We start from the raw sequence: 121896 nt of genomic DNA, 5'->3' as shown, positions 1-121896 counted from the left end.
ATTTGCACCCCAGTATCTCTACTTGCACACTCATTTTCTGCACATCTATCACTCCAGTGTTTAATGGCTATTTTGTAATTATTTTGCCACTATGAACTATTTATTGCCTTACCTCCCTTATCCTACCTCATTTGCACACACTGTATTCTATTTTATTATTGACTGTATGTTTGTTTATTCCATGTGTAACTCTGTGTTGTTTGTGTCGCACTGCTTTGCTTTATCTTGGCCAGGTCGCAGTTGTAAATGAAAACTTGTTCTCAACTAGCCTACCTGGTTAAATAAAGGTGAAATAACATAAATAAAAATGTATCTTAAATTACCCAACTCTCCCCGACAGTTATGTGTTTTAATTCAGTCTGCCCACAAGCACAAGAAAATGGTAGAAGTGATCGGGACTTGGTTGATAGCCTAATTGTGGTGTTTGATTACAACTAACAACAATAATAGTGTTTCCTGGGTGTGTCCCTGTCAGGTGTTTCTCCTTTGGGGTCGGGGAGGGGGCCAGCACTGCTCTCATCTCTGAGGTGGCCAAGCAGGCCAGAGGGCACGCACAGTTTATCACAGGACAGGATGCAGCCCAAAGTAAGATCTTATTAGTGCGTGTGTGTTGTGTGCATGTGCATCCGTAAAGAGAGTGCTGTAATGGTTTCATACCTTTCCCACCTCCGTCACGCTCAGCAGTGTGGGAGAGTTCTGTAGATTAGGGTGTTTCACCCCTGTGAGAAAACAAAAGCATTTCTGGGGTGGCCAAGCAGGCCAGAGGGCACGCACAGTTTATCACAGGACAGGACAGGATGCAGCCCAAAGTAAGAGAGCTTATCAGTGTGTGTACATGTGTAAATTGAGGGCTGTATTGGTTATAAACATTTATCAACTTCCTTATTCTATCTCTTTCCTTTTTTAATGACATTTTTTACCACTCTCCCACCTCCTTAACACTCCTCCCTCAGGTGATGCAGTCTCTCCGGTTTGCCCTGCAGCCAGCTGTGGTGGACATCTCAGTCAAGTGGAATGTCCCAAAGGAGGTGTCTGTCACCCCTCTGTCTCCACCAATCAGAGTGGTCTTCCAGGGTCAAAGGGCACTTCTGTATGCCCAGCTCACTGGGGAGGTGAGGACTCTGCCTTCTACTGTTATGTGTGTTAATATTATTTAACATACAATTTGTCAATGTTCAAAGGACATTGGTAAGGTCATAATTTATTTGCAAGACAACATTTTCTCTTTTGTTTTATCTCTGTCTCTCTCCTTTACTCTTTTCCTATCTCAAACCTCAGGGGACACAGAGGGCTCGGTGACAGTGAAGTACAGCCTGGCCAAGCAGCCTGTTGAGAACCAGCTGAGCTTCAGTCTTAAGCCTACAGAGGACACTGGGTAAAAACAACACTGCAGGCCTTGGTCAGATGCATTAAGGGAATGTGACACTATTTACAGGCAAGACTGCCATGATACTCCATTAACCGAAACTGGGCCAGCACTTCTAATGCACTTCAGCTATGTAGTATGACTTGATATATATAGTATTGTGGGTACCCCCATCTTATCATCGACCCTCGTCTTTCCCACTCCGTCTTAATCTCTATATCCCTCCTCTCCCCCACTCCAACACTAAGACATCATTTACAAGCGAAGCATTTGTGTTTAGTGAGTCTGCCAGATCAGAGGTAGTGGAGATGACCAGAGATGCCCTGCACATCTGATGAGCGTCGGAGCCGGTGTAGTAGGATTCAATCTTAGTCCTGTATTGACGCTTTGCCTGTCTCATGGTTCGTCTGAGGGCATAAGCGTCCAGATTAGTGCCCAGCTCCTTGAAAGAAGCATCTCTAGCCTTTAGCTTGGCGCGAATGTTGCCTGTAATTCATGGATCCTGGTTGGGAAATGTATGTACGATCACTGTGGGGACGAAGTCGTCGATGCACTTATTGATGAAACTGGGGACTGAGGTGGTGTACTCCTCAATGCCATGGGTGAATCCCGGAACATGTTCCATTCTGTGCTAGCAAAATAGTCCTGTTACATATAGTATACTTTTTTCCCTCTGGTTGCACTTGTGACATTCTGGTAGAAATTAGGTAAAAAGGCTTGAACTTTGCCTGCATTAAAGTCCCCGGCCGCTAGGAGCACCACTTCTGGATGAGCATTGTCTTGTTTGCTAATGGTTTTATTCAGCTCATTGAGTGCGGTCTTAGTGACAACATCAGTTTGTGGTGGTAAATAGACGGCTACGAATAATATAGATAGTGTGGTCTACAGCTTATGAAGTATTCTACCTCAGGCGAGCAATACCTCGAGACTTCCTTAATATTAGACATCGCGCACCAACAGTTATTGACAAATATACACACTTCCCCGCCCTTCGTTTTACCAGACGTATCTGCTCTGTCCTGCTGACGCACGGAGAAGACAGCCAGCTCTATATTATCCGTGTCGTCGCTGTGGTATCTGTACTTTACTTTATTATTTATATTTTGGACAACTTTTACTCTCTGCAGGTAGCCTAGTGGTTGGAGCATTGGGCCAGTAACTGAAAGGTTGCTGGATCAAATCCTGAGCCGACAAGGTAAAAACCTGTCATTCTGCCCCTGAACAAGGCAGTTAACAAACTTTCCCCAGTAGGCTGTCATTGTAAATATGAATTTGTTCTTAACTGACTTGCCTAGTCAAATAAAGGTTCAATTTAAAATACAAAAATGATTTTTACTCCATACATTTCCCTGACACCCAGAAATAGTAGTTACATTTTGAATGCTTAGCAGGACAGGGAAATGGTGCAATTCACACACTTATCAAGAGAACATCTCTGGTCATCCCTCCTGCCTCTGATCTGGCAGACTCACTAAACACAAATGCTTCGCTTGTAAATTATGTCTTAGTGTTGGAGCGTGCCCTGGCTTTCCTTTAAAAAAAAATTGTGCCGTCTCATTTGTTTAATATAAGGAATTTGAAATTACTTTTACTTTGGATACTTAAGTATATTTTAGCCATTACATTTGCTTTTGATACCTGAATATATGTAAAACCACATACTTTTAGACTTTTTCACAAGTAGTATTTTACTGGGTGACTTTTACTTGAGTCATTTTCTATTAATGAATCTTCACTCAAGTATGTCAATTGGATACTTTTTTCGCCACTGTTGAACACACCTGATTAATAGGGGTCCATGAGGAGTGTTTCGGTACCTCCTTATGAGGATGAGTAGGCCAGAATACCGCCCACACAGACACTTGAGGATGATTGTTTTCGGGAACACACTCTGGATGACGCTTCGGAATCTAACCCCCCCCTGGAGTTGCAGGGATACTCCCAATACATCGGCATCCTTCACACCTTCAGATCAACCCTACAACCCACTATTCTTAGCTGCTTCAACAGTGCCCAGACCCATTTTCAACTCACTTAATCTCTAAAAGCCTTTTCGTTTTTTCTGCTTTAGTGAAAGAAAACCACAACGTCTTATTTTTTTTATTTTATTTTATTTTATTTTATTTTTTTTTAACAACAAATCAATACATAAAGCACATGAGGGAACACAAGCATACATAGATTACAAACAATGGACAATCGAGCTAGGGGGTACAATATCACATTACAATTACACAAGGACCTTAAGGGACATGCATATACTTACAATTCTAACAGCTTTTTTGTTAGTAGAGCATTTAACCGTCTTAAAATACAGTTCAATTTCTTTTTGTAGGATACGAAAATGTGGTTTTCTGTTTGTAAATTTACATTTGTGTATATGAAATTTGGCCAAAAGAATAATGAAATTAATTACATAAAAATGATTCCGCTTATTTCTATTGTATGTAAAGAATCCAAACAGTACATCTCTCCACAATAGTGTAAAATCTTCATAAATGTGTTCAATTATAAACCTACTGATGTCTTGCCACAGTTTTCTTACATGCATACAATGCCAAAAAAGATGCACAACTGTTTCTGGGTGGTCATTACAAAAGGAGCAATTTGAGTTGATGTTTTCCTTAAACTTCTTCATATAGTGGTTGGCAGGATAATATTTATGAATAATTTTAAAGGAAACTTCCTTAATTTTGTTAACAAGTAGGTATGTTTGTGGCAACATCCAAACTTTTTTCCAACAGATATTATCAATAAAACCATTCCAATAAGGCATGACATAAGGTATAGATACAACATCCTGCTGAAACAAGGATCGTATCGCTCTGTTGTTGAATGGACCAAAAGAGAAACAAATCTTTCCTACTGATGAGTCAACAGGGTACCACAACGTCTTATTAAACCTAATATGGGCAGCAGAATGTCGTAACACCGTACTTCAATCTGACAGGAGATATCCAATGAATTGACTGTCTACAAGCACAATGACCAGACTGCTATGTTTAGTGTTCAGTCCATTGACGAATTGCTATAGCCTATTGAAATATGTGCCTAATAATACGTTTAACGCATAAGGTAGAAAAAAACTGCACTACAGACGCAAAAACAACGATTGGTTGAATAGGCCCAATGTATCTTTTCACCAATGGTAAGGAAGAGAGCAGGCGTGACTATGAACACTGGCCAATGAGTTGATTGCGCAATGTTTTCTATTGACGTTAATCTTTATAAACCAGGAAGAAGTAGCCTACTCGGATATTAATGCTACACGAACGTTGAAACGGTGGGAATCTATCTCCAGGACCAGTAAAAGGAAATTGAAAACTAGCCTATCACATATGTCAAGGTAATATGTTACATGACTGCGTCGTTTGGGGATGATTCGCCTATTTATCTCAAAATATTCAACATATGTAGAAATGGCATGAACCTACTTTGCTTATTAATGTTGGTGGCCAATAAATGTTAGCCAGAAATAGGCATTCATTTCGATGACATCCACATTTCATACCATACTTATTTTATGGATGTGTTTTATGGAGGTTTAGGTTGCTAGAATTAACGCAATGACAGCGGAGCAAGTGACCACGCCTCCGTGTCTGTTCTAGAGTGCGCAACGTTACAGAACGTGCAGAAATTAATCATTTTGGGGAGACCAGAGGCAATTGTGATTTTGTGTGTGTTACTCTATTGCCCGGAGCCCACTTGAACTAGGCCAGTCATTTTCTTATGTATGACACTTCCATCCATAGCTGCTTGAAGTAGGGGTGTTAAGGGTGCTGCAGCACCCCCGATAAACTGAAAAAATAAACTCACTTAATTTATACTGTTGAAGTCAGAAGTTCACATACACCTTGGCCAAATACATTTTAAACTCAGTTTCACAATTCCTGACATTTAATCAGGAATTGTGATCCTGGACAACACCCTGTCGTTCTCAACTAACATCAAGGCAGTGGCCCGTTCCTGTAGGTTCATGCTCTACAACATCCGCAGAGTACGACCCTGCCTCACACAGGAAGCGGCACAGGTCCTAATCCAGGCACTTGTCATCTCCCGTCTGGATTACTGCAACTCGCTGTTGGCTGGGCTCCCTGCCTGTGCCATTAAACCCCTACAGCTCATCCAGAACGCCGCAGCCCGTCTGGTGTTCAACCTTCCCAAGTTCTCTCACGTCACCCCGCTCCTCCGCTCTCTCCACTGGCTTCCAGTTGAAGCTCGCATCCGCTACAAGACCATGGTGCTTGCCTACGGAGCTGTGAGGGGAACGGCACCCCAGTACCTCCAGGCTCTGATCAGGCCCTACACCCAAACAAGGGCACTGCGTTCATCCACCTCTGGCCTGCTCGCCTCCCTACCACTGAGGAAGTACAGTTCCCGCTCAGCCCAGTCAAAACTGTTCGCTGCTCTGGCCCCCCAATGGTGGAACAAACTCCCTCACGACGTCAATCACCACCTTCCGGAGACACCTGAAACCCCACCTCTTCAAGGAATTCCTAGGATAGGATAAAGTAATCCTTCTCACCCCCCCCCCCCCCCTTTAATGATTTAGATGCACTATTGTAAAGTGGCTGTTCCACTGGATGTCAGAAGGTGAATTCACCAATTTGTAAGTCGCTCTGGATAAGAGCGTCTGCTAAATGACTTAAATGTAAATGTAATGTAAATGTAATCCTAGTAAAACTTATCTTAGGTCAGTTAGGATCACCGCTTTATCTTAAGAATGTGAAATGTCAGAATAATAGTGATTTTTATTTAAGCTTTTGTTTATTTAATTACATGCCCAGTGGGTCAGAAGTTTACATGCACTCAATTAGTATTTGGTAGCATTGCCTTAATTGTTTAACTTGGGTCAAATGTTTCAGGTAGCTTTCCATATTAAGTTGGGTGAATTTTGGCCCATTCCTCCTGACATAGCTGGTGTAACTGAGTCAGGTTTGTAGGCCTCCTTGCTCACACATGCTTTTTCAGTTCTGCCCACACATTTTCTATAGGCTTGAGGTCAGGGCTTTGTGTTGGCCACTCCAAAACCTTGACTTGGTTGTCCTTAAGCCATTTGGAAGTATGCTTGGTGTCATTGTCCATTTGGAAGACCCATTTGCGACCAAGCTTTAACTTATTGACTGATGTCTTGATGTTGCTTAAATATATCCACAATTTCCCATATCATGATGCCATCTATTTTATGAAGTGCACCAGTTCCTCCTGCAAAGCACCCCCACAACATGATGCTGCCACCCCTGTGCTTCACGGTTGGTATGGTTTTTTTCGGCTTGCAAGCCTCTCCCTTTTCCTCCAAACATAACGATGGTCATTATGGCCAAACAGTTCCATTTTTGTTTCATCAGACCAGAGGGCATTTCTCCAAAAAGTACGATCTTTGTCCCCATGTGCAGTTGGAAACCGTAGTCTGGCTTTTTTATGGCAGTTTTGGAGCAGTGGCTTCTTCCTTGCTGAGCGGCCTTTCAGGTTATGTTGATATAGGACTCGTTTTACTGTGGATATTCCTCCAGCATCTTCACAAGGTCCTTTGATGTTGTTCTGGGATTGATTTGCACTTTTTGCACCAAAGTACGTTCATCTCTAGGAGACAGAAGGCATCTCCTTCCTGAGCGGTATGATGGCTGTGTGGTCCCATGGTGTTTATACTTGCGTACTATTGTTTGTACAGATGAACGTGGTACCTTCAGGCGTTTGGAAATTGCTCCCAAGGATGAACCAGACTTGTGGAGGTCAAAAATGTTTTGGGGAGGTCTTGGCTGATTTCTTTTTGGGATTTTCCCATGATGTCAAGCAAAGAGGCACTGAGTTTGAAGGTAGGCCTTGAAATACATCCACAGGTACATCTCCAAGCTTCTAAAGCCATGACATAATTTTCTGGAATTTTCCCAGCTGTTTAAAGGCACAGTCAACTTAGTGTATGTCAACTTCTGAACCACTGGAATTGTTGGCTTCCTAGGCTACATATCATTCATCATCATCGTATATAGCTATTTCTTTACAGAACCAATGTTTACAGTTACACCCCTGTTTCTGCATGAACATTTTGTTCCTCTCAAAACATCTTGAGTAGTCTGATGGGGCCCAGAATATATTGTTTGCAACTTATTTGGCTTTCCACTTCTGGGAGTACTTGGCCCATCCACAGGGGGTACTTGAGAAGACTCATGAGACCATAGGCCTACTGGTAAGATATACATAAAGGGGTACTTCAGAGGTACTCTGAACAGAGCAAAATGTACTTGGTGTTACATTAACTGAAAAAGTTTGGGAAACCATTGCTTTACAGTACAGCAAGGCTATTTAAAGGCTTCTTGCAAAATGTTTATATAATCCTGGTTGATCAAACTAGTGTGAAACGTTTACTTGCATCTGTAACTCCGTTTGTGGTAGCCTATATCTCTGAAAGATGACATACCTGACCTCCAGGTGGCAGGTAGGCCTACCTCCTGACATTATAGACTATTTTTTATTATTTTTTATTATTATTTATTACTAAAAAAACGGAAGGGGTAACATTAAAGTATTAGAACATGAAGGACAAACAATACAGCATCAAGCCACTATCAAACATGTATGTCTTTCCGCAACAGAGCAGAGCCATCCTTGTGTGAGGGTGCATGTGCATGATAGTGATATAAAATATGTCAGTTTCCTTTTTCATGATCACAATCTTGTGAAACCCGAACCCTCCAAGATCCCCCACAGTTCCCCAATAGCCGTCCCTCAACCATTTGAGACCCCTCCCACAGTCCCCCCCCCCCCGAAAAAAAAAATAGATACAATTAATTCCATTCCCCATCCCCAAGAACCCCCCGACTGCACCAACAACCAAGAGAATGAACTAACAAGAAAAAAGACAGAAAACCCCTAACAACAATGCACATTTTTTTTATATTTATTTTTTTAATAATACATTTAAAACAAAGGACATCAAGGACAACTGAAATCATAACAGCAATGCCTACTTTATGTTTGTGCATGTCTGGCACTATTACATATGTCAAATCAAATTTATTTGTCACATACACATGGTTAGCAGATGTTAATGCGAGTGTAGCGAAATGCTTGTGCTTCTAGTTCCGACAATGCAGTAATAACCAACAAGTAATCTAACTAACAATTCCAAAACTACTGTCTTATACACAAGTGTAAGGGGATAAAGAATATGTACATAAAGATATATGAATGAGTGATGGTACAGAGCAGCATAGGCAAGGTACAGTAGATGGTATCGAGTACAGTATATACATATGAGATGAGTATGTAAACAAATTGGCATAGTTAAAGTGGCTAGTGATACATGTATTACATAAGGATGCAGTGGATGATAGAGTACAGTATATACGTATACATATGAGATGAATAATGTAGGGTATGTAAACATTATATTAGGTAGCATTGATTAAAGTGGCTAGTGATATATTTTACATTTCCCATCAATTCCCATTATTAAAGTGGCTGGAGTTGAGTCAGTGTGTTGGCAGCAGCCACTCAATGTTAGTGGTGGCTGTTTAACAGTCTGATAGCCTTGATGCACCTGTACTGACCTCGCCTTCTGGATGATAGCGGGGTGAACAGGCAGTTTATGGCCTTCCGGTAACATGTATGTGTGTTCTTTTATGTGTTTATTTGAGTGTGTGTATATGTGTGTTCATTAATATGTTTGTATAAGCATGTGTACAAACACCTGCACGGCATCAGCCTCAGGCAAACCGGCATTAGTTGTAAAAACACTGCCACTTAGTGTCATTCTACTTTTACTGTTTTATTTTGACTTTTTTTTCTCTCTCACACAGCAACTTCACTCCCACTTGTCTCCAATTCCACACACCAACCCTCAGCTTCTCTAAGCCCATCCCATCTATCTCTGCTGGCCACCCACTTCATGTTTCTACACAACACATATCTTTCAACTATGCTATGATGTTTAATGTACAATTTCAATCTATCTAATCGCACAAAATCTACAGATTGCATGTTCAAGATAAATACTTTTACAAAGAGTATTAGTAATTGACTTACCAGGTCTCTCCAAATCTCCTAACAGTACTATGTATTATTGACTATTGCATTCCATTCTATTTTACCAGTTCAACCAGAGATTACACTGGATGGACATATATTGACATTATTGCATCAGGCTGCTGTGGTTTCATACTTTGTTGTTAACAATAACTTCATGCTTGGAAATGTACATTTCTGCACAAAGCTTATGTTTTTTCAGGAATTACTGTATGTTCTGGAAAGACCAATATTGTATTACTGTACAAAGCAATGTTCTTTTTCAGCAACCAGCAGTTATGGTGCATGATCAACCAGGGCTCAATACAAACTTAAACCAATTTAATGAAGAAGCAACATTAGCACGGGAAAGCCCATGCCGGTGCGTGGGTCAGGGTTCCACGTACAGGGCTGCACAGTTAAGCTAAACACTCCAGGCCAGACGATCATCCCTGTCAGTGCCAGTTAAATTAAATAATGTTTGTAATAATGCTATCTTTAATCAACCTATTTAATGTATTAAATGACAGATGGATTACCGAAGCTGTTTGTTGGTTATGTAGATTATTATTCACACGTGCGCTGCACACACAGCCTGTATATCAGGGATCATCAACTAGATTCAGCCACAGGACGATATTTGTCTTGATTAGATGGATGGGGACCTGAACATAATTACAAATAATTTGTTGACTGATCTGTGGGCCACCATTTAGGGAACCCTGCCATAGATAGTCTCTGTCTGGCAGAAAGAATGTGCAGCTTTGAAACAGTTGGTTGTTGAGTGTTGGTTGAATCCTTGGGACATCCCTACCCTAACCCTTACCTAATCATTGTAAATTTCAACTTCAATAGCATGTGTTGCAGAAGACATTGCAGAGCTACATAGGAAGTGTGTGTGTAACTGACCACAAGATGGAGTAGAAGATGCTCTTTCCTCATCCAGAACAATTCATTAACTTCCATTGGAATAATACAACCTTAACCAAGGACTGTTTTACTTGAACTGATATCAGGTGCAAATGGTAATACTATATGGGTACCTTTTTCCAACCCATGTTAGAGCCGACAGGGAAACCTTCTTACAACTTCAATGGCAGTTCAATGGCAGATCCCCTGGCTTAATTCAATCCAATCCATTTGCAGTAAAGCATTCTGCCTCAATGAAGGATCACTTTCTTGGCACAGCTGTCAAAGGCCTTCTTTCCCAACCACAGTCAGGACTGCCTTTTTATACCATTCTGACCATGTGACCTGGACTGGCTGTGTGGAGCTTTCCCTGGCCATTGACTTCTCTCTGTGATGCCATTCCATCCCTTCCCAACCCAATCCAACAGGAACTAACACTGGCATGCAGACCAAAGCATGAATTGCCTGAATGAATTGACTCCTACCTCCGTTCCCCATTCTTTAAGAACTGTAACTACAGTTTTGATGAATTCAAATATGTTCACTACTCATTTTGGGATCTTATGAGTGTTGAAACATCTGGACAGTGCAGTCTTTGTTTTCTTGTTTATTTATATGGGCTCCGAGTGGTGCAGTTGTCTAAGGCACTGCATCTCAGTGCTAGAGGCGTCACTACAGACCCAGGTTAGATTCCAGGCTGTATCACAACCGGCTGTGATTGGGAGTCCCATAGGGCGGCGCACAATTGGCCCAGAGTCGTCCGTGTTAGGGTTTGGCTGGGGTAGGCTGTCATTGTAAGTAAGAATTTGTTCTCTACTGACTTGCCTAGTTAAGTAAAAATAAATGGTGCAATCTCGATTGCGTCAATTCCTTTGTTTGGAGAGCATGACAGACCGGTGCAGAAATCACAATCAGTTGCAGCAGGCTTATATGCCAATAGACTATTGCCATATATGGATGTGTGCACTCTACTTTTAACTGGTCTGTGTTTACAGCTGTGAACATGAGAAGCTGTGCTTGATTTGAGAAGAAAGTTGCATGTGCAAATTTTGTTTATATCCTTTGCTAGTTAGTAATTAGCCCAGTTGTTATAGATCATTTGTAGTCAGAAATAGTGGAGTGATTGCTTCCTACAAGAGCACACAATGTGTACATTTCCAGACATCTTTTTTTTGTCTTAAAGGGGAAGTGTTGTATATTTAGGCTTGAATACGCTAAGTAGCCAATAGGCAGAGGGTAGCATAATTTGTCTGATTCTCTGTAATAATGCTATGGGAATAATAATGCATTATATTTTGTAAAGTGATTTATTGCATCAAACACAACATTTTCATTCACCTCCTTATATGAAGGACAAGTGGATAAACAGGTTAATGTCAAGCCCTGCATGTTTACATGAGACTTATAAAACACTATTTATTTTTTATTTTAGTGTTCATACATTGAGCACCACACATTGGCTGTGACTGTAGGCTGAATGATAGAACAGCTATTTCCCTGTTAAAATGTTATGGGATGCATTTTTCTCCATTGTTTTGATGGTAGGCCACTCTGGTAGACCTCCAGTAGGATCAAACAGCCACTGTAGCCTACTTGGCCACGGTTAAAGGTGTAACTTAAAGCGGGTACAGCCTCGGTGTTCACAATTAAACGCGCGCTGGAAGTTGCACAATATTTAAAATGTCCAGTTTGCTTTCAGCAGACTTGAAATTTGCTCCGTGGTAAATGTTTTTAGGGAACATTGTTGGAGAGCCCTGCCAGCATGGTTAGATGAACCTCTCAATGACTCATCCTACTGTCAGTGGTTGCATTCTGTGGCTGCCTTTATAAAACAATTCATCATAGACACTTGGCATATTACCATTAACTGTTTACTGTTGCACGGCAATTAACTTTATTAATGTAAGATGCTGGTACCAAGACAATGATATGACACCTGACTTCTCCATACAGGAGCCAAAATGGTGAACTGCTGTGGATTGGTAACTGTCAAGAATGAACCAGGTACGGTTTGAAAGCTGACATGATTGTTTACTTCCAGTGTCTGTTTCTCTTCCTTTTTATTAAATAAATAATTCAGAACATATCACCACATTTATATTGTTTTTCACTAAATTAAACATTTCCATGAACTGAGCCATAAATTACATTGACTATTTACAAGTTGTTCCCAAACGTTGTCATCGTCAGTTCTCTCTTCCATCTGTTGCTCCATCCATCCCTACCTCTCTCAGTGCCTCTGAAGAGTATTGTTGTGGAAGTGAGTGTGCAGGGGCATGTGGCCACTGTGAGCTCCACTCTGCAGTATGAGAACCAGGAGCAGAGCCCTCTGGAGGCCATCTTTGTTTTCCCTCTGCCGGGAGAGGCTGCTGTCTGCAGGTTCAGCGCAAAGATAGGACAGACTGAGGTGGTGGCTGAGGTTCAGGAGAAACAGAAGGTGAGGAGAGATGACAAGTCAATAATGAGACAAATGCAACTCTAGACATTTTTATTACATTTTCTGAGATCTACAAAAGTATAATTTATTGCAGGATTTGGGTTAATTTCACATTTAATACCAATCAATAACATGTTAGTACAAGTGTTGTTACTAGTGTAATTAGAGCGTTACTACAGTTTTAAGAGCAACTTAGTTTCATGGCAACCTAATAATTAATTCCTAAATAGCAAATATCCTCACCTCCACCATGTTATCTGGTGTGTGGTGAGCATTCTGGTACAAATTGGTTGCTGTGTATCACCCAGATGGGTACCACACATTGATGGTGGATGAGATGAGTTTCCCCCTTACTATGTAAAGTGCTTGTGGTACCTCAGTTGGTAGAAAGGCTCTATAAATCCAATCCATTACTTATTATTATCACTTTATGGTGAACCAGCAGTCTATGACCTAGGCGCCTTCAAAAGTTATTCAAATGTTTGTTGACAGCTCTCTGCTCTCAGTAGTAGACTTTGACCCTGTAAAACTGGTTCCCAACCTACTGCTTTGTCAAAGCGACTCTCTGTCAAACCCCATTGACCTGACTAGTGTCAGTCAGACGGCACCCTCCCCTGGATGTATACTACTGTACTATACTGTGGCAGGCTGATGATGCGTCCTGTTCCTCTGTCCCTCCTCAGGCACAGGAGCAGTATGATGATGCATTGAGTTCGGGCCAGCAGGCCTTCCTATTGGAGGAGAGTGATGAGAGCCCGGACGTGTTCAAGCTGAGTGTGGGCAGTCTGCCTCCAGGGGAGAAGGCCTCTGTCAGCCTGGACTATGTGACAGAGCTGGCTGTACAGGCTGACGACGGCCTGAGGCTCTGCCTGCCCGCCGTGCTCAACCCCCGCTACCTACCCCAGGGTAAGAACATGGGCCCCTGTATAGAGACACAAACCACTAATACATCATAGGGCAGTGTAAAACAAAGTAAAAACCTTGTGGGCAGCAGTGTGACGAGGAACCAGTACCTGTCCCATAGGGCAGTGGTCTTCAGTCCTGCTATTGGAGACCCACAGGGGATGGTGCAGGCTTCAGTTACAGTCCTGTTTTAATGAATGAATCATTATTGAATGAATCAAGGTCTTGGTGAGTTGTTGATGAGATGAAAGGAGTGTTAGTGTTGGGCTGGAACAAAAACATTCTAATCTGTGGTTCTCTCGCCCCTCTCTCTTCCTCTCTCCCTCACCCATCTCTCTATAAGGGTCAGACAGTGGTAGTGGTGGCAGTGCCCAGGTGTCCTCGGTGCCCGCTGGTTCTGTCCCCTACAGTCTGTCCCTCAGTGCCCATGTGTCGTCCCCTCATCCCATCTCTAGAGTAGAGTCCAACTGTCCCCTGGACCCACTCAACTACCTCAACACAGAGAAAACCCAAGCCACGGTACTGTGTGTGTGTGTGTTCATATGCATGTGTAAGTGTGTTGCTTTATGTATGTATGTATGTACGTACGTACGAATGTGTACACTGTGTATGTCTGTGTGCTTGCACTCTCACTGGCATCATAAACCATCAGAATCCTTCATAGTTGTTCAATTCCCTCTCTGTCTGCTCTGCCTTCATGTGAATGTTGTTCTAACTGCAGGTCAGTCTGGCTGCAGGTCATCAGTTTGACCGGGATGTTGAGCTGTTGTTGTATTACCAAGACACCTACCAGCCTACTGCTATAGTAGAGGCAGCTCAGGCTTCTGCCAAGCCAGGTGAGGGGGGTGTAGATTGGTGTATATGAGATCAATGAGTAGTCTAGTCTACTACCATCATCCATGTTTATAGAGAGGGACATGGTGAGACTGAAGGAGAGGCGTCTTATAGAAATTGAGAAAAACTGTTGGACACATGTCTTTCTCTCTCTCTCTCTCTCTCACACTATTCCCCCCCCCCCCCCAGGCTCTCTGATGGGTGATCCAGTGGTCATGCTGAGCTTGTACCCAGAGTTCCCCAAGGATGTGATGTCATCTATGACCTCACACGGGGAGTTCCTGTTTGTAGTGGATCGCTCTGGCAGCATGGAATGCCCCATGCACCTTGGGTCTGGGTCACAGGACCGTATTGGCAGTGCCAGGGTATACACACACACACACACACACAGCAACCATATTCTAGTGAATGAACAGCTCAATCTGCACAGGATTCACCACAAGGTAGTTTGGAGTTAAATCCAGTACACAGTGGTTACTCTGTCCTAGTTCTTTAAGACTGTCCTATAAAGTTTGAAGAGTAAAGACACTTGTTGGACTTCTCTCTTGCAGGATACTCTGCTGCTCTTGCTGAAAAGCCTGCCCATGGGCTGCTACTTCAACATCATCGGCTTTGGGTCCAGTTATGAGTCCTTCTTTCCGTGAGTGTTTTCTCCTTCCAACCCCTGTTTCAATCTTGTTTACATCTAATAATTTGCAGCAGGTAGAGGAAAGATTCAAATGTCCATGGCTTCGGTCTGTAATATGTTGTGGTGATGACCCTTTGACCTTGTGTGTGTATATCTATCTGGACGTCAGTAAGAGTGTGGAGTACAGCCAGAAGACTATGGATGAGGCTCTGCAGAAGGTGAAAGAAATGAGGGCTGACCTGGGAGGTACAGAGATCCTCCAGCCTTTAAAACATATCTACAGCCAGCCCTGCCTCCCCGACCAGCCCAGACAGGTATCTAACACACCTTACATTCCTTACAGTGCCTTAGACCGAGTGGCACAGCAGTCTAAGGCACTGCATTTCAGTGTTAGAGGCATCACTACAGACCCTGGTTCGATTCCAGGCTGTATCACAACCGGACGTGATTGGGAGTCCCATAGGGCGGCGCACAATTGGCCCAGCGTTGTCCGGATTAGTGTTTGGCCGGGGTAGGCCGTCATTGTAAATAAGAATGTGTTCTCATCTGACTTGCCTAGTTAAATAAAAATAATAATATACACAAACACTCCCACAGAGAAATGTCTGTACTTTCTGTAACAATGCTTCCATTGTAACAGAACCTCATGCGTTTCTTTACTGTGGGTTATACAATGACAGTAGGGATGATGTTTTTCGTCAGCTGTCCAGCCAAAATGATAGTTAAAATGATCTAGATGAAAATAATAAATTGTGTGCAATGTTATCAGGTAACAATAATGTAAATGCCTTTGCTAAAGCCTGCCACCGTATCCTCCAACAGAGATTTCTTTAGATGTTTCTCAATGACCTTTTATCTACTTTAGTCTATGCATGCGTGTATAGATGACACAATGTATAACGACTGTTAGTAAAAATATATATGATGTATTTTTGATGATGCCAAGGGACCCACTACCATGTTTGACTAGGTTTGTTTTTTGGTGTCTCAACTATCTGAGTGGTCAACAAAAATCTGTCAGTTATTGTATCATTGTGGAGTGGCATTTGAATATTTTTTTCTAATCATCTCACTCATTGGCCTTCTATATACCTTACACACACACACAGTGATTCATACAGGTTCCTCTTGAAACACCTGAAACTCCTCCCACGCTTCCATGTGTAACACGCAGGATATGAACCCTGGTCTCCCACGGGAGCAACCAATGTCTTAGACCATGAGGGAATTCCCTTTTGGGCATGTTTAGTTAGAGTAACACCCTAGCAAACAGTGTATTTTGAGTGTGGTATTACTGGGACACCAAATAGACCTGTGTTTTTGGTTAATAAGGAAACATTCTCAGTAGCAGTGCTGCACGTACATTATTTAACGTTGACACATGATCAACATACCAGCTCTGTCCTCCACAGCTCTTCTTGTTCACTGACGGTGAGGTGGGGAACACCAAGGAAGTCCTGGATCTGGTGAAGACTAATGCCGGTTCTCACAGGTGGGCCCACAAGCACTGTTTCCCCTATCATTACCTAGTTGGGGTAGAGATCCCATAGCTAGCTCTGTCACCTCACACCTGAAATAATTGGACTAACTGGTTTTAATAGAGTTTGTTACAGAACCCATTGCACCTGTCTGGAAAGTAAAGGTCTATCCACGGGTCTTTTTGACTCAAAATATGAATTGTAAAACCCAATCTAAAGTAAACCTACCCAACCTGTCTGTGTTTTCAGTCACCCCACGAGGACAAGAAAATGATACAAGTGATATGGATTTATTTTGGTATTTGATAACAACAATAATAGTGATTCCTGGGTGTGTCCCTGTCAGGTGTTTCTCCTTTGGGATCGGGGAGGGGGCCAGCACTGCTCTCATTTCTGGGGTGGCCAAGCAGGCCAGAGGGCACGCACAGTTTATCACAGGACAGGACAGGATGCAGCCCAAAGTAAGAGAGCTTATCAGTGTGTGTACATGTGTAAATTGAGGGCTGTATTGGTTATAAACATTTATCACCTTCCTTAATCTATCTTTCCTTTTTTAATGACATTTTTTACCACTCTCCCACCTCCTTAACACTCCTCCCTCAGGTGATGCAGTCTCTCCGGTTTGCCCTGCAGCCAGCTGTGGTGGACATCTCAGTCAAGTGGAATGTCCCAAAGGAGGTGTCGGTCACCCCTCTGTCTCCACCAATCAGAGTGGTCTTCCAGGGTCAAAGGGCACTTCTGTATGCCCAGCTCACTGGGGAGGTGAGGACTCTGCCTTCTACTGTTATGAATGTTAATATTGTTTAACATGCAGTATGTCAATGTTCAAATGACACTGGTAAGGTCATAACTTATTTGCAAGACAACAATATTTTGGGTCACGGTCCACGTGTTTCACTCAACCCTGTATTTCCTTGTTTTCTTTCTCTCGTTCTGTCTGTCTCTTCCTCGCTCTCTCTCATTCTCTTCCCTGCTCAGAGCTCGGGGGACACAGAGGGCTCAGTGACAGTGAAGTACAGCCTGGCCAAGCAGCCTGTTGAGAACCAGCTGAGCTTCAGTCTTAAGCCTACAGAGAACACTGGGTAAAAACAACACTGCAGGCCTTGGTCAGATGCATTAAGGGAATGTGCCACTATTTACAGGCAAGACTGCCATGATGCTCCATTAACAGAAACTGTGCCAGCACTTCTAATGCATTTCAGCTATGCAGTATGGTTTGAGATATATATATATATATATATATATATATTAGTACTGTAGGTACCCCCATTGTATCATCGACCCTCGTCTCCCCCACTCTACCCTCTTAATCTCTCTATCCCTCTAATTCTTCTCTCTCTTGCTCTTTCCTCTTATTCTTCTCTCTATCCCTCCTCTCCAGAATGACCGTCCACAGGCTGGGTGCTCGAACCCTAATCCAATCCCTGGAGGTGGAAGAGAGGGAGCAGGATGGTGAGAAGGAGGGAGTGAAAGAGAAGGTGATAGAGCTCAGCGTCCAATCAGGAGTGAGCAGTGCCTTTACTGCCTTCATCGCTGTCCACAAAGGAGATGGAGAGGCCCTGCATGGACCGCTGCTACACAGACATGTCCCCACACCAAGTGAGTGAGTGTTTGTGACGGGGAGAGGCTGTGCAAGGAAATTATTTTATGCAGATATGTAAACGGCGCTAAATAAATGGTAACCGCGAGCTGAAGTGTCTCAATCTGTGCCCCCTGCACGTGTAAGACAGAATCCTCATAGTTTAGTCATTAATGAGTTTGGTGCGTGTACCTTCATGTTTGTAACCCGGTGACTTGTGTTTTTCCCTTCTTTCTCAGTGTTGAAGCTAAGGGGATGTTCACTGACAGGTTTGTGCTACTTTGCCACGGTTATATTGTTACTGTTGCAGATTCATTTTATTTGAACGAACAATACAAGGTACTTATACAAATTGAATTGACTGATTTGTACTTTAAATTAATACCATTGTTGGTGTGGGTGGAAATCTAACCACTTTATAATTTTTTTTGTGGATCTTCATGTTTTGTGCAGATTGGGATTTTAGCAGTAGTGTACTTGAGCGCGATATGAAATTATCTGAACTCGATGAAAAAGCTGATCAGCTTGTGTGCTCTGCGTCCAAGTTTGTGGTCGGCACAAAGAGTAAGATGCATAAAAGAAGCAGTAAGCACCAAGTCTATTTGGTTTAGAAACAAATTTGCATGATTTGAGGATATTACCATATTTCAATTATGCATAAGTATCTGTTTATGAGTTTATAATAAACATACTAATTCTAGACCCTGTTAATACAATCACTGTTCATTTGTATTAAGGTATGTCTGCTAAAAATAAGACTGAAGGTTTGCTCGCCTCTAGGGTGAAGGGTACGTTTAAACTACACTTGTTTAGTTAAAAAAAAAATAAACATTTTAATTTGAGTGATTTTCGTTGAATGATTGAGGAAGTTACTAATACTGCTCCTTGTTCTTTACCTCCTGGTTTCTTGTGTCCTGGTGCAAATAGGATTCTTCTCTAAACAACGTATGTAATTTGCAAACTTTTTAATTTTCTATTTTGACTATTATTCCCAGCACAAATATTTTACTGCGATAATTAGGGTCAGAGTTCCAGTTAGGGTCAGGGTGACCAAGTTAGGGTCAGGGTGACCCAGTTAGCCACTGGCGATTATAATGGAGTGGTTGAGGTATTAGATAACAGTATGTAACCATTTCGATCATTTGTTGTCCCATCAAACTTTGCCCATTCTGAAGGGAAGACATTAGTGCCTGGAGATTTGTTTAGTTTAAAAAAAGAAATGCAATTTAATTTGTGTGATTCGCGTTGATTGATTGAGGAAGTTACTAATACTGCTCTTCGTTCTTTATCTCCTGGTTTCTTGTGTCCTGGTGCAAGTTGGATTCTTCTCAAAACAAGGTTTGTAATTTGCAAACTTGTAAATATTTTTTTATTTTGACTGTATTATTCACAGCACAAATATTTTACCGTGATGATTTGGGTCAGGGTGACCCAGTTAGCCACTGTCGATATAATGGAGCAGTTGAGGTATTAGGTTCCAGTAAATCAAATCGAATTTTATTTGTCACATACACATGGTTAGCAGATGTTAATGTGAGTGTAGCGAAATGCTTGTGCTTCTAGTTCCGACCATGCAGTAATATCTAACAAGTCATCTAACAATTTCACAACTACCTCATACACAAGTGTAAAGGAATGAATAAGAATATGTACATAAAAATAAATTAATGAGTGATGGCCGAACGGCATAGGCAAGATGCAGTAGATGGTATAGAGTACAGTATATACATATGAGATGAGTAATGTCGCGTATGTAAACATTATATAAAGTGGCATTGTTTAAAGTGGCTCGTGATACATTTATTCCCTCAATTCTTCCTTTATTAAAGTGGCTAGTTGAGTCAGTATGTTGGCAGCAGCCACTCAATGTTAGTGATGGCTGTTTAACAGTCTGATGGCCTTGGGATAGAAGCTGTTTTTCAGTCTCTCGGTCCCCGCTTTGATGCACCTGTACTCAAGGAGTTGAGTTAGGCAAACACCCTTATGATCTGATAAGTCGCTCTGACCGACCCTACAATCCTTAAGCTTGTGCCTTTCTGTACTGTATATAAAAAAAGTAGTCTAAATTGGAGTATTCAGTGTGGCGGGCTGAGTAAAAACCATATTCCCTATCGGACATGTGGATGTCACGCCATACAGGAAGGAGTCCTAAATCCTGTAATATCCTATTGATCTTTTTAGCAACCAGTTTCATTTTCCTATTTTGAGTTTAAAATCCATAGTAAAATTCCCTCCACAGATAAGTTGCAGAGGTTTCTGTGGCAATTACGGTTAATCAAACCCCTTCCTGTACAAGACCATGTCACTCTCCAGAGGCACGTATGCATTAAATAATGTAAATTCCTTGTTATCCAGTTTACATTTAAGAAATATAAATCTACCCTTTTATGTCTGATATAAACTCCAACTGAATGGGGTCAAGATTCCAATGCCCCTTCTACCCATGTTATAAGAAGAAAAAAGGTATTCCTATGTCATTTTCTTGAGTTCTCGTGTTCAGGAGGGGATAAGGAAGTTTCCCGCCAGAATAGTATTTCAACTCTCCCGTTTCTTCTTTGCTATTTATTACCTTACTTCTCTTGATGGCACTCCCCAGTCCGTTTGAGACTGATGACCTTAAATTCTCGATGACTCATCGATATAAACCATAAAACCTGTGCACCATAACAGCCTGCTTAATATGAACCTAAAAATGAACTCTAAAACAAGAACAATAAAAAGGTAAACCAAAGTGGGAAAATAGTTTATTTGGACTCCCGTGTCAGTGGACTGTCTCTTGCCTCTGGAATTTGAAAAGCCCTTCACTCAAATATCAAAATCCGTGACGCACATGTTGAAACCAAAAATAAAAAGGGCACCCTTTTCATCACTTTAACACATCGGTTAATTACAAGAGAAAAATACACTGCTCAAAAAAATAAAGGGAACACTTAAACAACACAATGTAACTCCAAGTCAATCACACTTCTGTGAAATCAAACTGTCCACTTAGGAAGCAACACTGATTGACAGTAAATGTCACATGCTGTTGTGCAAATGGAATAGACAACAGGTGGAAATTTTAGGCAATTAGCAAGACACCCCCAATAAAGGAGTGGTTCTGCAGGTGATAATCACAGACCACTTCTCAGTTCCTGTGCTTCCTGGCTGATGTTTTGATCACTTTTGAATGCTGGCGGTGCTTTCACTCTAGTGGTAGCATGAGACGGAGTCCACAAACCACACAAGTGGCTCAGGTAGTGCAGCTCATCCAGGATCAATGCGAGCTGTGGCAAGAAGATTTGCTGTGTCTGTCAGTGTAGTGTCCAGAGCATGGAGGTGCTACCAGGAGACAGGCCAGTACATCAGGAGACGTGGAGGAGGCCGTAGGAGGGCAACAACCCAGCAGCAGGACCGCTACCTCCGCCTTTGTGCAAGGAGGAGCAGGAGGAGCACTGCCAGAGCCCTGCAAAATGACCTCCAGCAGGCCACAAATGTGCATGTGTCTGCTCAAACGGTCAGAAACAGACTCCATGAGGGTGGTATGAGGGCCCGACGTCCACAGACCGTGCAGGACGTTTGGCATTTGCCAGAGAACACCAAGATTGGCAAATTCCCCACTGGCGCCCTGTGCTCTTCACAGATGAAAGCAGGTTCACCCTGAGCACGTGACAGACGTGACAGTCTGGAGATGCCGTGGAGAATGTTCTGCTGCCTGCAACATCCTCTGCCTGCATGACCGGTTTGGCGGTGGATCAGTCATGGTGTGGGGTGGGATTTCTTTGGGGGGCCGCACAGCCCTCCATGTGCTCGCCAGAGGTAGCCTGACTGCCATTAGGTACCGAGATGAGATCCTCAGACCCCTTGTGAGACCATATGTTGGTGTGGTTGGCCCTGGGTTCCTCCTAATGCCAGACAATGCTTGACCTCGTGTGGCTGGAGTGTGTCAGCAGTTCCTGCATGAGAAAGGCATTGATGCTATGGACTGGCCCGCCCGTTCCCCAGACCTGAATCCAATTGAGCACATCTGGGACATCATGTCTCGCTCCATCCACCAACGCCACGTTGCACCACAGACTGTCCAGGAGTTGGCGGATGCTTTAGTCGAGGTCTGGGAGGAGATCCCTCAGGAGACCATCCGCCACCTCATCAGGAGCATGCCCAGGCGTTGTAGGGAGGTCATACAGGCACATGGAGGCGACACACACTACTGAGTCTCTTGTTTTAAGGACATTACATAAAAGTTGGATCAGCCTGTAGGGTGGTTTTCCACTTTAATTTTGAGTGTGACTCCAAATCCAGACCTCCATGGGTTGATAAATTTTATTTCCATTGATAATTTTTGTCTGATTTTGTTGTCAGCACATTCAACTATGTAAAGAATATTTCATTCATTCAGATCTAGGATGTGTTATTTTAGTGTTCCCTTTATTTTTTTGAGCAGTGTATATAGGTCATACGTGCATATCATGAATCCTCCCCATGATATGCCTTTCTGTCACCCTGTTGTCGCTGTGTCATTCATTGTTAGCTAATAGATAAGTTATTAAGTTGACCAGACATAATGTGTCCATAAAGGCACGTACCTTTGGCTTCTCGCCCTTGCTCAGTAGTGGGGAAAAATAGGGAAGACATTTACGTATAGCAATGTCAACCGTAACAACTCAATATGTCTAACAGCTAGCGGTAACTATTAAGTCTGTTAAATCTAATTCAGTGTTTTGCATCTTCTCACTGGAAATGCCAGAGTCTCTCTCGAATGTGAGCGTCCTCTTGCCGAGGTGACTTGCTTGAGTCTTTCCACCGGTGAAGACTACTTTCTCCTGGTGGTATACTTCACTGAGATGGTGAAGACTACTTTCTCCTGGTGGTATACTTCACTGAGATGGTGAAGACTACTTTCTCCTGGTGGTTTACTTCACTGAGATGGTGAAGACTACTTTCTCCTGGTGGTTTACTTCACTGAGATGGTGAAGACTACTTTCTCCTGGTGTTATACTTCACTGAGATGCCCCTCGACTTCAGGTCCTCCGCCGCCTCGTCAAAATTGCTCGTATGTAACCGGGCCATTACATTTTTGCCGGGAATGGTGTTTAAAAGTGAATCCCTTTGTCTTTTAGTGCCTTCTTGATAGGGGTGTAATTCCTTACTTCCTTTTCACTATTTCTCCCGTGTAGTCATGGTCGTTGGCCTTGGAAGTTAACAGGCTTTTTCCAGGCTGCGCGGGAAAAAACGATGGATTTTGGTGGGACACAGCTGGGGGTTTTTGAGGCCAGAACTCGGTGTGCTCTCTCGAGTCCCAGGTCTGTGTCTTCAAGTATTTATTTGAATAGAACCTCCACGAAGGTGGGCATCGTCTTTTTTTGTGCCCTCTGCCACGGAATAAAGTTATGTTATTATGAAGTGAAAAACTGTCGTTCTGTCACTTTTGCCTGTAGTGCATGATGGCTTTTCAAAGACTGTACCCTTGACTGCAGTGTTCTATGTGTCTGTTTCCCAAATGTGCTGATCTGCATCCCACATTTTTGTAGATATGCTGTGAAGTTATTTGTTTTCTTTGAGTTTGTGGTTAATGTCCATGTTGAACTCCTTTAGTTATTTTTGTACATCTTCTCGAAGTTTCTCTTGAAAGTCTGTGAGCGCATTGTGCAAATCCTCCTTTATCACCTCATGAAATTAGGATACTTTTGCTGCTGCGAGCTTATTTGCGCTAGCATGAGCCATCTCTGTTTAGACTACGATTTTAGCTTCTCCTGTCTTGTTACAAACTATTGTTGTAGCTCCACAACCTTTTCCTACTTTCTTCTTTTCCATTTTAAAGTAAGTTACTATAATGCTCAGAGTAAATACTTGAATTTAGGGGGGGGGGGGGGGGAAACAACCGATGTGCAGTATGAAAAATCAGGCAGCGATTTCCTAAATTGCGTCACAGGAAGCCCTCGACAATACACATTTTATAGCTTTATTTCATAGATTTTACAGAAGTGTTGGAATCCAGTTAATATTGATTTTATTTTAGAAGTAAACTGTGATTAGATTATTTAGTTCATCAATTATTGATATACTTGTGTTAATGGGAATATTCAACAAATATTTTTCAGGTGCTTGTGAAGTATTAGAATGTGACGAAGACTGTGATGAAGAAGGTAATTTGGGACAGGTGTTAATGTCTGTTTTAACCTAATTCCAAATACCTGCAAATTGTTACTGTGTTTGATGCTCCCTACGTTATATTTTATTGTGACACAGCAAAAGGATTTAACTGTAACGGTTAGGATAAGAGTTCGGGTTGAGGTATTAATGTACATTAAGGAAGCATTTCGATTTCAATTATGTTGTCCAATCCCAATAGACTTTGACTCTCCAGCCCCAACCTCTAAGCCTGTGAGGGACCCTCTCCTCCAGCTGATCTCCCTTCAGAAGGCCTCTGGTTCCTGGGTCCTGGAGGCAGCATTGGCTGAGGTGCTGGTGAAGACAGAGGAGGAGGTGTCCAAGCCAAAGCCTGCACAGGTAGGACCACAGAATTAAACTGATATGGCGTTTCGACAGGCAGCAGGATGAACCGAAAATAGATGAGCATGCTTCAAGTTGATGCACTTTCACAGTGTCTGCACGTGTGCTCTATAGAAAGACCATCAGATCTGGACAAAGGCATGATGACCATTGAACTGAATCTCATGTCTCAGCGTCCTTATCTTCTGCCTCTTTCCTCTCTTTCTCATCTTTCTCTTTCTCTATCCCTTACTCTCTCTGTCTCTCATCTGTCTGTCTCTCCCTATCTAAGGTGGACCAGGAGGTGTGGGCCACAGTTCTCGCCCTGGTATGGCTCTATGGTTTCAAGATGGAGGCTCAGGAAGAGTGGCAGTTTCTGGCCATGAAGGCAGTATCATGGATTCAGGCTCAGAAAGGTAGCTATAGCTTACACTCATAGTCCTGGCAACTCTTGTCCTTCATCTGCCTTGATATGGAAATAAATTGTTCAGGTGAAAGCAATTTCCTAGTAGAGATCCACCATATTACTTAAATGGCAAATATATTTACATTTTTGAATATAATCATTCACAATACAATGTTGGTGGTATTTTGTCTTCAAACAAGTGTTGAAGATACATTTTGCAACAGTATAATGATGCCTGTCCTGGTGATGTTGTGTGTTTCAGTGGCCAGTGTGTCTGAGTGTGTCCAGGCTGGAAACACCCTTCTGGGTTGCCAAGTGCAGAAAGACACCCTGGGGCTCTGACATGTTCACCCTCCCAGTCCTCAATCTGTCCCCCATACGCCTGCCTGAGTGCCTATCCCAGTGCCTTTACTGTGTGATCATGTAACACTGTGTCTCTATTCATGTAATTCCTCATATGACTGCACTTGATTAAAATCTATCACAATCTACATCTTAATTGGTCATTATATATATTTTCTTAATGACTTCACTCTGTTCCTTCTGCATGGAACCTAGAATAGGAATAGCTAAACCCTCCTGGAGAGTCACTGGGAGTGCAGGCTTTTGTTCCAGCCCTGCTTGAACACACCTCATTAATATAGTCCATGAGGAGTGTTAGGTATGATGAGTCGGCTTGAAGACCCCATTAACGTCTTTTTAAGCCTAATATGGGCAGCGGAATGTGGTGACACCATACTAAACTCTGAGTAGATAACCAATGAATTGACTAGCCATAAACACAATAACAATACAGATATGTTTAGTGTTCAGTCCATTGACGAATTGCTATAGCCAATATAAATAAATGTCGAATACGTTTAAAGCATTACAAAGTCGTCAAAACCCGTGCAACAGACACAAAAACAACGATTGGTTGAATGGCCCATTGTGTCTTTTCACCAATGGTAAGGAAGATAACAGGCGTGACTATGAACACTGGCCAATGAGTTGATTGCGCAATGTTTTCTATTGACGTCAATCTTTATAAACCAGGAAGAAGTAGCCTACTCGGTTATTAATGCGACACGAACGTTGAAACGCTGGGATTTTATCTCCAGGACCAATAAAAGGAAACCATTAAACTAGCCTATCACATTTGTCAAGGTAATATGTTACATGACTGCGTCGTTTATAGGATGATTCGCCTATTTATGTGAGAGCATTCAGGCTCTCAAAATATTGTACATTTTATCAGACATTTCGAAATGACGTATTACCTACTTTGCTTATGATTTTCGGTGGTAAGAAATAGCTATTCAATTCGATATCATCCACATATCACACTATCCGTATTTTTTTGGATGTTGGCGTCTATTCAAGTAACCTAAAACTGACCGTGCAGAGCAACAAGCAAAGACCACGCCTCCGGGTCTGTTCAGGAGTGTAGAACGTTCAGAAATCGGTCATGTTGAGGAGACCGGGGGCAATTGTGATTTTGTGTTTATTTTTATTTATTCTAATCCGCAGAGACCACTTGAACTAATCCTGTCATTTTTTAATATTAAACACTGGGGGTACTTGGCTTATCCTCAGAGGGTACTTGAGAAGACTCATGAGACCATATGTTAACTGGTAAAATGCACTTCTGGGGGTTCTTCAGTGGTACTCTGGACAGAATAAATTGTTCTTGTTGGTACATTAACCGAAAGAGGTTGGGAAACCACTACTCTACTTGACATCAAGGCTATTTTACATGTATTAATTGTATAATTGATACCATTTTAATTAAAGTTAAAATCACTTGTACTCATAATTTGGCTGTTTGGCTCATTGTATTACTATACCACGATTGCCCCCAACCCTAACAGTCATGACGGAACCTGATGTGCCTAGCAAGAGACAGTAATAGTCACATGTCATTCATGTCAATGTTTATCCAACATATAGTTTGAATTGTTGGATGTTAATGCTCAGGACCGTACAATAAGTATACAAATGAAATACCTGACCTCCAAGTGGCAGGTCGGGCCTACCTCCTGACATTATTGACTATTGCATTCCATCCTATTTCACTAGTTCAACCAGAGATTACACTGGCTCGACAGATATTGACGTTATTGCATCAGGCTGCTGTGATTTCATTATTTGTTGTTCACAATAACTTCAGGCTTGGAAATGTCCATTTTTACACAAAGCATCTGTTGTATGAGGAATTACTGTCTGTTCTGGAAAGACCAGTATTGTGTTACTGTACAAAGCAATGTTTTATCAGCAACCAGCACTTATGGCGCATGATCAACCAGGGCTTGATACTGCGACCAGAACAGTTGTATTTGTGACCATTTGACTTGGCAGTGCGACACACATTTTGAATTGGTCACAATGGTGCCAATGAGAACTGTACCTGGTCACGGTAGTTTTTAGTTCACAATTTGCTTTTCAAATGTTTATTAAAATGAAATTATTTAATTAAACAGTAATGACCCAAATTTAACCAACCTTCTGAAGAAGCAACAACAGCAGGGGAATTCCCCTGTCCGTGTGCGTGCATCAGGGCTCCACATACAGGGCTGCACAGTTAGGCTAAACACTCCAGTGCACCATTGACTGTCAGTGCCAGTAAAGAATGTTCTTGTGATAATGCTATTTTTAATCTAGGCTATATAATTGATTATTAATCACAAGTGCGTTGTACACATATAAATCAGAGATCATCAACTATATTCAGCCACGGCCAATATTTTTCTTGAGTGGATGGTCGTGGACCATAACATAATTACAAATCATTTGTAGACTGCATATTGACCGCAAGAATCCCAAATATATTTGAATAAAACAATCATTTGAAACCTTGCATACATTTGTGTACAATCACGTGGGTTTCTCTATTATGCTTGGGAATACTTGGGATGTCCAAAATAAAAATCACCTGGAGCTCATTTCCTGGTGTTTTTACAGTTTTATATCCAACAATTAAAAATATATTTAAAAATTAAAATTTAAGTTAGGAAATCCTGTCTCTCTGGAATAGAGAATGCACAGCTTTCAAATGTTTGGTTGTTGAGTGGCATTGAAAGTGTTGGTTGAATATTTGCAATGCCAAATTCAGTCAACGGAATAAGCCTACCTTAAATTATATTTTGGCCTTGAAAAGTAATTCAAGTTATGGTAGCATATTTAGAAGTTCTACTGCTCCAATATAATTATTTTGTGATTTTATTTCAGATCAGTTTATATGATAGATGTTGCCGCTTTCATTTGGTTTCCCACTGTTTCAATTGAAGGGGGTTCCACTAGTCTGTTGTGCTTGTTGAGGTAAAACCATGTGCGGTTATTATGAGCAAGGCATCAGATGTTTGTTTCAACTTGGTTTTCCATACAAGTGCCTTGACGGTCTCCATGTCAACCCTGTTGATGAGGATGGAGTCTTGTCCAGCCTGGTTCCTCCTGAAGTCCACAATCAACTGCTTTATTTTGCTAATGTTGAAGGAGAGGTTGTTTACATGGTGCCACGCCATCAGAGTGCCTACCTCCTCCCAGTAGTCTGTCACGTAGTTGATGGTAATCAGGCCTACTACTGTCGTGTCGTCAGCGAACTTGATAATGGAATTGGAACTATGTTAGGCACACAGTCGTGGGTACACAGGGAATATAGGAGGGGACTGAGGACGCGTCCTTGTGGGGCCCCCGTGTTGAGAATCAATGTCAAGGAGGTAATGTTGCCTACATTCACCGCCTGGGGGGGCAACACATTAGGAAGTCTAGGACCCAGTTCAGACCCAGGGCTGTCAGCTTTGTAATGAACTTATAGGGCACTATGGTATTGAAGGCTGAGCTGTAGGTGATGAACAGCATCCTCACATATGTATCCCTTTTGTCAAGGTGGGTAAGGGCAGTGTGTATTCCAATGTCGATTGTGTCTGGTTTCTCCGTCATGTTAAATGTGTGAACTTGCGTGCTTGAGCATATATAGATACACCTGGCCTGCGCTCCAAGATATGGCCGGCCACACCTATTCTTTAGAAGTGCCTGATTTGGGATGTTCATGTCTGTTCACGTTTGAGAACTCAATGAGGAGGCTGCATTTGAGCCTAGGAGAACCCACATGTGCTTTGTATAGTAAGGATAGTTTTTTTCCTGATAAGAGGCCATTTTCTTTTTGAATGCTCACATTTTAAAGTCAGAAGTTTGTAAATATAATTTAATTGTACATTTATCACCATCACCAGTGCTGTGTAAATAAATCCAATATTCATTTGCACCTCTATCTGCCAGACTACTGCAAAATCTTTATCCTTATGACTGCTACAAGGTCCCTATTTTACAGCAGTATATGGTCTATTTAGTCAGGCAATGCCCACATTATTCTGACATATTTAGAATGTAAAAAATAATAATCTGAATGTCAATTCATAATGCCATTGGGTAGGCCTGTTAAAACATGTTATCCTTACGGTGGTAATACATAGAATTATATATATTGGCTATTAAAACAGTTACATTTTTAAATGTAGGTCCTTGTAAATTACAATTCAGTGCTTGAAAACGTCCTTTTAAAATTGTCTTGGTAATGCCTGTGTAAACCCTTCGTTGTGGCTACTTGCTCAGTCCACAAATGAAAGATCAAATCCCCTGCTATTGAAATTATGCACTCGTCATTTGCTTCCCTGTCACATTTTTACTCGGGCACAAGGGCATGCTAATTTAAAAGATGGCTTGTCATTATTAGGTAGGTTCTATATGGAATTCAGGCTCATTATGGAACACAGGCCAGGTCATTGTCAATTATAAAAAGTGACACCAAATCATGTGCTTTGTGCAACAACTGAAAAAGTTGGTGTAGAGAAATGTTCCCTCTAAAGTGCGTAGTAGTGTGCAGAAGGTATAAAGTGCCTGTCAAAAGTTTGGACACCTGCTCATTCAAGGGTTTGTCTTTATTTTTACTATTTTCTACATTGTAGAATAAAAGTGAAGACATCACAACTATGAAATAATCATGTTGCAACCAAAAGTGTTAAACAAATCAAACTATATTTTATATTTGAGACTCTTCAAAGTAGCCACCCTTTGCCTTGATGACAGCTTTGCACACGCTTGGCATTCTCTCAACCAGCACCTGGAATGCATTTCAATTAACAGGTGTGGGATTTCTTTCCTTCTTAATGCGTTTGAGCCAATCAGTTGTGTTGTGACAATGTAGGGGTGGTATACAGAAGATGGTCCTATTTGGCAAGAACAGCTCAAATAAGCATAGAGAAATTACAGTCCATCATTACATTAAGACATGAAGGTCAGTCTATCTGGAACATTTCAAAAACTTTGAAAGTATCTTCAAGCGCTATGATGACACTGGCTCTCATGAGGACCGCCACAGGAAAGGAAGACCCAGAGTTACATCTGCTGCAGAGGATACATTCATTAGTTACCAGCCTCAGAAATTGCAGCCTGAATAAATGCTTCACAGAGTACAAGTAACAGACACATCTCAACATCAACTGTTCAGAGGAGACTGCGTGAATCAGGCCTTCATGGTCAAATTACTGCAAAGAAACCACTTCTTGGGGACACCAATAAGAAGAGACTTGCTTGGGCTAAGAAACACAATCAATGGACATTCGACCTGTTGAAATCTGTCTTTTGGCCTGACGAGTCCAAATTGTATATTTTTGGTTTTGTATATATTTGATCAAGAAGGAGAGTGATGAAGTGCTGCATCAGATGACCTGGCCTCCTCAATCACCTGACCTCAACCCAATTGAGTTGGTTTCGCATGAGTTGGACCGCAGAGTGAAGGAAAAGCAGCCAACAAGTGCTCAGTATATGTGGGAACTCCTAAAAGACTGTCGAAAAAGCATTCCAGGTGAAGCTGGTTGAGGGAATGTCAAGAGTGTGGAAAGCTGTCATCAAGTCAACAGGTGGCTACTTTAACCATCTCAAATATAAAATGTATTTTAATTTGTTGAACACTTTTTTTGTTACATGATTTCATATCTGCTATTTCATAGTTTTGATGTCTTCACTATTATTCTACAATGTAGAACATAGTAAAAATAAAGGAAAACCCTTGAATGAGTAGGTGTGTCCAAACTTTTCACTGGTACTGTAGATCATCCCATGTATAGAACCACAAGATTGAACTTCACTCAACTTTCTAGAGTTTTCCCTGTTAGTCCTTTTGTGACGAGGGGCCAGTATTTTCATTTTTGGAAAAATAACGCTCCCGTAGTAAACGGGATATTTTGTCAGGACAAGATGCTAGCATATGCATATAATTGACAGCTTAGGATAGAAAACACTCAAGTTTCCAAAACTGTAAAAATATTGTCTGTGAGTATAACAGAACTGATGTTGCAGGCGAAAGCCTGAGAAAAATCCAATCCGGAAGTGCCTCATGTTATAAAAGCGCAGCGTTCCATTGAGTCCCTATTGAGCAGTGAATGGACTATCAACCAGATTACTTTTTCTCTGTATTCCCCAAAGTGTCTACAGCATTGTGACGTAGTTTTACACATTTATGTTGAAGAATACCCGTAAGCGGCTACATTGCGCAAGTGGTCACCTGATGCTCCCAGAGTGATTCTCGCATAAAATACAGAGGTAGCCAATCGGTCCTACTGAAAAACCAATTATCCCGGTGGATATATTATCGAATAGATATTTGAAAAACACCTTGAGGATTGATTATAAACCACTTTTGCCATGTTTCTGTCGATATTGATTGCAATTTCCAGGCGATTTCTTAGCCAAATGTGAAGAACAAACGGAGCTATTCCGCCTACAAAAATATTATTTTTGGAAAAAAGGAACATTGGCTATCTAACTGGGAGTCGTGAGTGAAAACATCCGAAGCTCATCAAAGGTAAACAATTTAATTTCATTGCTTTTCTGATTTCCGTGACCAAGTTACCTGCTACTAGCTGGACAAAACGCTATGCTAGGCTATCGATAAACTTACACAAATGCTTGTCTAGCTTTGGCTGTAAAAGCATATTTTGAAAATCTGAGATGACAGGGTGATTAACAAAAGGCTAAGCTGAGTCTCAATATATTTCACTTGTGATTTTCATGAATAGGAATATTTTCTAGGAATATTTATGTCCGTTGCGTTATGCTAATTAGTGTCAGTCGTCGATTACGCTCCCTCATGCGGGATGGGGAGTCACTTAACACTGTCAACGTTTCCAATTACTATGTCAATTGTGGTTGAATCAACACAATATTACCCACTATCAATTCAACATAACAAAACAAAACGAACTACGCAAGAGATTGTCATATAAAGAATTCCTTAGAGTAGGATTCTATTGCGCACAACTGAGCCCATACTTTACACCGAACGGTGCGGCATAACTAATCAGAGCTGCAGTAGGCCTATATGCAAATAGACCATTGCCATATTTGGATCTGTGCCATTTACTTTGAACTGGACTGTGTTTACAGCTGTGGTCTTGAGTAGTTGTTCTTGTTTGGAGATCAAAGCGAGAGCACCATGTAGCCATGTGTGCACATTTAGTTCATATCCTTTTCTAGTTAGTGAGTTATTAGCCCAGGTATAGATCATTTTTAGTCAGCAATAGGGAGTGATTGCTTCCTGCAAGAGCACAAACCATGTACATTGTTTGTGTTGTACTTTGAGACAGGCTTGAATACGCTATGTAGCCAATAGGCACAGGTTAGCATAATTTGTCAGATTCTCTGTAATAATGGTTTGGGAATAATAATGCATTATATTTTGAAAGTGGTTTCTTGCATCAAAATAACACAACACATTTTGTCACCTCCTTGTCTGAAGGACAAGTGGATAAACAGGTTAATGTCAAGCTCTGCATGTTTTAAGTCTCATGGAATGAAGCCTACATTGAACACCACTCATTGGCTGCTACTGTAGGCCGAATGATAAAACAGCTATGTCCCTGTTAAAATGTTATGAGATACATTTTCTCATTGTTTTTGATGGTAGGCCACTCTGGTATACCTACATAATGATCAAATAGCCACAGTAGCCTACTTGGCCACACATGGCAATTAACTTCATTAAAGTAACAGGCCGGTACCAGGACAATGATATGACACCTGAATTCTCCATACAGGAGCCAAAATGGTGAACTGCTGTGGATTGATAACTGTTAAGAATGAACCAGGTACGGTTTGAAAGCAGACATGATTGTTTACTTCCAGTGTCTGTTTCTCTTCCTTTTTTATGAAATAAATACTTAAGAACATTTCACCACATTTACAGTTGAAGTCGGAAGTTTACATACACTTAGTTTGGAGTTATTAAAACTCGTTTTTCAACAACGCCACAAATTTTTGGTTTATAAACTATAGTTTTGGAAAGTCAGTTAGGACATCTACTTTGTGCATGACACAAGTCATTTTTCCAACAATTGTTTACAGACAGATTATTTCACTGTATCGCAATTCCAGTGAGTCAGAAGTTTACATACACTAAGCTGATTGTGCCTTTAAACAGCTGGGAAAATTCCAGAATATGATGTCATGGCTTTAGAACCTTCTGATAGGCGAATTGACATCATTTCAGTCAATTGGAGGTGTACCTGTGGATGTATTTCAAGGCCTACCTTCAAACTCAGTGCCTCTTTGCTTGACATCATGGAAAAAATATAAAAGAAATCAGCCAAGACCTCAGAAATCAAATTGTTGACCTCCAGAAGTCTGGTTCATCCTTGGGATAAATTTCCAAATTCCTGAAGGTACCACGTTCATCCGTACAAACAATAGTACGCAAGTATGAACACCATGGGACCACACAGCCGTCATACCACTCAGGAAGGAGACACATTCTGTCTCCAAGAGATGAACGTACTTTGGTGTCAATGGGCAAATCAATCCCAGAACAACATCAAAGGACCTTGTGAAGATGCTGGAGGAAACGGGTATCTATGTGTATCCACAGTAAAACGAGTCCTATATCGACATAACCTGAAAGGCAGCTTAGCAAGGAAGAAGCCACTGCTCCAAAACCGCCATTAAAAAAAGCCAGAATATGGTTTGCAACTGCACATGGGGACAAAGATCTTACTTTGTGTAGAAATGTCCTCTGGTCTGATGAAACAAAAATATAACTGCTTGGCCATAATGACCATCATTTTGTTTGGAGGAAAAAGGGGGAGGCTTGTGTCGTGTCTTTGGCATCATTAAACTGAAGACTTATTTATCAAATAACTCTCAGTAATTATTATTACAGGATTAAACTGATTAATCATGTAACTGTAATTAACTAGGAAGTCGGGGGCCGAGGAAAAATATTCAGATTACAAAGTTATCATTTCCTGAAATAACTTTTCAGATATTTTATCTGATCAATTAGTCTTCAAATTAATGAATTATTTACTTTACCTCACGTTAGTCTCATTTCAAACGTTGTAAATTGATGTATGTTTCATCCATACATCAATTGTCTTAAATCATGTATTTATTAAATAACTAAACAATCACAGAAGTGCCCACACAAACAAAGTAAATGTGGTTACAAGAAATGATAGGGGAATGTGCCCTAGTGGGCGAAACCGGCATCGCGGCTTGTTAGACAAAAGGGGAGTGGGGGTCAGATGAGAAGTCACGACAGAGTTGATAATTATAACAATTGAAATGCGAATCCTTTGCACATGAACTCTCACTCATTCGGGAACAATTGCAATCAATATATATATTTACGCTCAGTGTGTCGTCTTGATCGCTGGTGAAAAGTATTTTTTTTTGTAGAATTGTCCGTCTCTCTCACTCTGCCATGGTTAGAATAGATAGTTCAGTGACATTCATTCATGTCGTTATGGATAGATGTTTCAGCGGATGTTGTTCTTTACGTTCAATGATACCGAATTCCTAGCTGCAGACTAGTAATTAATATCAAAGACTTGTTCTTATTCTGTCGGTATCGATAGTCTAAGAGTTTAACCACGTGGTATGGTTAAAAGATTCAGCAGTCTAGTCTCAAACCTTGGCCCTCTCGTTATCGAGGTAAGCTGGTCTGCAACCTTGGCCCTCTCGTTATCGAGGTAAGCTGGTCTGCAACCTTGGCCCTCTCGTTATCGAGGTCAGCTGGTCTGCAACCTTGGCCCTCTCGTTATCGAGGTCAGCTGGTCTGCAACCTTTGTCCTCTCATGATTGAGAGAAACATGGTCTGTTGAGAAATTCTCACGGTGGGGTTTTATTCAGAATTGCAGAAAAGGGCCTGTCCCAGGATGCCTTACCTTAACTGGGCTCATGGGCGGTCCTCTGATTTAGTTCAACTCAAAGGGGAATTGGAGTTTCCTTCATTAAAAAGTCCAAAATCACGTTACACAATTTACAAACAGTATCATCCTCACTCATTCATCTTATACAACAATTAGATGTAAACCTCATATCTGAGGTTATTATATAAACAGTGTTATTGTAATGTGGCCGCACCGTCTACCATGAGCTTCACCAAATTGTACCAACCGGACCAGTTCGTAGCTGGATTCTTCACCGATCTTTTATACCTTCTCCGGAACATAAATGTTGTTCAGACCTCAAGTTCTGTGAGGTCGAAGAAATTCCTTTGTTCTCTATGAAAATTCACTCTGTCTCCTCATGGCCACAGCAGCCTAGTTGTAGGAGACAGAGCGATTGGGATGGTGCTCGCTGTACCCAAAGAGGGCAACGTCATGACACTTGCAAGCCGAAGAACACCATCCCAACCGTGAAGCACGGGGGTGGAAGCATCATGTTGTCGGGATGCTTTGCTGCAGGAGGGACTGGTGCACTTCACAAAATAGATGACGTCATGAGGAAGGAAAAATGATGTGGATATATTGAAGCAACATCTCAAGACATCAGTCAGGAAGTTAAACTTGGTCGCCAATGGGTCTTCCAAATGGACAATGACCACAAGCATATTTCCAAAGTTGTGGCAAAATGGCTTAAGGACAACAAAGTCAAGGTATTGGAGTGGCCATCACAAGACCCTGACCTCAATCCTATAGAAAATTTGTGGGCAGAACTGAAAAAGCGTGTGCGAGCAAGGAAGCCTACAAACCTGACTCCGTTACATCAGCTCTGTCAGGAGGAATGAGACAAAATTCACCCAACTTATTGTGGGAAGCTTGTGGAAGGCTACCCAAAACGTTTCACCCAAGTTAAACAATTTAAAGGCAATGCTACAAGTATTAATTGAGTGTATGTAAACTTCTGACCCACTGGGAATGTGTTGAAAGAAATTACAGCTGAAATAAATAATTCTCTCTACTATTATTCTGACATTTCATAATCTTAAAATTAAGTGCTGATCCTAACTGACCTAAGAAAGTGAATTTTTACAAGGTTTAAATGTCAGGAATTTTGAAACTGAGTTTAAATGTATTTGGCTAAGGTGAATGTAAACTTCTGACTTCAACTGTATATTATTTTTCACGAAATTAAAAATCTGTTGCTCCATCCATCCATCCCTACCTCTCTCAGTGCCTCTGAAGAGTATTGTTGTGGAAGTGAGTGTGCAGGGGCATGTGGCCACTGTGAGCTCCACTCTGCAGTATGAGAACCAGGAGCAGAGCCCTCTGGAGGCCATCTTTGTTTTCCCTCTGCCGGGAGAGGCTGCTGTCTGCAGGTTCAGCGCAAAGATAGGACAGACTGAGGTGGTGGCTGAGGTTCAGGAGAAACAGAAGGTGAGGAGAGATGACAAGTCAATAATGAGACAAATGCAACTCTAGACATTTTTATTACATTTTCTGAGATCTACAAAAGTATAATTTATTGCAGGATTTGGGTTAATTTCACATTTAATACCAATCAATAACATGTTAGTACAAGTGTTGTTACTAGTGTAATTAGAGCGTTACTACACAGTTTTAAGAGCAACTTGGTATAAAATGTTAGCGGCCAGCTAACCTGGCCCCATTTCAATCATGGCAACCTAATAATCCCTTCATTCTTAATTGGTAAATATCACTCCTCGCCTCTCCACCATGTTATCTGGTGTGTGGTGAGCATTCTGGCACAAAATGGTTGCTGGGTACCACACATTGATGGTGGATGAGATGAGTTTCCCCCTTACTATGTAAAGTGCTTGTGGTACCTCAGTTGGTAGAAAGGCTTTATAAATCCAATCCATTACTTATTATTATCACTTTATGGTGAACCAGCAGTCTATGACCTAGGCGCCTTCAAAAGTTATTCAAATGTTTGTTGACAGCTCTCTGCTCTCAGTAGTAGACTTTGACCCTGTAAAACTGGTTCCCAACCTACTGCTTTGTCAAAGCGACTCTCTGTCAAACCCCATTGACCTGACTAGTGTCAGTCAGACGGCACCCTCCCCTGGATGTATACTACTGTACTATACTGTGGCAGGCTGATGATGCGTCCTGTTCCTCTGTCCCTCCTCAGGCACAGGAGCAGTATGATGATGCATTGAGTTCGGGCCAGCAGGCCTTCCTATTGGAGGAGAGTGATGAGAGCCCGGACGTGTTCAAGCTGAGTGTGGGCAGTCTGCCTCCAGGGGAGAAGGCCTCTGTCAGCCTGGACTATGTGACAGAGCTGGCTGTACAGGCTGACGACGGCCTGAGGCTCTGCCTGCCCGCCGTGCTCAACCCCCGCTACCAACCCCAGGGTAAGAACATGGGCCCCTGTATAGAGACACAAACCACTAATACATCATAGGGCAGTGTAAAACAAAGTAAAAACCTTGTGGGCAGCAGTGTGACGAGGAACCAGTACCTGTCCCATAGGGCAGTGGTCTTCAGTCCTGCTATTGGAGACCCACAGGGGATGGTGCAGGCTTCAGTTACAGTCCCGTTTTAATGAATGAATCATTATTGAATGAATCAAGGTCTTGGTGAGTTGTTGATGAGATGAAAGGAGTGTTAGTGTTGTGCTGGAACAAAAACATTCTAATCTGTGGTTCTCTCTCCCCTCTCTCTTCCTCTCTCCCTCACCCATCTCTCTATTAGGGTCAGACAGTGGTAGTGGTGGCAGTGCCCAGGTGTCCTCGGTGCCCGCTGGTTCTGTCCCCTACAGTCTGTCCCTCAGTGCCCATGTGTCGTCCCCTCATCCCATCTCTAGAGTAGAGTCCAACTGTCCCCTGGACCCACTCAACTACCTCAACACAGAGAAAACGCAAGCCACGGTACTGTGTGTGTGTGTGTTCATATGCATGTGTAAGTGTGTTGCTTTATGTATGTACGTACGTATGAATGTGTACACTGTGTATGTCTGTGTGCTTGCACTCTCACTAGCACCATAAACCATCAGAATCCTTCATAGTTGTTCAATTCCCTCTCTGTCTGCTCTGCCTTCATGTGAAATTTGTTCTAACTGCAGGTCAGTCTGGCTGCAGGTCATCAGTTTGACCGGGATGTTGAGCTGTTGTTGTATTACCAAGACACCCACCAGCCTACTGCTATAGTAGAGGCAGCTCAGGCTTCTGCCAAGCCAGGTGAGGGGGGGGGGGTGTAGATTGGTGTATATGAGATCAATGAGTAGTCTAGTCTACTACCATCATCCATGTTTATAGAGAGGGACATGGTGAGACTGAAGGAGAGGCGTCTTATAGAAATTGAGAAAAACTGTTGGACACATGTCTTTCTCTCTCTCTCTCTCCCTCACACTATTCCCCCCCCCAGGCTCTCTGATGGGTGATCCAGTGGTCATGCTGAGCTTGTACCCAGAGTTCCCCAAGGATGTGATGTCATCTATGACCTCACACGGGGAGTTCCTGTTCGTAGTGGATCGCTCTGGCAGCATGGAATGCCCCATGCACCTTGGGTCTGGGTCACAGGACCGTATTGGCAGTGCCAGGGTACACACACACACACACACACACACACACACACACACACACACACACACACACACACACACAGCAACCATATTCTAGTGAATGAACAGCTCAATCTGCACAGGATTCACCACAAGGTAGTTTGGAGTTAAATCCAGTACACAGTGGTTACTCTGTCCTAGTTCTTTAAGACTGTCCTATAAAGTTTGAAGAGTAAAGACACTTGTTGGACTTCTCTCTTGCAGGAAACTCTGCTGCTCTTGCTGAAAAGCCTGCCCATGGGCTGCTACTTCAACATCATCGGCTTTGGGTCCAGTTATGAGTCCTTCTTTCCGTGAGTGTTTTCTCCTTCCAACCCCTGTTTCAATCTTGTTTACATCTAATAATTTGCAGCAGGTAGAGGAAAGATTCAAATGTCTATGGCTTGGGTCTGTAATATGTTGTGGTGATGACCCTTTGACCTTGTGTGTGTATATCTATCTGGACGTCAGTAAGAGTGTGGAGTACAGCCAGAAGACTATGGATGAGGCTCTGCAGAAGGTGAAAGAAATGAGGGCTGACCTGGGAGGTACAGAGATCCTCCAGCCTTTAAAACATATCTACAGCCAGCCCTGCCTCCCCGACCAGCCCAGACAGGTATCTAACACACCTTACATTCCTTACAGTGCCTTAGACCGAGTGGCACAGCAGTCTAAGGCACTGCATTTCAGTGTTAGAGGCATCACTACAGACCCTGGTTCGATTCCAGGCTGTATCACAACCGGACGTGATTGGGAGTCCCATAGGGTGGCGCACAATTGGCCCAGCGTTGTCCGGATTAGTGTTTGGCCGGGGTAGGCCGTCATTGTAAATAAGAATGTGTTCTCATCTGACTTGCCTAGTTAAATAAAAATAATAATATACACAAACACTCCCACAGAGAAATGTCTGTACTTTCTGTAACAATGCTTCCATTGAAACAGAACCTCATGCGTTGCTTTACTGTGGGTTATACAATGACAGTAGGGATGATGTTTTTCGTCAGCTGTCCAGCCAAAATGATAGTTAAAATGATCTAGATGAAAATAATAAATTGTGTGCAATGTTATCAGGTAACAATAATGTAAATGCCTTTGCTAAAGCCTGCCACCGTATCCTCCAACAGAGATTTCTTTAGATGTTTCTCAATGACCTTTTATCTACTTTAGTTTATGCATGCGTGTATAGATGACGCAATGTATAACGACTGTTAGTAAAAATATATGATGTATTTTTGATGATGCCAAGGGACCCACTACCATGTTTGACTAGGTTTGTTTTTTGGTGTCTCAACTATCTGAGTGGTCAACAAAAGTCTGTCAGTTATTGTATCATTGTGGAGTGGCATTTGAATATTTTTTTCTAATCATCTCACTCATTGGCCTTCTATATACCTTACACACACACACACACACAGTGATTCATACAGGTTCCTCTTGAAACACCTGAAACTCCTCCCACCTATCCCTCTGTAACACACAGGATATGAACCCTGGTCTCCAACGGGAGCAACCAATGTCTTAGAACATGAGGGACCTTTTAGGCATGTTTAGTTAGAGTAACACCCTAGCAAACAGTGTATTTTGAGTGTGGTATTTACAGTAACACGCCTGGCTTACTGGGAGACCAAATAGACCTGTGTTTTTGGTTACTAAGGAAACATTCTCAGTATCAGTGTTGCACGTACATTATTTAACGTTGACACATCAACATACCTGCTGTTACAAATCCCTTTGGCCTAGTCTAGGGGGGAAGGCAACGAGACCCGTAACATAACTCATGCAAATTACAACAGTGAAAAAGTAACAATGAGAACGGACAACAATGAGAACGGGGGGGGGGGGGCAGAAAAAGGGACTGAGCTGGACCCAAGGAAAGAAACAAATATCCAAAAACACCCCTAAGCTAGACTAGCCTACTTCAATACAGCTAACTAACCAAAAATACAGTGGGTGGTCCACCCAGTTCTAACTAGTGTTCTTAGACAAAGTAGTCCTATGGGTAGTGTATGCCCATGGGCGACTTGTCTAAGTACCCCCTTTTCCCACCATCAAACAAACAGTCAAATACCATAACAAAACAATAACTAATACTCACAGGGTAATGGACAAAGTGACATGTAGTTGCTCAACCAAACAAGAGATCTACAGAGAGATTGAGCTCTAGAGAAAACAACTGACAGGGTTTTTAAACCAAGGGAATGTGATAGGGTAAGGGAAAAGGAGCAGGTGTCTTCTGATTGGTGACTGATTGGAGAATGATGATTGTCACCTGTGAGGGGAGAAGGAGAGACAAGAAATACACACACAATACCTGTATCTGTAACACTCCCACCCTTAAAAGAGCAACCCCCAGGATTGTGACCACAGTATTTACAAAACATACAAAAATCATAATTTTTAAACACGAGACAAAGCATCTGCCAACACTTTTTCAGAACCCTTTTTGTGGCGGATCTCCAAATGATAATTTGTACAATAAGCGCCCAACGCATAGGCGCTGGTTCTGGTTGTACATCCGGTGGAGAAACACTAAGGGATTATGGTCAGTATATACGGCCACTGGTAGGGCACTGGAACCAATATATACTTCAGTATTGCAGAGCTAACAACAAAGCTAGAGCTTCTTGTTCTATTGTTGCATAGTTTGTCTGACATTTGTTAAATTTACAAGAAAAATAACAAACAGGATGATCCACTCCACTTGTCCTGCTGCAGTAGAGCAGCACCAGCACCTCTGGCACTAGCATCTACCTCAAGTTTAAACGGTTGTTCAAAATCCGGAGCAGCAAGTACATGGGTACTACATAAGAGTGCTTTGGCAGTATCAAAAGCTACCTTAAAATCAGGGGACCACTCAAATGATCTAGCTGGACTGAGCAAATCGGTCAATGGAGCAACTACAGCAGAGACATTTTTACAGAAACTACGGTGGTAGCCAACCATCCCTAAAAAGCGGCATAGCTCTCGTCTGGTGGTAGGTGTGGGAAATGCAGTTATAGCCAAGGCTTTGGCATCAACAGGGCGCACCTGTCCATGGCTGACCACTTTGCCGAGATTGGGAAGGCTACTGTTACCTAACTCGCACTTTGCCAAGTTCAGGGTTAGAGAAGCAGCTGCCAAACATTCACATACTACCCTTAGAGAGTCAACATGATCTGAGGTCCAACTTAGTTACATAAGTCACAGCACCAAGAGTGTCGATACAGTCGTCCAGTCTGGATAACGGGAACGAATCTGGCATTGTGACAGAATTTACCTTTCGATAATCCATACATAATCTGGATGTACCATCAGATTTATGAACCAGAATGCTAGGAGAACTCCAAGGGCTTGAACTTGGCATAGCCACGTCATTCTCCAACAAATATCTCCCTTCATCCCTCATTATCTTCCTCTTAGAAGCGTTGATACGATATGGGTGTTGCTTGATAGGGGCAGCATTTCCAACATTAATGTCATGTTCCAACACGTTGGTGCGAGTAGGAACGTCATTAAAGAGACATGGAAAACTGTGTAGTAGCCTCACAATATCGTCTGCCTGTCCGTCCGTTAAATGAACCAGACCTGACTGGAGAGACAGCAGCATTTCTGAGTTGGGCAATCTAATGCACTGCTGCTGAGTATTGCACAACTCTAATCCATCTCCATCAACATCATTAATATGACAGCCCACTATCATCGCAGTAGAAGCAGAGGAGACAGCAGTACCTTCCGCTGTTTTTGAACTATCTACCTGGGTGATGGGTCGGGTGTGGTATGCTTTCAGCATGTTAATGTGACACACCCAATACTTGCGTTTCTATCAGGAGTTTGAAGCACATAATCAGTTTCACTTAATTTATTTTCAAGAAAAGAGAAACGAGCTGACAGTGAAGATCCTGGAACAGGCAAAAACACCAGTACTTGGTCACCTAGCTGTAGTGGATGAGAAACAGCCTGTTTATCATAATGTATTTTCATACTCCTCAGTGAGGCAGAAAGAGAACAACAGCATTTGGAGCTCAAAATGCGCCATATAGAACTGGAGGCAGAGACCGCGAGGCTAGCCTCCATTCCTGCTGTGCCTGTTAGTGAGGCGTCCTCACCAGCTGTCTTCCAACACTTTTGATATTAGTAGGCAGATTGCCTTAGTACCTTTGTTCAGAGAGTCAGAGGTTGACTCCTATTTTTGTGTTTTTGAACGTATAGCCGTAGCATTGAAATGGCCTGAAGGGGTATGGTGCCTGTTACTTCAGTGTAAATGAACTGGTAAAGCCCAAGAGGTTTTGTCAGTGCTATCTCTGTAACACCTGCTCTGTCCTCCACAGCTCTTCTTGTTCACTGACGGTGAGGTGGGGAACACCAAGGAAGTCCTGGATCTGGTGAAGACGAATGCCGGTTCTCACAGGTGGGCCCACAAGCACTGTTTCCCCTATCATTACCAAGTTGGGGCAGAGATCCCATAGCTAGCTCTGTCACCTCCCACCTGAAATAATTGGACTAACTGGTTTTAATAGAGTTTGTTACAGAACCCATTGCACCTGTCTGGAAAGTAAAGGTCTAACCACTGGTCTTTTTGACTCAAAAGATGAATTGTAAAACCCAATCTAAAGTAAACCTACCCAACCTGTCTGTGTTTTCAGTCACCCCGCGAGGACAAGAAAATGATACAAGTGATATGGATTTATTTTGGTATTTGATAACAACAATAATAGTGATTCCTGGGTGTGTCCCTGTCAGGTGTTTCTCCTTTGGGATCGGGGAGGGGGCCAGCACTGCTCTCATTTCTGGGGTGGCCAAGCAGGCCAGAGGGCACGCACAGTTTATCACAGGACAGGACAGGATGCAGCCCAAAGTAAGAGAGCTTATCAGTGTGTGTACATGTGTAAATTGAGGGCTGTATTGGTTATAAACATTTATCACCTTCCTTATTCTATCTCTTTCCTTTTTTAATGACATTTTTTACCACTCTCCCACCTCCTTAACACTCCTCCCTCAGGTGATGCAGTCTCTCCGGTTTGCCCTGCAGCCAGCTGTGGTGGACATCTCAGTCAAGTGGAATGTCCCAAAGGGGGTGTCTGTCAACCCTCTGTCTCCACCAATCAGAGTGGTCTTCCAGGGTCAAAGGGCACTTCTGTATGCCCAGCTCACTGGGGAGGTGAGGACTCTGCCTTCTACTGTTATGTGTGTTAATATTGTTTAACATGCAGTATGTCAATGTTCAAATGAAACTGGTAAGGTCATAACTTATTTGCAAGACAACTACATTTTGGGTCACGGTCCACGTGTTTCACTCAACCCTGTATTTCCTTGTTTTCGTTCTCTCGTTCTGTCTGTCTCTTCCTCGCTCTCTCTCATTCTCTCCCCTGCTCAGAGCTCGGGGGACACAGAGGGCTCAGTGACAGTGAAGTACAGCCTGGCCAAGCAGCCTGTTGAGAACCAGCTGAGCTTCAGTCTTAAGCCTACAGAGAACACTGGGTAAAAACAACACTGCAGGCCTTGGTCAGATGCATTAAGGGAATGTGCCACTATTTACAGGCAACATGTTCCAGCACTTCAAATGAATTTCAGCTATGTAGTATGGTTTTATATATATATATATATTGTACTATAGGTACCCCCATTTTATCATCGACCCTCCAACTCCCCCACTCCACCCTCTTAATTTCTCTATCCCTCTAACTCTTCTCTCTTCTCTCTCTTTCCTCTAATTCTTCTCTCTATCCCTCCTCTCCAGAATGACCGTCCACAGGCTGGGTGCTCGAACCCTAATCCAATCCCTGGAGGTGGAAGAGAGGGAGCAGGATGGTGAGAAGGAGGGAGTGAAAGAGAAGGTGATAGAGCTCAGCGTCCAATCAGGAGTGAGCAGTGCCTTTACTGCCTTCATCGCTGTCCACAAAGGAGATGGAGAGGCCCTGCATGGACCGCTGCTACACAGACATGTCCCCACACCAAGTGAGTGAGTGTTTGTGTGACGGGGAGAGGCCCTGCAAGGACAGCTGCTACACAGACATGTCCCCACACCAAGTGAGTGAGTGTTTGTGTGACGGGGAGAGGCTGTGCAAGGAAATTATTTTATGCAGATATGTAAACGGCGCTAAATAAATGGTAACCGCGAGCTGAAGTGTCTCAATCTGTGCCCCCTGCACGTGTAAGACAGAATCCTCATAGTTTAGTCATTAATGAGTTTGGTGCGTGTACCTTCATGTTTGTAACCCAGTGACCTGTGTTTTTCCCTTCTTTCTCAGTGTTGTATCACAGCTCCATGCCCATGTTGCTGTCGTGTGGTATGACTCGGTGCAGCCCCATGGTGATAGCGTGTAGTCTGCAGAAGAATATTTGTGCCCCAGGCAAGTTAAACTTGGGTTCATGTGGGTTCATGTTTTTTTGTTGTTGTTTTTTTACTAGGCAAGTCAGTTAAGAACAAATTCTTATTTTCAATGACGGCCTAGGTGGGTTAACTGCCTGTTCAGGGGCAGAACGACAGGTTTTGTACCTTGTCAGCTCGGGGATTTGAACTTGCAACCTTTCGGTTACTAGTCCAATGCTCTAACCACTAGCCTACACTGCCGCCCCGAGTTTTGATGAAACTACATGTTTTATTAATTTCAGGGTTAATTTAAATAATTCATGTTTTGACACATTTCATAACTTTTACAGAAATGTTGGAATCAACATGGTTCATGTTGAATTATACTGAACAAAAATATAAAATGCAACATGCAACAATTTTAATAGATTTTACAGAGTTACAGTTCATATGAGGAAACCAGTCAATTTAAATGCATCCATTACATTTACATTACATTTAAGTCATTTAGCAGACGCTCTTATCCAGAGCGACTTAGGTCCTAATATATTGATTTTACATGACTGGGAATATAGAAAGGCATCTGTTGGTCACAGATACCTTAAAAAAATGGGCCTTAGGATATCATCACGGTATTTTTGTGCATTCAAATTGCCATCGATAAAATGCATTTGTGTTCGTTGTCCGTAGCGTATGCCTGCCCGTACCATAACCCCACTGCCACCATGGGGCACTCTGTTCACAACGTTGACATCAGCAAACCACTCACCCACACAACGCCAAACACATGGTCTGCAGGTTGTGAGGCCGTTTGGACGTACTGCCAAATTTTCTTAAAAGGCGTTGGAGGTGGCTTATGGTAGAGAAGTTAACATTCAATTATCTGGCAACAGCTCTGGTGGACATTCATGCAGTCAGCATGACAATTGCATGCTCCCTCAACTTGCATGCTCCCTCAACTTGAGACATCTGTGGTGTTGTATGAAAAAACTGCACATTTATTGTCCCCAACACAATATAATGTTGTTTAATCAGCTTCTTGATATGCCACACCTGTCAAGTAGATGGATTATCTTGGCAAAGGGGGTAAGGGGGTAATGCTCACTATCAGGGATGTAAACAAATTTGTGCACAACATTTTATTTGAGCTTACCGAAAATGTCCGGCATCTTTTATGTCAGCTCATGAAACCAACACTTTACATGTTGCGTTTATATTTTTGTTCAGTGTATTTTGGGTAGAAGTACTGTAATGTTGAATTGTGATCTTTAGTAGATAGACTTTTGTTTGTGGGAATGTACGACACAACATAAACAATTTACATTGGGTTTCAGCTTTGAATGCTATAGAAGTATTCGGCTATGACAACAACTGTTCTGAAGGTAATTTTTAAAATGTTATTTTTATTATTTTTATTTCACCTTTATTTAACCAGGTAGGCTAGTTGAGAACAAGTTCTCATTTGCAACTGCGACCTGGCCAAGATAAAGCGTAGCAATTCGACACATAACAACAACACAGAGTTACACATGGAATAAACAAAACATACAGTCAATAATACAGTAGAACAAAAGAAAACAAAAAGTCTATATACAGTGAGTGCAAATGAGGTAAGTTAAGGAAATAAATAGGCCATGGTGGCGAAATAATTACAATATAGCAATTAAACACTGGAATGGTAGATCGGCAGAAGATGAATGTGCAGGTAGAGATACTGGGGTGCAAAGGAGCAAAATAAATAAATAGCAGTATGTGGATGAGGTAGGTAGATGGATGGGCTGTTTACAGATAGGCTATGTACAGGTTCAGTGGTCTGTAAGCTGCTCTGACACCTGGTGCTTAAAGCTAGTGAGGGAGATGTGCGTCTCAAGCTTCAGAGATTTTTGCAATTCGTTCCAGCCATGGGCAGCAGAGAACTGGAAGGAAAGACGACCAAAGGAGGAATTGGCTTTGAGGGTGACCAGTGAGATATATCTGCTGGAGCGCGTGCTACGAGTGGGTGCTGCTATGGTGACCAGTGAGCTGAGATAAGGCAGGGCTTTACCAAGCAGAGACTTGTAGATAACCAGTAGCCAGTGGATTTGGCGACGAGTATGAAGCGAGGGCCAACCAACGAGAGCGTACAGGTCGCAATGGTGGGTAGTTTATGGGGCTTTGGTGACAAAACAAATGCACTGTGATAGACTGCATCCAGTTTGTTGAGTAGAGTGTTGGAGGCTTTTTTATAGATGACTTCACCGAAGTCGAGGATCGGTAGGATGGTCAGTTTTACGAGGGTTAAGGGTTAATGTCTGTGTTAACCTAATTCCAAATACCTGTTATTCAAGGAATTGTAACACTGTTTGATGCTCCTCAGTGTTCTATTTATTGTGATTGTATTACACACAGCACAAGGATTTTATCGCAACTGTTAGGATTCCGGTTAGGGTGACCCAGTTAGCCACTGACGCTATAATGGAACAGTTAAGGTATTAGGTATGTAATCATTTAGATCATCTGTAACCGTTCTAACCATTATGTTGTCCAATCCCATTAGACTTTGACTCTCCAGCCCCAACCTCTAAGCCTGTGAGGGACCCTCTCCTCCAGCTGATCTCCCTTCAGAAGGCCTCTGGTTCCTGGGTCCTAGAGGCAGCATTGGCTGAGGTGCTGGTGAAGACAGAGGAGGAGGTGTCCAAGCCAAAGCCTGCACAGGTGGGTCCACAGAAATAAACTGAGATGCCAGGGCTTTTCTTTGTTTTTACTATTTTCTACATTTTAGAATAATAGACAAGACATAAACACTATGAAATAACATATATGGAATCATGTAGTAACCATATGTGTTTAACAAATCAAAATATATTTTAAATTCTTCAAAGTAGCCACCCTTTGCCTTGATGACAGCTTTGCACACTCTTGGCATTCTCTCAACCAGCTTCACCTGAAATGCTTTTCCAACAGCCTGTAAGGAGTTCCCACATATGCTGAGCACTTGTTGGCTGCTTTTCCTTCACTCTGCGGTCCAACTCATCCCAAACCATCTCAATTGGGTTGAGGTTGGGTGATTGTGAAGGCAGGTCATCTGATGCAGTACTCCAACTCTCCTCTTCTTGGTCAAATATCCCTTACACAGCCTGGAGGTGTGTTGGGCCATTGTCCTGTTAAAAAACAAATTATTCTCCCACTAAGCGCAAACCAAATGGGGTGGCATATCGCTGCAGAATGCTGTGCTAGCCATGTTGGTTAAGTGTGCCTTAAATTCTTAATAAATCACAGACAGTGTCACCAGCAAAGCACAATCACACCCCCTGCATGATTCACAGTGGGAACCACACATACAGAGATCATCCGTTCATCTACTCTGCGTATCACAAAGACACGCCGGTTGGAACCAAAAATCTCAAATTTGGATTCATCAGACCAAAAGACAGATTTCCACAGGTCTAATGTCCATTGCTTGTGTTTCTTGGCCCAAGCAAGTCTCTTCTTCTTATTGGTGTCCTTCAGTAGTGGTTTCATTGCTGCAATTCGACCATGAAGGCCTGATTCACGCAGTCTCCTCTGAACAGTTGATTTTGAGATGTGTCTGTTACTTGAACTCTGTGAAGCATTTATTTGGGCTGCAATTTCTGAGGCTGATAACTCTAATGAACTTATCCTCTGCAGCATAGGTAACTCTGGGTCTTCTTTCCTGTGGCGGTCCTCATGAGAACCAGTTTCATCATAGCGCTTGATGGTTTTTGTAACTGCACTTGAAGAAACTTTCAAAATTCTTGAAATTTTCCAGACTGACCCTCTTTCATGTCTTAAAGTAATGACGGACCGTCGTTTCTCTTTGCTTATTTGAGCTTTTCTTGACATAATATGGACTTGGTATTTTACTAAATAGGCTGTATTCTGTATACTACCCCTACCATGTCACAACACAACTGATTTGGCTCAAACTCAATAAGAAGGAAAGAAAATCAACAAATTAAGAAGGCTCACCTGTTCATTGAAATGCATTCCAGGTGACAACCTCATGAAGCTGGTTGAGAGAATGCCAAGAGTGTGCAAAGCTGTCATCAAGGCAAAGGGTGGCTACTTTGAAGAATCTCAAAAACAAATCAAAATATATGTTTAACTTTTTAGGTTACTACCTGATTCCATGTGTTATTCCATAGTTTTGATGTCTTCACTATTATTCTATGTAGAACATAGTAATGAAGAGGTGTGTCCAAACGTTTGACTGATACTGTGTATTGTGAGCATGCTGCAAGATGATGCACTCACAGAGTATCTGCACGTGCGCTCTATAGAAGGACCATCAGCTCTGGACAAAGGCTTGATGAACATTGAATTGAATGTCCCTATGATACCCATGTCTCAGTGTCATTATTTTCTGTTTCTCTCTCAATCTGTTGGTCTCTCGCACTCTCTTCCTCACTCAGGTGGACCAGGAGGTGTGGGCCACGGTTCTCGCCCTGGTATGGCTCTATGGTTTCAAGATGGAGGCTCAGGAAGAGTGGCAGTTTCTGGCCATGAAGGCAGTATCATGGATTCAGGCTCAGAAAGGTAGCTATAGCTTACACTCATAGTCCTGGCAACTCTTGTCCTTCTGCCCTGATTGGAAAGAAAATGTTTAGGTGAAAGCAATTTCCTAGTAGGAATCTACCATACTGTATTAAATGACAAATATATTTGTATTTTGAATATAATCATTCACAATACAATGTTGGTGGTATTTTGTCTTCAAACAAGTGTTGAAGATACATTTTGCAACATCCTTGCCACCATGATGCCACAGTATAATGATGCCTGTCCTGGTGATGTTGTGTGTTTCAGTGGCCAGTGTGTCTGAGTGTGTCCAGGCTGGAAACACCCTTCTGGGTTGCCAAGTGCAGAAAGACACCCTGGGGCTCTGACATGTTCACCCTCCCAGTCCTCAATCTGTCCCCCATACGTCTACTACTCTACCTGGGGTGGGATATATACACACAACCCTGCCTGCTCCAAGTCCCCTACTCCAAGCAAACTGGTGGAGCGAGCAACTGTATCTGCCTAAACAAGCCTAATTATCAACGTCTTGCCTATATCAGCTGATTGTCATTTACTGTTGGGACACTTATGTATCTCAATGTATTGGTTGTTATTAACATATCAACATTCATCTTCGTGTGACGTATACAGCTAAACTTGTTTCGACTTTTCTTTGGTTATCAATTCCATATAGACTACTGGAAACAATATGTATGCAGTACTTGTCATCACTAACCAAAATGCTTGGTAAAAGGCCTTATTATTGTATGTATGCATTATCCACGTATATGAAGCCAAATGCATGCAGGGAGAAGTTGTGGATAATATGAAAAGCCAGATGAGTGCCTATCTGGGTGCCTTTACTGTGTGATCATGTAACACTGTCTCTGTATTCATGTAATTCCTCATATACATTACCGTTCAAAAATTTGGGGTCACTTAAATATTTTCTTTTTTTTTTTTTTAAGAAAAGCACATTTTTGTCCATTTAAATAACATCAAATTGATCAGAAATACACTGGAATAACACATGGAATCATCTAGTTACCAAAAATGTTAAACAAATCACAATGTGAGATTCTTCAAAGTAGTCACCCTTTGCCTTGTTGACAACTTTGCAAACTCTTGGCATTCTCTCAACCAGCTTCACCTGGAATGCTTTTCCAACAGTCTTGAAGGACTTCTCACATATGCTGAGCGCTTGTTGGCTGCTTTTCCTTCACTCTGCGGTCCAACTCATCCCAAACCCTCTCAATTTGGTTGAGGTCTGGGGATTTTGGAGGCCCGATCATCTGATGCAGCACTCCATCACTCTCCTCCTTGTTAAAATAGCCCTTACACAGCCTGGCGGTCTGTTGGGTCATTGTGCTGTTGAAGAACAAATGATAGTCCCACTAAGCCCAAACCAGATGGGATGGCGTAAACAGCATTCTGCACGTTAAGTGTTTCTTAAATTCTAAATAAATCAGTGTCACCAGCAAAGCACCCCCACATCATAACACCTCCTCCATGCTTTACGGTGGGAAATACACATGCGGAGATCATCCGTTCACCCACACCGCGTTTCACAAAGACAATCCAGACCAAAGGACAAATTTCCACCGGTCTCATGTCCATTGCTCGTGTTTCTTGGCCCAAGCAAGTCTCTTCTTCTCATTGGTGTTCTTTAGTAGTGATTTCTTTGCAGCAATGTGACCACGAAGGCCCGATTCACACAGTATCCTCTGAACAGTTGATGTTGAGATGTGTCTGTTACTTGAACTCTGAAGCTTTTATTTGGGCTGCAATTTCTGATGTTAACTCTAATGAACTTATCCTCTGCAGCAGAAGTAACTCTGGGTCTTCCATTCCTGTGGTGGTCCTCATGAGTGCCAGTTTCATCATAGCACTTGATGTTTTTTTGCGACTGCACCCCCCCACCCCCCACCTTGTCACAACACAACTGATTGGCTCAAATGCATTAAGAAGGAAAGAAAGTCCACAAATTAACTTTTAACAAGGCATACCTGTTCATTGAAAATCATTCCAGGTGACTACCTCATGAATCTGGTTGAGAGAATGCCAAGAGTGTGCAAAGCTGTCATCAAGGCAAAGGGTGGCGACTTTGAAGAATCTCAAATATATTTAGATTTGTTTAACACTTCTTTTGGTTACTACATGATTCCATATGTGTTATTTCATAGTTTTGATGTCTTCACTACTTTACTATTGTTCTACATTGTTGAAGATAGTCAAAATAAAGAAAAACCATGAATGAGTAGGTGTTCTAAAACTTTTGACAGGTATCGTATGACTTCACTTGATAAAAATGGATCATAATCTACATCTTTATTGGTCATTGTATCTATCTTCTTAATGACTCCACTCTGTTCCTTCTGCATTGAACCTACATCAGGAGTTACCAACCCCTCCTGGGGAGCCACTGGGTGACCAGGTTTTGAACACACCTGATTAATAGGGTCCATGAGGAGTGTTACAGTAGGTCCCCCCTGATGAGGAAGAGTAGGCCAGAAGAAAACTTTTAACAAACACTATATAGACACAAGTATTTGTGTATTTTCAAATTAGCAGATTTGGCTGTTTCAGCCACACATGTTGCTGGCAGTTGTATAAAATCGAGCAGACAGGCATGCAATCTCCATAGGAAACATTAGCAATAGAATGGCCTTACTGAAGAGCTCAGTGACATTCAATGTGGCACCGTCATAGGATAGAGCTGCCCCAGTCAACCGTAAGTGCTGTTATTGTGAAGTGGAAATGTCTTGGAGCAGCAACAGCTCTGCCAGTAGGCCACACAAGCTCACAGAACAGAACGGGACCACCGAGTGGGTTTCCATGGCCAAGCAGCCGCACACAAGCCTAAGAGCACCATGCGCAATGCCAAGCGTTGGCTGAAGTAGTGTAAAGCTCGCCACCATTGGACTCTGGTGCAGTGGAAATGCATTCTCTGGAGTGATGAATCACACTTCATCTGGCAGTCCAACTGACAAATCTGGACAAATCTGGGTTTAGCAGATGCCAGGAGAACACTACCTGCCCGAATGTATAGTGCCATCTGCAAAGTTGGATGGAGGAGGAATAATGGTCTAGGGCTGTTTTTCATGGTTCAGGCGAAGACCATTTAGTTACAGTGAAGGAATATCTTAACGCTACAGCATAAAATGACATTCTAGACCAGGTATTCCCAAACTGGGGTACGCGCAATGCCGTCGGGGGTACGCCAAATAAAAATGTGATTCACATTTTAAAAAATAAATGTTTATCTTCACATTTTCACACAGTACATTTATATTTTCCAACGGAACTACACATTTGGGTGAGGTTTTTTTCTTGCCTGAGTAGCCTCGTTATACTGCCAAAAATTGTATTAAACCATCTAGTGTTCAGCGAAATAACAACACAATATCAAATACAGGTAGCCTATTCAAATAATTAACATCCAATCACATTAACCGTTACTCTCTCATGGGAAACCTTCACTCTCACGCAGACATTTAGAAAGTAAACATGACCATTTTAAAAACAACCCCCCGGAGTTTTTTGCTTGAAAAAAAGACTACTTTCGAGTAGTAAGACATCTGTAAAAGCAACAGATGCATTAATAAGAAGGGACTAGAAGCATCTTATATGGTGAGCTACAGAGTGGCTATGACAAGCAAGCCCCATGCTATTGTGTAAGACTTAATTCTTCCTGCTGCCGCGGTTATGGCTGGGACAATGCTGGGGGAAAAGGCCCAAAAAACTATACAGACCATGCCTTCATCAAACAACAATGTTTCACGATGCATCAGTGACATGGCAGGAGATGTTTTGAAACAATAACTGCTTTGCATACAAGCCAGTGAATTATATGCGCAACAGCTGGATGAGTCAACAGACCTGGCCTGGCACAGGTCCTCGTATATGTCTGTTACGTTTACGGGGGTCAATTAAGGAAGACATTCTCTTCCGCAAACCACTGGAAACCAGGACAACATGAGAGGATATTTTTAAAGTACTGGACAGGTTTGTGACATCAAATGGACTTTGGTGGTCAAGATGTGTTGGTATCTGTACTGATGGCGCAAAAGCCATGACAGTGAGACATAGTGGAGTGGTAACGCGCCTGCAAGCAGTTGCTCCCGACACCACTTGGGAATGCCTGACAGCTTGAAAAATGTTTTGAACACGACAGTGAAAATGGTTAACTTTGTTAAAGCAAGGCCCCAGAACTCGTGTATTTTCTGCATTATGCAATGATATGGGCAGCGACCATGTAACGCTTTTACAACATACAGAAGTGCGCTGGTTATCAAGGGGCAAAGTATTGAAGTGGTGGAAGTGCAAATTAACTCAAGCTTACGGACAATGTTAAAATGTGATATAGCGAAGCACCTGAGTCAGCTGGGTGTGCAATTACACAGATACTTTCCCGAAACGGACGACATAAACAACTGGATTTGTTATCCCTTTCATGCCCTGCCTCCAGTCCACTTACCCATATCTGAACAAGAAAGCCTCATCGAAATTGCAACAAGCGGTTCTGTGAAAATTGAATTTAATCAGGAGCCACTGCCAGATTTCTGGATAGGGCTGTGATCAGAGTATCATGCCTTGGCAAATTGTGCTGTTAAGACACTGATTCCCTTTGCAACCATGTACCTATGGGAGAGTGGCTTTTTGGCTCTCACCAGCATGAAAACTAAATACAGGCACAGACTATGTGGAAAATAATTGAAGACAGACTCTCCAATACAACCCAACATTGCAGAGTAATGTGCATCATTTAAGCACACCCTTCTCATTAACCTGTGGTGATTTATTCACAATGTTTGATGATCAAATAAGGTTTTATATGTTATATGGCTAAATAAAGAGCAAAAATATTGAGTATTATTATTTGTGCCCTGGTCCTATAAGAGCTCTTGGTCACTTCCCACGAGCTGGGTTGTGACAAAAACACACTAATTCTTGGTTTAATAAATGTATCGTATAGTGTGTGTGACAGGCTTACAATGATGGCAAACAAATATTTGAGAGTGCTAGAGGGGGTTACAGAACTATAGAACAATAAAACGATTGGGAACAACTGTTCTAGACGATTCTATGCTTCCAACTTTGTGGCAACAGTTTGGGGAAGGCCCTTTCCTGTTTCGGCATGACAATGCCCCCGTGCACAAAGCAAGGTCCAAAAATAAATGGTTTGTCAAGATTACTGTGGAAGATCTTGTCTGGCCTGCACAGATCCCTGACCTCAACCCCATTGGGATGAATTGGAAAGCCGACTGCGAGCCAGTGTAACCAGTGTGAAATGGCTAGCTAGTTAGCAGGGTGTGCGCTAATAGCGTTTTGATCGGTGACGTCACACGCTCTGAGAACTTGAAGTAGTTGTTTCCCCACTGAGTTTGTGGAGCGATAGGTAACGATGCTTCGAGAGTGTCAGTTGTTGATGTGTGTAGAGGATCCCTGGTTCAAGCCCAGGTTGGGGCGAGGAGAGGGACGGAAGGAAGACTGTTACACCAGGCCGGATCAGACATCAGTGCTGGACCTCACTAATGGTCGTGGCTGAATGGAAGCAAGTCGCCACCTCAATGTTCGGGTGGAAAGCCTTCCCAGAAGAGTGAAAATAGCAGCAAATGGGCTTTCATTGTAAAGGGTTTGCTTTTATAGCAGCAAAGGGGGACCAACCCATGACATATTTTTTACATTACTAGTCACTTAGCGGACACTCTTATCCAGAGTGACTTACAGGAGTAATTAGCGTTAAGTGCCTTGCTCAAGGCATCAACATATTTTTTTCACCTAGTCAGGGTTTCAAACCAGCGACCTTTCCGTTACTGGCCCAGCGCTCTTAACCACTACGCCAACTCTGACATTTTGGAATGAGATGTTCCACGAGCAGGTGTCCACATACTTTTGGTCATGAGTATTGATCAGTGTGTTATGATAATTGAAGACTAATTATTCAGAGACATCATACTATTTAAATTTACCAGTTACTTTACCCTATCCCGAACAGCTCACCAACCATCCTACTTGTTGCTTAGTTAAACTGGACCTCTTTCCCCAACTATATGTGCAAGACAGGAAAATATCTGTACACCAGTGGCTATGTCGCTCTTGCCCTATAGGGCGAACTGGTTGATTGAGTTTATTTGGCCTCTATCTCTGAGCTCTATTGCCATTTGCCACGTAATCTCCCGAGTGCAGAGCATATGCAGAGTTCATATTCTATTAGGAACGAGAAAACGCGGAAATGTCAGACTTGCTAACTGGTTGTAGTTATATACGTGCCGCGTACATGGTTAGCAAGTGGGTAAATGTCCGAGTTTCCTAGCTCCGACTAGCACTTGAAAGCGGCAATAGGTACAAGGGGCGGATTGCGTAGCAGAGTAACACGAGCCTGTCAGAACCGGAGGAGAACACACGGGCAAAATCTTAGAGCATACACGTTCAAGGGGGGGTTGTTTTAGTTTCCCCTGTGAAAACAAAACATTGAAACGTGGATATTGTTGATTAAGTAGGTAAGTGAAAGTAACGCTAATTAGGTTAGCTACTGTAGTTATATTTTCGACTGGAAGAGGTGGCGCAAGTATGTGCCAATGTCAGTGTCGTTATGGCTAGCTACAGAATTCTAGCTAACATTAGGGATTAGCTAGCTCGCAAACGTTTCGTTTTTGACGTTGAAGTTCTTAACGTAGCTAGTTCCCTTATCAGGCTAATAATTAGTTAAATATACCCTGATGCCAAATGTTTACATTATTGCATATGTTAGTCGGTCACATGTTGAGCTCGTACTTCTTTGTGGCTTCATGCACTGTTTGACTGACTTGGGCTTTAGCAACACTGCCCAAATTCGTTGAACAATCAATCAACCAGATAACTACGTGAAATGACACTTGTATATGGTTGCATGATCATCGACTTGCTTTCCTGTCGACTACCTGTGGATCTTTCTCGTCGAGAGAACCGAAGATTAGGCGAATTAGTTTAATACTAACGTTACGTATGCATGAACATAAACTGTAGCTATTGGATTCAACATGCTGTTCACATATTAAACTCAGCAAAAAATGAAACGTCCCTTTTTCAGGACCCTGTCTTTTAAAAGATAATTCGTAAAAAGCCAAATAACTTCACAGATCTTCATTGTAAAGGGTTTAAACACTGTTTCCCATGCTTGTTCAATGAAACATAAACAATTAATGAACATGCACCTGTGGAACGGACTTTAAGACACTAACAGCTTATAGATGCTAGGCAATTAAGGTCACAGTTATGAAAACTTAGGACACTAAAGAGGCCTTTCTAATGACTGAAAAACACCAAAAGAAAGATGCCCAGTGTCTCTGCTCATCTGCGTGAATGTGCCTTAGGCATGCTGCAAGGAGGCATGAGGACTGCAGATGTGTCCAGGACAATAAATTACAATGTCCGTACTGTGAGACCCCTAAGACAGAGCTACAGGGAGACAGGACGGACAGCTGATCGTCCTCGCAGTGGCATACCACGTGTAACAACACCTGCACAGGATTGGTACATCCAAACATCACACCTGCGGGACAGGTACAGGATGGCAACAAAAACTGCCCGAAGTACACCATGAACGCAAAATACCTCCAATCGGTGTTCTGACGGTCTGCAATAAGCTGAGAGAGGCTGGACTGAGGCATTGTAGGCCTGTTGTAAGGCAGGTCCTCACCAGACATCACCAGTAACAACATTGCCAATGGGCACAAACCCACCGTCGCTGGACCAGACAGGACTCGCAAAAAGTGCTCTTCACTGACGAGTCGCGGTTTTGTCTCGCCAGGGGTGATGGTCGGATTCCAATTTATCGTTGAAAGAATGAGCTTTACACCGAGGCCTGTACTCTGGAGCGGGATTGATTTGGTGGTGGAGGGTCCGTCATGGTCTGGGGCGGTGTGTCGCTTCATCATCATTGCAGGCAATCTCAGTGCTGTGCGTTACAGGGAAGACATCCTCCTCCCACATGCCACCAGCCATACTGCTTGTTCTGCGCATTATTTCCTGCAAGACAGGAATGTCAGTGTTCTGCCATGGCCAGCAAAGAGCCCGGATCTCAATCCCAGTGAGCCTGTCTGGGACCTGTTGGATCAGAGGGTGAGGGCTAGGGCCGTTCCCCACAAAAATGTCTGGGGAGGTCAATTTTGCAAGTGCCTTGGTGGAAGAGTGGGGTAACATCTCACAGCAAGAACTGGCAAATCTGGTGCAGTCCATGAGGAGGAGATGCACTGCAGTACTTAATGCAGCTGGTGGCCACACCAGATACTGTTAATTTTGATTTTGACACCCCCCTTTTGTTCAGGGACACATTATTCCATTTCTGTTAGTCACATGTCTGTGGAACTTGTTCAGTTTGTTTCAGTTGTTGAATCTTGTTATGTTCATACAAATATTTACACATGTAAAGTTTGCTGAAAATAAACGCAGTTGGCAGTGAGGATGTTTCTTTTTTTTGCTGAGTTTATTTACCTTTGTGGACAACCTCTGTAAGCTTAATTTATTTTGCTGAGCACCAGGTGGTTCGGTATCCTACCTATTACATTTACCTAGCCTCTTGCACTCTATATCTAGCCTGTTACTGTAGCTGTATCTGTCTGTTGTACTGGAATTCTGGTGTTGGTGAGTTTGGATGCATGAATAGGCCTAAAATCCTAATGCAATCTGATAGACCTCTATGTAAGATGTCGAACAAGGCAAAAGTGTCAAATGCCTGGTGAGAGGGAGAGTTGGGTTATTGTCACCTGTCATCTATCCATATTTTATTTTATTTAACCTGGTAGGCAAGTTGAGAACAAGTTCTCATTTACAATTGTGACCTGGCCAAGATAAAGCAAAGCAGTTTGACACAGAACACAAAGTTACACATGGAGTAAAACAAACATGCAGTCAATAATACAGTAGAAAAATAAGTATATATACAATGTGAGCAAATGAGGTGAGATAAGGGAGGCAAAAAAAAGGCCAAAAAATAAAGGCAAAAAAAAGGCCATGTTGGCGAAGTAAATACAATATAGCAAGTAAAACACTGAAATGGTAGATTTGCAGTGGAAGAATGTGCAAAGTAGAGAGAAATAATGGGGTTCAAAGGAGCTAAATAAATAAATACAGTAGGGGGAGAGGTAGTTGTTTGGTTTGATATAGGGAAGATATCATATCAACAGAATATTAGAATCGATACTGAAAAACCACTGGGTCTTGGGCTGAGACCTGTGGATATCATCTCAGTGAACCCTTTCCATTCCAGGGGGGCCACAGTCAGGCTAATATTCAGTGCAGGAATAAAACTCACAACCCTGGTCTTTTAACCAATCTGCTCAAAACAACATCTCAAATCCTCACTTCTCAATCGGTCTCATGCAGGCTCTTTATTCTCTATGAGAGGCAGTGTCAACTGGTAGTCTGAGTGTCAGCATGTGAGGTTTGAGGCTGAGCACTACTTGTACTGGCTTTTTAGGGTCACTTGTATAAATCAGGGCTGGTTAGTGACTTGCCTCCAGACACCCATTATACAAGATCCAACTTCCCTTTTCCAAGAGGAGGGGTTGTTTCAGGAGCCAGGCTACTCATATATATATATGAGAGAGATATATCTCCTGCTGTGATAAGGGCAGAGCTGTTTAAAATTATTCAGGGAAGATCTGACTGGGGTGATTGTGTTCTGTAGCCCAGTAGGCTTTATTTATCAGATTTTTTTTATTTTTACACTGTTTACATTTGATCAAGAATGCAGTAATATCAGTTGGCACAATATAGAACAATATCCTAATGTATTTGCATCACAGCATTGCCAATCCATATGAAATCCTGGGTCTGATGCATGTCCATAATGCCAAAAAAGCCTGTCCACTTTAAAAACTTTCACCAGCCCATTTATATTCTGACAGAGGGATGGATGTTAGACATTTTGACTGTTCAGTACTCCCAGAGTACTCAACAACAACAAAAAATATGGTATTTTTTAGAACAGAAGGCCAGCACAGAAAAAATTCTGCATTTATCTATACAAAAAAATATAAATGCAACAATTTTATTGAGTTACAGTACATATAAGGGAATCAGTCAATTTTAAATAAATTCCTTAGGCTGTAATCTATGGATTTCACATGACTGGGCAGTGGCGCAGACATGGGTGCGGCTTGGGAGGGCATAGGCCCACCCACTTGGGAGCCAGGCCCAGCCAGTCAGAATTAGTTTGCCCCCACAAGTGGTCTGCGGTTGTGAGGCCGGTTGGACGCACCGCCAAATTCTCTAAAATGACGGAGGTGGCTTATGGTAGAGAAATGAACATTAAATTCTCTGGCAACAGCTCTGGTGGACATTTCTGCAGTCAGCATGCCAATTGCATGCTCCCTCAAACATGAGACCTCTGGCATTGTTGTGTGACAAAACTGCACATTTTAGTGGCCTTTTATTGCCCCCAACACAAGGTGCACCTATAATGATCATGCTGTTTAATCAACATATTAATATGCCACACCTGTCAAATGGATGGATTATCTTGGCAAAGGAGAAATGCTTACTAACAGGGATGTAAACAAATGTGTTTACAATCTGAGAGAAATAAGCTTTTTGTGCGTATGGAACATTTCTGGGATCCTTTATTTCAGCTCATGAAACATGGGACCAACACTTTACATGTTGCGTTTTTATATTTTTGTTCAGTATATATGCCAACAGTGTGCAACAATGCCTAATTTATCATTACCATTACAGATAATGAATCCTAATTGCTAAATTGCCTATTATATAGTCAATAAAAAGTGCAATTATAAGATGAATGAAACAGTAATATCAACTGGTTATATTAGTGTTTGGAAAGTATTCAGACCCCTTCACTTTTTCCACCTTTTTGTTACGTTACAGCCTTACTTTAAAATTGATTAAAAATTATTTTTTACCTCAATCTACACACAACTCCCATAATTACACAGCAAAAACTGGTTTTAGAAAATATTTGCAAATGTATAAAATAAAAAACTGACAGCCTCAAGTCTTCTTATAGGTATGACGCTACAAGCTTGGCACACCTGTATTTGGGGAGTTTCATTCTTCTCTGCAGATCCTCTCAGGTTGGATGGGGAGTGTCGCTACACAGCTATTGTCATGTCTCTCCAGAGATGTTCGATCGGGTTCAAGTCCAGGCTCTGGCGGGGCTACTCAAGGACTTTCAGAGACTTGTCCCAAAGCCACTCCTGTGTTGTCTTGGCTGTGTGCTTAGGGTCTTTGTCCTGTTGGGAGGTGAACCTTCACCCCAGTCTGAGTTCCTGAGTGCTCCAGAGCACTCTTCATCAAGGATCTCTCTGTACTTTGCTCTGTTCATCTTTCCCTTGATCCTGATTAGTCTCCCAGTCCCTGCTGCTGAAAAACATCCCCACAGCATGATGCTGCCACCACCATGCTTCACCATAAGGATAGTATTGGTGATGAGAGGTGCCTGGTTTCCTCCAGATGTGACACTTGGCATTCAGGCCAGAGTTCAATCTTGGTTTCAACAGACCAGAGACTCTTGTTTCTCATGAGAGTAATTTAGGTGCCTTTTTGGCAAACTCCAAGCGGGTTGTCATGTGCCTTTTCCTGAGCAGTGACTTCCATCTGGCCACTCTACCATAAAGGCCTGATTGGTGGAGTGCTGCAGAGATGGTTGTCCTTCTGGAAGGTTCTCGCATTTACACAGAGGAGCTCTTTCAGAGTGACCATCAGGTTTTTGGTCACCTTCCTGACCAAGGCCCTTCTCTCCTGATTGCTTAGTTTGGCCTTGTGGCCAGCTTTAGTAAGAGTCTTGATGGTTAGAAACTTCTTCCATTTAAGAAAGATGGAGGCTACTGTATTCTTCGGGACCTTCAATGATGCATACATTTTTTTTTGGTACCCTTACCCGCATCTGCGCCTCGACACAATCCTGTCTCGGAGCTGTACGGACTATTCCTTTGACCTCATTGCTTGGTTTTTGCTCTGACATGCACTGCCAACTCTGGGACCTTTATATAGACAGGTGTGTGTGCCTTTTTTTCTAAATCATGTCCAATTAATTTAATTTACCACCGGTGGACTTCAGTCAAGTTGTAGAAACGGCTCAAGTATGATCAATGGAAACAGGATGCACCTGAGGTCAATTTTGAGGCTCATAGCAAAGGGTCTGAATACTTATGTAAAATAAGGTATATGTTTTTTATTTATATTATAATGAATTTTCTAAAATCCTGTTTTGTGTGTGTAATGGCTCTTGCTTGTAGAAGTCTATGGCTGTGCAATGGCATAGCCTTGTCTTGTTAATTCTTGGCGCACCGATCCTGTAAGCAGGATCATTGCAGAGCGCCAAATTCAAATTAAATTACAGAAAATATTTAATTTTCATGAAATCACAAGTGCAATATGGCAAAACACAGCTGTGTTAATCCATCTGGTGTGTCAGATTTCAAAAAAGCTTTACAGCAAAAGCTATCCAAGCGTTTATGTTAAGACATCTCTTTCAGCAGACAAAACATTACAAACAGCTAGCAGCAAAGTAGATTGGTCACGAAAGTCAGAAAAGCAATAAATGAATCGCTTACCTTTGATGATTTTCGGATGTTTGCACTCACGAGACTCCCAGTTACACAATAAATGTTCCTTTTGTTCCATAAAGATTATTTTTATATCCAAAATACCTCAATTTGGTTGGCGTGTTTTGTTCAGAAATCCATAGGCTCGAGCGGTCACGACGGGGCAGACAAATTCCAAATAGTATCAGTAAAGTTCGTAGAAACATGTCAAATGTTTTTTATAATCAGTCTTGAGGTTGTTTTTACAATATATAATCGATAATATTTCAACCGGACTGTAGCTTTTTCAATAGGAGAGAGAGAAAATGTCTGCTGCAAGCTGTTGCGCATGCAAAACTCTGGGGGGACACAGCCATCCACTGACGCGATGTGATCCTTCTCGCTCATTTTTCAGAATAAAAGCCTGAAACTATGTCAAAAGACTGTTCACACCATGTGGAAGCCATAGAGAAAGGAATCTGGTTGATATCCCTTTAAATGGAAGGAAGGCATGCAATGGAACAGAGAGGTTTCAGGAAAAACAGCACTTCCGGGTTGGATTTTCCTCAGGTTTTCGCCTGCAATATCAGTTATGTTATGCTCACAGACAATATTTTGACAGTTTTGGAAACTTTAGAGTGTTTTCTATCCTAATCTGACAATTATATACATATTCTAGATTCTGGGCCTGAGAAATAGGCAGTTTAATTTGGGTATGTTTTTCATCCAAACATCAAATACTGCCCCCTACACTCAAGAGGTTAAATTAGCTGACAAGATGCTCTTATTTCCCTGAGCCCTTATCACAGTCAAGACACCTATTTTATAGTTTATGTATGTAATGTATGTATATGAGAAGTGATGCGCATCTCAGGTCTAGAACAGTTATTCTCAGTGATCTCTCTCTTGATACGGGGCTCAAAAAATATATATATATTTAGATACACAGATGTTTGATTTAGTTTATTCTGCCTGTTCTTTGGAATGTTCTAATGGATGAACAATTCCACATTGAAAACTGCATGGGGATGAATTACGACCACGACATCTGTTTGGTGAGTTTTTATTTTACCTTTATTTAACTTTGCAAGTCAGTTAAGAACAAATTATTATTTTCAATGACGGCCTAGGAACAGTGGGTTAACTGCCTGTTCAGGGGCAGAACGACCTTGTCAGCTCGGGGGTTTGAACCTTTCGGTTACTAGTCCAATGCTCTAACCACTAGGCTACCCTGCCGCCTAGGCTTAATGACTCTGATAAATACGCTGATTGTCTTTATCAAACTGTTTTGCGTATTTTTAGTGTGGAATCTGTCTGTTTAGGGGGTTATAGCCTCGGCTAACCAATTCCAACGCCTCATGTCCACCAGATCAGTCTAACTCTTTGCGTTCTTGTGTAAGTCATTCCACAACACTACATTGGGGATGCCGCACTGGGCTGCGGTGTGTCCTGTGAACTGCTTGCCTTCAATATCTTCAACTCGTGCGTTGCTTTACTGTACGGTGGTGCAAATGGAAGTACACACACAGACTTTAACTAGCTAGCTTTTAGCTAATTGAAAGCAAAGCACATGTATAGAAAATGTGGGTTCGTCAGTTGCCACAAAGTTATAAACCCCACCTACTTTTAAAATGTATCTAATTAAAATCTGAATGTAAACCTTAACCACACTGCTAACCTTATGCCTAACCTTAAAATAAGACCAAAATGCATATTTTTGTTTTCATGAATCTTTACAATATAGCCAATTTTGGCGTTGTCTGTGGTAACTAGTGATAACTGCAAAGTAGCCCAAGTGGAAAATGTATTTCAGCTTGTTGTTGGAACACCTAATTCCCTACTTCAGTCAACCATTCCATTTGGAATTTGTGTTAAAATGTGTCATTTGGCAAGGAATGTAGCTGGTTTATCCCATCAGTAGTATATGTATATGTAATTATAGGCATTTCTGTATGACTAATGGGAGTTTGTGTGCATGTGTTGAGGGAACGCAAGGGAATTTAGGGTGAACTGTTTGATATTTGACTTGGTTTCTGCTTAGTTGTGCCCCGCGAATGCACATGTACAAATGGAACACTAGAGTCAATAATAATAATAGTTTTGACATCCGTTTGAGTACTCGATTACCAATGGCCATCCCTACAAGGGAGGGGACAATTCAATGCCAAACAATGAGCTAAAGACTAAACATCCTTCTGGAAATACCAGGGTTGTGTTCAATAGGGCACACTGTAGTGAAAATCTAGGTTGTTATTGTTGGACAAGTGCAGATGGTAAGAAGCCTACCTCCCCGTTTAATAATTCAGATACTAGCCTACCTCCCAGTTTTTATTCACTTTGAAAACGTTTTCTTCTTATTGAACATGACCCGGGTCATCTACCTATCAGTCGCTGCTGTGATATGAAAGAATACAGTAGGAGAGCCTCTCCACACAGTCAATCTGAAGGAAGTAGTCCAATACGTCAGAATGTGTGGAACTACTGCTGACTGGTTCAGACTCTCCCTGTCTGCAGCAACAGCCAAGAATGTTTCAGGCACTATGACACTGCTGAGTATTGAGATTGGGCCTCAGCCTGCACCAGTCTACCAGAATCCACGGTATATCATCCAGGAGAGATTAAAAATGACATGAAGGCCTTGCGTATACAATGACAGAATTTACACCACATCACTTTATGTAGCCTGGAATTCAGCATCCAAGAGATGTCTTACTCATATTTACATAGTTTGAAGTGACTATGTAAATTTAGCTATGCTAAAATGTCCTTGTTAGCGGATAGTGTTTTTATTATTATTTTTTTTTTTGTATATTAAGTAACAACAACAATGTGCAGCAGTTCTGCTGCCCTGTGTTCGTTCAGTTGTCATTTCTATTTCTTAAGAGATCCTTCGTGGAAGCGGTGCCATTAGACGTGCAGGGGGGAAACCAGGGGAGGATGAACTATAATGGTCATTTCGTAGGATTTTAGAACTGGTCATTTTTGACCACACTCTTGTGGTTTAGGATGATCCTTCATTTGGATTTGGCTAATTGTGTAATATAGATATGGTTAAGTAATGTAAAATATGGTTCTCTTGTCTCTCACTTAAGTCTTAGACTTAGCCCAAGGTACCAATACACTAATGAAAATACATAGCCGTAGCCTGATTTGTATACTATATGTTCTCTTCCTGGTCACAGGTGCGTGGTGTTGGCGAGCAAGTGGACCACCAATGACTGCACCTTCAGAACTGTAGAGGCAGTAACTGTCACTGCATCTGCAGGACTTGTCTGAGAGACTTGGCTGACCCTACGGAGTGTTGCAGTGTGACTGCCCAGGGAGGGCGTCACCATGAGGCAGCTGAAGGGGAAGCCCAAGAAGGAGACATCCAGGGACAAGAAGGAGCGTAAGGCGGCCATGCAGGAGGCCCGGTCGCAGGTGGCCACAGTGGTTCTGCCCACGCTGGCTGTGGTGGTGCTGCTCATCGTAGTCTTTGTTTATGTAGCCACCATGCCCAGGGCCTTAGAGTAGTGTCAGGTTCAACATACCTCCCCTTGGCCCTAACCCCTTGATGTTAGCATGTCTGTCGGGTCTTAATAGGTATAAGCAGTGTCAGCATTCTCCAACCCTGTTCCTGGAGAGCTACCTTGCTGTAGGTCTTCACTCCAACCCTAGTCGTAACTAACCTGATTCAGCCTATCAGCTAGCTAATTATTAGAATCAGGTGTGCTAGATTAGGGTTGGAGCGAAAAACTGCAGGAAGGTATCTCTCCAAGAACAGCGTTGGTGTGAACCTACAGGACGGTAGCTCTCCAGGAACAGCGTCGGAGAGCGCTGAGCAGTGTAGTACTACGGCGTCCACCATATTGCTCCTATCTAATAGATCTCGGCCAAGGGGAAGGGTAGGGGTTGAATCGGGTCCTGCTCTAGGATGGCCGGGCCCCGCTGCGGATGTATGCCTCAGCCCTGCCTCCATGGACTGGGTCCCAATTTACCCAGAGAAGAGCTGCACCCAAAGGATGCCCCCCCCGACTCCCAGCTTAATGTACTCATCCCTCATATAGCTGTTTTTTAAATGTTATTTTATTTAACCTTTATTTAACTAGGCAAGTTTTCTGGTCACTCATTTCATCCTCTCACCCACACTTCACTATCTCCTTGTGTCCTCGGGGACCTGCCATTTGTCTTAATTGAAGCTTCCTGCCAAGTGCCATTTTGCCATGAGAGAATTGAGCTGCAAAACAATCAAATTGAATGGAGAAGTATTACAGGAGTGGCTTCATAGGTGCCTTTTTGATGGATGAAGATGTGTGGCAACTAATGCAACCATGTTAGCTCAAGGGCAGAACTTTTATCCGCTACATCTCACTCATTCTGTAACGACAGTGGGATTCATGTTGGCTCTGGTGCTGTCCTAGTTTCAATTTCCTGTTTACCAAAGGACTTTCGGTACACACCTTGCCAAGTTTGATCTGGGGATGTTTTATTCAGGTGAAGGGTTGAAGAAGCATTTAATTAAAGTGTGACAAAATGAATCTACTGGCATTGTTTAGCAATGTGTTTTTCAAGATTAAGGTTACATGACAAAGAGCATTTGACAGTTTCGGGCCAGCAGTCCAAGCTGTCTGTAGAATGTATACATCCAAAAATGTGCGATTACAAAAAAAATAACATTTTCACATGCCAGCAATTGGTCCTGTCTGTTCAAATAGTTGAAAGCAACTCAGGATTTTGTCCTGATTGAATGTGGTGTTTTTGTACTAGACAGATTGTGAATATGTCACACAGGAGAACATAATATATTAATGTACAATCACAGCGCTACACACTGTACCTTTTTTAAGTTATTGACAACTTTGACTTTTGCGTCGCTCAATATGACATCTGTGCAGATGTGAAAATATGTGCCTTATAACATTTGACAATTCCTCTTTTTCAGTTAATAAAGAACTGAAAACTGTTTGTTGCTTCGAGTCCCCTTAAACTCGATTCTGGACCTCGAAGCCAGTTTTTTTTCCCATTGTTCCCCTCTATTCAGGGACAGGTTTAGACCTGGGACACCTGGTGGGTGCAATTACCTCCTAGGGTAAGAGTTGAATACCCCTGCTCTAGTCTATTTGGTGTAATTATGTACCTTTGACCCATATGCAGTAATGCAGGCAGCCCGGTGGATCAGTAGTGTCACCTGGCATCCTCTAGGGACACTAAAGAGCAGTGTCCCTACTGTCCCCTAGGCGTACTGTATGTCTGTGTTGGCCCCTGCCCCTGTTGCCCAAAGTCTGACTTGCTTTGGATGAGGAATGGTTGGATTTTGCTCTGTCCTGTAATATATAATCTGAGAGTGTGCAGGCAAGGATGAACAAGGGAAAGAACATGATCTAAGATTGATTGCTCCTTAGAACTTCAGATGGAGCACTTAAATTAAGGACAAATTCTGTAATATACTGAGACGGTGGTGAATCCTCTTGTGTACCAGATTGATGTTTTTTAATGAGCAGCTATCCATAAATGTCAGAGCAGAGAAAAGGCTTAACCTTATCAGTCTTGAGACCCCAACAAAAATAGTCTTCATTTATGACTTTCATTTATCTGTATGTCCAGCCCTTATTTAGCCTCAGTGTTTTACCATTTTATGTTCAGGACAACTCGGGCTACAAGTAAAACAATTTGGCATAAAAAGTTGCATTGATTAGTTTTGACTAATGTATATTTATAAAAATATAGATTTTTAAAGTGGGACTCAATGCAAAAACCTGAATATGAATGCTGTACGTACATAATTGTTTGGTCAGTGGCAACTGTGCAGTTTGGAGTTTGTTACAGCAACTATGTGAGCTTATGTTTGAGTAGGCACTATGTCCTTGGATTTCCTATGATCTTCTTTGTAGAATAACCCCTTACCTTCTAAGGACTCTTATGTAGCTTGTGAGCGTCAACATGATACATGCATGTTTGTGAGAGTCAGCTTTTTATAGATCGCTTTTACGTAACTCTACCCAGCCCCGGGCCGCTTCGGGATCTGCCCTTGTCCCACAAACACCACTCTAAGCAGGAGACATAGTACAAATTTTTATTTTACCTTTATTTAACTAGGCAAGTCAGTTAAGAATTCTTATTTTCAATGACAGCCTAGGAACAGTGGGTTGGGGCAGAACGACTGATTTGTACCTTGTCAGCTCAGGGGTTTGAACTTGCAACCTTCCGGTTACTGGTCCAACACTCTAACCACTAGGCTACCCTGCCGCCCCAAATCTAATGGTACAACCCATAAGTCTGTAGCTCAAACACACAATGTTTAAAAAGGGTTAGAAGTCCAAATCGTGCCGGCGACGCGGTGGGACTCATTGGGACCCCTGTGAAATAGAGAAGGTTAAGCCGAGACACAAGCACCTCACACCACACCCTTCTTCCAACACACAGCTGCAACATGAAGTTAATCTACTTCCTTCTATATATCCACTATACAGCAAAAATATCCAGCAGACCATTACCTTGGAGAAGCGATGTAGTCTAACAAGATGTCTGTTTGAATGGATCCAGCCTCTTCCTATTCTCTAGTCTCCTCTCTTCCTGGTGTCTCATTAAAAGTTGGAGGGAGACAGATGGTGCAGTGCAAGTCAAGTATGTCAAGTATGGCTGAGTATGTCAGCTTCTCTATCTCTGTGCTCTCTCACTATCCCCATACTTGCTGGGTTAGAGGTGTGGTTTGGGGTAAGAAGACCTGAGTTTGGGGTCAAGTGCTTGAGAAATGTTAACAATTACTTTCTATTAGATAAAAATGATTCACATCTAAAAACATTAAAACATTTGATTTTTTTACTAAGACCATAGAATCATGTATACTGTTCATCTGAATAGTTTGAGATGTACAGTAAGACCTCTGATGTAAACACGTTGAGAATGGAGGTGGTTCAGAACATTGAAATGTTAAAATCATTATGGAAAATATAGTATTTTTTTTAAGTTGACCGAGAAAATACATTTATCTCCCTTTAACAGGATATTATCTTGAAACCATCTGCCATCCTCCCTTTCTCCTCATTTGATACCAAGCACGGAGACACTGATGAATAGTCATTGACTGACAGTATTGGTTCAGTGAAGGTGGAGTGAAATGCAGGTGTGTCATAGTAGACTTGTTAGAAGGACAGAATGCCTTGTGAGGAGTTCAGATACACCCCAACTCTGTCAGTGTTTGAGGAGTCTCAGGCGCCAGGATTTGTCATTGTAACAAAATAAACAGTTGAGCTCTTTTCCAACCCTGCTCATGTCTTTATATGCCACACCTGCATTACCCTTTCCCACCACACAGCCTCCCAGTAATAACGTCCAGTCAAACCTTCTCTTCACAGCACCCAAGGATATTCGTCAAATCTCTCGGTGTGATATAGATTATTCAACTAACATTAATCTAGCACCCGGATCAGCAGTGTTTAGCATAAACTAAATCAGATATTTTGCTAGCTAATTTAGCTAACGTCGGTAGCCTCGAACCCCGGCCATATTATATCATATAAATTAGTTAGCCTCAAACTTTGCCCGGTCATACTGCTAGTTGCAGTGAACGGCACCGTCATGTTTTATTAAAAACTATGCTGAAAAAAAACCATGTAAACTATAACAGCCACGGAAACACATTGGACTGTGTTAATGCTATCAAGGTAAATTAATTTACATACTAGCAAGGTTGTTGCTTGCAGGGCCAGGCGTACATAGATTAGACAACGGAGATGCTCAACATCCTGGTAGTTCTCGATTTTGTTTTGGACTATTGTCTTTATTTTGCTTTATGATTGACTTAAGACAAGCTACCTAAATGTGACTTATCGGCTAGTACTGAAGCAGGACATGTTTTTGAGTTACGTTTTTAGCCCAAAGCCTTGTATTTAAGCAAAACAACTTAAGGTAGGCAATTTATTCAGCCTGACAGGCTTTCATTTAAATGCTAACGTTAGCCGCGCTAGCTCGCACTCACAGAAAGCAAATTTGGCTAGTGACAACCTTATAAAACCATTGCTAACGTTACATGTCAGCTTTCGAACAGAGTAGACTAATGTGCAAGTTTACTTGTAATATATTCCATAGAAGCTTATTAGAATAAAATAACTTCAGGCATATACCTAGTACTGCTTCAAAGGAATAGGGTTCCCATTCCTTCCGCTTTATTTTCACACAATTGTGTCTTGCAGAAGGGAACCATGAAGAGGAGCTTGGAGTGGGCAAGGGAGAGGCTGATAAAGCAGCAGAGGAGACCTGATTAATCAAGTATCAATTAATTTAGGTGATTCTCAACTGGTTGGCATGCACAACATAAGGTATGCAACATTAAGTCCAATCAAATATCCAATGTTATTAAAACATGTATCTCAATTTAAAGTCGAGCAACGTATGTCAGTTGTGTTAATGTTATGAACTACAAACAATCTATGGTTCTTGGAGTCAATGTATCAATTGAAAGTGACTACAATTAGACAATTATTTTAAAACTGTGCCAGTAAAGATGACAAAGTAATCTGCTCTTATGTTTCTGTTTACATTTTTTCCAGACACTTCAATCTGACACTTGTTAATGTTTGAAGTCAGGCAAAACATCTTCAGCCACAGTAGGACGGAGAGCCGCTGGTTGGCATTTGACTGCAGTGTCTGTCTGGGTGTACCAGGAAAGGACGTTAGTAGTTAGGTCCCCATGATATCAAAGCTTCTTACCGTCTCCACTGCAGCCTAGTCGATATCGATAAAATAAAATAAAACTGGAACAATGGATTGTACGACATTATGTACAACTCCAGTTTGCCTATTGCCCCAACAAATGTCAATTATACATTTTTACATACGTCAGAGTGCATTTTCTTTTATAGCTTTGCGTTCAACGCCATCCTTACCCACAAAATGGTTAGCAGGCTCTGGGTGTAAATCCTGTAATAAATTAGATTTTTCACATTATAAGAATGTGTATCCCCAGAATGGACCTGACACTACCATGGTACACATGAGTACATGAAGGAGCTGTGGGACCTGACAATGGTGATAGGACAAGTTTCAGCATAAGCAAAACAAAGTAGATGGTGATATTTGACCATTCTCCCATCTACTGTACATTGACATGGAGATGATCAGCAGCTGCAAGTTCCTGGGCACCCTGATATCCTTTTCTGCCCTCAGTTACTTCACTTAAAGTCCCACTTGTGCTTCTCCACTAACCTCAAACTTGCTGCACCATGACCTATGTACCAACTACAGTGTATTTTATTGCCATAACACATGTAAAGGAAATGTCCATATTTACTGTAAGATTTATTTATGGTAACATTGCACATATTGTAACGTAGTCCCTTGACATACATGACTTAACTACTTTGCATAATGCTCAGTTTACCCACTAAAATCATAAATTTATTTAAATATTAAAGCTGCATTATGTAATACTGTGTCCAATTGATTCTGATTGGTTGTAATGTTTTTGAAAACTTTCACTACAACATTTTTTTGCTGATGGACAATCCTGTAGGAAACTTTCATAATATCAATTATTTTGGGACACATCAATTAACATTGGCTGCAGTATTCTGAACGTACTAGGTGGTCATGCAATGACCGTTCTGGATAATTCCCCTTAAATGAATTATTTAAATCATTGTCTTTGTCACATGCACCAAATACAACAGGTGTAGTAGACCTTACAGTGAAATGCTTACTTACAAGCCCTTAACCAACAATGCAGTTACAAAAAAAGTAAATAATTAAAGAGCATCAGTAAAATAACAATAGCGAGGCTATATACAAGGGGAGTACCGGTACAGAGGATGTGTGGGGGTACTGGTTGGTCAAGTTAATATATACATATAGGTAGAGATATTAAAGTGACTATGCATAGAGTAGCAGCAAATAGTCTGGGTAGCCATTTGATTAGATGTTCAGTAGTCTTATGGCTTGGGGGTAGAATCTGCTTAGAAACCTCTTGGACCTAGACTTGGTGTTCCGGTACCGCTTGCCGTGTGGTTGCAGAGAACTGTAGCTGTGGCTCCACTGGCAATCCCAGCCTAGGAATGCTGAAGCCCCTGACGTGAAAATGAAAATCTCCATGGTTAAAGGGGTGTTCCCCCCTGAAAAAAGGAAAGGTGGGGACATTGATGTCCATAAGTAACACTTGTTGGAGAACACAATACTCTGAAGTGAAAGTAGTTTAGGATTTAATTTATTACATTCTTAGGGGGCCCATGGAAGAATAAGGCTACAAAATGCTGTCCCTCAGTTGTGAGAGTGATTAGGTGATGTTTTACTGATGTGGGCCATGTTACTTCAATGATCTCAGTCCCTCCAGAAACATATGACTCTTCTCTCTCTATTGCTCATTGATTGGTACCAGGTGGGGAGCGCTCTGCTTTGAAGAGAGAAGCTATAGCTATGTCTTTGGCCAAAAGAGGTTTCTCAGCGTAGATGAAAACCTCTGAAGAGGCTTGAGTGTCAATTCATGTAAGGCAGGAGACCTATACACTCCAGACCCTCTGTGAATCTATAAAGTAAAAAAAGTATATGAATTTGCCCTGAAGAATCTAACTAAACTTGAGATTCCTTAGATATATGGAAACTCACTACTCAAGAGCATCCCGTATCCTGCTTTCTAAGTAGAACTTTGTGGCTGACTCCACCAGGGCATCCCTCACCAATGTATGAATGTATCTCACTGGACCCAACATTACCACTTCCTGTGCCTCGCAACAGTTTGTGCTAACTGGATATTAGATTGTTTATTGAACTGTTTTGGGACAAATTAGCAAAACAATAAACTGATTATCACTACCCTTAAAGATCGACTGCCAACAAAAATAAACCAAATCCATTTGGAAAAGTTTTTTTTTTTTTTTCAAACTTAGTGCAAATTAACAGTAACATAACATTTATCACAATATAAAGTACTTACCTTCTCCAACTTCTCCCTGAAGTCATATTCCACAATTTCTTTCAGTTCTGGCACAAGAGGTTTTAGGCCAGACACTTGCCTGTACAGCTTCTCTGAAAAAATGTGTCTCTACACCCTCATGTACCAGACAGACAGCAATCATGCGGCCCACCTGCTTGTATACGTCATCATAGAGTGCTGTCACACAGAAGACAAACAGTAAACAAAGGACACATTACATACAAAAATTAAATGTCTTACTCAAGTCATATATATTACCATAAACAAATGTGTCTTTGTTGGTGTAAAGGTGTAACTCACCTTGAGAGTTGCAAGAAAGGCATGTTTGTCAATCAGGCCCCTCATATTGCAGAGGAATGGATGGCACTCATTAGCAGCTGGAGAAATTATCGAGGGACCACCCTCATCAGCTGCCTCTTTTCCATCAGCATCCCTAAAAACCATGTCTATTTTTGCCTCCGGATTAAAGCGGGCTTTCTTAAAGCCTCTCATTGCACAATCATAAACGTTGTCCCTCATGACGTTCAGTTGGTTGGCATCTCATTAACTTCAGCAGTGTTTGGAGGTCAACACTAAAAGAGACATTCAGAATAACAAAGCTCAAATACTTCCCACAATTCATCTGTAAAAACAAGACATTCAGAATAACAAAGCTCAGATACTTCCCACAATTCATCTGTAAAAACAAGACATTTCATTATTTACAGGGATGACTTACTCATGGTCATCACCAACATCAACAGAAGAGTGTGGTGAAGGTGGACGATAAGCCTCAGGGAATGGTGGAGGGGAGGCCACAGGAAGTGGTATAGGTGGAGGGGGGCCACAAGAAGTGGTGCAGAAGATGGGGTGCCACAAGTGTAGCCTCGTTTGTAGAAGTTTTCTGTAAAAGGTCATTTAAAGGCTTATACATTTCAAAAACAATAGTGAAAGCAATAAAGCTGTCCAACATAATGTGATTGCATTCTGAAAATTATTTACAGAAAAAAATGTAGCCTCATGCATCACTCACTATAGAATGTAATCAATGTGTAGGTCAAGAAGACTATATAATGTAATCAATGTGTAGGTCAAGAAGAGGTTTTAAGGATGCATGTAGCTATATTTTTTAAATAATATTTTCAATGTGCATTACATTCAACAAGCAGACAGTGTTGTTTTCTCCTCCATGGTCCATCCTAACTGGAGGGAACACCATATCTGGAGACAGCATTCACAAAGCAATCCATTACAGTACTGCTGCCATTGTTGCTGGAAGCACGGAGGAACAACAAGACGGCTGTACCCATCAATGCCACCATGTATGACTATCCTCCACCTAAATCAGAAAACAGCACTGGTTGACAGCACTCGTCCTTTACCACTTAGATGCTGCATCAGGTTCCTGCAGTATATAACAAAGCAGTAGACCAGATATTAAATTAACATCCAAAATGTGGAACAATGTTGATGAGTCAAGAGGACAGACTCTCCTGTTGTTCACACTTAGGCACAAATACTTTGTTCCAACCGTTTTTGCCTCAGTATGTCCTCAATGTAAAAGCATGTTTGTTAATTTCATGATGCAGATATTCTATCGATCACAGAAGTAGCAGAAACACAATAAAACAATTATTATCCACCTGACTGACATATTGGGCCCTTGCTTGCTAAACTGAACTGTTAGTTGTTGATGAACAATTTTACATGTACAACTTCTCACCAGTGATATTGATAATTGTGTCTATCACAAAGATACATCTACCTTATCAGTTTGTGGTTTCCATCAAGGTGCCATAACGAGTTTGGTCCAACAACACGGTATGACCTTCTATGTAGTCTCTGCGACATGGCTCTGAGGGCAGCCGCCCTCGGGTTAACACAAATTATGCTGTCACTCACTCTGCGTCTCTGCACCCGGATTCCCAATGCCCTTAATTGTGCTCAAACAGCTTCCGGTCCAAGTTTGTCGTTCCCAGCCTCCAAGTCCTTAATCTTTTCATCCAGAGCCAAGTCTGACATGTCAGAATATAATGGTACATGTGACAGATTGAAGTGTCTGGGGAAAAAAATTGTAACAATGGACAGGGATGAGGTAATGTATATCATCATAGTCATTTTAAAGTCATGTCTTGATTGTAGTCATTCTAAATTGTTTGATTGGTAAGAAACTGGAAACCATGCATCTAAAATCTGTAGTTTATAGCATTTCGCCCATGAACAACTGACCTTAGACGACATTTGAGTGTTGATTGGAACACATGTTGAATATTTGAGACATCTGAGACACACTGAAAGCACACGACATCAGAAACCTCAGTTGCTCTTGAGTGATGTTACAACAAGATGCACCTCTAGCTCCTCTCCAAGTCCGAGGAGCCTGATAACCGGAACTGGCTGTAACAATAACACTGTGTTTAGGTTGCTTAATGTATTGTCACACCGCCCGTCCCCTCATTCCAAAAACACTTAAAAATTATAGTAACTGTCACAAATTGTGGCCAAATAATGTTTTTATAATATTGGATTTTAAAGCCAAGACATAAATAGAAATGTTGACCAAGAACAAATACAACGGGCAGCAGGAGAAGGAAGAGTGAAAGAAACAACAGTAAACCCCCCCCACTATTATGCTGCTTACCATGTTGTGCATGCCAGCCAGACGAAAGAATCTCCTGAATGAACTGAGATACTTGATCAATTGGATCATCTGCTGAAGCATCATTGATCAGCCTCCCTTAGCCCAGGCTCCTCTGCATGGTTTCCATTCTGCAAGATGACAGTTTTGTGAAAATAGAGAACATAGGACTGCGATTCCTGTTAAAACAGTGCCATAGTACTAACGTTAACGTTTCTTCCTCTGAAGTTGTTACATTCTGCATCGTAGGCTTAGATGAAATATACAAATTTCAAAGGGTTTTCAAATGGTGGAACAAACTCCCTCACGACGCCAGGACAGCGGAGTCAATCACCACCTTCCGGAGACACCTGAAACCCCACCTCTTTAAGGAATACCTAGGATAGGATAAAGTAATCCTTCTCACCCCCCCCCCCCTTAAATGATTTAGATGCACTATTGTAAAGTGGCTGTTCCACTGGATGTCATAAGGTGAATTCACCAATTTGTAAGTCGCTCTGGATAAGAGCGTCTGCCAAATGACTTAAATGTAAATGTAAATGTAAAAGTAATATCTGTGCTGTTGGAAAGCTGGTATGTTGTAGATATTAGTAATGTTTTTAGAGGGTTGTCTTAAGTCAAATGAGCTTTATGTGAGTTTTGTAAATGTTTTCATGCTAATCGCGAGCTAGCACGGCTAAGTGGCATTGCAATTATAGCTAGCCAGCCTGAAAATACAAAAAATGCCTAAAAATACAAAAACATGTTTCACGTCAGTCCTCCTCAACAATAAATCACCTTTACGTAGCTAGCAGGGCTGTAAAAATGTTACAAGACTGCGCCGTTCACTGCGGCAATGGCCCGGGGTGTGCGGATCAACTTTATGATTAATGGTATTTAAAAAATAATCAACCTTGTTAACGTGGACTCAAGGGCATCAAGTCCAGGATTATCAGAGAGCAGTAGCCAAATGCAGTCGTTTAGGGTCTGTTTGCAGTGGATAAGGAAGTTCCTTCTCGCCATCTTCAATTGACGTGTTGTTGCATCAAATTGACTGTACACTGATTATTGAAACCTGGTTGAAAGAAGGAGCTAGGGAAATTGGCTATTAAAATTAGCATACTAAGGAACTCGTTAAATTAGCGTGTGTAGGTGTATATTTAGCAGCTGTAGGCGTTAACTTGACGTGTGCAGGACCGATTGCTTAGCACATGTTGAACCACCTGCAAGCACATTTGCACACGCTTATTTGATGAGTGTAGGCGATCAATTAAAACTTCTTAGGGCTGAGATCCCGTTAACGGGATCGATATGACAACAGCCAGTGAAAGTGCAGGGCGCCAAATTCAAAACAACAGAAATCTCATAATTAAAATTCTTCAAACATACAAGTATTTTATACCATTTTAAAGGTAATCTTGTTGTTAATCCCACCACAGTGTACGATTTCAAATAGGCTTTACAGCGAAAGCACCACAAACGATTATGTTAGGTCAGAGCCAAGTCACAGAAAAACACATCCATTTTTCCAGCCAAAGAGTGGAGTCACAAAAATCAGAAATAGAGATAGAATTAATCACTAACCTTTGATGATCTTCATCAGATGACACTCATAGCACTTCATGTTACAGAATACATGTATGTTTTGTTTGATAAAGTTCATATTTATATTTAAAAAAATCTCAGTATACATTGGCGCGTTATGTTCAGTAGTTCCAAAAACATCTGGTGATTTTGAAGAGAGCCACATAAATTTACAGAAATAATCATTATAAATACAAGTGTTATACATGGAAATATAGATAAACTTCTCCTTAATGCAACCTCTGTGTCAGATTTCAAAAAAGTTTTACGGAAAAGCAAACCATGCAATAATATGAGTACAGCGCTCAGAGACCCAACAAGCCAAGAAGATATCCGCCATATTGTGCAGTCAACAGAAGTCAGAAATAACATTATAAATATTCACTTACCTTTGATGATCTTCATCAGAATGCACTCCCAGGAATCCCAGTTCCACAATAAATGTTTGATTTGTTCGATAATGTCCATCATTTATGTCCAAATAGCTACCTTTGTTAGCGCTTTTGGTAAACAAATCAAAACTCACGAAGCACGTTCACAAGTTGCAGACGAAATTTAAAAAGGTTCCGTTACAGTCCGTAGAAACATGTCAAACGATATATAGAATCAATCTTTAGGATGTTTTTAACATAAATCTTCAATAATGTTCCAACCGGAGAATTCCTTTGTCTTCAGAAAAACAAAATGGAACGGGAGATACCTGTCATGTGAATTCGCATGACCAGCTCATGGCTGGTCACGCGCAGTAGAAGCCTCAAATAAGTTTCTAAAGACGGTTGACATCTAGTAGAAGCCTTAGGAAGTGCAACATGACCAATATCCCACTGTGTCTTCAATAGTGGCTAAGTTGAAAATCGACCCAACCTCAGATTTCCCACTTCCTGTCTGGATTTATTCTCAGGTTTTTGCCTGCCATATGAGTTCTGTTATACTCACAGACATCATTCAAACAGTTTTAGAAACTTCAGAGTGTTTTCTATCCACATATACAAACAATTTGCATATATTAGCAACTGGGACTGAGGAGCAGGCAGTTTACTCTGGGCACCTTATTCATCCAAGCTACTCAATACTGCCCCCAGCCATAAGAAGTCATTTAACGTGTGAATATGTTCATTTAGCATCTGCACCTGTTTACTTTACACACGTAGCATTTAAAATATCATGTTTTGACTACATGCTTTAAGACCCAAGCGGCGTTCCATACTCCTGGGCCTGGGTGATTCTCACCTAGGGGTTTCATTTGGAGTATCGTGGATGCTTTGGATGAAGTGGCGTCAGTGAGTCGAGCTGGTCTTATTCTGATGTATGTCCGTGGAACAGAAGAAGCGTGCTTTGCGCCTCAAAACTATTTTTTGAATGTTTTCATTATGGATTACCTGTCACGACTTCTGCCAAAGTCGTTGCCTCTCCTTGTTTGGGCGGTGCTCGGCGGTCGACGTCACCGGCCTTCTAGCCATCATTGATCCATTTTTCATTTTCCATTGGTTTTGTCTTGTCTTCCCACACACCTGTTTTCAATCCCATTCATTACCTGTTGTGTATTTAACCCTCTGTTTCCCCTCATGTCTTTGTCAGAGATTGTTTTATGTCAAGTGTTGTTTTATGTTGTATAGGTGCGCGACGGGTCTCCGTACCCATGTTCGTTTATGTATGTACGTATTTAGTGTTTGGAGCATGTTAAGTGGACTTATATTAAAAGACTCAATTTACACTCCGTTTGACTCTCCTGCGCCTGACTTCCCTGCCACCTATACACACGACTCTGACATTACCGAAGCAGGGTGCCTGTCAGAGGGGTTATCTCTGGGGTTTTTATATTTTTTTTAACCTTTATTTAACCAGGTAGGCCAGTTGAGAACAAGTTCTCATTTACAACTGCGAACAGGCCAAGATAAAGCAAAGACCGAGGTAAAGCCAGTTTCAGGATGGATATTTGACGGATATTCGCCTGTAGTTTTCCTTGCGGCCACCAACAGCAGTTAGGGACCGTCTACATAGTGACAAATCAAATTTTTCAAATTTCAATTGCTCTTTAACCATTACTCCTAAAACTTTCAAAACTGGTTGTAGCTAACCCGATAGCTTAGACACACATTGCACACACTTTTTTTGTTGATTTACATCTCACACTATTTTAAATTATTTATTTACATTTTTGAATTTCAATTGCTCATTGGTCATGTGATCTACTGGTTCAGAATGTCCACTGACTACCCTTCTATATTGCACACCCGTTAGTTTATCCATTTTCATCTCACAAGATTTGACATATTTCTATAGCTCCTTGGTCATGTGACCTACTGACTTCACACCCTTTAGGTTGTCCATTTTCAATTCACATGATTTTACATACAGTGAGGGAAATAAGTATTTGATCCCCTGCTGATTTTGTACGTTTGCCCACTGACAAAGAAATGTATTTGTCTATAATTTTAATGGTAGGTTTATTTGAACAGTGAGAGACAGAATATCAACAAAAAATCCAGAAAATGTTATAAATTGATTTGCATTTTAATGGGGGAAATGGTTATGGTTATTATGGTTACATAATGTCTCTAGAGGCACCTGTTAAGCCAGGTGAGGTCACAGCATGTGAGGGGGGTGGAACAAAAAGGGCTATCTAAGGCATGTTGGGCAGGGCTGGGGGCTCTACAGTGAAATAAGACAATAATCACTAACCAAAATTGTATTTTATTTCACCTTTATTTAACCAGGTAGGCTAGTTGAGAACAAGTTCTCATTTGCAACTCCGACCTGGCCAAGCTAAAGCAATGCAGTTCGACACATACAACAACACAGAGTTACACATGGAATAAAAAAACATAGTCAATAATACAGTAAAAAAATCTATATACAGCATGAGGTAGGATAAGAGAGGTAAGGCAATAAATAGGCCATGGTGGCGAAGTAATTACAATATAGCAATTAAACACTGGAATGTTAGGATGTACAGAAGATGAATGTGCATGTAGAGATATTGGGATGCAAAGGGCAAGATAAATAAATACAGTATGGGGATAAGGTAGAAAACAGCAATTGACAAGGCATATTGACATTAGGGAGAGGCATGTGTAAGCCGAGTGATCATAGGGTCCAATGAGCAGCACTAGATGAGTCAGGGAGCCAGGGTTGCACATTCAAGTGGATGCAAATGTTATACCTGAGGAAGTAGGTGAAGTGATTGGTGTACTTTTTTTACAAGTCTCTCCCTTCTCATGTTAAACTAGGCTTTATGATATACCCTGTAATAGCTTTTGTGCATAATCCCCTCCAGTGTTATAAATGCAAAAGATGTGGGCATGTATCAAGTGTTTGCAGACGGAAATTATATCATATACCAGTTGAGGTTATATGCTGCAACTGTGGTCGCGAATATGCGCCCGAGTTCACGGATTGCCCTGATTTTCTTTCCCCTTTCATATTTTATTTCACAAAGTGTAATGGATTTACACTCCAGTCCAGTTTGTGGCGGTAATGCAGCTTTTAGTTGCCAACTGCCATTTTAGAAGTCACAGAAGAAGAAGAAGTCTTATTTTCGTGGACAGATTTTCGGCAGAGTAAATCAATGGAGTAATGCAAATGATACTTTAGTTCCTCTCGTTTCGCGACTTCCGCTGCGCTGAAACATATTAATATTTTCCATATTGGATAAATATTTTGATTAATTGCTGCAAAATATATTTTACGATATTCTTATTTTCCTGGAAAAGATAGGTAAGTGTTTGCTAACTGTTAATTGTTCACCTTCTTTGGCCGGTGGTTTATTTGATTTCTGTAAAGGTGTCCAGCAAGCTAACAAGGCCTTGGTTGTTACTAGCTGGCTAACGTTAGCACTGGTAGCTAGCTATTTGCTTCACTACGCGTATGAACCTTGATACTAGGTTTTATATATTTTAAATGTTGTATTTCTATCGTTAAAGCGATTATTTATAGCTGGATGTAAAAGTTACAAATTGTGACAATCCAGTCAGCTTTAACTCGGTAGCTAACGTTAGGGGGCGGGACGGTGCTTAGCCGGAGACTTAACTAAGAAATGCACACCTCCCATCCAAGCTAGCTTCAACTCACAACGTTTTAGTTTGCTTGACCACAGATGTAATGTTGGCTTGACTAGTTCGCTAGCTAGCTTGCCACCAATATAAACGTAGGATTCACTTGTCTCCATGTATTTTATATTTGACCTCATGGTTGTCTGCATTGAAATTAACGAGTTAGCTTTTCTGATGCAGTTACATATTTAGCCAACGTTACCATCGGAAAGAAACGTTATAGATCGTTATAGAAGATACCAACTCCTACCTTTACGCTTCTTTACACTGAGCAGCAGCGTAAACAAGCGTAACGGTAGGGTCTTTAGCATCATGCTAACCTTTTACAGTCCTTTGGAGGTTTTTGCTCAATGGGAGTAACTATTGCAACAGGGCATCATTTGCAAATATACATGTTAGAGAAGGGAACGTTTTTGTTCCCTACAAGTTGCTAGTGTCCAATATATTTGGGTTTTAGATTAGAATGTCAAACTGAAATCGTGTTTTTATCTGAACTATTTTTCCCCTTTTTCTCAGGAGAATGGCTGCTGCCGAGGTGAACAGTAGTTCTGCTCCGGTGATGGAGGAAAAGGAGCCTATAGAAGTCACCACCGAAGGCGAGCACACAGAGAACTACCAGACACTAATTGATGCCGGACTGCCGCAGAAAGTGGCTGACAGTCTCAACAAAATATTCTCTACTGGTGGGGCATCCGTCATACAATGGCTGAGTAATCTATTTTCCAAAGAAACATGGTGTTGCTCAAGAATGCATGAAGTGGATAAAGGCCAGATTGTAATAGTACAAATCTGTCTTGTACCAACAGGGTTGCTGGCATACGCTGACCTAGATGAGAGGGCCATCGATGCTCTGCGGGCGTTCAATGAAGTGGGAGCGTTGTCTGTACTGTCGCAGTTCAAAGAAAGTGACCTGACCCATGTCCAGGTGAGTGTGACCGGAATGAAAGAGAAGTCAGTTTAGATGATTGCATTCAAATGAGTCTAAGAAGTTGACATTGAGGGGTTTATAATTTTTACTCTGATCATAACACCAATACATGAATCAACTCTGCTGTGGTTTGCTTTCCAGAACAAAAGTGCTTTTCTTTGTGCAGCTATGAAGACATACAGACAGAGGGAAAAGCAAGGAAGTAAAGTTCAGGAATCCTCTAAGGGTCCTGCTGAGTCCAAGATCAAGGTAAAATGCAGGTGTTTGAACATTCATTCAGTGGGTCAATAGAACCTGCTGTGTGTGTGAACCTGCTCAGGTTGTGTAGTTCTGTTGTGGTTATGCTGTTGTCGACGTGTTCTGCAGGCTCTGTTGGCGCGGACAGGATACACCCTGGACGTCACCACCGGACAGAGGAAATACGGAGGGCCCCCACCAGAGGAAGTGTTTAAAGGAGCACAGCCTGGGATTGGAACTGAGGTAAAGCTGCTGGAGATGCTCGGTTTTCAAGTAACACTATTTGAAAGGTTTATGGTCATCACGGCAAAGCTGTTAACTGATATAGAGTAGAGAGATGAATGTCAATTGAGAAGTTTATAGCAATACCACAGCATTCTTCCCCGATCACACTGGAACCCTCATTCAGGCGGTTTTCTGCCTTTAGGTGTTTGTGGGAAAGATCCCCAGAGACCTGTATGAAGATGAGCTGGTGCCTCTGTTTGAGAAGGCGGGCCCAATCTGGGATCTGAGGTTAATGATGGACCCCCTGTCGGGTCAGAACCGGGGCTACGCCTTCATCAACTTCTGCAGCAAGGATGCAGCAGCTGAGGCGGTGAAACTTGTAAGTCCTTGCAGTCAGACATGGTCTTAGTTTACCTTCTAAGAACCAAAGGGCTGATTTCCCAGACCCAGATTAAGCCTGGTCCTAGTTTTGAAAACCACTTTCAATAGGGTATCTTCATTGAATGTGCTTTTTAGTCTAGGGCCAAGTTTAATCTGTGTATCGAAACCGGCCCAAGATGTGATGCATATTTAATTTTGGAGGGGTCGTCGGCCAGCCTCCTGCTACCTTATCAACCCTACAAAGCCATCTTTCCTCTATTCTTGTTTTCAGTGTGACAACTATGAAATCCGGTCTAGGAAACACCTTGGAGTGTGTGTATCTGTAGCGAACAACCGCCTGTTTGTCGGCTCAATCCCAAAGAACAAGACCAGAGAGAGCATATTGGATGACTTCAGCAAAGTCACAGGTCAGTGAAAGTGCAGACATCCTGATTTGGTTAACTTGGCTTTATGTTCTGTGGGTAATCATTGGTCAGATATCAGTGATGTCACTCTCGTTCTTGTTCCTCCAGAGGGGCTTCAGGAAGTGATCCTCTACCACCAGCCGGATGACAAGGAGACGAACCGTGGCTTCTGTTTCCTGGAGTATGAGGACCACAAGTCTGCAGCCCAGGCACGCCGCTGCCTCATGAGTGGCAAGGTGATGGTGTGGGGGAACCCGGTCACTGTGGAGTGGGCCAACCCAGTCACTGAGCGTGACACGGATGTCATGGCCAATGTGAGTCATCTCTCACTTTCTCTGTCCATTTCTCGCTTCCGCCCCATCTTGTTTGTTTTACTTCAACACATGAACAACCCCCCCCCAAATGTGTTCCATGTCTGATTTTTATTTATACTTCTCTAAACGGAGATCAACTTTGTCTGTGTGAGTCAGCAGGCGAAGGTCTTGTTTGTCAGGAAGCTTGCCACCTCAGTCACAGAGGAGCTGCTAGTGAAGACATTCTCTGCCTTTGGCAAACTGGAGCGGGTGTATAAGCTCAAAGACTACGCCTTTGTCCACTTTGAGGACAGGGACGCCGCTGTGAAGGTGGGTTACCCCCAGTAAAAAATTTTTTTTTATCATTCTTCGGATATCTGATAAATGTTTTCTGTTTTTCTCAGGCAATGGTAGATATGAATGGAAAGGAGCTGGGGGGAGAGGCGATTGAAATAAGAATAGCAAAGAAGAAGAAGGCGCGAAAGACTCAGCGCCAGACCACCAGAAACCCAGGGTGAGGCCACAGAGACTGGTATTGACTTAAATCTGATTTAGTAGATCACCCATCATGGGATTACATTGAAAGTTATGTTTTTCCTGTTTTTCAGCAGGAATGACGATTACAACCAGCCACCGCCACGCATGCCTCCACCAGATAGGGGAAGGGGCCGTGGTCACCGCGGAGGCTACGCCTCCTACCCTCCAGACTACCACAGCTACGATGACCGCTACGGCTATGACTATCATGACCCCTGCAGGGGTTACGAGGACCCCTACTACGGTTACGAGGACCCCTACTACGGTTACGAGGACCCCTACTACGGTTACGAGGACCCCTACTACGGTTACGAGGACCCCTACTACGGTTACGAGGATGTGTACAGCGAGAAAGGCCGTGGCAGCAGGGGAGTTCCGCCTCCTCCTAGGGCCCGTGGAACACCACCCACACAGGGCCGAGGGGGCTATGTGCAGAGGGGGCCACCCATCAGAGGGCCCAGGGGTGGCAGAGGGGGCCGTGGGGGACTCTTTCAGCCACAGAGGGCCCACAGTACCCGAGGAGCCAGGGGGAACCGTGGGGGCAATGTGGGCGGGAAAAGGAAGGCAGACGTCTTCAACCAGCCTGACTCAAAGCGCCGGCAGACCAACAAGCAGAACTGGGGGTCCCAGCTCATCATCCAGCAGCAAGGCGGCGACTATTCTGATAACTATGGTTAAGGTAATGACACCCTGGAGTTTCACAGGGTTATTATAGGCATTGGTGGAAGTAGACACATGAAAAAGGTATTTGACAACAACAAAAAAGTTTAGCAATTTTTGAATGTCTTTTTAATCTTCATCTCTTACAAAAAATAATGAATTGTCTGGAATTGCATTTTGAAATGTGAATGTAACCAATTTACTGAATAATTACTTGTAGTTACATGGGACGTATGTTTTAACACATCACTTATACCTAAAAGTGTAGGTCTAGCGTTTTTCTGGAGGTAGATAAATTGTTTTTTTTTTTTAAATGTATATTATTATACCTTTTTGGTTTCTTTGGGAAGCCATAGCAGTTTGTTCTCTTTTGTATTTATACATATTTTTCAATTAAACTCAGTTGAGCATCATTCAATTGCCAGTCTATTCCTCACCTTACCTAAAATATCACATTTGGAATACTATTTTCTCTACTTTTCGCTCAAGGAATAAATCAAGAGACCAAATTAAATTGTAGAATACCAAAAGACTCCATGGCAGAGCGCACAAACAATATTTGAATGATTGAATATTTTATTTGAACCCTTTTTCTTTTCCAGGAACTCCTTGACTTTTTGAGAAGTCTTTTTGCAGTCTTTCCATAGAGAAATGCTAAGAGCAAACACCTTTGGTTCAATGACATCACCATTTTGTTTGTTTTGTCCTTCTATTCCAATTTACACAGGTGGTGAGGTGAGAGCGACAGCGCTTGAGTGAGAAACAAACTCACCCTGAACTTTGTTCCTTACAAAAGGGTGAGCTATTACTAGTAGTGTCTAGCCCAAACCGTGCTGAATCTACAGATTATTTTGTGAGAAGACCGATTTCCAAGATGTCTCCTGGTCTGCCAAACACTGCTGTAGCTCTGCGCCACCTTCCCTGCCGATGCGGTGGATTGAGACGCGGCCCATGCAAACAAATGTCTCGTTTCAACTAATGGATTTGAATGGTCATTTTGTTTATTTGATTTATTATGCTAATTCCAGAGCAATTTGCTTGCCTTGCATATGCCATTCAATGTCTTCTCGTCGACTATTAGGATAAAGATTTGAGACATGTCACCAAAAATCACCAGTGATCAAGCTCCACTGCATATTTCTGGTCTTTTTTCCATGCAAGTCAAGAAGATGACAATAAAATAAATCCCGTGAAGGGGCCCGGCTTACAAAGTGGAGGCCAACGTCTAGACTAATCTCTTGTGGACAGATGAAATGGTGACAATCTGTCAAGGCTCATATATAATTATGAGCAGCAGTAGTTCCTGGTTTTGGGTTTTCGTCATTGATTTAAGTGGGACAAATCAGGTTTGGGTGACGGCAGTGTAAGAACTGGTGCGAGGAATTTAAGCATGTTTGCGGATAAACGGTTACCACATCCACAAAGTCAACTGTCTATTTCGTAAAAATTAATATAAACAAGTGTACGTCTTAATCATGTTAGGACACTAGGCATTACATTTCTGTAAAACCAATTCAGTGTGGCTAGTGTCAGTCTATTCCTTCACTCAGGGGACCCCTGTCAACAATGAAGGTCCTATCCAAATTAATTAAACCTCAGTGACATGAATTACTTCGACTTCCCCTCACACTAAAGACACAGTATGGCTACCTTCCTCTTTAGTACTAGGCCATACATAGTCCTTTTAAGTGACGTTGTAAAAAGGCTATCTTTTCACACACTGAAGGTCCTAAGCAAGGTCAATCCATTTGACATCAATGTAAAGGACTTCCCTCACAATATGGACACAGCCTAGATGTGCCCTCCAATTTAAAGTGGCATTGTACACTGAACAAAAATATAAATGCATTATGCAACAATTTCAAAGATTTGACTGAGTTAGAGTTCATAGAAGGAAATCAGTCAATTGAAATAAATAAATTAGGGCCTTATCTATGGACTTCAGATGACTGGGTCGGGGCGCAGCCATAGGTGGGCCTGGCAGGGCATACAGTTGAAGTTGAAAGTTTACATACACTTATGTTGGAGTCATTAAAACTAGTTTTTCAACCACCCCACAAATGTCTTGTTAATTAACAAAGTATAGTTTTGGCAAGTCGGTTAGGACATCTACTTTGTGCATGACACAAGTCATTTTTCCAACAATTGTTTACAGACTATTTTGCTTATAATTCAGTGGGTCAGAAGTGTACATACAATAAGTTGACTGCCTTTAAACTGCTTGAAAATTCCCAGAAAATGTCAACGCTTTAGAAGCTTCTGATAGACTAATTGACATAATTTGAGTCAATTGAAGGTGTACCTGTGGATGTATTTCAAGGCCTACATTCAAACTCAGTGCCTCTTTGCTTGACATCATGGGAAAATCAAAAGAAATCAGCAAATAAAATTGTAGACCTCCAGAAGTCTGGTTCATCATTGGGAGCAATTTCCAAACCACGTTCATCTGTACAAACAATAGTACGCAAGTATAAACACCATGGGACCACGCAGCTGTCATACCGCTCAGGAAGGAGATGCGTTCTGTCTCCTAGAGATTAACTGGTGATTTTTGGTGTGAAATTTGCAATTCAAATCCCAGAACAACAGCAAAGGACCTTTTTTTTTTTTTTTAACCTTTATTTAACCAGGCAAGTCAGTTAAGAACAAATTCTTATTTTCATTGACGGCCTGGGAACAGTGGGTTAACTGCCTGTTCAGGGGCAGAACAACAGATTTGTACCTTGTCAGCTCAGGGAGTTTGAACTCACAACCTTCCGGTTACTAGTCCAACGCTCTTACCACTAGGCTACCCTGCCGCCCTTGTGAAGATGTTGGAGGGAATCGGTAAAAAAGTATCTATATCCACATTAAAATTAGTCCTATATTGACATAACCTGAAAGGCTGCTCAGCAAGGAAAAAGACACTGCTCCAAAACCGCCATAAAAAAGCATTCTTAAAATAAAATGGTGATCCTAAAACAGGGAATTTTTACTAGGATTGAATGTCAGGAATTGCAAAAAACTACGTTTAAATGTATTTGGCTAAGCTGTATGTAAAACTTCCGACTTCAACTGTAGGTCCACCCACTGGGAAGCCAGGCCCAGCCAATCAAGATGATTTTTTTTCCCCCACAAAAGGGCTTTCTTCCAGACAGAAATACTCCTGAGCACCCCCTCAGACGGTCCTGCAGGTGAAGAAGCCAGATGTGGAGGTCCTGGGTTGGCGGGGTTATATGTTGTCTGTGGTTGTGAGGCCGGTTAGATGTACTACCAAATTCTCTAAAACGATGTTGAAGGGGGCTTATGGTAGAGAAGTTAAATTTAAATTCTCTGGCAACTGCTGTTTGATATTCCGGCAGTCAGCATGCCAATTGCAAGCTCCCTCGAAACTTGACAAATCTGGCATTGTGTCGTGTGACAAAACTACACATTTAAGAGTGGCCTTTTATTGTCCTCAGCACAAGGTACACCTTTGTAATGAACATGCTGTTTTAATCAGCTTATTGATATGGTGAAAGAATTACCATGGCAAAGGAGAAATGCTCACTAACAGGGTTGTAAACAAATATGTGCACGAAATTTGAGAGACATGAGCTTTTTGTGCTTATGGAACGTTTCTGGAATATTTTATTTCAGCACGTTACAAATTGTGTTTATATTTTTGTTCCGTATTAAAAGGCTGTCATTTCAGTTTTTAGCACAAATGAATGGGAAACTACTAGCTCTGTATAATATCAAAGCCTATAGCCAGGTAATTTGACCTGGAGGTTAATCTAATCCATGTGATGTGGTATAGCCTAGCTAGCTGCAGAAGCTGTGGTCTAATAGCACTCAACTCCCAATCACCAGATAGTCATTATCACTTCAAACCTCTCAGTACTGGGCCTATCAATCTGATCTGGTGGTGAGTGCCTGTCTTCGTTTCTGCATCGGTGTGATACTTGGATATGTTCATATACAATGATAATGTAATTATTATATAATTATCTTTTCCTTGTTTTAATGAGACCATGATTCTCTATAAAACATGCATAAAGGAGGCTACATCATTAGCATGGACTGCTGGAGTACCCACATGCTATCCTTGGGACATCCCAACCTCATTGTGGAAAGTGGAATTTTCAGATGGTTTAGGTAAGGATTATTGTTAGGGTAGGGATGTCAAGGATCCTGAATACCACTGACAATATTACAACATGGCTGCTTTTACTCTGAACATCTGATTTATCAGCAAAAAAGTAAACATTACTTTAAATGAGTCCTGTCTTGAGTTGTTGGCACCAGCCAGATGTCATAGTGTATAGTGGTCAGCAGAGGGCGCCAGAAGATCGTGTTTTTACCTCAACATCCTGAAGGCTGTCAGCAAAAATTGTACCTTCAAATTCAGGATGCAGTGTGTGCACCCCTAGGTAAAGCTAGGTTCTCTGCTAGAGCACGATTGCCAAACCAACCAAGAAATAAAACTGATACAAAAGGCCACGGATTTCTTTGTTTTCTCTTGTCTGTATCGTCCTACCCTCAAAGGGTGTTACGGGGATAGGTCTGCTTCCTTCCTCTGCACTGTGGCAACAATACCCAGTAGACCAATACCTTGGGGAAGCGCTGTAGTCTACTATTCTCTAATCTCCCCTCTCTTCCTGGTGTCTCATTAAAAGTTGGAGGGAGACAGATGGTGCGGTTTAAGTCAAGCATGGCTGACTTCAAATGTCAGCTTCTCTATCTCTGTGTGTGATGTTTAGTGTACATCTTACAGGCAGCCTAATTCTGATTAAAAAATCTCACTAAATTGGTCTTTTGACCAGTCAGATCAGCTCTGAAAAGATCTTATGAGCACAGCCTGACACTCCTCTCCCTCTCTCTCCTGCCCTGAGGGCGTGTGTGTTCCTAATGGTCCACCCTTCAGGGTTGAGAGTGTGGATGGATTGGTGGGATGAAAGTATAAAACGTGTTGGGGTTAGGAGCTTAAGAAATCCTTCATATAAAAACACATTTGAACATTTTTTATAATACACAACACCACAATCATACATAGTGTACATGTAATAGTTTGATAAAATGTATTTCCATTATTACTCAAAAATAAAAACACCCCGAACCCTGAGAACAATGTACAGAAAAAAAGCTAAGGAGAAGCTCCCCTTGTTGCTGAACGCAACATATCATACAGAATAGGTCAAACTTTCAACCACTATATTGAATAAGTATGCAGTTCATATACAGTAGGACCTCAGATTGGGAATCCAGGTTCTTTCAAAAACGTTCAAATGTTTGTAATTTTGCAATGTGCTGGGGGGAGAGTACAAACAATTATGGATAATATGAATTGAGTATTTCCATGTATTGGTCAACTGGATATGGTCTAGACTCCATCTCTATCATGGACTCATAAGTACAGCAGTTTATTAGTAAACATTCAACATAAATTGGCCTAGAGAAAAGGATTAAGACCTAACACAGGGACACTGATGAATAGTCATTGACTGAAAATGCTGGATAAAGTGGTTCAGTGAAGGTGGACTGGAATGTGTGGAGGTGGGTCAGAGTGTCAGAGTCGACGAGGTAGAAGGACAGAATGCCTTGTGAGGAGTTCAGATACACCCCAACTCTGTCAGTGCTGGAAGAGGGGGCAGGTATGACGGTGTGCTCATTTTTGTGCCAGACAGAGAGCTTGAGGAAACCACGTTTGAGGAGTCTTAGGCTCCAGGATTTGTCATTGTAACCAAGCAAACAGTTATGCCCTTTTCCAACCCTGCTCATGTGTTTATATGCCACACCTACATGAATCCCTTTCCCACTACACTCTGCCTCCCAGTAACAGCACCCCATCAGACCCTCTCTACACAGCACCTGAGGACAGTCATTAAATCTCTCTGTGTGAGGCAAACATAGATGATCATCATCCTCCCATGTCACAGTTCTTCCGTTGTTAGACAGAGAGAGCGTTTTGTGTGCTGTGTTAGGGTCCAGTGTGAGCGCACAGGCATCTGCAATAAATAGAGGTTAGGAATCGGTACACATTCACAGATTCATTTATGCATTTAGGAGACTAGAGAAGTTAACAATGAAAAACATACACTTCTTCAGGCCTGGTTTTAAGTAGCACTCTTCATTGTGTTCCACACTAAGGGAAGCAGAGGAACAGTGATTTAGTGACAGAAACAAGACTTGTAACTCAGTGAAACCAACACTGAATAGTTATTCAGACACAGGTTAAGCCTAGTTTTGGACTAAGGAGCACTTTCAAGTTACTTGATTTACTTTAGTATGAAGAGTGGATCGCCCAGTACATCAGAGAGCAGTCTCACTCCTCTGTCTCCTGGGTGATTGTAGCTCAGATCCAGCTCTCGCAGGTGTGAGGGGTTTGACCTCAGAGCTGAAGCCAGAGAAGCACATCCTTCCATTGAGACAAGACAGCCAGAAAGCCTGCAAAAGGAAGACATCACTATTTTAAAAGACTAACTACTCATTTCATATATGTACATGGTTAATTAATTAAATGGGCTGTCTAATGAAATGGGCTGTGTATGACAATTTCATAATCTATAAAGTTAAATTCATAACTACCTCAGTGTCTCCAGTTCACAATGTTTACTCCCCAGTCCAGCAGAGAGCAGCTTCACTCCTGAATTGTGCAGGTTATTGTCACAGAGTACTAGCGTTCTCAGGTATGAGGGGTTTGAACGTAGAGCTGAAGCCAAAGAAGCACAGCCTTCCTCTGTGATGCCACAGGATGACATCCTGCAGGAAGAGTTCAGAGAAATCTTGAAAATATTAAATACCACAATATTTGTGAGATTGTAACTACACCTTAAACAAGGTTAAGCCTTTAACATTTCTACCTGCAACGAGCACCAAATGCCAGTTACATCGTAGCAGAGGAATAGAAATCCACGAGCGTAAAACGTACTTTGTAGAACGCTGTCTGATGGTATAAAAAAAGCCTTTTTGTTGTGACGAGCCCGTCCGAATGTCATGTGTGCAACTTCCTGTATTATGATTGGGCCTTGTTGGCGTGGTTGATAAGGTAAGAACCAGTACTATGGCTGGGTTTACACAGGCAGCCCAATTCTGATCTTTTGCCCAATTATTGTCAAAGGTTCTGAATTGGGTTGCCTGTGTAAACCCAGCATGTCACTTCAGGGTTTCAAGGTAGTAAAATAAAAGAGTGGCTGCTTATCCGACTTCAGATATTTTCTTCTGCAGGCTAAAGATCCCGAAACGTCGGGATGTGCGGATCACATTAGGAGCTTCTGCTCTACTTTACACACATTCTCTGCTCTACTACTCTGGTGAATGGTTAGATCAAAGCTGAATCAATGTCTGCAGGATCGCACAATCATAACAGAACCGAGTATAATAGTATTAATGTGTGTTATTGTAAGACAAAAAATACATTTTTCCTCCCATGTGGCCGAAACTCAACATTATGCAAAATAAACAGAAACTATGCTATGGTTTGTAAACACCATCTGCGCAAAAATCTGGTCACTGTACATCATTCAAAAACACTGTATAACTCAAGAAAATTTAAATGCATACCCCCATAAACTGATTGAAGTCAAATAGTTGGTATGCAGATGCTGCATGGACGTTTCATCAGTAAAACTTGAATAATTATCATTCACGATTGACAGTGACAAATGTGAAGGGAATGAAGACTTGACAGGTTTAGCAAAAATGTCTAGCTAAATGACCACAACACGCCCACAAGGCCTTTTCGCCTCAATTTGTAGGGACATGGGCTCGAGGTCGACCTATTAATTAGGGCCGAGTTCACATTTTTATAATAATCGGTAATCAGCATTTTTGGTCGCTGATTATGGCTAATTACATTGCAATCCACGAGGAGACTGCATGCAAGGTAAGTTGCGAGCTAGCATTAAACCTATATAAAAAAAACTACCTTCACATAATCGTTGCAATCCTGCGTTGCATATAATGAATGCGTTGCCTGTTAATTTATCATCGAATCACAGCCTACTTCAATTTCGCCAAACTGGTGATTTAACAAAGGCACATTCGCGGGGAAAAATGCACCCTATCCCTAACCATAAACATCACTGCCTTTCTTAAAATCAATACACCGAAGTATATATTTTTAAACCTGCATATTTAGTTAAGAAATTAATGTTAGCAGGCAAAATAGGAAAATTGTGTCACTTCTCTTACGTTCAGTGCAAGCAGAGTCAGGGTATATGCAGCAGTTTGCGCCGCCTGGCTCTTTGCAAACTGTGTGAAGACCATTTCTTCCTAACAAAGACGAATTAAATTTGCCAGAATTTTACATAATTATGACATTGAAGGTTGTGCAATGTAACAACAATATTTAGGGTTGCCACTCGTTCTATGAAATAAGGAACGGTTCCATATTTCACTGAAAGAATAAATGTTTTGTTTTCTAAATGATAGTTTCTGGATTTGAACATATAATGACCAAAGGCTCGTATTTCTCTGTGTTTATTATAATTATGTCTATGATTTGATATAGCAGTCTGAGCGGTGGTAGGCAGCAGTAAGCTCGTAAGCATTCATTCAAATAGCACTTTACGGTGTTTGCCAGCAGCTCTTAGCAATGCTTGAAGCACAGCGATGTTTATGACTTCACGCCTATCGACTCCCGACATTAGGCTGGCAAAAAGTGCCTATAAGAACATCCAATAGTCAAAGGTATATGAAATACAAATGGAATAAAGAGAAATAGTCGACGTGTCATAATTCCTATAGTAACTACAACCTAAAACGAATTAACTGGGAATATTGAAGACTCATGTTAAAAGGAACCACCAGCTTTCATATGTTCTCATGTTCTGAGAAAGGAACTTAAACGTCAGCTTTTTACATGGCACATATTGCACTTTTATTTTGTTCTCCAACACTGTTTTTGCATTAGTTAAACCAAATTGAACATGTTTCATTATTTATTTGAGACTAAATTTATTTTATTTATGTATTATATTAAGTTAAAATACAAAAGTGTTAATTCAGTATTGTTGTAATTGTCATTATTACACATACATACGTACACACACACACACACACACACACACAGTGCCTTGCGAAAGTATTCGGCCCCCTTGAACTTTGCGACCTTTTGCCACATTTCAGGCTTCAAACATAAAGATATAAAACTATTTTTTTGTGAAGAATCAACAACAAGTGGGACACAATCATGAAGTGGAACGACATTTATTGGATATTTCAAACTTTTTTAACAAATCAAAAACTGAAAAATTGGGCGTGCAAAATTATTCAGCCCCTTTACTTTCAGTGCAGCAAACTCTCTCCAGAAGTTCAGTGAGGATCTCTGAATGATCCAATGTTGACCTAAATGACTAATGATGATAAATACAATCCACCTGTGTGTAATCAAGTCTCCGTATAAAATGCACCTGCACTGTGATAGTCTCAGAGGTCCGTTAAAAGCGCAGAGAGCATCATGAAGAACAAGGAACACACCAGGCAGGTCCGAGATACTGTTGTGAAGAAGTTTAAAGCCGGATTTGGATACAAAAAGATTTCCCAAGCTTTAAACATCCCAAGGAGCACTGTGCAAGCGATAATATTGAAATGGAAGGAGTATCAGACCACTGCAAATCTACAAGATCTGGCCGTCCCTCTAAACTTTCAGCTCATACAAGGAGAAGACTGATCAGAGATGCAGCCAAGATCACTCTGGATGAACTGCAGAGATCTACAGCTGAGGTGGGAGACTCTGTCCATAGGACAACAATCAGTCGTATATTGCACAAATCTGGCCTTTATGGAAGAGTGGCAAGAAGAAAGCCATTTCTTAAAGATATCCATAAAAAGTGTCATTTAAAGTTTGCCACAAGCCACCTGGGAGACACACCAAACATGTGGAAGGTGCTCTGGTCAGATGAAACCAAAATTGAACTTTTTGGCAACAATGCAAAACGTTATGTTTGGTGTAAAAGCAACACAGCTCATCACAATGAACACACGATCCCCACTGTCAAACATGGTGGTGGCAGCATCATGGTTTGGGCCTGCTTTTCTTCAGCAGGGACAGGGAAGATGGTTAAAATTGATGGGAAGATGGAGCCAAATACAGGACCCAATTTTTCAGTTTTTGATTTGTTAAAAAAGTTTGAAATATCCAATAAATGTCATTCCACTTCATGATTGTGTCCCACTTGTTGATTCTTCACAAAAAAGTACAGTTTTATATCTTTATGTTTGAAGCCTGAAATGTGGCAAAAGGTCGCAAAGTTCAAGGGGGCCGAATACTTTCGCAAGGCACTGTATGTATGTATGTGTATATATATATATATAAAAAAACTCCCTCACTCTTCAACCTCCTCCACGAGAAAATGACCGAGTTTTTGTTGGCTGCCCCACGTGGGGGTTCATGCTCTCTGATTGGCTCAAAGTCACGTTGGCCACTGACGAACATTACGATTCTATAAGTAGAATGGTAGGTTCGTCACTACCGGGGTCGGCATGCTGCAGTTACCGCTTTTGTTCTAGCAAGAGAAAAGGAACGGCCTCCCACTGTGATAAGTACCTATCGGCAATGAGAGCATGGTGTGTTTCCTGCTTTAGTCAATCATTCCATAAGAGGTCAAGGTGGTTTCTAGCTTTTCTTTACTACTGAACACGCTTCTCTTTCTGAAAAAAAAATTCACATACATCAAAGTCTCCAATTTCTGTAGTCCAGCAGAGAGCAGTTTCACACCCGAATCTTGTAAATCATTGCCACCCAGGTCCAGCTCTCTCAGGTGTGATGAGGTTGAGCCAAGAGCAGACTCCAAAGCTGAACAACATTCCATTGTTAGATTGCATTGATTTAGCCTTAGGAAAAAAAATATACAGAATTATGGTTAATAGTCATAGCCTCCTACTGTCTATACAGATTTTTTTTTTTAAATCATTCAAAAGACTACACCAGAAAGCATGATTTGGCCACAGAGGATCATTAGTTTAGGGAAAACAAGCTGTGGATTGTTTTAAATCACATTGCCTACAAATCAGAAGGGCGAATTTGGGCAGTACATACTGAAAATACCAAATAGATTGTTGAGTTGCGACTGTCAGTGAAAAGTGGAGGCCCAGCTAGGCATACTTTTATTTAACTAGTCAAGTCAGTTAAGAACAAATTCTTATTTACAATGATCGCCTAGGAACAGTGGGTTCACTGCTTTGTTCAGTGCAGAACGACAGATTTTGTAGCGATGAGACAAGATAATAATTACTAACATTTGGATACCACGAAATTGGGGAGAAAAGTAAAATAAAAAAATACATTAAAAAGGTATACTTAACTGGAAAGCAACCAATTCTCAGTCATTAACAAACAGGTAAAAATTGGAAGGGTGTAGGCTACGGAGAGAAACAAAGTGATGTGGGTGCTGGATATGGAGGTGTGTGCTAGTGGATCTGGACAGGTGTGATGTAGTTGATGTTTGTTTATAAAATATATAAAAAAGGAATAGTCTGCAAATGTGATGATGAATATTGGCTTACCCACGCTGCCTGAGGTAGTCTACACACATACTGTAATTACACCTAAATGTGACACAAACAAACTTTGCTCACCTCAAGATCTTCAGTTTACAGCTTTGACTACACAACCCATCACAGAGCAGATCCATACGGGAGTGCTGCAAGTCATTGTAACTCAGGTCCAGCTTCCGCAGTAAGTTTGTTGACTTTATAGCTGAGGCCACTACTCCCCAAGACCTCTCTGTGAGGTTACAGCCAGCAAGTCTACAACAACAGAGTAAATACAATTAAACTAACCTCAACAAATGTGTAGGTACAGTGCAATCGGAACGGAATTAAGACCCCTTCCCTTTTAGTTACGTTTCAGCCTTATTTTAAAATGGATTAAATACATTTTCCCTCAATCTACACACAACACCCCATAATGACAAAGCTAAAACAGGTTTAGAATTTTTTGTAAATGAATAAAAAAACAGATACCTTTATTTACACAAGTATTCAGACCCTTTGCTATGAGACTCGAAATGGAGCTCAGGGTTAGGGTTACAGGCACACACCTGTCTATATAAGGTCACACAGTTGACAGTGCATGTCAGAGCACAAACCAAACTGAGGTGGAAGGAATTGTCCGTAGAGCTCAGAGACAGGATTGTGTCGAGGAACAGATTTGGGGAAGGGAAACAAAACATTTCTGTAGCATTGAAGGTCCCCAAGAACAGTGGCCTCCATCATTCTTAAATGGAAGAAGGTTAGAACCACCATGACTCTTCCTAGAGCTGGCCACGCGGATAAACAGGGAAGAAACATGACCAAGAACCTGATGGTCATTCTGGCAGAGCTCCAGAGTTCCTCTATGGAGATTGGAGAACCATCCAGAAGGACAACCAGCTTTGCAGCACTCCACCAATAAGGACTTTATGGTAGTGGCCAGACGGATGCCACTCCTTAGTAAAAGGCACATGACAGCCACTTGGAGTTTGCCAAAAGGCACCTAAAGGACTCAGACCATGAGAAACAAGAATCTCTGGTCTGATGAAACCATGATTGAACTCCTTGGCCTGAATGCCAAGCGTCACACCTGGAGGAAATCTGCCACCATCTCTATGGTGAAGCATGGTGGTGCCAGCATCATACTGTGGGGATGTTTTTCAGCAGCAGGGACTGGGAGATTAGTCAGAATCGAGGGAAAGATGAACTGAGCAAAGTACAGAGATCCTTGATGAAAACATGCTCCAGAGCGCTCAAGACCTCGGAAGGTGAACCTTTGACCCCAGTCTAACAGGACAACGACCCTAAGCACACAGCCAAGACAACGCAGGAGTGGCTTCGGGACAAGTCTCTGAATGTCCTAGAGTGGCCCAGCCAGAGCCCGGACTTGAATCCGATCAAACATCTCTGGAAAGACCTGAAAATAGCTGTGCAGCGACGCTCCCCATGGAACCTGACAGAGCTTGAGAGGATGTGCAGAGAAGAATGAAACTCCCCAAATAGGTGTGCCAAGCTTGTAGCGTCATACCCTAGAAGACTCAATGTGCTTCAAAGGGTCTGAATACTTATGCAAATGTGCTAAATTTATTTTTAATACATTTATAAACCTGTTTTTGCATTGCAATTGTGGGGTATTGTGTGTAGATTGAGAGCAAAAAACGATTCAATCAATTTTAGAATAAGGCTGTAACATAACAAAATGTGGAAAAAGACAAGGGGTCAGAATACACTGTATGTGCATAATTAGCTTAACACTCACAAAGCGTTTCTGCAGTACTTGATAAGTGGAATCAGCCTCTTTCGTCCCTCCTCACAAGTGTTGAACTTCTTTAGGTCAAACTCATCCAGAATCTCCCTTGACATCAGCACAGTAGCCAGAGTTGTGCATTTAGCAGGTGAGAGCTTTTTTCCTCCACGATTTCCTGACCTCAGGTACTCTTCAACCTCTTCAGTAAGTGTATTGTCATTTATTTCAGCCAAACAGTATACAAGGTTAATGGATCTCTCGGGGGAGTTGTGCAACCTCAGCTGTTCCTTTATGTAAAACTTAGTTTCTTCAACACTATCTGCATAGCTCTCCGTCTCTGGCAGTAGGTCTTGTAGGAGTCTCTGATTGGAGTCCAGTGAAAGGCCAAGAAGGAAGCGGAGCATAAGGTCCAGATGTCCATTCCCACTCTGCAAGGCATTGCACAATGCACTCTTCAGTAACACATGGAAGGATGGGTTTTCATCTAGAACCAGCTCTGAAGACTCAGAGCCAGACACTTCTTCAGCCTCATCATTATTGAATGACTCTGAGTGTTCCTCAGGCTCTTCCTCCAGAGTTGAGTTTTCTTCAATAGTGGACTCTAGACTTTCTCCAGACTCATCACTCTGCGAAGCATCTGAATGGTCTCCGTTATCGCCCAACAAAGCCGAAGAACCTTCTTCCAGGTCCTCCTCAACAAACCTCTTATGGAGGAAAGACTCCAACACACAAAGGTTATTGGTTGCGTAGCAGTAGAGTAAATACAGAGCGGCGAAGTACTCCTGGATGGTGAAATGCACAAAGCAGTAGACTTTCTCGCAGTAGAGCCCATCTTCTTGTTTAAAGATTTCTGTGCACAATCCAGATTTCACTGAAGCTACATTGATGTCAAGGCCACACTCTATCAGATCCTTCTCATAAAATATGAGATTGCTTTTCTTCAGGTGTTCAAAAGCTAGCTTGGCCAGCTTTAGAATGATCTCTTTATCTGATTCTTTGATCCTCCGCGCATCTGTCTCGTTGCTGTTATGATACTTCTGGTTCTTCAGGTTTGTCTGAATGAGCACGAAGTGTGTGTACATCTCAGAAATTGTTTTAGGGATTTCTTTGCAGTCATTTGTCAACATCTCCCCTAGAACCATAGCAGTGATCCAGCAGAAGACTGGAATCTGGCACATGATGTTGAGGCTCCTTTTTGTCTTTATGTGGGAGATGATTCGGTTGGCCAGGTTCGCATCCGAACAGAATCTCTTCCTGAAGTACTCCTCCTTCTGTGAGTCATTGAACCCACGCACTTCTGTCATCTGTGTTATGTTCTTCCTGGGGATCTGATTGGCTGCTGCTGGTCGGGAGGTTATCCAGAGGCGAGCACTGGGTAGCAGATTCCCCTTAATGAGATTTGTCAATAGCACATCAATGGGCGCTTCTTCTGCCATGTCAAACAATATCTTGTTTCGATTGAAATCCAGTGGAAGTTGGCTTTCATCCAGACCATCGAAGATGAACAGAACTTGACAACCTGCAATTCTCTTTGCATCTATTTCTCTAAGTTCATTGTGGAAGCTACACAGAAGGCCATGAAGACTGAACTGTTTTTCGACCAAATTCAAATCCCGGAAAGGAAGCAGAAATATGAAATCCAGATGCGGATTGGCTTTTCCTTCTGCCCAGTCAAGGATGAACTTTTGTACAGTGACTGTTTTTCCAATCCCAGCAATGCCCTTGGTCATCACAGTTGTGATTATTCTGTCCTGTCCAGGTAAAGGTTTAAAGATGTTGTTGCAGTCGACAGGAGTGTCTTCTGATGTGCATGTTCTGGATGCTGTCTCAATCTGCAACACCTCATGTTTGTTACAGAGCCCTTCAGTCTCTCCTGCTGTGATGTAGAGTTTTGTGTAAATATTGTTGAGAAGAGTTTCATTTCTGGCGTTGCCTTCAAACAGGTGCTTACAGCGGCTTTTCAGTCTGGCTTTATGCTTATCTTTGACTCTCTGTATGAGAGCATCCTCTGCAAGGACAAAGTTACAGGGACACAAAACACACAGATTAAAAAAGGTAAGGTATGTGATGATGACCACCAGTTGAAAAGCACACAAGTGAAAAAATCACATTGCCGAATCACCACATGATATCTACTTAGCAGTAGGAAGTCTTCTAGGTGCCTGCTTTGCTGTAACTTGGATGTGCACCAGGTACAGGCTGTCAGGCCACCCTTCACTTACTGTAGAAACAGGACAGAAACACAATCAGGTTATGGTGCTAAAATTAAATGTTGAGGATAAATGCCAAGTCCATTTGATCCAGTTTAGGATACTGTAAAAACCCACTACTACGACTGCTACTGCAAGTACACTAATCATTTACATAATACACTAGTCTATAAAGTGTTTCAAAAATTTATGTCTTACCCTTGATCACTGCTTTGTGGAGCCACTGACAAGTCCACTGGAATATGCAAAACATAAACATTGCTTAGGATACAAATAATTTGGAATTTGAGTGGCACATTCCATATGAAGAAATAAATAAGCAAAGCACAAGGTCTTCCTAATGAAACTAATGTTATTCATGAGTAATTATTAAATGAAGTTACTGTTTTAAATGTATTCAGATGCTGATTAGAATCATAACAGATACACTTACCATTCTGCAGAGATGACACGTTAATATTAACAGAGCCCAAAATATAGTTGTTGTTGAGGTGTGGTGCAACATTAGTGCCTCCAGACTGGGCTGTGTAGGAATGTCCAAAAGCAGGTGCTGTTAACATGAGGGATGGGGAGGAGGAGACTGGTGGAATGGATGACAGGAGAGGAGGGCCCAGTGAAACCGAGGATGGGGAGGAGGAGACTGGTGGAATGGATGACGGGAGAGGAAGGCCCAGTGAAACCGAGGATGGGGAGGAGGAGACTGGTGGAATGGATGACAGGAGAGGAGGGCCCAGTGAAACCGAGGATGGGGAGGAGGAGACTGGTGGAATGGATGACGGGAGAGGAGGGCCCAGTGAAACCGAGGATGGGGAGGAGGAGACTGGTGGAATGGATGACGGGAGAGGAGGGCCCAGTGAAAGAGGATGGGGGGTGGAGACGTGTGGTGAAACAGAGGATGACAGAGAGGAAAGGTGAGGATGAGTAAGATGTGGAAAGGGGGGTTGCCGTGGTGAAACGGAAGAATGGAGAGGCTGGCAGTTTGACGAACAGGAATAGGATGGGAGTGAAGCTTGTGTCTGCTCCGTGGTAGGTTGATCTTCTAGACCTAGAGAGAGGAACGAGAGTTGGATACGACATACTTGTCACTTACAAAAACTCTGACTTAGGGATAGCCCCCTTTGTTTCAATTTTCACCTAAAATGACATACCCAAATCTAACTGCCTGTAGCTCAGGCCCTGAAGCAAGGATATGCATATTCTTGGTATGAAAGGAAACACTTTGAAGTTTGTGGAAATGTGAATTGAATGTAGGAGAATAACACAATAGATCTGGTAGAAGAAAATACAAAGGATTTTTTTTTTCTACCACCCCCTTTGAAATACAACAAAGGTCCCAGTTCTAGCCATCACTCTGGTTGTAATTCTGATTGTGTCCACAAGATGGCAGCAGCGTATGAAAAGTTTCAGACGGATAACTTGGAAGTATGAGCGAACTACATGGCATTTAGTGTGAAATCACCCAGGAACATTTGGGCGAATCGCGAAGGAGACATTTGCATTCATATGACATTTTTCTGCAAGAATATCGTCAAATCTGTATACTTGGACTTTGATTTAGCTTTTCCGGTATTAGTAGCCATATTATAAGTTAAACATTTACAAAACAACCCGTTTTCATAACTCTGAATATTCTTATATTTTTTGTCCAAAAGGAAAAGGCATACTGTTGCAAAAGGTTAGCAGCTACATTTTACAACAGATACAGGGTTCTGGATACTTCCGTGAAGCCCAGCTCATTGGCTTTCTAGCTAGCTCTGTTTGACTGCGATTTGTGCTTATTTGACAAAGCTAGAGTCGATCAAGTGAGAGTCGGCCTACCATGAAGGCGTCGCTCTTTTTTCCTAAAGGATATACTACCCCCCTAATGATAGTGAAGTCTAGTTACGTTCTAGGATCTCTGAGGAATACATACGAACGTGATTTGACCGGTTTAAACTAAGTTTATGGTTAGATTTTCACAGATTCTTTGAAAATTGAACAAGTGGAAATACAAAATCAATTGTGCATGCTATATGGACCTTTTTAGGATAGAGCAAGATTTCAGACTGTAAGTACACATTTCATCTTCAGAGGTGAATTTATCAAACCTATCGCTGTGAAACAAGTGTTTTGTTGTTAGGCACTCTCAAACAATAGCATGCCATTTTTTCCGCAGTAATAGCTACAGTAAATTGGACAGTGCATTATATTAACAAGAATTTAAGCTTTTAGCCAATATAATATGTACCGACATTTGTGGTTTCTCTAAAATGTTTGATCATGACAAGGCGCTGCATGATTTACAACTCTCCCGTTGACGGGACGCCTATCCCTAACAAGTTTTAATTTTAAATGGCTTACTCCTTTTCCTGTTGCTTGAGGGTGGGTTGTTGTGTTCTTGTGGTATCTGTCCAGGCGTGTCAATGGCGGGGGAACTCTTAGGGCTCTCCCTACACTGGAGACAGGATGCTGATGGTGGACAAGACCTGCCAAACATCTTTCCAATACATGGCTTGGTGCCAAGATTTTCCTTCCACTCAGGTTTCTGCAACAATAATCGTGAAGAAGAATACACAAAATGTCATTGGTAAAGTTATTGGTATTGCTTGAAAAGTTGTTAGAAAGAAGTTGTGCTTTTTAGCCAAATATACTGAATCTTTTAGAAAATGGATGACTGACGACATCATTGTTTATATGACACTTGTTGAGAATTGCAGATTTCATTGACAGATATAACATGTTTAATATCAACATAAGTGGTAATATGGGTTTATGTAATGCTTTACAAAGTTACATTGTAAATACAGGAAATAAGCAATACATACAATTAAGAGAATAAATTAAATGTTCCATTAACCGTAGATTTACAGAGAGCCAATGACTGACCTTTACCATGGTGCGTCTCTTTTTGTTGTCCATGGTGTCCTTCTCCAAAACGTGTTCTTACAGGCTGCGACCAGTTTCCCCCTCTTGTCTATTACATAGAGGCTGGGGGAATCAACAGTACCATACAATCGAATGTTCATTATGCTCGGGAAAACAATTTGCAGTCTCTTGTCTGTAGCTTATATGGGTCATTCTCATGTCATTTTTCATGTGATTTCCTCTTGGATCACTGAGATTAGGATCTGTACATATCTATTTCATTATGTTTTTTTAATCAGATATATATTTTACCACAATCATTAAAAGTTTCATAATCTAAAAAAGTTAAAACAAATCCGTTTCTAATATATATATTTTACATTGCTCCCCTTATGAAAAGGCTTGAGTTAAACAAAACATTCAAAATAAAAATAATTTCCCAATTTCAGAGTTTCAGTATTGAGAATGCCAAGTAGGGTTAAGGGGGTGTTTGAAAATAGGAACCTCATGCTGATGGCATTTAAGTGAGTAAATGCAGAAATCACAACACCATTTCATGGTTGCTAAAATTCTAATAGTTCACCTAATTTAAGTTTGTGACAAAACAAGCAGTCATTGTGTCGTGAATCATTGTACCTTCTAAACCACTGAAATATCCTTTTATAACCAGAAATATTGTATATTCAGCTGTTTGAACACAAAAAGGAAACATAGAAATACACAGAACAGATCTACCACTTCTTAGATTTGCTTTCAACTGGAATGAAATATCTATAACTCGCATTTCTATGTGAATTTGGTCAGGAATCCCAAAAAGTTACATATTGTAGCTTTAACTTGTGCTCATCTAAGGACTACTCCTGGGGATGATGCATCATGGGTGAATACTTTTTTACAGAAACTTGAAAAAGTGTCAAGGTAATGTAAAATTCAACTAGTATAACATTTTAATGATGTATGGACAAACTACCAAACAATTTTTTGTGTTAAATGAAAATAAAGTAACATTTAATTTAGGGAGAAAACGTACAATATAATATTCAATAAGACACTTAGCCAAGTGTCAGAATAGTTGATTTTTGCCAATGCATCATGGTTTTGTAACTCAATTTCCTACAGACTGGTTTCATTAGAGAGAGATCCAACCAAATCATGAGAAAACAACAATATTATTTACTTGATCCATTGGAAAGAATTAACAAAAAAACAGAGCAAACTAGAATGCTATTTGACCCTGAACAGAGAGTACACAGAGGCAGAATACCTGACCACTGTGACTGACCCAAAATTAAGGAAAGCGTTTACAATGTACAGACTCAGTGAGAAAGGCCATCGTAGGCAGACCTGGCTCTTGAAGAGAAGACAGGCTATGTGCACATTGCCCACAAAATGAGGTGGAAACTGAGCTGCACTTCTTAACCTCCTGCCAAATGTCTGACCATAGAGACACATATCCCTCAGATTACACAGATCCACAAAGAAATTGAAAACAAATCCAATTTTGATCAACAACCATATATATTGGGTGAAATACCACAGTATGCGTCACACTCAGACTCAGTCTAAAAGAGCGCGAACTGTACCGCGCAAACATCACCACACGCTACAACCGAATCTCGCTCTCGACAAATAGTCCAGATTGCTAGCATAGTAGTACTCGTCTCACTACAAAGGAGAGGAATGGAAGAGCTGTTCGCACCTGCGAGACAATCTAACGTTTACAATAAGTAACCTAGTTCACTTATATATATAAATAATTGTACCTTCATATATATTGCAACAGTGAAAAGAATGCAGCGTGGACTACAGAAGCAACTTACCCGAATAGGCCATTGTCCTTGTCCAAAGCAGCTTTGTACAGTACTTTTATTTCCAAGTCAATTTGCTTTGCATATCCCTTCAATGTATGTTTACTCGTCAACTATTATGATAAAGATTTGTATGAGACAATCCAGCTAAATTCACCGGTGGTGCACATTTCGGGGTTCATTTTATTCCAGGAATGCAATACAAGCACAAGAAAAAAAAAAAACTTTTATATTAAAGGGGCGCGGTTTACAGACTGCATTTCCTTGCCAAAAACGAACGTCCATCTGAATCCTGGTCTCGCGGCCTAAACAGACGGTTTCCCTCCAATGATTCATATACACACTAGATTACTTATAGAGGGCGCTGTGTGGAAATGAAATCACCGAGTACGACAGGCGTAAAGCCCATTTTCAACAAAGCAGAGTTAAAAAGTAAGAAATATTTGCTAAATAAAAAAAGGAAATAGTAACACAAAAAAATACATTTTAATTGAACACTTTTTGGTTCACTACATATTGATGTGTTATTTCCTATCTTATTATTCTACAATGTAGAAAATAGTTAAAATAAAGAAAAACCCTTGAATGAGTAGGTGTGTCCAAAGTTGACTGGTACTGTATATAAAAACATTTTCCTTAAAGTATAATTTTTAGAGATGACTAATGTCACTGTCCCCACTCCCCTAAAAAAAATGTAATCGAAATACTGTAGAATTTCATGCATTCCTATGCAGGACTGCTCCTACTAGGGAGTGCAAATATGGCCAACCGATGGCTTCAAAACCTCTCAATGGCCAATACATAGCATCAGTAATCCAGGGTTTGCAAATCCAGGGTTTGTACACATTGTTTCATTGTGGGTTGCAACCAATGTCCCAGAATTTTTTTTAAAGTAATCAGTGTAAGTGAATTTTTTCATTTTTCTGCAACTTTGAACCTAAATCCAATGACATGGTTAATTTTTTTTCACATTGATTGACAACTCAACCAAATGTAAATCAAAACGTTGAAGTGATGTCTGTGCCTACAGGCTATATAGAATTAGTGTGTAGCATCATAGTGAAGCACATTTGAATTATGGTAGGAGGACGCTAGGATTTAGGATTCCATAAAACCAGGCCAGCAGGGCATTAGTGCCAGTCTATCCCTTCACTCATCATGAAAGTCCTATGCAAATAAAGTTAACCTCAGTGATGACAATTACTAATGGACTTCCCCTCACAATGAATTCACATATAACTACTTTCCTGTTTAGAACTAGTCTATAGATAGTCATTACCTTTAAGTGACATTGTAAAAAGGCCATATCTTTTCACAGTTTATAGTAGCAAAATAAAGGGGAACTAGCTCTGTATAATATCAAAGCCTTTAGCCAGGTAATTTGACCTGGAGGTTAATCTAATCCATGTGATGTGGTATAGCCTAGCGAGCTGCAGAAGCTGTGGTCTAATAGCACTCAATGACTATCTGGTGATTGGGAGTTATCACTTCAAACCTCACTCAGGACTAGGCTACTAACTTAGACTTACAAATATGTTCTGGTGGTGTCTGCCTGTCTGTATTTCTGCATGATACTTTGTTGATATGTTCATAATATTCATACGAACAAAGGATACACATTCCTTCAATTCTTTCAATGCACTTTGCAGTAGTTCGGTCACAAAATGTGGCTCTGTTGTTGGCTGTGAATTTACCCATGTTTTGCCTCTGGTGCACAATGTCCTACCTAATTCATAGGCAAAATATTTGCGTGGCAATTATAATTATCTCTTATTTAAATTAGACTCTGAAACTGTGTTATAAAACAGGCGCATCTGAAGTGTTGGCCCCCATGTTTCATGAGCTGTAGCCTGTGGATAAAATTACAAAGTCAACATTTGTGGGGTCCCTAACACTTAACCATAACGACTACACTATGTTTGCTTTTACTCTTCTCTGAACAGCTGACTTATCAGAAAAAAAGTCAACATTAAAGTAATGTTGGAAAATAGCAAACTTGTGAGGACTGTCAACAGTTGTTGGCTCCAGCCAGATGTCATTGAGTGTAGTGGTCAGCAGAGGGCACCAGAAGACACATTCTCTTTTGCCACACAACGTCCTCAATGCCTCCTCGTGGCGAGCTCAAAGTCAAAACAATTGTACCTTCAAATTCGGAATGCAGTGTGCACCCATTGGTAAAGCTAGGTTCTCTGCTAGAGCACACGGTTTCCAAACCAACCAAGAAGTACAACACAGATACAAAAGACCAGGGATTTCTGACTTTATTTTTTATTGTCTGTGAATTGTCCCCCCATCAAAGGGTGTTCAAGTGATACCCGCAGTGCTTCATTTGTAATTCGAGAGGTGCCAGAACAAAAAAATAAGCTCTTCTCTGTGTGACCTAGGGAGCCCTGAGGTACCGGAACGCATGAGAAATGTAATAAAATATGAGGAAATTATAGGCCTAAACATGCCTTCCAATTTCACTGGCTCACCCAATGAAGCGCAGCTCACTCGCTGGTGATGGCCGATGCGTTCCTGCCAAAAGCCCATACCTCGCGCTCGTCTTACTTTGTAAAACAATATTTGGAAGTTAATAAAATATTTAGTTATCCTACAGCAGACAGATTATAGTTCTCTTTTCAGCAGGAGCCATTTGGTTTCCAACCTGTTTTCCATATTGCGAAAGGACTGTTTGTGTACTGTTCACTGACAGATTTGCTGCGCATTCCTTGTTGGACGACACACAATCTACAGCTACGCAATTTATTTATTTTTACTAGCAATCATCTGTGGCTTAATTAAGGTAATTTAGATGCTGTAGTAGGCCATTCTGAAATATTTCATTTATTTCTGAACAGACAGCAGTTATTCTATAACTTTGGTAAATGTATTTTAATTTATCAGGGGTGCTGCAGCTCCTCTCGAACCCCTTCACGTGGCTATATGAAGTGCAACGCTGGAGAGATGAGAGTTTCAGGCTCATGTCTATCTGAGCAGAGATAAGCCAAACCACACGGCCAACAAGAGTGGACACTTTATGGAACACAAAGCCTTCACTATCTCATCCTGGAATATCCAAGGCCTGAGGTCATCTGCCTTTGGTCTAAAGAGCAGTAACCTGGACTTCAAAGAAATCAGAAATACAGACATTGTCATCTTACAAGTAACATGGTATGGAGGAGATGGACCCCACTGGTTGCCCTCTAGGTTACAGAGAGCTGGTAGTCCCATTCACCAAACTACCAGGTGTGGAACAGAGAAGAGACTCAGGGAGTATGCTAATTTGGTACAGAGCAGACCTAACTCTCTATTAAATGAATCAAAACAGGAACATTTTACATTTGGCTGGAAATTCAAAAGGAAATTATCTTAAGAGAAAAATTCTCCTGTGTGCTACCTATATCCCCCCACTAGAATCCCCATGCTTTAATGAAAACAGCTTCTCCAACCTGGAGGGGGAAATCAATAATTTCCAGGCCCAGGGACATGTACTAGTCTGTGGCGACCTAAAAGCCAGAACCTGACACCCTCAGCACACAGGGGGACAAACACCTGCCTGGAGGTGATAGCATTCCCTCCCCCATATGCCACCCTCGGGACAACTATGACAACATAACCAACAAAAACGGCAGCTCTGTTGCACGCTGGGTATGTACATAGTCAATGGTACGCGGCGAGGGGACTCCTATGGTAGGTACAAATATAGCTCATCTCTTGGCAGTAGTACTGTAGACTACTTTACCACTGACCTCAACCCAGAGTCTCTCAGAGTGTTCACAGTCAGCCCACTGACACCCCTATCAGTTCATAGCAAAATCACAGTCTACTTGAACAGAGCAATACTCAACCATGAAATTCTATAGATGGAAGGAATGTAGTATGGAAACCTACCAAAAAAAAACCTATTAGGCAACAACAAATTCAATTCCTTTTCGACAACTTCCTGGACAAAACTTTCCACTGTAATAGTGAAGGTGTAAACTTGGCAGTAGAAAATATAAACAGTATAGTTGACCTCTAAGCTTCCCTATCAAATCTAAAAATTTCAAAACAGGAAACCAAAGAAAATTAACAATGACAAATGGTTTGAAGAATACAAAAACCTAGGAAAAGAAATTGAGAAACCTGTTCAACCAAAGACAGACACCCAGAAAACCTAAGTCTAAGCTTCACTATGGTGAATCACTAAAACAATACAGAAAACTAAGGAACAGCACATCTCAAATCAGCTCAATGTAATTGAAGAATCCATAGACTAACCACTTCTGGGAAAATTGGATAACACTAAACAAATAATTATCTATCCAAAATGGAGACGTTTGGGTAAACCACTTCTCCAATCTTTTTGGCTCTGTAACAAAGAACAGCAAAAACATATACATGATCAAATACAAATCTTAGAATCAACTATTAAAGACTACCAGAAAACACTGGATTCTCCAATTACCTTGAATGAACTACAGGACAAAATAAAAACCCTCCAACCTAAAAAGGCCTGTGGTGTTGATGGTATCCTCAATGAAATTATAAAATATACAGACAACAAATACCAATTGGCTATACTAAAACTCTTTAACATCATCCTTGGCTCTGGCATCTTCCCCAATATTTGGAAAGAATGACTGATCACCCCAATCTACAAAAGTGGAGACAAATTTGACCAACAACTACCGTGGGACATGCGTCAACAGCAACCTTGGGAAAATCCTCTGCATTATCATTAACAGCAGAGTCGTATATTTTCTAAGTGAAAACAATGTACTGAGCAAATGTCAAATCAGCTTTTTACCAAATTATCGTACGACAGACCATGTATTCACCCTGCACACCCTAATTGACAAACCAAATGGGATATAAACCAAAACAAAGGCAAAGTCTTCTCATTTAAAAAAAAGCCTTCAACTCAATTTGGCATTAGGGTCTGCTATGCAAATTGATGGAAAGTGGTGTTGGGGGGGAAAACATACGACATTATAAAATGTATGTACACAAACAACAAGGGTGCGGTTAAAATAGGCAAAAAACACATTTCTACCCACAGGGCCATGGGGTGAGACAGGGATGCAGTTTAGGCCCCACCCTCTTCAACATATATAAACAAATTGGTGAGGGCACTAGAACAGTCTGCAGCACCCGGCCTCACCTTATTAAAATCTGAAGTCAAATGTCTACTGTTTGCTGATGATCTGGTGCTTCTGTCACCAACCAAGGAGGGCCTACAGCAGCACCCAGATCTTCTGCATAGATTCAGCCAGACCTGGGCCCTGCCAGTAAATCTCAGTAAGACCAAAATAATGGTGTTGCAAAAATGGTCCAGTCGCCAGGACCACAAATACAAATTCCATCGCGACACCGTTGCCCTAGAACACACAAACAAAACAATACATACCTTGGCCTAAACATCAGCACCACAGGTAACTTCCACAAAACTGTGAACGATCTGAGAGACAAGGCAAGAAGGGCCTTCTATGCCATAAAAAGGAACGTAAAACTTACCAATTAGGATCTGGCTAAAAATAGTAGGTCAGCATCCCGGAAGCGTCTCTTCACTGTTGACTTTGGGACTGGTGTTTTGCGGGTACCATTTAATGAAACTGCCAGGTGAGGACTTGTGAGGCGTTTGTTTCTCAAACTAATGTACTTGTCCTCTTGCTCAGTTGCGCACCGGGGCCTCCCACTCCTCGTTATATTTTGGTTAGAGCCAGTTTGCGCTGTTCCTTGAAAGGAGTAGTGCACAGCGCTGTAGAGATCTTCGGTTTCTTGGCAATTTCTCACATGGAATTGCCTTCATTTCTCAGAACAAGAATAGACTGACGAGTTTCAGAAGAAAGTCCTTTGTTTCTGCCCATTTTGAGCCTGTAATCAAACCCACAAGTGCTGATGCTCCAGATACTCAACTAGTCTAAAAAGGCCAGTTTTATTGATTCTTTAATTAGCACAACAGTTTTCAGCTGTGCTAACTTAATTGGAAAAGGATTTTCTATTAATCAATTATCCTTTTAAAATGATAAACTTGGATTAGCTAACACAACGTGCCATTGGAACACAGGAGTGATGATTGCTGATAATGGGCCTGTATATATTCCAATAAAAAAAACCTTACATTTCCAGCTACAATAGTCATTTACAACATTAACAATGTCTAAACTGATCATTTTATGTTATTTTAAAGGACAAAAAAGTGCTTTTTTTGTAAACAAGGAAATTTCCAAGTTTCCCCAAACTTTTGAACGGTAGTGTATGTTTCCCATGCCAATAAAGCACTTTGAATTGATAAGGAGAGAGATCATAGAAAGTGAACCTCATTCGAGTTCTGTGAGAGATACAGACGTGCTACTCACACTCACAATGTTACGCAAACTATATTCCTGGGCTGACCCAACCCGAATCAACTCTTAGAATATTAGGCTTGGGCTGAAATTGAATTTCTTCACATTTGGGCAGTGGTGGAAAAAGTACCCAATTGTCATACTTGAGTAAAAGTAAAGATACCTTAATAGAAAATGACTCAAGTAAAAGTCACCCATTAAAATACTACTTCAGTAAACGTCTAAAAGTATTTGGTATTAAATGTACTTACGAATTAAAAGTAAATGTAATCGCTAAAATATACTTTATAAAAAGTCTGAATCATTTCACATTCCTTATATGAAACAAACCAGACAGCACGGTTTTCTTGTTTACATTTTTTTATGCATAGCCAGGGGCACATTTCAACACTCAGACATAATTTACAAACAAAGCATGTGTGTTTAGTGAGTCTGCCTGATCAGAGGCAATAGGAATGACCAGGGATGTTCTCTTGATAAGTGTGTGAATTAGACATTTTCCTGTCCTGCTAAGCATTCAAAATGTAACTAATACTTTTGGGTGTCAGGGAAAATGTATGGAGTAAAAAGTATAATATTTTCTTTAGGAATGTAGTGAAGTAAAAGTTGGCAAAAATATAAATAGTAAAGTACAGATACCCAAAAAAACAACTTAAGTAGTACTTTAAAGTATTTTTACTTAAGTACTTTACACCACTGCATTAGGGTTTGATTAAGTCTTGGACAATTAACAAAGAGGCAACTCGAATTAACTGCGATTTTTTTTTATTACAATTTTGCATTGCAAAATGTGACCATTATTTGTCATGCCATGAGAGGTACCGGATCGAAACAGTCCAAAACACATTTGCAAATGATTAATAAATGATCAATGGATTTATTCATATTGTACTTACAACTGTACAAGCTATTTTGAGTTATATAAACCACACTTTATAAAAGGTCCAATGCAGATGTTTTTATCTCAATATCAAATCATTTCTGGGTAACAATTAACTACCTTACTGTGATCGCTTTCAATTAAAGTTGTAAAAAATAAAATAGCTTATTAGCAAAGAGCAATTTCTCAAGCAGAAATTTAACTTGGACTGTCTGGGAGTTGTCTGAGTGGGGAGGTGAAAACTGAAAACTAGCTGATATGGGAAGAAAGGTTTTGTGTATTAACTAATTTACCACCTGGTGATGTCCCCAGGCAGGCCAAAACTCTGTCCCACCAAAACAGGCTGAAGTTTCAGGCAGTCTTATCAAACGGCACTCACCCAATGTCACATCTACTCCCACTCCTCATCTCCAGTGCTCAGCATCTCAGGATGTCACCGGTCTACTAACCACCGGTCCTGGCAACCTTCATTACGCACACCTGCACCTCATCACTTCCCTGATTACTCCCGCTTTATCTAGAGCTCCTTTTTAATGTTTTATTTTTTATCACCCATCAGGCAGTATTGTTTCTGTGTTATGTTCAGATGCTACACTTGTTCCTGAAGCCACTCTGGGTGTTCTTATTAAACACTGACATTAAAAGTGCATTATCACAATTTCACAGTAATATTCCAACCTCATAGTGTGGAAATATGTACACTGTGAAACACAGGAATATCACTTTTTTGACTGCGCTGGTCCTTTAACCATGACCTATTATGACATTTAAAAATGACCCTCATTCAATTGAGTAACTTTGTGCGTGGTCACGCTATTGATAATGACGCTGTGATTATACTACACTATCTAAGGCACTAATAGGGATGTCATGTATTGCCCACTTATATCCAATTATCAAGTGAGGGGTCACAGAGATAAGAGTGGGAGGTCTTAATGGGGGAGATGGGGAGGTCAGAATGGGGGATGGATGGAGGAGGTCAGAATGGGGAGGAAGGGAGATGGGGAGGTCAGAACGGGGGAGGGAGGGAGATGGGGAGGTCAGAACGGGGGAGGGAGGGAGATGGGGAGGTCAGAACGGGGGTGGGAGGGAGATGGGGAGGTCAGAATGGGGGATGGATGGAGGAGGTCAGAATGGGGGATGGATGGAGGAGGTCAGAATGGGGGATGGATGGAGGAGGTCAGAATGGGGGATGGATGGAGGAGGTCAGAATGGGGGATGGATGGAGGAGGTCAGAATGGGGGATGGATGGAGGAGGTCAGAATGGGGGATGGATGGAGGAGGTCAGAATGGGGGATGGATGGAGGAGGTCAGAATGGGGGATGGATGGAGGAGGTCAGAATGGGGAGGAAGGGAGATGGGGAGGTCAGAACGGGGGAGGGGGAGATGGGGAGGTCAGAACGGGGGAGGGAGGGAGATGGGGAGGTCAGAATGGGGAGGAAGGGAGATGGGGAGGTCAGAACGGGGGAGGGAGGGAGATGGGGAGGTCAGAACGGGGGAGGGAGGGAGATGGGGAGGTCAGAACGGGGGAGGGAGGGAGATGGGGAGGTCAGAATGGGGGAGGGAGGGAGATGGGGAGGTCAGAATGGGGGAGGGAGGGAGATGGGGAGGTCAGAATGGGGGAGGGATGGAGATGGGGAGGTCAGAATGGGGGAGATGGGAAGAGCAGAATGGGGGAGATGGGGAGGTCAGAATGGGGGATGGATGGAGGAGGTCAGAATGGGGGAGATGGGGAGGTCAGAATGGGGGATGGATGGAGGAGGTCAGAATGGGGGATGGATGGAGGAGGTCAGAATGGGGGATGGATGGAGGAGGTCAGAATGGGGGAGATGGGAGGTCAGAACGGGGGATGGATGGGGAGGTCAGAATGGGGGATGGATGGAGGAGGTCAGAATGGGGAGGAAGGGAGATGGGGAGGTCAGAACGGGGGAGGGAGGGAGATGGGGAGGTCAGAACGGGGGAGAGAGGGAGATGGGGAGGTCAGAATGGGGAGGAAGGGAGATGGGGAGGTCAGAACGGGGGAGGGAGGGAGATGGGGAGGTCAGAACGGGGGAGGGAGGGAGATGGGGAGGTCAGAACGGGGGAGGGAGGGAGATGGGGAGGTCAGAATGGGGGAGATGGGGAGGTCAGAATGGGGGAGGGAGGGAGATGGGGAGGTCAGAATGGGGGAGGGATGGAGATGGGGAGGTCAGAATGGGGGAGATGGGAAGAGCAGAATGGGGGAGATGGGGAGGTCAGAATGGGGGATGGATGGAGGAGGTCAGAATGGGGGAGATGGGGAGGTCAGAATGGGGGATGGATGGAGGAGGTCAGAATGGGGGAGGGAGGGAGATGGGGAGGTCAGAATGGGGAGATGGGAGGTCAGAATGGGGGATGGATGGAGGAGGTCAGAATGGGGGAGATGGGGAGGTCAGAATGGGGGATGGATGGAGGAGGTCAGAATGGGGGAGATGGGGAGGTCAGAATGGGGGAGATGGGAGGTCAGAATGGGGGATGGATGGAGGAGGTCAGAATGGGGGAGATGGGGAGGTCAGAATGGGGGATGGATGGAGGAGGTCAGAATGGGGGAGGGAGGGAGATGGGGAGGTCAGAATGGGGGAGATGGGAGGTCAGAATGGGGGATGGATGGAGGAGGTCAGAATGGGGGAGATGGGGAGGTCAGAACGGGGGAGGGATGGGGAGGTCAGAATGGGGGAGATGGGAAGAGCAGAATGGGGGAGATGGGGAGGTCAGAATGGGGGAGGGAGGGAGATGGGGAGGCAGAGAGAGTGGACATCAAAAGATTTCAGAACTGTCATTATAAATGGTACTGCTAACCTAGAGTCCATTCAAATGAAATATATACAGGATGACAATGCATCCTAGCAATAACCAAAAACATGCTCCCACACATAAAGTAGTAGGCGTACACGTACACACACACACACACACACACACACACACACACACACACACACACACACACACACACACACACACACACACACACACACACACACACACACACACACACACACACACACACACACACAGCTTGTGTAAGCAATGACTAATGTGTAGTGTGTGATTGTGGGTAGAAGTGGAGGTGGGTGTATAGGAAGGAATAGCCTTCTGTGGAGCAGCAAATTAACCCCTGAAGAATGTACAGTATGTCACAGCATCCCACCAGTAAGATCTGCTGTGAAAGTCAGAATGTGCATGGAGCACTAGCTGCTGTTTCCCAATCAGTTAATTACAAGCCGGGTTGTGTTGTTCTCTGAGTAATTTGGTTCATTATAGGGTCAACTGAGTTGTGGCGTTTCATAATTAGCTTGTTTGTTTCAGAGGGTGCTCAGTTCAGTCAGCTCATAACCAGGGATTTCAGGTTGTTGACACTGGAACGTTAACTACCTGGACTTACACCAGATCAGTCTCGGTCTCCAGACCACATTTTGAGACCACATTTTGAGTGTCCAGGTCTTGTCTAGGTGTCAGATACATTTGTATTCGGTCTTGACGCAGTGTTGGACAGTGAAGACTTGTAATTTCTTCTGGAGACCAGCAGAGTAAAAAACTCACAATTATCAGCTTCCCTTCAGTCAGCGCATAAAACGGCTTCGCCAGGCCAAATATATACACTCTTTCTTGAAACATTAATACCTGCAGTCTTTTTATTTTAATTTTATTGAACCTTTATTTACCTAGGCAAGTAAGTTAAGGGGTGGCAGTTAGCCTAGTGGTTAGGGCATTGGGCCAGTAACTGAAAGGTTCTTAGATCGAATCCCAGATCTGACAAAAATCTGTCATTCTGCCCCTGAACAAGGCAGTTTCACCCACTGTTCCTAGGCCATCATTGTAAATAAGAATTTGTTCTTAACTGACTTGCCTAGTTAAATAAAGGTTAAAGAACAAATTCTTATTTACAATGAAGGCCTACCAAAAGGCCAAATGCCTCCTACGGGGCCTGGGATAAAAAATATAAATATAGGACAAAACACACATCACAACAAGAGAGACAACATTACATAAAGAGAGACCAAAGACAACAACATAGCAGGGCAGCAACACATGACAACACAGCATGGTAGCGGTTCAAACACTTGTTGGGCACAGAAAACAGCACAAAGGGCAAGAAGGTAGAGACAACAATACATCACATACTTGTGATATATTTACACTATATATACAAAAGTATGTGAACACCCCTTTAAAGTTGTGGATTAGGCTGTTTCAGTCACACCCGTTGCTGACATGTGTATAAAACCGAGCACACAGCCATGCAATCTCCATAAACAAACATTGGCAGTAGAATGGCCTTACTGAAGAGCTCAGTGACATTCAACGTGGCACTGTCATAGGATGTCACCTTTCTAACAAGTCAGTTTGTCACATTTCTGCCCTGCTAGAGCTTCACGGTCAACTGTAAGTGCTGTTACTGTGAAGTGGAAACGTCTAGGATTTGGCGGATGCCAGGAGAACGCTACCTGCCTAGATACATAGTGCCATCTGTAAAGTTTGGTGGAGGAGGAATAATGGTCTGGGGCTGTTTTTCATGGTTTTCGCTAGGTCCCTTAGTTCCAGTGAAGGGAAATCTTAACGCAACAGCATACAATGACATTCTAGACGATTCTCTGTTTTCAACTTTGTGGCAACAGTTTGGGGAAGGCCCTTTCCTGTTTCAGGAAATGAATAGCTGCTTGTGAAATTGTGTCTTAATCCTAATTGATCAAATAATGTATTTTTTTTTCTCATATTAATAACTCCCACCGATAGTCCCTGCAGTCCCTTGAAGGTAAACCTCTGTCAAGGTTTAATTTGCTTTGAAGTAGAAATGAATAGATATTTCTGAGTGTGTCACCCTGAGCGCTCCCCCAACACACAACCTACTTTTTTGGTGCTTTGCACTTGTGTGGGTTTACATTGAGTCAGACTTCAAAGGGATTGGCTCCGACTGTCATGGAGTTCTGTATGTGGTTTAGCTCAGAGGGATAACATAATCTTGTGGCACACAGGATACCCAAGTTTCGAACCCTGGTGGACCACGTTTACCTTGGCTCTAGCATTCAAGTTGTGTGCCCACTTGTTGAACTTACTTCAGCCTCAACTTGTGTGGTCTTAGAGTAAACTCACTTTTGCCACAGACACAAACCGAGAGGAAGTTTGGGAAAAGCAAAACACTTTCTCCCAGTGGCATGTGTACATCACACAGGAGGGGAGTAGCTAGATGAATTAAAATAAAGAAGGACGAAAATGAGAAGCTTCATTATTATCAAACCCCGGAGTCCCATTTCAGGGGTGCATGGGCATTCTCCGGCTAGATGAGACCATCCAGCTGCAAGTGGAACCAGACACCAGCCACCTGTCCAATTACATTTCACCTTTAATTCATGTGAAATAGGCTATAATTAAACTTGCAATAGGCTGAAAATGACAATTTCATTATCATCACAGAAAGTAATTCCAAATACTAACATGATAGGTCGCTGAATTTGTCTGGGGTCCCTAAAGATACCCCCCAAAATTCTCCAATTTGTCTGGCTCTTGGGATGTGAGAAATGACAGTTCGAGCGAGAGAACCGGGAGGAAGAAATTATATAGTTTTTCTGGTCTTGCACAAAGAGCGCTAAAAAGACACGAGTATGAAATTAGGAAAAGGCTGTTTCTTCAGCCTCGGTTCAAGGAAGTTAATTACAAAGTTTGGATTTGTCTCCAACAGATAGGATCAGGTAAAGTAGTGTAGAGATGATCTAGCCTAATTTAAAGTGTATCCCAATAGGGGTGCAGCTAGTGACCTCAAGCTGATGTTACCATGGTCATAGGAGTCATTGTTTCTCTCTCTCTCTCTCTCTGCTGAGGAACAGAACCATTCTAGAAAAGTCAATGTGAAAAGAAAATATCCAAACTACCATAGTAAGGTTTTGGTCGGGCATGGTGTTGTCAAAAGGGAACAACAGTATCCTTATTACTCTGTCCTCCTCTGTCTTTCTCTCTCTCTGTAGCACTCAGTGTTACTCAGCCACTCTACCACACCCTCTCAATGTCTATCTGAGAGCATTTCTCTATCTCTCTTTCACAACCAATTCATTTGCAATTGGAAGAAGCAAACCAGTATTGGATATGAAACTTGGTACTGATAGCTTTTCTTCACTCAATTTGGTTTTAAAGGAACTTGTGGATAACTGTTTCTTGTTGTGATGGAGGACTACCCTGAGGGAGTGTATTTAAACATAAATTGTGTTTTTAGGTTCAGTGCCATTACAAATTAGGGGGAATCACATCTGTCAACACTGTGTTGCTTTCGATTGTTGGTCATTGACCTCAGCTAAATTTGTTAAACAAGTATAATGTCTGACTTTAAAGGGCAAATTTAATTGGCCTGCAAGTTTTCCACTACAAAATCTAAACTTGTTGACCTCTGAAACAGCATGTTTTAATAAGAAAATAGGAACTGTTAGTCTGCAATTATCCGCAACTACCATAATTCAACCATAATTCAATTAAGAACTATTTACAAGATTAAATCCCCGTAGATGAACATATTAAAGCCATTTGGTAATGTTGCTAATGCTAATAGATCATTTGAGTCTCTGATTCATATCTCTCGATTTGGGCAGACAAGAAATGGGAAAAGCTGTTCGAATAACAGTTCATGAAGGTGACCCTCACATGCACTGACATACACAAGAGCACAGAGTGACTTGGTCAGATACAGCTGTAGTGAAAAGCCTTCACATTAGGAGGGAGCACCTCAAAATGTTTTGTGAAAATCTTGTTTATTGTTACAGAAAATGTGTTATTTATTACACTGTCATTAACTGTCTCTGGCTAGAATAGTCTGCCTCGTCTAGTTATAGCTTCACAATGTGTCTGGCCTGTAGCAAGTGTTAGGTCTCCTGACTTAGTCAGCTCAGCAGAAAACTGATTTGATTTTGCATGCCAATTGCACCAACATATATAGAGGAAATGCAATTTTGAGAAGAGCCATGCTCTAAAAGGACATTAAATCTTAGATGTGGCAGAAAACTGATTCATGGCTTTTGAAAGTCAGATATTTTTTTAGAGGACCGGATTTCAAAGACAAGAGAGAGTATAGATCAGAATCACCTTTATTTGCTAAATACATTTGCATGTTCAGGAATTTGACTCGGTGGAATGGTTGTCAGGATTTGGCCAGGATTGTTCCGGGTTTGGCCATTAGATGCCCCCATTGTGCTTTTTGACCCTTTTGTTTTCCCTTGTTTCCAGTTATTATTTGCACCTGTGCCTCATTTTCCCTTGAATATATTTAAACTCTTAGTTTTCCTCAGTTCTTTGCTCTGTGTTTGAATGGTAGCACCCAGCGATGCTGTGAACATTTGCTGCTCCAGTTGGACTCTCTTGTGGTACTCTGTTTTTGTTCTGGTTTATTTATTTTTGATTATCTTTTGAGGCTTTTTCCTGCTGTACCTACCACCTTGTGGATTTACCTTTTGACTTGGAGGATTACCTTTTTCTCTTGGAATTACTTTTGACGTTGTGGATTTATATTTTTGCCTGAAGAACGATCATTTTTTCTTTATTAAAACACCGTCTCAAGTACTGCTGTGTCTGCCCCATCTTCTGGGTTCTGCCGACTATTAGTGGCTCAGTTTGCTAAGTGACTGTTTCTCACAACGGAGACCCGAGTTTGTAACCGGGTCTTGACAATGGTGCTGCCACAATAAACAGAATACACACAGACAATGAACACAGTTGTCACGACTTCCGCCGAGGTTGGCTCTCCTGCCCGTTGAGGCGGTGCTCGGCGGTCGTCGTCACCTCACTGCTGAAGGGAGGACCGGTGCGCTTGCGCTGGTCAGCAGAGGCGGGCAGAGCTTTCAGTCGTTTGAAGGAGCTGTTCACCAATGCGCCCGTGTTGGCGCATCCGGACCCCTCTTTAGCGTTCATAGTGGAGGTGGATGCGTCCGAGGCTGGGGTTGGAGCCGTGCTGTCCCAACGCTCGGGCGTGCCATCCAAGCGAAACTATGATGTGGGGGACCGGGAGTTGTTAGCTGTAGTCAAGGCTCTGAAGGTGTGGAGACATTGGCTTGAGGGGGCTAAATACCCTTTTCTCATCTGGACTGACCATCGTAACCTCGAGTATATCCGGGCAGCTAAGAGACTAAATCCACGTCAGGCTAGATGGGCCATGTTTTTTACCAGGTTCCAGTTTACCCTCACATATCGGCCAGGCTCCCAAAACACCAAAGCCGATGCACTGTCTCGCCTCTATGATACCGAGGAACGGTCAGTTGAGCCAACTCCCATCATTCCACCGTCATGTCTCGTGGCACCGGTGGTATGGGAGGTGGACGCTGAGATAGAGGTCAGAGCCGGCTCCTCCTAACTGTCCAGTAGGGACCAAGTACATGCCGAGGGTGGTCCGGGACAAGCTGATTCGGTGGGCTCATACTCTTCCCTCCTCGGGTCATCCTGGTATCAAGAGGACAGTGCAGAGTCTGAGAGGGAGATACTGGTGGCCCACACTGGCTAAAGACGTGAGATTTTATGTCTCCTCCTGCTCAGTGTGTGCTCAGAGCAAGGCTCCTCGGCACCTGCCTAGAGGGAAATTACAACCCCTCCCCGTTCCACAACGGCTGTGGACACACTTATCGGTGGACTTTCTTACCAACCTTCCCCCGTCCCAGGGAAGTACTACGATCCTGGTCGCTGTGGATCGGTTTTCTAAGTCCTGTCGTCTCATTCCGTTGCCCGGTCTCCCTACGGCCCTGCAGACTGCTGAGGCTTTGTTTACCCATGTCTTCCGGCACTATGGGGTACCTGAGGACATCGTCTCTGATCGGGGTCTCCAATTCACGTCCAGAGTGTGGAGGGCGTTTATGGAGAGACTGGGGGTCTCGGTTAGCTTAACCTCAGGTTTTCACCCCGAGAGTAATGGGCAGGTGGAGCGCGTAAACCAGGATGTGGGCAGGTTTCTGCGGTCCTATTGTCGGGATCGGCCTGGTGAGTATGTTCCATGGGCCGAACTAGCCCAGAACTCCTTACGCCACTCCTCTACTAACTTGTCTCCTTTTGAGTGTGTGTTAGGTTACCAGCCGGTCCTGGCTCCATGGCATCAGAGTCAGACCGAGGCTCCTGCGGTGGAGGAATGGGTACAGCGCTCCAAGGACACCTGGAAAGCCGTTCAGGACTCATTACGGTAGAACGGCAGAAGAGGAGCGCTGACCAGCACCGCAGTGAGACCCCCGTGTTTGCACCGGGGGACAGGGTCTGGCTCTCGACCTGAAACCTGTCCCTCCGCCTGCACTGTCGGAAGCTGGGGCCGCAGTGTGTGGGGCCGTTCAAAGTCCTGAGGAGAATAAATGAGGTGTGTTATAGGTTACAACTTCCTAGGTATTACCGTATTAACCCCTCGTTTCATGTGTTTCTCCTCAGGCCGGTGGTGGCTGGTCCCCTGCAAGAAGGTGAGGTGCCTGAGGTCCCTCCACCCCCTCTGGACATCGAGGGGTCCCCGGCGTATACAGTTCGAGGCATTCTGGATTCGAGATGCCGGGTGGGGGGCCTACAGTACCTCGTGGACTGGGAGGGGTACGGCCCGGAGGAGAGATGCTGGGTTCCGTTGAGGGACATTTTGGACCCTTCTCTCCTGATAGAATTCCACCGCCTCCACCCGGATCGCCCAGCACCTCGTCCTCTGGGTCGTCCTCGAGGACGGTGGCGGCGCGCTGCGGGAGCCGTGCGTCGGTGGGGGGGGGGGGGGGGGTACTGTCACGACTTCCGCCGAGGTTGGCTCTCCTGCCCGTTCAGGCGGTGCTC

The 121896-nt window shown here is 42.1% G+C and overlaps 4 protein-coding genes and 1 long non-coding RNA gene across 19 annotated transcripts; 4 read left to right on the top strand and 1 right to left on the bottom strand.

Moving 5' to 3' along the window:
• Positions 1-4579: 4579 nt before the first annotated feature.
• On the top strand, positions 4580-25506 carry LOC135553125 (von Willebrand factor A domain-containing protein 5A-like). 11 transcript variants are annotated; one of them, XM_064985250.1, is made up of 23 exons: positions 4580-4712; positions 12233-12283; positions 12514-12716; positions 13400-13622; positions 13963-14138; positions 14341-14455; positions 14643-14818; positions 15005-15093; positions 15251-15395; positions 16494-16573; positions 16906-17020; positions 17163-17321; positions 17538-17641; positions 17941-18158; positions 18378-18407; positions 18592-18702; positions 18876-18926; positions 19066-19083; positions 19456-19476; positions 24219-24263; positions 24470-24627; positions 24902-25025; positions 25278-25506. In XM_064985250.1, exons 2-23 carry the CDS (start codon positions 12241-12243, stop codon positions 25355-25357), a joined length of 2484 nt encoding a protein of 827 aa, XP_064841322.1. In that variant the 5' UTR covers positions 4580-4712; positions 12233-12240; the 3' UTR covers positions 25358-25506. The 11 variants fall into 11 exon arrangements, with proteins under 11 accessions (XP_064841322.1, XP_064841321.1, XP_064841324.1 ...); XM_064985249.1 differs by having other exon boundaries at positions 18592-18723; XM_064985252.1 differs by lacking the exon at positions 19456-19476.
• Positions 25507-25598: 92 nt separating this feature from the next.
• Positions 25599-51887, top strand: LOC135553127 (von Willebrand factor A domain-containing protein 5A-like). 2 transcript variants are annotated; one of them, XM_064985261.1, is made up of 19 exons: positions 25599-26161; positions 33088-33138; positions 36443-36645; positions 37364-37586; positions 37927-38102; positions 38297-38411; positions 38599-38774; positions 38999-39087; positions 39245-39389; positions 43081-43160; positions 43493-43607; positions 43752-43910; positions 44127-44230; positions 44490-44707; positions 45001-45102; positions 46397-46444; positions 47599-47756; positions 49475-49598; positions 49869-51887. In XM_064985261.1, exons 2-19 carry the CDS (start codon positions 33096-33098, stop codon positions 49946-49948), a joined length of 2358 nt encoding a protein of 785 aa, XP_064841333.1. In that variant the 5' UTR covers positions 25599-26161; positions 33088-33095; the 3' UTR covers positions 49949-51887. The 2 variants fall into 2 exon arrangements, with proteins under 2 accessions (XP_064841333.1, XP_064841334.1); XM_064985262.1 differs by lacking the exon at positions 46397-46444.
• A 13713-nt stretch (positions 51888-65600) lies between these two features.
• Positions 65601-71504, top strand: LOC135553124 (uncharacterized). Its single transcript, XR_010457555.1, has 3 exons — positions 65601-69732; positions 70261-70386; positions 70618-71504. It is a non-coding gene; the product is annotated as an uncharacterized LOC135553124 (long non-coding RNA).
• A 9196-nt stretch (positions 71505-80700) lies between these two features.
• Positions 80701-86103, top strand: LOC135553123 (heterogeneous nuclear ribonucleoprotein R-like). 4 transcript variants are annotated; one of them, XM_064985245.1, is made up of 12 exons: positions 80701-80889; positions 81741-81907; positions 82031-82149; positions 82294-82401; positions 82519-82632; positions 82817-82993; positions 83267-83402; positions 83508-83713; positions 83870-84022; positions 84097-84206; positions 84301-84908; positions 85617-86103. In XM_064985245.1, exons 2-11 carry the CDS (start codon positions 81745-81747, stop codon positions 84905-84907), a joined length of 1893 nt encoding a protein of 630 aa, XP_064841317.1. In that variant the 5' UTR covers positions 80701-80889; positions 81741-81744; the 3' UTR covers position 84908; positions 85617-86103. The 4 variants fall into 4 exon arrangements, with proteins under 4 accessions (XP_064841317.1, XP_064841319.1, XP_064841320.1 ...); XM_064985247.1 differs by lacking the exon at positions 85617-86103 and having other exon boundaries at positions 83873-84022; positions 84301-85302; XM_064985248.1 differs by lacking the exon at positions 85617-86103 and having other exon boundaries at positions 84304-85302.
• A 3753-nt stretch (positions 86104-89856) lies between these two features.
• LOC135553121 (NACHT, LRR and PYD domains-containing protein 3-like) lies at positions 89857-105200 on the bottom strand. Its single transcript, XM_064985243.1, has 12 exons — positions 104944-105200; positions 103145-103246; positions 102620-102803; positions 100713-101324; positions 100481-100514; positions 98082-100079; positions 96428-96598; positions 95522-95683; positions 91436-91609; positions 91130-91294; positions 90946-90992; positions 89857-90855 (listed from the first exon to the last, which is right to left on the bottom strand). Exons 2-12 carry the CDS (start codon positions 103175-103177, stop codon positions 90320-90322), a joined length of 4116 nt encoding a protein of 1371 aa, XP_064841315.1. The 5' UTR covers positions 103178-103246; positions 104944-105200; the 3' UTR covers positions 89857-90319.
• Positions 105201-121896: the final 16696 nt, after the last annotated feature.

This window comes from Oncorhynchus masou, chromosome 13 (assembly GCF_036934945.1).
Source record: "Oncorhynchus masou masou isolate Uvic2021 chromosome 13, UVic_Omas_1.1, whole genome shotgun sequence".
NCBI classification, from domain to species: domain Eukaryota; kingdom Metazoa; phylum Chordata; class Actinopteri; order Salmoniformes; family Salmonidae; genus Oncorhynchus; species Oncorhynchus masou.
The sequence above is the reverse complement of the archived record's forward strand: the minus strand, read 5'-3'. Positions and strand labels throughout refer to the sequence as shown.

Coding starts and splice junctions, on each gene's coding strand:
- LOC135553123 (XM_064985245.1), top strand. CDS start 81,745: ATGGCTGCTGCCGAGGTGAACAGTAGTTCTGCTCCGGTGATGGAGGAA. Junction 82,994..83,266: donor CAGCTGAGGCGGTGAAACTT/GTAAGTCCTTGC, acceptor TCTTGTTTTCAG/TGTGACAACTATGAAATCCG. Junction 83,714..83,869: donor ACACGGATGTCATGGCCAAT/GTGAGTCATCTC, acceptor TGTGTGAGTCAG/CAGGCGAAGGTCTTGTTTGT.
- LOC135553127 (XM_064985261.1), top strand. CDS start 33,096: ATGGTGAACTGCTGTGGATTGATAACTGTTAAGAATGAACCAG. Junction 38,103..38,296: donor CAGAGAAAACGCAAGCCACG/GTACTGTGTGTG, acceptor TTCTAACTGCAG/GTCAGTCTGGCTGCAGGTCA. Junction 46,445..47,598: donor TGACAACAACTGTTCTGAAG/GTAATTTTTAAA, acceptor CAATCCCATTAG/ACTTTGACTCTCCAGCCCCA.
- LOC135553121 (XM_064985243.1), bottom strand. CDS start 103,177: ATGGACAACAAAAAGAGACGCACCATGGTAAAG. Junction 101,325..102,619: donor CTCAAGCAACAGGAAAAGGA/GTAAGCCATTTA, acceptor TCCTCTCTCTAG/GTCTAGAAGATCAACCTACC. Junction 100,080..100,480: donor GCTCCACAAAGCAGTGATCA/AGGGTAAGACAT, acceptor CTTTGTCCTTGC/AGAGGATGCTCTCATACAGA.
- LOC135553125 (XM_064985249.1), top strand. CDS start 12,241: ATGGTGAACTGCTGTGGATTGGTAACTGTCAAGAATGAACCAG. Junction 24,264..24,469: donor CGAAGACTGTGATGAAGAAG/GTAATTTGGGAC, acceptor CAATCCCAATAG/ACTTTGACTCTCCAGCCCCA. Junction 25,026..25,277: donor ATGGATTCAGGCTCAGAAAG/GTAGCTATAGCT, acceptor TGTGTGTTTCAG/TGGCCAGTGTGTCTGAGTGT.